The 142,652-nt window shown below is 41.5% G+C and overlaps 4 protein-coding genes and 1 long non-coding RNA gene across 10 annotated transcripts; 4 read left to right on the plus strand and 1 right to left on the minus strand.

Moving 5' to 3' along the window:
* The first annotated feature begins 6,323 nt into the window (after positions 1 to 6,323).
* On the plus strand, positions 6,324 to 21,927 carry PDIA6 (protein disulfide isomerase family A member 6). The gene is made up of 13 exons (XM_032104272.1): positions 6,324 to 6,413; positions 9,373 to 9,514; positions 10,343 to 10,400; positions 11,061 to 11,187; positions 11,673 to 11,779; positions 13,162 to 13,295; positions 13,706 to 13,820; positions 14,734 to 14,874; positions 16,071 to 16,155; positions 16,249 to 16,321; positions 17,347 to 17,505; positions 19,492 to 19,588; positions 20,335 to 21,927. Exons 1-13 carry the CDS (start codon positions 6,380 to 6,382, stop codon positions 20,401 to 20,403), a joined length of 1,341 nt encoding a protein of 446 aa, XP_031960163.1. The 5' UTR covers positions 6,324 to 6,379; the 3' UTR covers positions 20,404 to 21,927.
* Positions 14,678 to 41,474, minus strand: ATP6V1C2 (ATPase H+ transporting V1 subunit C2). Of its 4 annotated transcripts, XM_032104274.1 has the most exons (12): positions 41,180 to 41,332; positions 39,976 to 40,043; positions 33,315 to 33,400; positions 29,123 to 29,217; positions 28,332 to 28,423; positions 26,595 to 26,693; positions 25,482 to 25,550; positions 24,471 to 24,563; positions 23,963 to 24,056; positions 23,554 to 23,651; positions 23,019 to 23,148; positions 21,728 to 22,224 (listed from the first exon to the last, which is right to left on the minus strand). In XM_032104274.1, exons 1-12 carry the CDS (start codon positions 41,306 to 41,308, stop codon positions 22,129 to 22,131), a joined length of 1,149 nt encoding a protein of 382 aa, XP_031960165.1. In that variant the 5' UTR covers positions 41,309 to 41,332; the 3' UTR covers positions 21,728 to 22,128. The 4 variants fall into 4 exon arrangements, with proteins under 4 accessions (XP_031960168.1, XP_031960165.1, XP_031960166.1 ...); XM_032104277.1 differs by lacking the exons at positions 21,728 to 22,224; positions 23,019 to 23,148 and adding an exon at positions 14,678 to 15,334 and having other exon boundaries at positions 41,180 to 41,474; XM_032104275.1 differs by lacking the exon at positions 26,595 to 26,693 and having other exon boundaries at positions 41,180 to 41,473.
* An 11-nt stretch (positions 41,475 to 41,485) lies between these two features.
* Positions 41,486 to 46,108, plus strand: LOC116441880. Of its 2 annotated transcripts, XM_032104279.1 has the most exons (4): positions 41,486 to 41,681; positions 41,836 to 42,058; positions 44,368 to 44,440; positions 45,695 to 46,108. In XM_032104279.1, the coding sequence occupies exons 1-4, from the start codon at positions 41,486 to 41,488 to the stop codon at positions 45,884 to 45,886; spliced, it is 684 nt and encodes a 227-aa protein (XP_031960170.1). In that variant the 3' UTR covers positions 45,887 to 46,108. The 2 variants fall into 2 exon arrangements, with proteins under 2 accessions (XP_031960170.1, XP_031960169.1); XM_032104278.1 differs by lacking the exons at positions 44,368 to 44,440; positions 45,695 to 46,108 and having other exon boundaries at positions 41,836 to 43,049.
* Positions 46,109 to 46,208: 100 nt separating this feature from the next.
* Positions 46,209 to 97,060, plus strand: NOL10 (nucleolar protein 10). 2 transcript variants are annotated; one of them, XM_032104270.1, is made up of 21 exons: positions 46,209 to 46,347; positions 46,793 to 46,838; positions 47,590 to 47,688; positions 48,489 to 48,566; positions 50,360 to 50,397; positions 53,762 to 53,898; positions 54,623 to 54,688; positions 56,839 to 56,899; positions 57,405 to 57,490; positions 57,851 to 57,929; positions 59,138 to 59,287; positions 61,596 to 61,662; positions 65,670 to 65,722; positions 82,307 to 82,433; positions 83,412 to 83,491; positions 83,708 to 83,806; positions 84,402 to 84,491; positions 86,234 to 86,407; positions 86,797 to 87,044; positions 92,230 to 92,332; positions 95,819 to 97,060. In XM_032104270.1, the coding sequence occupies exons 1-21, from the start codon at positions 46,282 to 46,284 to the stop codon at positions 95,936 to 95,938; spliced, it is 2,067 nt and encodes a 688-aa protein (XP_031960161.1). In that variant the 5' UTR covers positions 46,209 to 46,281; the 3' UTR covers positions 95,939 to 97,060. The 2 variants fall into 2 exon arrangements, with proteins under 2 accessions (XP_031960161.1, XP_031960162.1); XM_032104271.1 differs by having other exon boundaries at positions 46,266 to 46,347; positions 46,732 to 46,838.
* A 1,280-nt stretch (positions 97,061 to 98,340) lies between these two features.
* On the plus strand, positions 98,341 to 100,085 carry LOC116441881. Its single transcript, XR_004239263.1, has 2 exons — positions 98,341 to 98,963; positions 99,599 to 100,085. It is a non-coding gene; the product is annotated as an uncharacterized LOC116441881 (long non-coding RNA).
* The last annotated feature ends 42,567 nt before the right edge of the window (positions 100,086 to 142,652 follow it).

A 142,652-nucleotide genomic window follows, 5' to 3' on the forward strand; every position in this document is an offset into this window, starting at 1 on the left:
TCTGGCCGGACCCAGGGGTTTGTGAAGCTCCTTTGTCCCATCCCTTTCCCAGATCCCAATGCACCAGAGCCGCGTGCTCCCCGAGCTCGCTCCGGAGCGCCCCCTGCAGCCGCGGGGGAACCATCGCACCTGCCCTGCTCACCGGGAGCCGCCAGCGCCCCTGCCGGCTGCGAGCGGAACTGCACCCGAGGGGAAAGGGCCTGACAGCCGAGAGGGCTGGGACTGGGTTTGTGATTGTTTGCTGTTATTGCCATAGTTATTGCTGTTTGTTTGACTGGTTATATATATAATAGTAAAGAACTGTTATTCCTATTTTCCCACATCTTTGCCTAAAAGCCCCTTGATTTCAAAATTATAATAACTCGGAGGGAAGGGGGGGTTGCATCTGCCATTCCAAGGGAGGCTCCTGCCTTCCTTAGCAGACACCTGTCTTTCAAACCAAGACAGCAACTCAGGCTAAGAAACTACAGAAAAGCAAACAAGGCTGGTGGTAACTGCCTAACTGCCCTACACAAGCTTTTTTCCAACCTCATCCCCAAAATAATCAATTCCTTAATGAAAGCTAAATAAGCATTTGAAGAAATAAAACAGCAATATGAAATCAGGCCAAAGAATCACCTATAGTGTACCTTGGAAGAAAAATCTGCTTGCCATTGTGTGCAAATACTCCAGTGCAGCGCACTGCCATCCTAGATTGACCAAGGTGAAAGGAGAGGAGCAGGACAGAGCAGAACCCTGTCCCACCAGCCAGCATCCCCCGGGATGCAGGTACCACTAGAGCTGACTGGATGTGCAGGCTCCTCGTTCCAACCAGACTTGCTTCCACCAACCTGACACAAACAAACTAGCAGAGATGTACATCTATAACACCTAATAAATATACCCCTTCACTGCCACTCTTGGTATTTTTCCCATCTTTTTCCAGTTTCCTTTGGTGTACACACACTGCTGTATTTTTCAACTCCCTCAATATCTGCTCTCTTAGTCTTGTTCCACCACTTCTCAAATATCCTTTAAAATCAACACTTCTGAAAGCTTCACTAAAACACAGGAAAACCCAGGCTGGCCTTATAAGATGTGCTAATCAGAGCTGAAGGCAAACTCTCCTGCTCAGGAGTAGAAGAGAACCAGTACAGTCCAGAACAGCTAAAGGAGGAAGGTTTCTATATTCAATGACTTAGTAAAGCAAGACACCAAGAGGGGAAGCTGAGCTGGACTCATGAGATGTCTGAAAACACTGATTTTTGCAGAAATACATATTTGTAACAAGATCATACAGCTTCAGCCTTTCAGGAACAACTAGAAATCATTTGACTGGTTTTAAACTTATTTACAGTCCCTCTAATGCAATCTGACAGGAATATTAGGTCTGTGGTGCTGGCTCTTAGATTTTCAAGGGGCTGATGCTTTGACTTTCTCGAGCAGAGATGTTAAGTGGCCATACAGATGCTGCAAATACATGCAGGGCTTGTCTAGCAGAGTTACAGTGATTTGATGTGTAGCACTACACAGAGCTATCAAGCTTGTGCAGTAAAAGCTGACCTCAGCACAAGGCCTTGCACAGAAATAGTTTGTCATGAAAAAAAAAGCATTGACTATGCTAGCAATGCTGTGTTCACTGTACAGGGCAGATGGCAGAGAAGGGCCTTCAGAGAGTTAGTAAGGACCACTGAAGGTGATCTTAGAGCCAAAGCTAAGTCTGGGTGCTCAGGGTTTTAATATCTCTAGGGATGAAGATTCCAAAATCTTTGTGCGCCAATGCTCAGTCACTCTCAAAATGAAAAATGTTTTTCGCATCATGTAACCAGAATTCTCCTGGCTGGAATTTTCCTTGGTTGGAACATTTCCCCTGATCCTTTCTCAAGACATAGTGGGAACTTAAGCTGAGGAGGCTCTGAGGAGGCTCTCCTCACCAAGGAGAACAATCTGTGCTCACGGGCATTCATTCAAGCCATGACTTCCAAGGATTTCTATACAACAGGTCAGCCTATATGTCATACATTCAAGTCAAACCTATTTTTCTTAATGAAAGACAGCTATGCATACTTTATTACAACAGATTTTTCTCCTGGGCACAATACACAATACAACAAGGCAGCCATTAAACTGAAAAATGTCAAGACACTTACTGGACTTCCATAACATTAGGTATCCACTATACTTGTATTTTCTTGACAACCCCAAGGTGACTTCCAAAGTGACAGACAGTGTGGCCTGCCATACAACTACACATGACCTAGTCAGCCCTGAGACTCATGAAGAGACTGTACTTCTGTTTAGCACAGAAGTGAGGCTCAACTAGAGATACTCCTAAAGGATCCTCTGGACTGCAAAACAGTCCTCTGCACCAAGCATGATGTTACTTCCTGAAAATCCTATTGGTTTAGTTGAAATGGTTTTGTGTAATTTTTTCTTTTAATGCAGAATATTCTGGTAGATCTGTCAGAAGAAGCTAAGGATTTTATTTAGCTGCTGAAAATGCTGTTTCTGCGTTGCCAAGCCTTGTTAGATACTTCAAGCTAGAAGGTTTGAGACTTGCTGTCCTTGCAAATTGCTTGATCAAGTTGAAGAAAAGGGGGAAATGGACCCAGAAGCAACTCTTTTTTTCAGCAAAACAAGAATCTCTTTTTCCATTCTGTTCCTATTCCCTCTTTGGAACTGCAAGCACAGGAAGCACTGTCATTATGTACTCTTTGGGACAAATTTTGGGAACTCTCTCTCTCGCGTAATTAACTGAATTTGAAAGGTTTTCATGCTTCTAAACTGGATGCTCATGCTTGCAACCCTCTCTGATATACTGCTATCTGAGACATCTCCTCCTGCATCATCCATTCCCTTGCTGCTCACAGGTTCCAATCAGCACAGAGGCATCCTCAATAAACCAGATCCTTATTGACTGTTTTCCTTTTGCCACTGAAATCTCAGGGTTCAGTCTATGGTAACTTAAGTTACTAGAAGTCAGAACTATTGGGGTCCTGCCAGACTCTTGCCTCTGAACCTGCCCCTTCCCTTGTGCAGATGTTTCAGGGAATTGAGATAGATGAAAATTAACTGCTGAATACAAAGCCATGAGCTGTCAGCTGGGTGTCCCAACATTCCTGCTGTCACTGCTTCCAGCAGCACCAGAATGAAATGGGGTCAGACTAGTAACACCTCCATCAGCAATGACCACTCCTCCCAAACTTCTTCATGGGCAACAGTAAAACTGGTTTGGCAGCTATTAACATTAGAAGTACTAAAAAAGCTAGTACCTGCTGCTATTTTGAAGGAGTGGGTGCATCCTCAGATCCCAGGACAACAGAGGCTTCACAGATCAAGGGAGGGACCTCTAACAGGTATCCTGCATCAAACAATATTCTAGAAAATGCCACTAGAAATCCTTCTGATGCATCTTGCAATCTTGCTGTCTCACGTGGCCCAGATGAATGGCAGGTGACTTTCTGCATCAGGGTGTGTCATTGTTACCCATCTTGTTTGCTATCAGGATATAACCTAACAAAGCAGGCATCTGGAAAATGTGATACCTTCTGTTGTCATGCATAAAGAATAAACCTCATACTGCTACAATCCGAACTGTGACTGCGTGATCAGGTCAGACTGGGTGCCTCTAAAACTACTGGGTTTTCAATACCATTTTGAGAGTCCAGAAGTGATGAAAAAATGGCTGTGAAAGAGGCTAATCCCAAATAAATTATGATACAAAGAAGTCGAATGATAGGTCCCCCTGGGAACTTGAATGACCATGATAATAAAGAATTGGGAGAGAAAGGCCTGGATTTGAATAGTTGATTGCTCCATTTAAACAACAGAAGAGGACAGATAGCTGATTCCAGCCTTTTGGTAACTACTAGTGACTAAAATTAAATGCATGTTAATAACACAAATGAAAAATGTTCCTTCAGGCAAAGCTTGTTTTACTGTGAACTGCACTACAGAAACACTCAGCCCCATCTCAGTTTGGAAGTCAGAAAGCAACCAGAACTTGCCAAGTCAGAATGCCTCTGTGTTACACTTCTTATACCCATCTGCAAAAGCAGGAACCAGGCAAGATCCCTGGAATACAAGATTATTTCTCACATTTATAACATTGTTTATCTCAGTGTCCTGTGCAAGTGTTCTTTAAACTCAGCATTTCCTTTCTCGGGTAATCGATTCCAGGTTTGGTGTCAGCTGGCTCCCCTGCACAGGGGGTGCATGAGGTGGCACAGGCTCATACATGGAATGATGTCTGCTCATCAGCCTGCTGACCTTGGAAATCTGCAAAGTCCCTTTTAATCCTGTCCCTGCAAATATCTATGGGTCTTTAAATGTAGACTCAATAACTTGTCTCATTAATGTTTGCAGACAAAATATCTTTCTGCTATTCCCCTTTGTATGTAGCCATGAGTCACATGAGACTTTTTGCCACTAATACATCAAAGTAGATGTGGCAATGGAGAAACAGCATCTAAATCTCTTGCGTGACTGTCTTCACTGAGATAGTAAAGCCCCATGCGAGCTCATTACCACCCTTAATGCATTCTGTCGGAAGGCAGCTCATTTATCACATAACCTGTATTGTTTCCCTGTTTTCATCGTTATTTATCACTCGACTAATATTTGTCATGGTGCAGGTTTTATCGGCACTATCTTATGTGTATTTCCAGAACACACATAAAAATGTTGAACTGTTCCTGTAGAACCGTTTCCTGCAGAAACTCACAAGGAATCTGACGAGTCCGTAAAACTCTTGTCTTAAAAGGCTCTTATTGGGCAGTAAGTACTTTAACACATGTTTCTCGGTGCTATAGAAATGTTAAACACAACCATTCAACTTACTGCAGCAGACAACCGTGAAAAAGAAATCACACTTATCCCTACGCAGATCCTTCTATTAGCCATTCTCTCCCCTCGCCCCCAATTCTCAATTTTCTCTGCTAATATACACGCCATTAAATGATTCTTTAATGATTTCTGGGTTTGAGAATTTTACCTGGAGCTAACGTCATGCTAAGTGCTCAATAGTGCCCCTGACATCTCATGTTCAGTTTTTTCGCCATACCAGTGGAATGTAAGAGACACTTTGGAGAAATACTCACTGGTCTGCAAAGCAGCTCCTGTTTGCTTTAGGAATCAGTAAAATAATAGACATGTTTTATCTTAAGATCTAGGAAGTGCCACAGACCTGAACCTGTCTGCTCAGCAGCCTGCCCTTTTATGGATGGAAATGCCAAGACATCAGTATTTTGTAGCCATTATGATTAAAATGTTTATTCCGTGCATCTCTGTGTCCTCATTTCTGAAACAACTTGAGGGTGAAAACGGCTGTCTTTTCTTACTGTGCCAACAATTTCATTCTCTCGAAAAGCAGGACTGAACCGTTCTGAAAAGTGCTCTTTTGTGAGCATGGAGCAGTGGGGCTGTGGATGGGGGTAAAATTTAGCCAACTTCAGATACGTCAAGTTCAGCTACAATTACTACACTACAAAATTGACAGCTTACTTAATAGAGTAATAATAGCTCTGCAAAAGCCTTTGTCTGGATCTGTGCCCTACATATAGCCCCAAGCCCTAGGGCCCACCTGCAATGTGCAATCTTTGGGGGAGGGGGGCGGAATACCAGCTTTTCAAATCAGTTGTTTCCAGTATTTTTGAACTGGGATGCTGAATTTTCGCATAAAAGAGCCACCTACGCGCTGTGCTGCTGGACCTAAACTTTCTAAGCGTCTGTCGAATGCAAGCAGGTTATTCGAGGTTTAACAGCCCTTTTATCAGCATGCACCAGTCCCCTCCCCCTGCCTGTTATTTGCCCGGACTGCAGCAGACTCAGCCAGCCTAATTTCTACGGGAAAGCTTGCGACTAGAAAATATATTTTTTTTTCAAATCTAGATGCCTGCCTTGGTTGTCATAGAGGCAGTAGCAAAGCAGCTCGGCCACCAAACAGGATAAATCCCTGGCCTGCCTTCCTTCCCCCTGAAGGCCTGCGCGGGTTCTGGCTCAGGCCCGGGCACCCGCCAGCGCTGAGGCAGGAGCGGCTGGGGGCGCTCTGGACAGGGCAGGATCCTCGGAAACTGCTAGAAGCAGACTGAGGGTGCGTTCCCCGGGGCACCAGCGCTCGCCAGGGCCACCTACACCACGCTCCTGGCCCCGACAGCTCCGAGACTGCAGCCCCTCCCATCCGTCACCGCCTCCCGCCTCCGCCCCTCAGCGCCTCCCCAGCCCCCCGCGCGCCGCAGCGGCTGGCGCGGCCGCGCTCCATTGGCTGCAGCCCAGCCCAGGCGCCGGCGCGGCCAATGGGAGGCGGCCACGGCGGGGCGCGTGGCGCGGGCGGGGCGGGGCGGGGCGGGGCGCGGCGCGCAGGCCGTGGCGGCAGCGGCAGCGGCCGAGGGAGCGGGGAGCCATGGGGGTGTGCGGCGCGGGCCGGCTGTGGTGGGGTAGGAGCCGTGAGGGCCCGGGGGAAGGTCTGAGGAGGCGGTGGGACACGGCGGGACGCGGCTTCGCTTTCCCCGGTTTTGCGGGCCCCGTCGTGGCGGGAGGGATCGGGGCCCGGGGCCGTGCGGCCGCTCTGCTGGGCGGCGGGCGGAGCGGAGAGCCTTCTGAAAGGTGGGAATCGCCCTCTTCTCCCAGGCAGCTTGTCTGGACTAGAGGATATAGACTTAAGCTGCAGCAGGGGAGGTTTAGATTGGACATTAGGAGGAATTTCTTCACAAAAAGGGTGATCAGATATTACAACAGGCTGCCCGGGGCGGTGGTGGAGTCACCGTCCCTGAAAGTGTTTAAGGGAGGACTGGAGGTAGCACTCAGTGCCGTGGTCTGGTTGACAAGGGGGCGATCGGTCATGGGCTGGACTTGATCTCAGAGGTCTTTCCCAACCCCATGGATTCTGTGGGGGCAGTGCTCGGAGTCGCGGCTCGGCTGTGGCCGGTCTGTGCCGCGGGGGCGGGCATTGCTCGGTGGGTTAGCGAAGCACAAGTAGAGAGATTCTAAAGTCCTAAAGATTCCAGCAGCAAAAAAAAGAAAAGAAAAGAAAGCCGTGGTTATCTCTCACCCTACTAAAAGACCCTCTTTGATTTGAGTAAGCGGCGGTGTTGTGCGTGCCTGGCTGCCCTGCCTTGCGATCTGGTGCTTTGAGGGCAGCAAGAGAGCAGTGACCGAGGTCAAACGGAGGAGTCCGAGGGGAGCTGGTGTTCCTCTGCCCCTGCTGCTGCCTCTTGTGTGCCGGAGGAATTGGTAAACGATTCCCACTCGGGCCCCTCGATGGAAACGCCGAAGATGTCGGGAGTTCTGCCCCAGGCCGTGGCTCGCCGAGCGCACGTGTGCAGGGATGCGTGAGCTCCGGCACATCGAGCACTGCTGCAGGACGGGGTATTTGTAGGAGGAAGTTCGCAGAATCATTATCATCATCCCGTGACAAAAGCTTTTTTAAATAGATCTCCAGACTTGCAACTTTACGGTTCAATTAGGACTAGTAATACCAGCGTGGAGCTGCCTTAGCTGGTTTATCCATGCTTCTGTCTATGTGATTTGCTTACATTAGAAAACAGCTTTTGAAATCAGATTATCTATTTGTTTTTTCCTTAATAATAAGGTCAGATTTGCATTTATCTGTCGTAGATGCTTGCAGGAAAATGATCTTTTCCTTTGCTGAAGTTGAATTAAACCTTGAATGTTTCACTGTAGAAAGTTATGCCACCAGTTCATGACTCATAGTTTTAAAAAAATGCAGTGATAGGTGACTAGGTGAATTTCACCATGTACTTTCTTTTGTGAGTTCTCTTTAGCAGGTGTATTTGTATAAGCTAGAACTTCTCTCTTTGAAGGGACAGAAATGGCTGAGTGAATTTCATCTTCTGAATGTATTCTGCCAGAGATCGCCTAAAAGGTGAAGCCAGAATATGCTGATTTCAATTTAATGGTCTTATTCTGTCTAGAGGAGATTTTTTCTCTTGAGAGTGACTGTAACATTCAAGGAACTTTTTCCATCCTTACTTTCTTACTCTACCCCAGCAGCAGCTGCTTCTGTAGGTCACCGTAACATGCTGTGACAGCCATGGATCTCCTCGAAGTCAGTTGATCAATGCTGATGAAGTGCAGCTTGTGTATGGGCGTCCTGAAGAGACAGAGCCAATCTAACTCGTACATCTGATGGTGGAAACCGATTTTGATCACCCCAGAAGAAAAGGGTTGAGTCCTCGTTCTAGCAGAAACCATTAGGATGGGGTAGTGGTGCAGTGGATAGGGCACTGGGTTGTAGTGTGGCATTTCAGTCCTGATCTCTGCTTGAGTAATGTGGAAGATTTTACTTCTGTCATCTTCACTCACCTACAGAATAGGGGTAATGAAACCAGCTTTAATTGTGTGGGACTGATAAAGTGTAGGTGATGCTGTGCAATCTGTATACCATGTGCTGTAGCATTTCTGCATCGTTGACCTGTTTTTCTCTCGTGTTGAGTCTTGAGAGAGACTGTGCAGCTTCCCATTCAAGTTAACCACTTGCAGTAAAGCTATTTTTTGTCTGGTTCTAACCTGGGTGTCTGAGCTCTTGCTCCCTCCAGTCTTTAGTGGATTAAGAAAAGTCTCATGTTGGGTGGTTTTTGTTACACAGATGCTTGTCATCTCTCATCAAGTCATCTCTCAATCTCCCTGACTAGGTAGAAGGAAGGATTATGAGATTTTATGTACAAAGTCTGAAGCAATAATAACTTCCAGAAATTATCAGAAGTACAAAACTATAAGAGAAAGCAATTCCCTTCTATCTTTTAATGTTATTTTTTTAGCATTCTCAGAGTGCTTGAGTTATTAACCAGAGAGATTTAGCTGTTATTCTCCATTGATTTATCTCTTTATGCTAAAGAGAGCATAAAGAGATAAAGGAGCAAGAACGATGCACTACCAATGCATCAAGTGCTTGTCCTAAAATCAGTGTAACTGTGCCAAACCTAGTTGGGACAGTCCTGCATGATGTGATCCTATAAAAGATGTGTTTGAGTGCCTGCTGTGCAAGAGGTTTGAACAATTGGCTTAGGAGTTTCTATGAGAACTGGAAGAAAACATAGCTGATTGTGGGGATCCCTGGAGAAGTTCTGGTGGTCTGGTACCAGCAAAAGTTAGGGTAGGAGCTTTGACACAAGTCTCTCTATAGAGCCGTAACAGGAGTGGCATAACTCAAGCTAGCTTTAGGCACAGACCCTATTTTATGTGATCCTATGGAATCATGTTTTAAGTGAGGAGGGAGAGCATCTATCTTGCCTTAACTTCCTTTTTTATCTGGTCTAACTGGAATCCCTTCCCACCACTGCTGATTTGCAAAGAGTGGGGAGATGATTTAGCCGTGGTAACAGGAGAGGCATGGATGTTCAACAGGAGTGCTGATGTCTTTGCTTTTCATTGTAGGCACAGTGAGCTGCACTTTGTTCCTGGCAGTTAATGGTTTATATTCAGCCAGTGATGATGTGATAGAGCTCACACCAACTAATTTCAACAAGGAGGTCATCCAAAGCGAGAGCCTGTGGCTCGTGGAGTTCTATGCCCCATGGTAAGAACTGCAGCTGTGTACTTGCTTGCTCTAATCACAGAGGAGCAGCACAGGAATCTGCTGCTGATCAGCTCAAGGTTTCATTCAGCTGTTGACAGCACAGTTGTCATTTTGATGGTCACATGACTGGCAAAATAGCTGTACCTGTGATTCCTGCTTTAAATATTTTCATGGGGGAAAAAGGCAGGAATTGGCATTTCAATTTGGCAAATAGGGTCTGCTAGCAAAATCTTATATGCCATTTTTCTACTTCAATTTTTCTGGTTAAATTAGTATTAAAATGACTGATTAAAGTGCAGTAGGTAAATGAGAAGGTCTCTCACTTCTGTGTTTCTGAGCGTAATTCTGATGTGAGAGCACAGATCTGATATCACACTTAAAATTTCCAATTTCCATTGAAAAATACTGGCTTTGTGCATCTTAATTTAGCATCTCTCTTTGTCTCCTGTTCTGCTCAGGTCCAGAGTACGGAGTCTATTCCATTTAAATTCTGGTGATATATATATATTCCGTCATTGTACAAATCCTCTGTGATACTGCCATCCAAAGCTCCACATTCTGAAGAAAGTGGCCTTTTGTTGCAACAGCTGGACTGTGTCTGGGCTGAGGGGTTTAGGGGAAGCCTTGCTGTGCCTCTTCTAGTGTTGCTGCGGTCTATATAATGTGGAGGTTTTTCTTCAGAAGCCTGAGCGATGATGTGATCTTGTGGTGTAGTCTCTTCTCTTCATGAGTAAATCCTCAGTCTCCTACAGTTTGCTGTGAATGACTGTGAAATAGTTGTCAGATCTGAATGACATTTACCATTTTTTGGTTTTTTTTTTCTAAAAGGTGTGGTCATTGTCAAAGGCTAACCCCTGAGTGGAAGAAAGCAGCAACAGCTTTAAAAGTAAGTTTAGGCTTTCAAATGTGCTTGTGGAAGTGGATTGAAGAGAGTTTGGCTGTTTGACATCTGGATTGGGAACATGGAGGGGTTTGGTCCTTAAAACCATTATCACTTTAATCATACTTGTCTAGCCAGAGAAGTGTTATTCAGGCACTTGAAAACTTGAAATCCAGGATTTTTGTTTGGTTTGGTTTGTTGTATTCTTTTTAAAAGAAGCCATTGAATTGTAGAGGAAGAAAGTCAGTTCTGTCCCTGTGAATTCCCATTTACTGTTCTCTAGGACTGAAAACAGCTTTGTAAACCATTGGTGTTGACTGTTTTTTTAATTATAGAAAAATTAGTCATGTCATGATTAGCTGAACTCTTGCCTATGTAAAATATATATATATATTCTCCTTCTAAGAAAACCAAACAAAAAAACCCAACTAAATAATGGCCCAAACAATTTAAAATTTATTTTGTCACACTGAATGAAGAAGTGGACATTTATAGTGTTCTGTATGCTCGTGGGGGGAAATACCTCTCTTCTGTTGACTATTCTGTTGCTGTCCTAGTAACTGTCGCTCTCTCTTCCCTGTTTCCCTTGTGCCCCCAGCAGAGAGTATAAAAGGTATTAAATCACTGTAGAAGTCTTAGGTGTCACTTTTTGTTTTGTTTCTGCAGGGTGTAGTGAAAGTGGGTGCAGTAGATGCAGATAAACATCAGTCCTTGGGTGGACAGTATGGAGTCAGAGGGTTTCCTACTATCAAGATATTTGGAGCCAACAAAAACAAAGCAGAGGATTATCAGGGTAAATGTGACGATCTTTTAAATGTTGCATGCCTAAAAACTTCCCTGAATGCAGTAATTATGGTAGCTGTGTTGTGTGGTGTTTCCTTCCTGTCTAGTTCTTATAGTAACTGAGAGACAGATGTGTGGGAGTGGTTTGACCAAATTGTGTATGTCTTAGCATTGTCTAACAGTCCCACCTGCAGTTCATAGTTGGTGCTTGATAGGCAATTTGAAGGAATTATTCCTTTCTTCCTGTTTATTTGGAGCTTGCTGTAGAGTCACCCCTCCTCAGAAAAGCCAGGTAATGAAAAGGTGTAGTGAAGTCAGTCCTGCTGCTTGTGTTTAAGTCAGATGTCCCACCACTAGTATTGTATCGCTCATAGCCCAGTCCTGCTTTTCCTGATAGGTCATTAGGGTGAGGGAGGATTAAGTTTGTAATTAAGTTCGGAGCACACCTTAAACTGGCCTTTTGATGGTTCGATCACCTATTTTTCTGCACTGCAGGTGGCAGGACAAGTGATGCTATTGTCGATGCTGCTCTGAATGCTCTTCGGTCCCTGGTGAAAGAACGTCTTAGTGGCAGAAGTGGAGGATACAGTTCTGGAAAACAGGTATTTGAGGGAAAATGTGTTTGTTTTTCAACTGGAGACTGTCTTGTACAGGAGATCAAAGCTTCCAACTCAGTCACAGAATTGGAAGGGATGTCTGGAGTTTTATCTAGTCCAGGCACCCTGCCCAGTGCAGGGCCAGCTGGAGCAGATTGCTCAGGCCTGTGTTCCTTAAAGTTGTGTGTCTCCAAGAACTGAGACTCCAAATGGACTGCATTTTCCAGGGAAATTGTTCCAATGTTTGACCATGCTCACAGTAGAAATCCTTTCTCTTATGTTTTAGGTTATGGAATCATAGAATGGTATTTCTTTAATTTCAACTTCATCCCTTTTGTCTCTTGTTGCAGAGAAGAGCCTGCCTTTGTTTTCTTTGCTCTCCTTCACCCTCTCGTCAGATGTCAGATGCTTAAAGCCCTTAATCAGCTCTGGCTGGACTTCCTCCAGTGTGTCCATGCCTGTTCTGTGGCGGAGCCCAGAAGTAGACCCAGCACTCCAGGTGTTCCACATTGTGCTGAGCAGAGGAAAAGATTCCCTCCTCAGACCTGCTGGCAACTCTGCCTAGTGCAGCTCGGGAGGCTGTTGGACACCTTTGCCACAGGGTTACAGTGCTGGCTCATGTTCAGCTTGTCCACCAGGACACTCATGTTCCTCTTTGAAAAGTTGCTTTCCAGTTAATCAGTTCTGAGTGTGTGCTGGTGTATGGGGCTGTTACTCCCCAGGTGCATCTCCTTTTGAACTTTGGGGTTCCTGTTAGCGCTATTCTCCAGGTGGTTGAGGTACCATTTGCCTAGTCCTAGTCTAAGTTAGACTGATTAAGGTTTTTTAATTTGGTAGTGTTTTTCTGAAGTTGGCTTGCTGGATTTCTCCCTGAAGGTAAATTGAAAAGCTTCTGGGTCCTACTACTCTTTCTAAATCATGGTGCAGGGTACAGTCTGACATCCTCAGGGTGGCCAGATAGAAGACCTGGGTGGACTTTACCCTGTAGTGTGTATCATGCTCCCCCATGTTTGTTTTGCCTGGAAACCAGAACTTGGTTAGAACCAAGTCTATCTAGAGATAGAGGTAGGGGTTGGAGAGCACTTTGTTCATGGACAGATCAGAGCATGAAGAACTGAGAAAGTGTTCCCACATCTTCTTGGTGGTCATTTTGACCTGATTTCTCCTTTTTCAAGAGAAGGTTCATTTGCTGTGTTTTGAAAGTGCTGTGGGGAGTAGGCTGTGTGTACTGTCAGTTTTAAAAAGGGAAAGTTGTATGACCTAACACTGCCTGTTTTGTATCTTGCTCAAATAAAGATAATTTGGTGCAATGTGACACACAGGAGTTGGCCTGTGTGGGAGACCAGTTTTGGTTACTTCTTACACGAAGGTCTGTTTGTTTCTTACAGAGCCGGCAGAGCGGAGGTGGAGATAAGAAGGATGTGATTGAGCTGACTGATGACAGCTTTGATAAGAATGTCATAAATAGTGATGATGTGTGGATGGTGGAGTTTTATGCCCCATGGTGTGGGCACTGCAAAAAGTAAATGAGGTTTTTCTTCAACAATTCAGTTCCTGTTAGTGCCTGTTTTGTGTAATACCCTTAATCCCCTAAAAGAGACCTTGCATCTCTGGTATACCAGAAATGAGGTTTTTTGTGAGGTGATCTAACAAAAATGTGTGGGCTTCTGCTCAGGGCCCCTTGGTGCTGCTCTGGCTGCAATCTTTAGCAGTAAAATTCCCAGTTATCAGTAGAAATAAGATCCAGAAGCTATATTAAACTTTTCATTCCTTCAGATGCAGGACATCAGTCTTGTTTGGATAACCCTCTTAGCTGTCATTCTCAGCAAGAGAATTTTTTTCTTGAGTAAAACATGCTACATAATGTTGAAGTGTGGTGTACTTTTGCTAGCTCTGAGAGAGCTTAGGACACTTGTACTCTCTGTTTTTCAGCCTGGAGCCAGAATGGGCAGCTGCTGCCACTGAGGTGAAGGATCAAACAAAAGGAAAAGTAAAGCTGGCTGCAGTAGATGCAACAGTCAATCAGATGCTGGCAAGCCGATATGGGGTGAGTGTGCTTTGCAGTGGTTACAATTGCCTTTCCATCTCTACCAAGTCAGATTTCTCTTCAATCCTTACTGAACTGTTCCTTAATCTGGTACTACTTAAATGTTTTGTGCTAAAAATAAGTGACACATTCAGTTTTTTTCCCACAAATAATTCATGAATGTCAGTAACAATATAAATCAATGAAGAGAGAGGAAAAGAATTAACTTGGATATTGCTGAGGAGAAAGGCTGTTTATTTCCATAAGACCTTGTGTACCTGTATCATCTGGAGTAAGAGGTCTCTCTCTTCAGACTGTAGGCTGGTTGGGCATCTCTGGAACCCTTGCAGCCAGTTATCAGGGATCACTCAGACAATATCAGCTGGCCAGATGAGGTGTGTTGCTTGCCAAAAGACAGCAGACACTCGGATTTGTAGTACAGTCCACGGAGCTTACAGTGTGTTGTGTAGTTTCCCTCTAAGTGCACATGACTGACAGTGAAGGGAAACATTGAGCAAGATTTACTGGAAGTGTAGCAGAAGGAGCATACAGTCCACTTGTTGCCATATAGGCACAGTATTGTTCCCCCACAGACAAATCAGGAAATTAATGTCTAATAGATATGAAGTGTAAAGATAGTCCTCATGGTACTTACACCTGCATTGCTTGGTGCATCTAAATTGAGATGAAACCTTTGCTGGTTCATCAGGCCAAAACCCCAAAGCAGGGTTATAGCGTACATTACCCTTGTTTTGAATGGTTGCAAAGGTAGGAAGCTACAAAATTCAAGTTCAGTCAGAACATATGAGACTTGATACACAAAGGTGTTGAATCTCTTCCCTTGCTCTTAATCTAGAACACATCAGACAAGCAGATAATTTCCACCATAAATATTCAGGTTTATTTGAGCTGATGGGTTAAACTTGTCTTGCAGATTCGTGGATTTCCCACCATTAAAATCTTCCAGAAAGGAGAAGACCCTGTTGATTATGATGGTGGGAGAACTAGATCTGACATCATTGCTCGTGCTCTGGATCTGTTTTCTGATAATGCACCACCACCTGAGCTCCTGGAGGTACCTCTACATCATTTTCTCAAACTGCTTTTCTATCATACTCTTGGCAGCAGTTTTTACAGGTCTATATGAACTCTAAATAAAACTGCCTAAGTGTGGTGTTTGTGCACCGTTTTGCCCCAGAAAGTGAAGGATGACAAGTCTTAAATAACAAAAAGCTGAATGTTCATTTCTACTGTAAATTTGTTGTTGTCTGGAGGGCTATCAGAATTGATACTGTGAAGGCATTGACAGGATGGTGCCAGGGGGTCTGAATCTGCTCTTGAGGAGTGAAAAAGTTGGGTTCTGTGCCGCACCTCTTTTCTTCCAATAAGAGGGCATGGCCTTGTAATTTGTAAAGTGTTTGTTAGGAGACGCATGATGAGTAGTTTTGCTTGTTGTTCAAAAAACTCCACCCTCTGTAAGGCGACTTCTTTTTTCAGCTTGCTGTTGGTAGATTTGAAATGGTGATCACTTGTCTCTAAAGTGAGGTGCACACAAGACAGTCCATTGGGATGTAGGAAGGAAAAAAACAAAAAGCATTTGCACTATTAATAAACCTAAAGATATTTTTAAATGGTGCTTATTTCATCTTCTTACCCTTCTAAATTTTTTATTTTGTATGCTTTCTAATATTAATACAGCAATGCATGTTGATGTATGTGCATATGCATATAGTTGATTTATATATATCAGGGGCTCCATGCTTAGAAATTTATTTACCGGTGGGATGCACAATCAAAGGTTGGAGACCACTGGTGTAGGTCACTCGATCAATTCCCTTTTGAGACAGATCCCACAAAACCAGTGTTGCTGTTACTGTTGCTTGAACATTCTTATCCACAGCAAAGGCTGCCTCTGCTGGCTCTCCTTGTGCTCACAGGCATTTACATAGGCCTGCGGTTGCTCTTTCTAGCCCCGGGCAAGGATAGTGATTTTGAGCAAGAAGTGACATCTGACTGTGCTTTCTGTAAGCCTTATTTGGTACTGCTTAGTTTCCTGTTGCTTCAAAGCTCAACAGAAGACTTTGTGAACTCTTTGTAAATTACTCTTGTGCTGGGGACCACTGAAGTAGGAGAGACTTGTAAGCTCTTGTGTCAAGTTGTTTCAGTACTTACTACCTTGTAGGATAGAGTTATTAGGCTGTTGGAGGGAAGTGCAGTCACAACCGAAGGACCAAGTCTTACTGTAATTGACTTTCTAATGCTTTTGTCTAGATAATTAGTGAGGATGTTCTGAAGAGTACCTGTGATGCTCATCAGCTCTGCATCATTTCTGTCCTGCCTCATATTCTTGACACAGGTACACATACAAGCAAGCAGACTTTTGTATGAATTTGTCACCTAAAGCGTGTAGTTGTGTTTTTTAACTTGTCCAATTCTGTCTAACAAACAGGAGCTTCAGGGAGAAATTCTTACCTGGATGTCATGTTAAAAATGGCTGAAAAATACAAAAAGAAAATGTGGGGGTAAGTGTCATTGTTCACTGGTTGTCTTGGAAAAGAAGTGAGCATTTCTGGGGGTAACGGGATAAAATTTGTATGATACCCGATTAGCTACAGAAAGGAGTTGTTCCTTGTTCAGGGTAGCATATCTTGATATTTCACTAATTACTGGAGAAGGGGATGTTGTGACCTTAACCAATTTTTTTAAATTTTCATCCACCTCTCAAATTCTGCATTTACAAGTGATATCTAAGCATTAATGAGATTAAGCATCTTTTACTCTTGTCCTGAATACTAAAGTATTTTAGGGAGGTTTCTTTTACTGTCCGCTGCTGGTCAGTTAGTCTGCCAGTGTGACTGTTGAATTCTCAAAAAAACAAGTAAATTGCAGTTTATTAACCAGTTTCATGCTGTCAAAGAAACAGGCCAGCAGGCTATGCCTTTCCTCCTTCTCTCAGGTGCAGGTTAGGATCTCCAGGACTTACCAGGAAAGTGGGAGCTGTTCTGTCACACTGAATGCTGTGAAAGGGAGAAAAATGGGATGAAAGCCTGGGGGAAAATGCTGAGATTGGCTCATTTCAGAGGTTCCTTAGAGGACTTGCTAAGCATTAGAGGAACTGAGACCTGAGTGAGGAACAAATACTGAGTGTCCTTAGCTAGAAATCCTCTATAGTGATATTTGGGCAGGACTTTGTAATCTTTCCATCTGTGACTTGAGTACTTAAAAACCTTCCTTAGGACCAGCTAAAGTGTAGCAGTTTGTGCAGGATGGTAACACAGTTCTTCCCCTGCACTGTGTTTGGTGGCTGTTCTTACTCAACTTACAGTGGCTGTGTGGGTGGGACTGGCCTAGAGGTGCTTCTGAGAGGGGGCTTTCTTCTGTTGCAAGGTTCACGATCAGGACCCTCCTTTTCCCTGCTGACTTTGAAAGTGTCAAGGGCAATACAGAGCCCTGCTTGAACTCTGCAGGATTGCAGGATATGTGTGATTTGAAAATAATTGTAGTGCCTATCCTGATTATTAATTTTCTATTTCATCTTTTCCTCAAGGTGGCTGTGGACAGAAGCAGGTGCTCAGTCAGATCTTGAGAGCTCTCTGGGGATTGGAGGCTTTGGGTATCCAGCAATGGCAGCTGTTAATGCTCGGAAGATGAAATTTGCCCTTCTGAAAGGATCATTCAGTGAGCAAGGGATTAATGAGTTTCTCAGGTATGAAATCTTCAAGTGACTTAAATCTGCCTGTAACTGGGGCTATGACTCTTTAAACCACAAGCAGACTCTCCTGGATCAGACAAGACTTGCACAGTTAAGAGAACTAAGATAATGAGAATTCAGTGGAGGAAAGGGATGGCTTCAGTGGGGATTGCAATAAAGCAGTCATTACCTTTTTGTGGTGTGCAGAATTAAGTTGGCCATTTAGACTTAAGATAGGTAGTTTTAGTAAAACTGTTGAAAATAGAAGTGGGCTTTGATGTTGAAAAATTCTGTTTCTCTGGTAACTTAAGAAATAACTTAGTAATGAATTTCGTTTAATTCAAGTGGTGCATTCTGACTAGTCCTTAGTAATGGGAATGTTCCCATTGTGGGAATCTAAATGGGTGCTGTTGAAGTTCCTGAGCTTCTGTATATTGCTGTTCATCTTTCTAATTCAGTCTAGTCCTGTCTTCCCCCTGCCACCTTTCCATTCTCCTAGCACTTGATAAATTGATTGGGGGAGCTGAAACAATCCATCCAAAAAGTCAGTAGCTCACTGCTCAGCACAAGTTCCCTGAAACTGCCTCTTGTGTAGCTGGGCAAGAGCCAGTGCGGGGGAAGAATGGAATAGGGAGAGGAAGTGGAGAGGATGACAGAAGGTCAGCACTGAAACAGAGCAGCTAAACTTAAACTGTTACTTTAGTGCGGTCAAAGTGAATTGGGAACTCTGCTTCCAGGTAAAGCACCAGCTGCCATAAGTTATGCAAGAGCCCTTGAGACCTTACATTTAGCAGTGTTACTTCCATGTCTGTCCTTGGAGAATGGCAGAGAACAGCCAGAACTGCAAAAGCAACTGCAACAGCCTCTCCCCACCTTGCCATAAGAAGCACATTAATTGAATGCAGTTCCTGCTGGATTAATAGAATCAGTGCTAATACTCTTACTTGTGAAAGTGATCAGACTTTCTTCTAAATGCTGAAAAAAGAAACGTTCTTAGAGCATCAAGTAAAATTCAGGATTCAGATGGAAGAAGAGAAATACCAGACAGTTTGTACTAATGCACACGAGAGAAGTGTCTGCTTTTGTCAGACATGACAAATTTTCTTAGTCTGTAAAATCCACCTTAGTGAAGCCTCTCCTGGGTGAGGTTGGATGGTGCTTCCAGGACACAACAGCCAGTTTAACAGCATATATTGCATTAGGTAATTGGTTTGGTATTGTCTTATCACGCAGCCTACTTGCTAGAATAATCTCTTACTTGACACTTCAGCTCAGCTGTGCTGCCTAGAGAAAGCAGTATAATCACAGCTGGTGTGGCTGGCCATTCCATTCTCTCAGCTGCTGTAGGCAGCTTGTGCAGCCTAATAGGCTGTCTCAGCAGTGTAAACCACAAGTAAGGAAACTGGCACTTTGAAGAGCATAAAAATTGTGAACTCCACTTAGGGAGGAATGCTAATACAGTCTTATTTGCTTCTGAAAGATGCAAAGGGAGTAGCTCCTCAGGATTTTAATGCTGGGCTTTTTGAGCAAGCCTAACTAGCAAGCGCAGGATGGAGTGTCTCAAACAGAAGCTGGTTACCTCACACCCTTTGTGTTGCAGGAACTTTGGAACCCATGGAGGCTAATTCTCCACTAATGGAGATCACTGGTGATTCCCACTAACATTTGCAGGTGACTTCCAGAACTAGAATTACAGGCTCCCATTGGAGATACCTTAAGTGATAAACTGTTAAAGAGGCTGCACTTATCTGTGATTTTTACACTGCTGAAATATGAAATAGTGTAAATCACAGATGTCTTTGCATCCAATTGTAAATTTTCAATGCTGCTTTAAGGGCTCTGTCATTTTCTGCTTCTTGAAGTTTTTGCATTCAGACAGTTTAGATTTACTTAGAGATGAAATCTTAAAGTTGTCTTCCTTTTATCTGAAGCAGGTTTTGTTCCAGGTGGATAGAGGTTGGAGGAATTTCTTCAATTTAACTTTTACTTGTTTTGTCTCAGGGAACTCTCCGTTGGTCGTGGCTCTACAGCACCAGTGGGTGGTGGAGCTTTCCCCAAAATTCATTCAGTTGAACCTTGGGATGGCAAAGATGGTGAGGTAAGAGGTGCTCCATTTCTGAAAGTGCTGAGGCATTGCTGGGTGCAGAAGTGACAAGATAGAGTAACTAACACCTGTTAGTGTGAAAGTTCTTGTTTGTACAAGATTGTGGCAAGTTGTGTTGATGGTTTCCCATTATCTAAATCCTGCCAGCAGACCAAATGGCACATTGACCATCTGACATTGTGGATCAGATGTTCCTGCCTGACTGTTAGGATGTGATCTGAAAGCTGGATCCCTTGAGGCAGAAATGTATTACCAGTGCTGACTAAGGGTGGTAGTAGTGCATGTATTCAAGACCCCAGTGTTGTGGAGACTTGGGTTCTGCAATGTGCTGACCTTGCCATCAAGGTCTTAATGCCGGAAAGCTTGTCAGGTAAAGCCTGTGTAATAAATAACATGGTGACTTAAGTCTACCTTCTTAAGGTTCAACATTGCTGTAAAAACCAAAGTTACTGCAGTCCTTTGATCTACTTCAGATTGATAAAAACATGCAACATGGTAGTAATTTGGTACATAGTTTATTTGTATAGCCTTCACCTGGAGTATTTTGATGAGTAAAAAACAATCTCCTAGTCTAAACTCTGATCACTTGTCCTGTGCTTAGTGCACTTGGAGCTTTATGAATGAAAGAGACAACAGGAGAGAGCTTTACTCTCAGGATGAAGTAAGAATCTTTCCAATTCAGGGATCTCCTGGCACTAAGCGCTTCTAAACATGTACTCAAAACCTTCTCTTTTTCACAGCTTCCAGTTGAAGATGACATTGATCTCAGTGATGTGGATCTGGATGACTGGGATAAAGATGAGCTGTGAGATCTTCAGGAAACTTCTTTTCTTGGGAAAGTCTGCGCAGCAGTTTGCAGCCTGGATCACAATCAGACAGATTTTTCAGTGGCCTTTTCATGGAGAAGTAGCACATGACACACTGTGCTATTGGATGCACTGCAGCAGTGGACTGTACGCATCTCAAGAAAACATTGCAGAAATTCTATGAATTGTCATAACCAGTAAACTTGATTGTATTCTGTATAACAAATATTTTGGGGACAACATGGATATTTCTTCGGAACATCTTGGTTTTTATTTTGTTGATAATGTGCTGTTTGAGTGTTACTGGAGGCTGTTAGTGTAACCAATTTTAACTGTAATTTTTTTCATGGAGGTGGAACCTGCTCAGCTTCTGTTTCAATTAAAGAATAAAATATTTTTTGACACACAGTGTTAGTCTTGTATAGAGTAAGAAAGGTACACATAATACAAGCAGTCCCATTTTGGATGGCTCTTGAAAGTGAACTGTAGAATAGAGAGGCTTGTGCAGAGGGGAGTCCTAAACCACCTCCTTGGCCTAAAGCCTGGTAAGATGGACAATCTTAGTTTAAATGCTCTTCAGTCTTCCTTTTCCTATTCCTTCTCAGGGGCTTTCTCTTTCTTTGTGCCAGACTTCATAACATCATTTATACATTGGAAGTGGGGTTGCTGCTGCAATGAGAGATGCTGGGAGCTGTTGGTCTTTCCCCTGGATTAGTGATGAAGCTAATCCATGTTTTAGGGCGTAAGGATTTCCAGGTGCTAACAGAAAACCACCCTGGTGCTGTCTCCAGCAAATTGTGTAATATTTCTTCACTTCCCATCTGGCATTGTTTTGATCTGAATCGCTATTTCCTTGGAAGGGGAATCAGGACTGGGAATAGGGATGTTTACTGCTGCTTTTTTAATAAAAGTACAATTATTTTATTGCTCTCCATGTCTTGTATATTGGTGTCTAGTGAAGTGACCCTGATGTGATCAGCTTGTTTACAAATAAGGAATGAAAGAGCTGAAAGATTCCCCTTCTTTCAAGGAAATAACATAATGAGGGTATTTGTCATCTTGTGTCTGTAAGAGATTGCCCATAGCTCACCCCCATGAAAGGCAGTGTCGAAACCACAGGCAGCCAGCAGTAACTGCTGATTCCATGCAGGAGATGTGCTCCAGCTCTTAAGTCATCCCAGCAGATGAGCTCTAGTGGAACTGTTCTAACTGAAATACCTTTGCAAAAACTAAACTCATGAGTACTTGGGACTGTAAGTCATATTATGATAAGTTCCACAGCACTTTTGAGGATCTTTCCTCTTAAGCTTTTGGTTTTTTTGTTAAATTAAAGGAACTTTGGGCTTTGCTCTGATGCTTTCTACTTTTTCTGTTTGGATTTTTTTAAGTTTGCTTTGTTAGAAAAAGAGGACTGTATACACCTAGTAGATCCATTAGCCACCACACTTTAAATTGTTTTATTTCAAGTCCAATAGATATTCCATCTTTGTACTTTACAAAAAAAAAAAAATAAATACTACCATAGTACTTCTGCCTCTGAAATATATTTTTGTAAAGCTATGAATAAGAGATGCTTATATTGTAGTCACTGTAAAAATTACTAGAAGTGGTAGGAAGATTATCCTGCTACAGCATCTGCATTATAATTTGACTTTCAGCAGCTAAAGATTGTTTTACAGTAACATGAGAGGCTTGAAAAGTAATAGATGAAGCTTGAGCAATTCTTCTTTAACTGCAGTCAAGAAGACTGAGGTCAATCTTGAAATAGACGTAAGGATAGTATTCTTGATTACTCAGTTGTAGCCCAGGGATGTCCATGCCAGGCTGCAAAAGGAAGTAATGGCTTTAGTACCAGTAACCCAAGCTGCAGGGGATTGCTTTTGTGCTCCTCTCCCACAGGTGCAATGGAACTTTGTATTTGCCATGCTTAAGGTGGGGAATTCACCACTGAGAATCTGCTCTGCTTCTTGTTTCAGGTTGCCTAATGTAGTTAGCATTGAGAATGCATGCTTGTGCTATGTCATGAACTTGTAGCATTTTTGTGTGCTTCAGCTTTAGAGCAGCTCATCTCTGTCCCCCCTTCATGCAGTGGGACTCGTGCTTGCCGGTTTTAGGCTGTTTTGAAGGCCTGCTAGCTCATTGCTTTAGCCTAAATTGTTTTGAATTGTAATTCAAGATATGGGGAGGAGAACGCAAGTACTGCTGCTTGCTGAAGGCCATTATTTATGAATGACAGCCTTTTACAGGGGACAGAGGTGTCACAGTCCTAGGATTTAGTTCCAAATTAATTTTTCTTGCTTGTGTTGATCTGAATGTTTATAGTAGATTTTAAGCTTTTTATGTAGAGGAACAGCCATAATTGAGCTGACCTGTTTTGTTCTGGTAGCTGTAAACGTCAGATGCTTCAACAGAAAATGTAAGCAATCTCTATGCATCTGCCTCATAATCTGAGCCTACTCTAATCCAGTTTGTAACGAGGTGGGATTAGAGCTGCATCCAGGGCTCTTAGCATTGCAAGATGTGAGGAGATGCATGCTCTAACCCCAGGACAGGGGAAGTGTTCATTTAGCTAAGCTGAGAGAAGCTACAGCCTGTGTACTTGCAGTCCAAATACATACATCCATTATACTTGCTGCTGCAACTTCATCCAGGTGTTTGAAGACCACGTTCAGGACGTCTCTCAGGCGCTTTACAGACTTCCTATTTGGCTGCAGCAGCATTGCTTGGAAATTTACAGGGAGGCCATACCTCGGAATACAACATATACGATCATCTGCTGGGAAGGGGCACAGCTGTCTGCTCCTGCCCTTCTCCCTCCTCAGCCTCCAGGCATGCCAGCTGGTGGTCTGTTGCAGAAACAATGCTGCCTCCTTATTGGAAAGCATTTTCTTTTTGAAGCCAAAAGTCAACTCAACAGTCTCTTTCTGTTTTCCCCTTCCCTGTATGTGCCCCCAAAGAATAGTTTTTCATCAGATTCATATGTCACCTTTTTGGTGGACATCTGTATTGTCTCCTGTGAGCTCCTGGAGTGAAGTGTGTAAGACAAAACAAGGTGTGTAAGGGTTCCTCCCACAAAGGAACTGGACCAGGAAGAGAGCTGTACGTCTGACTTCCCCAGGAATCTCTGCCTGCACTCTGTGTTTACCCACTTACCTCAGGACAGATTCAACAAAAACTCTCAAGGCTTTCACGTGAATCCAAGCCACAAATGCTTCACTGAAGTTCACCTTCAGCCAGCGCAGTAAGGGGCCCTGTGAGAGCAGAACAGTGCTGTGATCCCCTCACTGAGTGAAGCAGCTCCACAGCCAACGCTGCCACTGAGGCCCTTGTGGGCTGCTGGGATAGTTCCCAGGCAGCCTGATAGTGGCTCCCAGTCTATCAGAAACTCAAGTAACCTTGGGCAAAACATGTTATTTATCCCGTGCCTCAGTTTTATGGGCTAAATGGAGCTCGCTGGAGATTGTTGGAACCACAAAGCTTTTTCTGAGTGAGATGCTTAGGCAAATGCTGGTAGCAAAGGCCACCACTATGCGGGCCATCAGCTCATGAGGTGCTCACTTACGTATTGTTGTTTTTTGTCAGAAGCTAATTTCATCAGCTCTTCCTTTTCACATTTCAGTTCCTTCTCATCATAATAAAATTCTCGAACCATGAACCTGCAATGGAATGGCATTTGGTCTCACAAGCTGTAGTCCAGGCAATATGCACATTCATTTCTTTTTCTCCTGGAGAAGCAAGTGTGGGAAGCTGCTATCCATTTAACAAGTTAAAAGCATGTGGAGGGTGGGAGTTGAAGTCACCCTCAGAAAGCCAGCTTCCTGCTGTCAGCAGTATGAGAGCAGAAAGTACAATTCCAGGATCTGTAACTTGGAGCTTATAGAACAGGACTACTGATTCTGCTACCAAAGCTCCTTCCCACCCTGCCTTCTCAGTGGCTTTAGGACCAACAGCAGCCCAAGCAGTCAAGAAGTCCTAAAAGCAGTGATGGATTCAGCATGCTGCACACACAGCAAGCCACACCTTACCCTCATCTCGCTAGCCTGCCATGCCCAGCAGTCAGTGCTTCTTACCTGTTCTCCCTGGCTTTAGCCTTGAAGTCATCCATCACTTTTCTAAATAGGGTCACAGTGAAGAGTCCTCCCTCTGCATCCTCAGCAATCATTCTGTGGGAGGGAAATCCACTGCTATGATTTGACATGGCAAATCCCTCATGCCTTTTTTACCTACCTCACCTTCCCCTTCTGCAATTCTTTTTATTTTCATTTATGATACTGAACAATACCCTGCTTTTTGGAAACTGCTGTGACTGAAACAGGGAACAATGACTTTACTTGCACTGCCTACTCTATCTCCAATGCAAAACTCAATTAGTTTAGTTCCTGAACCCACTGTAGTATACACACATTCTGCCTGCCTGATTTTTCTGTGTTTCCTGGTAATATTCCCCCACCTTTACATGCACTTGTGGTTTTGAGACAGGCAGTAGCAAATAGTTTGTTTCTTTCTCTGTGCTTTCCACTTTCTCCATTTCAGGTAATACTCAGTTCTTGTGCCCCGGACCCAATCTCATGGTCTGTGTGAGCTGAGCAGTGGAATACTTAAGTCCTAGGAAAGATTTTTCACCGCAGGTGAAAGGAGGAGTTAATATGGCATTTACTAGTGCAAATGACAGTATGCTGAATTATTCTATCCTACAACAGGAAGCAATTAATGCAAATTTAGTGGTTGATCTTTTTATAAAATACTTTCCACAAAACTCTATGTGATTGCACGTGTCTGAACTATACCTCAATTAATGTAATACATTGCCTGTTTTACACAAAATGAAGCAACGGCCTGGTTGAAAGCAGAAAGAAACAGATTACTGGAAAAGGGAACAAGCTAATTGTAAAGAAACTGACTTTTGTTCTTTCATCCCTACTTCCCTTCAACAAACTAATTTCTATTTGAATTGCAAATATGTTAATGCAGAGCCTATGCATTAGACTAGGGATTTCCTCCAGGATCCACCAATTTAAGGGGCTGAAACATGACAGGAATCTCTGAAACAAACAGGGAGCTGAATTTTGAATTTCACTTACTTGGTGGAGCGAGGCACTACCATATCCGAGAGTGATTCATAGGTCTTCTGCCACTGTATGTAGCTTGACCTTTGAGCAACACAAAACAAAGCACAGTAAATAAATACTATATATTGGACAGCAAATGTTGACATATGTAGCTAATTAAGCTAATAACTTAGGGTAGAAGGGTTGAGCTCTTTGTGCTGGGTTATGTCATTAAGATACATTAAGCCTCTCCTATCCTTTCCTCTCCTAGTCACCAGCTGAGATGTTTCCCTCAGTGCTACACTCTCAGTCTTCAGTTTGGATCTTGGCTTGAGGAAGGGTCAACATCAGGAAGCTGATGGGGGGAAGAACGTGGCACACACTTCCAGCCTGCCACACAGTGTCCCATGCTCCAGGACTCCTGCACAAGCTGCCCTGATCCACAGGTAAGTGTGCTACATCTGCTGCGTGCAATCCCAGAGCTGATCTGGTGCTAGACTGCACTCATGGCAAGTGCCAGCACTGAGAGAAAGGGAACAGGGGGATGGTCAGAGTTTGCAAAGAGAGACGTCTGTTTTTAGGGTGAATAAACTCAGACAATAAACTCAACAAACTTACCTCAGATAGCTTTTTGCAACCTGGTTTTCACAGACAGAAGAGTGATGGTGCTGTATGTGTATATTGGGACAGGGCTATATGGAGAGGAAAAGTTTTGCGTAGGGCTCTGAGGAGAACATAGTGTAACTTCATCATTGGTGGCAGGCATCCTATGTGCAGGCACTTACAAGGGCACAGCCAGCAGAGATCGTGAGTGGGACAGCTCTAGTTCCTTCTAGAAACTGGCTATGCTGCAGTAAGAATCTGTTTTTCTTTTAGCTCATACTATTCCTATCAGGAGACTGATCGAGAACCCACTTGTAACAATGAAAAACCTACATCCCAATTGTCCTGCTCCAGTTTTGGCACAGTCTCTTGTCTCCTTCTTTTGTGCCAGCACCACTCTTGGCAGAAATTGTTCTTTCTTCTTTGCTAAGGGTTTCACCTGTGTCCCAGTAAGGGCACTCATGAGCTGCCCCAACCTGACCTGCTATTGCCCAGTTCCGTGCTTAGGCCTGGGACTCAATGCCACATGGGGTGTTGCCTTACTTTGGCACCACAACGAGCAGCGTGATAAGATACTCGGAATTCAGAACAAAGTCTTCTTTGTGCACTATGTCTGCCAGGGTCCGGGTCAGCAGATTTCCCCTACGGTGAAGAAGACAAAGTAAAAATAACAGCAGCAGGAACTCAGCAGCAGAACCTTGGAGGCAATGTGCTGTGGGTGGAGGTACTAACACTAAGTATATACTGGGGTAGAAGAAGGCCCAGAAGGAGGTGGCTAAAGGACACAGCTACACTTCTGAAATGGCTGTTTTGTTATTTTTACTGCAACTAAAAGAATCAAAAAGTAATTAACACTAAGGAAATTATATTGGTGACTAGCACATGGCTAGTTTATGCCCTTCATGTGAAATTACACCATTCTGCTGTTATTGTTTTTACAGTAAGGGTGTAAATGCTTGGGATGTACACATCTGCTCCCAGTCATTGCCACATCTTGTGGGAAGCACCTGCTCTCTCAGGAAGCCTGTTGAGCTGCTTGTGTGACCATGCTGCAGGCAGTGACCCATGTCAGTAGGGACCTAAGCCACCACAGGAACCCTGGCATTCCTGGACTGCCGTGGACAAGCACACTGACTGAGACACCTCCTGCTGAATGGCAGCGAGAGCAGCAGTCTCGTGCACAGGTGGAACCTGCAGGAGGTCTCCACAGACTAAGCCCATCTGATCACATTAATTCCTAGGACATCTAGATGTCCAGAACTGGCTGTGTATGGCTGGAAGGCACTAGGTGGGTAAGAGAAGAGCAGCTGCCCTCCCTGTCACTGGGTAGGAGTGAAGAAGGACCTAAACTAGTAGTTTTTGGTTTGAGGTTCACTGGGCCAGTCTAAATATTAATTAACTGGCTGGTAACTTTTTAGATCTTTTTTCAACCCTGGCAGCTATCTGGCACTGGTGGACACCAGAGTTGTCAGCATTTAAAGGTGGATGGAATGGTGAGAGGAAGATTGTCCCCTGGCCATGAGGTCGTCATTCTTCTCCCTCCTCACATTGCTGGAGCCCTGGCCAGCAGGCTGCCTCTGCCCTGTACCCTGTGGCCAATCCTGAGTAGGAAACATATGAGCATGTGTTGGGTGAGGGCTTGCACAGCACCATCTAAGTTGCTTTAAATTTACTACTTACTGGATTTTACCATTCTCCCCAGTGATATCCTAGAAAAAAACCCAGGTATCAGCACTGACATAGGCAAAGACCATAAGCAGATGAAGACAGGAGAGAGAACATTTGAGAAGCCCGAACAGTGTATTACCTGAACCAACAGAAGGAAAGAAAGAAAACAAAAATATAAGTGGGATGCTGGTGAGGTACAGGATCAAGCAAGACAGAGCTGTTTCCTTCCTGGGGAGCTCTGCAAATGCCACTCAGAACATAAGTCACAGCTCCATGTGGCAAAGGAATCCACCAGTTGACACAGCTCATCTAATTTCTGACTCCCTGAAATCCCATCGGAGCAAAACTGGGCATTCGGTTTTGACTTTTTCCAAGACTGCCTGCTCACACTGTCAACAAAATCCTATTAGGAATTTCACTCTCCCTGAGCCAGTTTTGAGACATGCTGATGACACCAGCTACCCCACCACCTGTTTTCACTGGGTCTCTACATGCTCAGCATGTCCCAAAGATGGAAAACTTGTTCCCACCAGAACACATGTGGTCCACTGCACAGCAATGGGTGTGAGCACACCCTGCCATGCAGCAGCATCCCCAGTGCAAAATACTTACATGGTTTTCTTCTCCAGGCTTTGCAAATTTCCTTTAATGTTGTTGTATGCAGCTGATCGGGCCTTTAGGTCTGTTTCTATTTGAGTCACTTGCTAAACCAAAGTGAAAAAACAGAGTCAGTGCAGTATTCGAGGCCTTGTTCTCACCTGTCCCACTACTGCTGCACCTTAACACAGAGACACAGCTGCCAGTCCCCCTAAAACCACCAGCCTGGGGCCAAGAGGGAGCTGGTGTCAGAGCTCTCCTGGGGCAAAGGCCTCTGCAGAAAGTTGGGTTCAGTCAGCTGTTGCTGTTGGTGTGCTAGAGCTCTACCTAAGGGGCAAGTTCATGGTTTCATTTGTTACCTACATTGAACAACAACACATCATGCCTTTCTGAATGAACTGACAGGGTAAATAATTCATCCAGCCTGCAGGCATTTGATTTAATGTCAGACCAACAATTTCACAAAAAACACCTCCGAAGTGGAGAATAATATGGCATTATATGAAAAAAAAAAAAGAAAATTACAATGAAGGGGATTACAGTGCAGAAAACTATCAGTGTACTCTAGTGAATCTGATAAAGTGCTATATACTTACAGACTGGATAGGTTTCAATATATGCATCATTATTATTGCAGTAGAAATTAAAATAATATCAACTGCTTCAGTAAAAGTATGTGCTTCTGAGCTTGCTCCTGCCCAAACCAAAGGCAAAGCTCTCACTGACTGGCATGAGAGGAGGGATCACAGCCAGCCAAAAGACATGCTACCTCATGATGACATGTTAAAATCTGGAGTACAATTTACCTTTGCTAATGCTTCTGATATATTCTTCAGCGGCTGCTTTATGGGATATTTGGCCATGTCCCACTCAAACCGTGTCAAGTAGCTAATTAGGTCAACTGAAAATGCAAAGAGATGCATGAAAGCAGATAGTGTACCAGATGGTAGGTCAAGGTTTGGGGAGTAGTCCCCAGCTATAGCTTAGGCATAGTTTTGAATAACTTTAGAAAGTTAACCAGAAGCCCAACTCTGAATTCTTACAGAGATTTGATCTAGATCAAATCTGCACAGATCCTATGCCCAATCTAATCAACTTTCTAAACATCCCCAAACTTAAAAGTTAAACCAGAAATCTTTTCTGCATTACACCTATGAGTACAGAAAATGTGTAAAACTATCTGTATCAGCAGGACACAGCAGTATACAGCTATTCTTCTTCAAAGCAGAAACAGTTTTGTGTAATCTCAATCTTCATTTCTGCAATATGACTGAATTTAATACCAGCAACAGCTATCAGGAAAATACTTTTTGCTCAGGATCAGCAGTAATACTCAGGGTTGTTGAGAGCTTGAGCAAAGGTATTAAGAGCATAGCAGATGTCACTTCTCCGTGATTCAGTCAAGTGCTCACTAGAAATCAAACAAATTCAGGTGCGATGAGGAATTCCTCATTGACCTTGCACACAGAGGTTCCTGTTTCACACAAAGCTAGAGACTATTTATATAAATGGATACATCCAGTCACAGCATCCAAGAACAGAAATTCACAGCAAGGACCTGTGCATGCAACCCCCAAAACAAGGCACACTCGGACCATGGGGAGCCATGGCTTCTTTTCAGAATCAAGGGGAAATTAACACATACAACACCCAGCTCCTAGAACAAGATTTTCCTGTTCCACTGTTTGAAGATCAAAGGTTCTTGATGTTAGAAAACATTAAGGCTTAGTACATTATGGTACCAAATAAGGAATACTCCTCCAGTAGCTCATGGAATCAAACAGCTCTTTGTCTGAGTCCTGAGAGCCTTTGGATGCTGAACACACCACCACACAGTGTTCTTGCAGATGTTTATAGGATGGGACAAAGTCATGCATCCTGCCACAACAAGGAGAGGGGCTGGGACCGCCCCCTGGAAGGTTAGGGAGACAAGGGGAAGGCAGCAGACAGGGTCTCAAGGTCTAGAAAAAGAGGCCAGAGGCACTGTCACCTAAAGGGTGGGCTTCCTTCCAGACCAGGAGGGTAAACATGGAGAATATCTAGGAAGTTGCTCTGAGGTGATGGGGAGCAAAACAAGCTCAAGGTGCCAAGTAAAAGGACATGCATGCTGGGGCCCTACAGTGCTCTTTGCTGCCTTGTCCAGGGAGTGAATTCAGTCCCACAGCAAAGCTTGAGCACAATTTCTTGTGGGCTGGACTTTGAGGATTAGGGGAAACTTTTTGAACCAAGATGCAGGAGAAGGAATGTGAAAAACTGTGTAATTGCCACACTACCAGGCTGAGGGTACTCTGCGGTCTCATGTGATACTGAATACCCTTGGCAGGAGAGCACTATCCTTTCCATGGGCTTCTCTCACCCCACAACAGAGTCAGTTTACCCTATTAGATTTCCAAAGCATGGAAAGTCTTATGTTAGGAGAAATAGGCTTCTTAGCAAGAGATAAACTGCCTGGAAGGCAGAGAGCACTTGCCATGGCAGTATTCTCCCCCTCTTTCAAAACCACAGCTGTGTCAACATCCCCCACATCCAATGAACAGGAGTCACGAAGCAAAGATCCAACCCTTCCTGCTAATATCTGATCAGGAATGAGCAATTTCTCCTGCACAGGGAGGGCGTAGAAAAGGGGGGAAACTGCAGAAGGCTGGGAGAGCTATGACACAGCTGCTGCATGCACAGTTCTCCATTGGTGCTCACTTGTGATCTCTGTGGGGAAGGCAGGGAGGTCAAAAATACTTCAGCAACAAAGTTCACACAGCGTTTTCAGCACAGGGTACACAACACAAGGATTTCACCCTGCTGCCTCTCTTCTAAGCTCATGTGCTTAGGCTTTGCAGACACAGGCTCTTTAAAGACAGGCACTGACCTATTTATAGCTGATAAGATATAAAAGCTCCCTGAAGAACTTCACATGCTCTTTCTATCCTCACATTCCTAGAATCTCAGCAGCATCCAAATGTTGGGCAGTTGAGCACAGCATGAGTTCTCAGCCCAGTTTTTCAAGCTCACTCTGGAGTGAGCTTGCCAGTGCTGGCTGGCACTGGTGCCGGTTAGCTAAGCAGCCTGATCTTGGGGATGGCACAAACTACTATGAATACACTATCAGAGCTGTGTTTAAAATGCCAAGCAGTCCCAGCACCCTGATGCTCCTGGAATGGCATCCCTCATTTATGCAACCTGTCAAGTCACTTCCAGAAGGCTTCACACAGCTGCCCACTTGGGAGAGGTGATTCCTACCAGCTCACAGCTGCCCAGGGAACCCACAGCCTGAATGTCTCATAATCTAACTTACACACCCAGCTCTAAAAGGCAATGTTAAACACTTCCCCTCCAAAACATTTAATTCTTCAAAATTGTTATGCTTCCCATTTTGCTTTGTTTTGGGATCACTATAAAGAATGGAGTTATTTCACCACTTACCAAATTTTTAAATTCATTTGGGCTTAACATTTTCATAAATGGAAGAGAATTTGGTATGATTCTATGAAGAAAAGCTTTACTTACATTTCAAGAAAGCTTGTTTATGCTGTTACGATATATTAAAAGTTTCTATATTACACAAGCACACATTTCCCTCTATGAGAGAGAAATTTCCATGTGGCTGCTTTCAACTGTTGTCCACTGGAAAGCTCTATGTGTGTGTGTGTGGACGCATTCATGTAACTGAAAGTGCTGTATTTTTTACTACTTTGCATTTTTCTTCATAAAAATCTAGCAGAAAAACTTTTTAGACACCCAGCCACCACCAAGCTGCTATTAGAATTATATACAAGTGAGCTAATGTCAGTGTTACTTAAAACTGAGTTTGTCTTGGGATGGTCCAGTAGTATGAAACAGGACCACACAGCAAGAAATCGTATCTTATAATTTTGTTTCTGATTTCTCGAGGAAGACTTCAACTTTAGAGTCCTTTTGCTAATCAGAAAGGGAAGGAGGAAGAATTGGTACAGTAAAGTTGCTGATGCTTATGAAGACTGACACTGGAATGTATTAGGGGAATCCTCATATACGAAAGCTGACTTCATTTTTTAAGATGATGTCAATAATCTTAGAAAGGTTAATGTCCTAATTCAATACAATTTGTTTGGATGACCAAACCCAGACAGAGGAAATTCATAACACATGCAAATAATTTCCACATCCTTCTAATACGACACATGCAGAGCTGATAGGAAAAAAAATTATGTAAAAAGGGGAAACAAAGGAAATTAATGAAACCTGTTGTTCCTCAAGTCATAGGGATATCGTGATCAAGCTACGAGGTTGTTACTTGAGAAATCCATCGTAACCTGATCACTGTATCTCTACAACGAGACCAAGACTTGTGTCTAGCACTAATATGCACAAATGCATGCATGTAACAACACCACAACCATCAGTCCTCAACATACTTTTGAGACATTTCATTTTATCCTTTAGCCCTGAAACACAGTAAGTGTGATTATTGTATTTCTCGAACAGTTGCACCCATCAAACATCAGTCTTATATCATTCAAGGACATTTCTAAAAGAACTTCCTCCCCATTCTTTACGAATACAGGTCTGAAATACAACATTGCAGACAAAGGGAGATGGAGTGTGCACTCCTAGTTTATTCAAAAGCATCATTCTGCAAGTCTGTAATCAGCATGCATAACACATCAATTTTGTTGTATTTTTCCAGAACAGCTGGAAAATGCAAATCACTAACAGATCACTGACAGATGTCACACAGCCATATAGAATGAGATTTAGGTGCCCATAAGAAATCAAGCCCGGACAGGGCACAGAAGTGTGCTAGGTCATGTTAGGAGTGAAGAAGGATGTCTCCTACTTTCATCTTCACTCCGAAATTAACTTCTGCTAACTGAGAAAAATGGGAGCAGGCTAGATATGTTCTTATAAAATGTTGCTGATGGTTGTCCTTTCTAAAGCATGAGGGTTTTAATTACACATATTCATATTCTGAAGCAAGCAAAAGCAGCATCAATGTATTTAAGCCCCCACACTCATAGCACCTACCTCCATTGGCCAGAAGATTTTCCTGGACTTTATCTTTTGAGTCCTCCATAACTTCTCCTATGTACTGGGCGATTTTCTTTATTACACTTAAGTGTAACAAGAGAAACTTTATTAGTGAAGAAACAAAATTATTATAAAGCAGTTTTCACAATGATCTGATAAACACAGAAATGCCCAAACAAAACACTTCTGAAGCAAGGCAGGTTAATTTGCAATTCAAATGATGATAAACAATCTATGATACAATGCAGAATTAAGTGTCTTACCTCTAAATACACTGATCTCTTCAAAAACATCGGCAATGTCATTTTGCCAGTGCTCTGGACTTACAGAAGATCAAGATTCAGTCTTCTGTACACTCATTATACACACAGCAGAAACCAGAAGGCAAGAAAGGCAAGAAACTAGTTTAAAACCCCCAAGGTGACAAAAGAACAGGAGGCTACATACAGACATTGACTGCAAATCTCTTCCACAGGATGCTAAAGAAACCCCTAGGGATTGCTGAGAAAAGGTTCTCAGAAAATACTCGGGAAAATAGCAGTTTTGTCTTGCTTGATGGGGAATTTCTTTCTTACTCCTTTTCTTTGGGGGACTCTTTCTCTCTTCTCTTTTAGCATGGTGGACAAGACACTCCTTTAAGGTGTAGGAGAACTAGATTCAAACCCTTCTGCCCAATTCAGACTAGTGATTTGTACAGAGACCCTCCTGGAGAACACTGTCTCCACAGAGTCACTTTTCTTTGCTCATTTTAAGAAATGGATTCATCAAGTCCCTCTAGCAGTAGATCCCTCTGTCTCTAGTCAAAGTACCTGTCTCATACAGGCTGAGAGACTTTCTGGTTGTTCAAGTGTCCTTCTGCACTCAAAAATATTCACAGAATTTGGCCTGCAGTTCCCTCACTGTCCTAGGTTGACTACACCTTGGAAAAAACCCAGCAGCTACAAGGTTACTGACTGATTATTAAATTGGCAGAGACATGAAGTGGACATAATCCTTGGCATTGTGAAAGGGAGTATAATGGCAGGCTTCTTATCTCTTTCCTTACTGAGGGGAGACTACTACAGCTGCAGATGAGCTGGAGACTGAAAGGGCATCTACAGTGTTTGGACAATGTGTTGTGTGACATCCTAGGGTTTTCAAGAGCAGGAAAGGGACTTTGGGCCAGGATACCAGGAAAGCATCAGAGAAGAGGATTTTCTTTCATGCGCTGCAAAGCATCTATCTCTGTTCCTGTGAAGAAACAGTCTTAGGAAAGGTTTTCCAGTTCTATGACAGGCAGGAAAAATCTGAGATTGCTGATGCTGCCAAGAATGCAGTAGTTAAAATTTAAGCTGTTTAGGGTCAATTTAGTCTGAAGAACAGAAGGTATTACTGAGACCTTTCAGTATATAAAGGGTACTTATAAGAAAGTGGAGAGAGGCTTTTTACCAGTGCCTATAGTGACAGGACAAGAGGCAACAGTTTAAAACTAAGAGTAGATTTAGATAGGACATAAAGAAAGAAATTCTTTACTGTGAGTGTGATGAGGCACTGGCACAGGTTGTCCAGGGAAGTTGAGGATGCCCAATCTCTGGAAGCATTCAAGGCCAGGTTGGATGAAGTTTGGATAGGGCTTTGAGGAACCTGGTCTAGTGAAAGGCGTCCTGTCCATGGCAGGGGGTTGGAACTAGGGGATCTTTAAAGTACCCTTTCAACCCAAATCATTCTTCTCATGACCCTGGACAGGTGCAGTTCGGAGTGCCTGTAGGAGGCATCTATACCCCTATGCTCCAGTTCACATCACCTTCTCAGAGCTGCTGCAGTTTTTCACCACCTGGCTGCAGCCCCATAGGGAGCTGGCACCAGCTGAGGGTTGCTAAAGTACAGCACGTTGCCCACACTCAGGCTGTGGGGGGGTTGAGGGATCCAGACAGAGGTTCCCTTGTGGGGTACAATGCTTCTCTCACGGATCTGGAGGCCGAGGTAAGTCCATGGGCTGGAGTGCTGCACTTTGTCCTCACAGATCTCAAACCCTGCTTCTTCTATGGCTTCAGTTGTCTTTTTAAGAGTTCTGTCCAAGTAAGTTTTTTCTGATGCACAGATTAGTATGTCATCCATATAGTGGTAAATGATTGCTTCCGGGAACAGGGGACAGAATGTGGGCGACGTACCACTGGCAGATGGTCAGGCTGTTCTTCATGCCTTGTGGGAGGACGAGCCAATGGTATCTTCTGAGTGGGGCTTCATCGTTAAGAGAGGGGATGGAGAAGGCGAACCATGGTGCGTCCTGGGGATGGAGCAGGATGTTAAAGAAACAGTCTTTAATGTCTATGATGGCCAGCAGCCAGTCTCGGGGCAGCATCGATGGTGATGGCAGGCCGGGTTGGAGGGGGCCCATGTCTTCAATGACTTCATTGATCTTTCGTGGGTCCTGGAGTAGTCTCCATTTGTCCTTGCCGGGCTTTTTCAGTACAAAGACAGGGGAATTCCAAGGGCTTGTGGTTTCAGTGGTATGACCTTTGTCAAGTTGCTCTTCCACCAGGGCTTCCAGCACACTGAGTTTTTCTTCTTCAAGGGGCCACTGCCTCACCCATTTTCGATTGTCAGTCTTCCAGGTGAGCAGGGGAGTAGATGGCAGCGCGCGTTTCTCAGTGGCCCCAGTCAGAAATCCTGGCTGGGAACGGTAAGGGTGGCACCCCACTCGGGCGCCAGTTATTACAGCTGGTGTGGAGTCAGTGGCTCTGACCCAGGAAGAGGTGACCGGCCCAGGGAGATGGTCCCAAAAGGAATCACCTTCCCGAGGCCCGGTGTCTTCCCTCAGCTGCTGGCAGAGGAGCCCTTGCAGAGGCTGTCAGCTCTTTAGAGATATCAGCTCGTGGTTTCAGCTCAGCTCTGCAGGGCAGCCTCCAGGCCAAGCCAGACCAGAGAGAGACGAGAGGCTCGTGTGGCTGGTTCCACACGAAGGCAGCTTTATTGTTGGTTCCCTCCGGCAAAGGGGAAAGCCAGGGATGAGAGCTCTCTCTCACAGGGGCAGAGGCCTTTGCTTTTATAGGGATACAGGGGATGGGTGAAGGCCAATGGGTTACAAAGGACCTGCATAGGGTCTCCTAAAGGATTGTGGGTCTGTCTTTTCTCGCTGTGACCAAAGAAGTGGTTGCCTTTCCAGGGAGTCCTGTTGGGCGATTGCAAAATCTCTTATCTCAGCAGAGATCCCTCCAGGGCAGGGGCTGGGCATACCCCACATTCCCTGACCTCTGCAACCTTGCCAAGCACTTCTGCGTATTTCAGCTTGTAGATAGAGCTGTTTTTTGTCTCCTTCATGATGCTCAGAGAACCCAAAGGATCTTGGAACAAGACAGCAGCTGGTAAAACCAGCATAGGATGAGGCTAAAGACATTAGGGAGAAAGCAGTTTACAGGGATGTTTTTAAACCAGGAGCTTCTCCAAGGGGCCTGAGCTGCTTTCATTACTCTTGAGTGCAGCTGGTGGCTGACCTGACAGGTGGGAGACAGCTCTGGCCTCTCTCCATAGATACAGAGGGTGGGACAGTTGTGAGCTCTCATGCACCTGACAGTCCTACCTGCCCAGGCAAGGCTTGGCTCCTTTCCAGCCCACACATCCTGTGGTCCCTGCAGCAGGATAAAGCCACAATGTGTGTACACTGTGCCAGAGAAATGTTCTCCAGTCCTGCCTTAGCCTCTGTGCCTTGCATCACATTCTGTGAAATGCAAGTGGGATTCACTCACCCAATACATTTCCCATGCAAAGACAGAACACATCCCCTGCACACCATGATGCCTGGGGCAAATGACAGGAATCAGACCCCTGGAGGAGCCCCACTGACTACACTGACATCCAACAATGGGCAGTTTTCACAGCCAACCATCAGATCTCTGCCTTTAGATGAGATTAATCTCATCTTGAGCAAATACCATGTTAACATGATGCATTATAAAAGGAGTTTCAGCAAAACTGCTTCAAGAAGTAGTAATAAAAATCTGTAAAGAGAGTAACTCCATTTAACCTACTATTATGTCTTGAGACTCTCATGTTTTGCTTCTGCAACTGCTGCAATGTCATTACCTTCAAAAAAAAAAAGAAAAAAAGTCTAACACTCTTTAAGTGATACTGAGAATGAAAGGGTGCTACCTGCCAGACCTCCAAAACACTGCAGGGAGCAGAAGTCCTGCAATCTGAGGCCACTCCCAAGTATGCCACTGACCAAGGACCAGAGAGAACCCCCGGGTAAGAGTGATCCAGGAGACTGTCAGCTTTTAAGAGAGCTTCATGCTACCACAGGATGACATGGAAAAACACTCCTCCCCCCTGTGTAAATAAATAATAAAAGTATGTGGAAACAATAGCTCCTGCAAACTCTTGCCCCTTCTCTGCTGTCCTGGCAGGTGGCAGCGCTGACAGGTTTGCACTGCCTGGCTTTACTGGCAGCTGTGTTTATCCAGCAACAGTTCAGCAGGCAGCTCTTTCAGAGGACCAGGAACATAAATGCTCAGGTCATCTGAACAGGCTTGTAACCCTCTGGATGCCATTTACTTCAACCAAGTGTGAGTGCTTGGCATTTTAACTCTTGAATTACAATTTAGACATAAAACCTGAGGCATTTATTTAATGCAAAATGCTTTTGTATGTCCTTGTGGGACTCACTCTGCTAATACATTTGATTATTCTGTTGTTTTGATTAATCCTTGCTGATTATTCTCTGTTACTACTCTAATGTTACTACTCTAATGCATTTTTCTTATTTTTCAAAACATCTTTCTTATTTTTAAATCTTGTTGATCCTTCCTGGTTACCTATCTTTACAGGCAAATGAGACAAACAGGAGGAGTCCTTGCCTCAGCCGATTACAGTGGAAGGGCCTCACTGACCCCTTTGCTCAGTGCCTAGAGTCATTACTGGCATTAAAGGGACAATTAGTGGAGTAAAGTGGTGTTCAGCTTGAACAAGAAGCTGTACCATGCTGGCAAGTAAAGACAAAGATAAGAGAAGGAGTCGGTAAGCCTAAGGAGCTCCTACTGACATTTCACATATAACTGCCCTCCATGATCTTACACGGATTCTGCAGTCAGCTTTTCAGAAGTCCTAATTCTTCACAAAGCTGAGAATTAGTTATGCCTTTCTGAAAAACCACTTCTGATGATTCCTGGCAGCCCTCAAACCCAGACCACACAGTTGCTTCCTATCTGCTACCCTGACTAGAGACACAGAATCACAGAATATTCTGAGCTGGAAGGGACCCACAAGGATCATTGAACTCTTTCTATTAGAACAGATAGCAGGTATTGGCACCGTCTCTCCCCAAATTTGCCCCCATTCCCACTTCCTCAAGAATCTCTGCAACTGAACAAGAAGCTGGAATGTGTTACAAAGAATATGGGGCAGTATTTTTGGCAGTCACGGTGGAGATGGTTTTGTCGATAAATTAAGTTGCTCTGTCTTGCTTAAAGTCCTGAAAAAGCAGTATGGTTCAGTTTTAGGTAGTCCTGTGAGGAGCAGGGTGTTGGACTCGTTGATCGTTATGGGTCCATTTCAACTCAAGATATGAATCATATTCTATGATTCTAAAAGATCAATCTTGTGTGCCACCCAGAGTTACCAGATGCAATCATCCTAACACAGCCCTTAGGTAGCACCAGTAAAACTAGAAAAAAAAAAATCCTATGCAGAAATGTATTCTACCAGACCAACTTTTACTTAAACTGCCTAGCACAGATTCAAACAGTTTATATCAGGGTTTCTGTACGTCTTTGCAACTGCCACACCAAGATCTATGAAAGGATTGAGCATACTTAGACAAGAAAAAGCTTATCAGTCCAGACTGGAAGAAAAAAAGCAAAAAGACCCAGAGCTAACACCTGCCTCTGTGACCAAAACTACATGTGAGGTACACTGCCAAAGCAAAAAACAGGACAAAGCAGAAAAACCCAGCAGCTTATACTTTCATTGCCTCAAAGTCTACCTTGTGCCATGAAGTATCTTAAAACCTGGCATTTTCTCAGCTTGCTGTACTACATTATTCTTTTGTACACCCAGGTCAGTTTGTCCCAAAAGGCAAACTTGGCAATTGTCAGCAAAGAGATCATGTGAGTCTTTCCTTAAGTAGTTTTGATGCAATGTGAGTAAATATTCTGGTTTTTAAGGAGTTTAAAAGCCTGAGAGGGAGGGGCTGGACTTCATTCAAAAGAATATAATCGTTAAAACTCCTCTATCTGGTTGAAAAGGCATAGAAGGCTCAATAGAAATATTCTGTCAGAACAAGATCAGGGAGGGCTTCATATTCTCTAAACGTTTTATCAAGTTTCTGGATGGGGTGGGAGGATGTTCTTTAAAACAAAAACAAAAGCACAAAATAAAACAAAATAGCACCACAACCCACCATTTTAAGCAGTTTCCTTATGAGAAACAGCTTCCCTAGCACTGCCACTCAAATGGATTGCTGTGCTGACAAAACTACCGTGGACATAATTCAGCTAAAGTTTAAGGAGTGATCCTTTCTTGTGGTAACTCCATGGCAATCAACACAAGGGTTAAACGAAGTCTATCCACTTTAGTCCAGTTGTAGTCCAGGTTGAACTAAGTCAGACCAAGGTGAACACAAGGACATACCATCCCATAAAAACAATGTCTCTCATTTGTAGGTGGTAAATAAGATCTATTTTACCTTTCAGCAAAGCTATCAAGTTTTCCCAACTCATCTGACAGACCAACAAGAGCATCCAGTGTCCCCACCTGTGCAAAAGATGAGAATTAGGTGAAAGATGCACAACTCTGTCTAAGGCTTCTGTTGGCAGAGCCTTAAGGAGACTGACTTTTCCTTAGCACATGTGAATTTAACAGTTTGGCAGAATTTTATTTACTTGGTGGAAAACAGTAGCAATTCCTTTACCCAAGAACTAGGGCATAAAAAGCCTTTTCTAATAAAGGAAAAAAGTATGTGTAGTCTCAAGATTACACGTCAGTGCCTTTCTTCCTGTTTTCACTTCATCCTCTATCATCCAGCTGCATAGAATAGTCTTTAACCTGACAAAATAGTGATAAGAAATGCACACAAATAATGCACTCATACAAGCAAGTCAGATGTACTGAGAGAACCAAGGGAAGCAGAACTTATTCAAAAGGGGGTGTCTGTCTGAGCTCTTTGCTATTACCAAAGCAAGCCTCTCGCAAAGCAATTTCTGACCAACATCTGCTCTTTGAATGACTGTCACAGTCATAACCCCATATTTATGGTATTGCAGCATATTGCCAAACCTTTTCTTGTAATGTTGCCAGCTCAACATTATGAAGGGTCAATCTAAGGGAGAAGAAACAAATTTTATGTAGAACAAATAGAATGTGAATGGGCATCTACAGATAACCCAAATGCTTTACTTTAACATAAGCAGATTTACACCAGCAGTGGGTTAAGGTCCACAGATGGTAAAAATAAGGTCCATGGATGGTGAAAATCATATCAATCTCAGGTGTGCATACAAAAAAGCAACACTCTTTTCTCTGTCAGTAGTCTTGCTGCCATGGCTGTGGAGAGTCAGCTACTCCCTTTGCATTAGTAATCCATTATGTACCATACTGTATGACTCTCATGATTAGGAGCAAGTTGTACATGGAATGCAATAGATCAGTTATTTAACATCTCACTCATGTTCACTCCTTACACATGTACTCTTCCAATGTGAAGCTCAGCTTCAAGCACAATGACTTACTTCTCTGTGTGCAGTTGACTGAACAAAATTCAGCCCCCAAACACAATCTCCTTCTAGTCTCTACATATTACCCCAAAAGATAAATCCGGTATTTATCCCAAAAGTCCTTAGCCCTGGCTAGTGCTGCTGTATTGCCCATATACAAACCCCTTCCTCACTTACCTTTAAGTCTGGAATATGGAATTTGCTGTTGCTGGACAAGTTGGATTTAGATGTCACAGTGTTCATTCTCTCCCATGCCTGCAGATTTGTTTTGTCTCCTGGGGCAGAAATCAGCCAGAACTCTGACATGATCTAATATTTTCCCTTCACTCCTGGTCACTGTAGAAACTCAAAGCAGGTAAGCGGATAAAAGAGCACCACACAAAATGTGTTCTTCCCTAAGAACAGAAAGAGTTAGAACAGATCAGAGATTTTTCTTCTTCAGAAACACCAGGAGAGTGAGTCAGTCCTGTGTCTCAGGCTGAAATGGAACATGACCTTCTCCAGAATGTCATGGAAAGAGTGTGGTTGCTCCTTCCTTCTCAGGGTTGTTCCACCCAGTTTCTGCATGAAGGAATGAAGCTTCCTCCTCCCCTTTTCCCTCCCAGCCTGTTCCATTTGCCTTGCGCTGGAAGTTCAGTGCCTGTTGGGGAGCTTGGGGGCTTTACCAAACCAGCCAAATGTAATAAAGCATTTCTGCTTGATAAATATTCTCTCTCGAATTGTTGGACATTTGCAAGGAAAAGTGAAAGCAAGACCTCTGCTGAACATAAAGTCTGCAAAAGATGCCACTGGCAAGCCAGAGTATTGCTCTCCCCTGTGTTTTTTCTTCCCAGGCTCGAGAAGAAGGAGCTGGAGGAAGGCGAGTCCTGGCGTACGGAGACGGTATCAGCAGAACCACGCAGATGGAACAGTGGCGAGAATAGAGGGGGGACAACTACCGTGGTGTGAAGCAAAGAGGGGAGGGCAGGAGAGCGAGCAGCTGGCACCACACCGCAATCCCCCGTCCCTTCCCGAGGACTCCCGCGGTGCATCCCCGCCACACGCCCTCGCTCTCAGGTGCGCGGGACAGGGCAGGTGCGGCACTCGCCCTCGGCACCCGCGCCGGGCCCCGCCGTGCCCGAGCGCTGCCAGCACGGCTGTGGGGGCTGCCGGGGCCCCGCGGGGCACTGCCCGCTGCTTGACCTGCCCGCTGCTTGACCTGCCCGCTGCCTCACCCCCCTGCCGTACCTGCGGGCGCCGCTCCCCGTGCCCGCGCCGCTCCCAGCCCGGTGGCTCCCGGCGGCTCCCGGCGCGGACGTGCCCGGAGCGGCGGCCGGGCAGGGTCGGGGCGGAGCAGAGCGCAGCGGGGCGCGGGGCGGCCGCCGCATCCACGGGCGGGGGCGAGGGCGCCAGGGCTCCCTCCCGGAGCACGGGGGGCTGCTGCGCCTGGTGCCGTAAAAGCTCTGTCACAGCTCTGACTACGGCAGCTTTGCATCTTTTTGCTGTCTTTTAAACTAGCGCAAATAATGCAGAGGCCATTTGTTTTTATTAAACGCTGACTACCTTTAGCAAGTCTGAAGGTTTTGGAATAATTCAAGAAACTTCTAGGAAACTCTTGTTTCTGGAACTTCTTTGGGTGCTTTATTTAACAAATACGCGGTGCAGGAATCTGCAAGACAGTGATGCTTACATTCCTGGAGATGCTTCTTCCTTCGTGTGTAGCTGTGGCTTTTAGTCCTTAAGTAAATCTTGAGCTTGTCCTACATTCCGTTAAGCTTGGTTAAGACATTGGGAGTATTTCATGGGTTGTGTGGAATTATGTTCTCCAGGCGTTTCTAATCCAGGCATGTTCTGAAGGAAGCAAGTCTAAAAACTCCGTACCTCCCTTTGAGAGGCATCTGGGCAAGAGGGAGTCGAGCGCCTCACTGGGGGTTATCCAGTTCTCATCTTCCAGTTGAGTGGTCTAATTCCTGTGTTGTCATACAGCACTTAGGCAATCTCTGCTATTACTGGGGCTTATTTTTGTCAAAAGATGGTGTATTTTTAACTCATGTTTCTCTGTAACAAAGATAAATTCAGCCCCCACAAGAAATTAAGCAGAAGGATGCTCTTGGTTTTCCACACGACCTGTTGTAAATCAAGAGGGTTTGAGATGCTGGGGCCAGGCAGGTGCAGTCACGCACAGAAGCAGAGCTCTTGACACTTCCAAGAACCTTAAATGAAGGCTCCTAAAAGATTTAAGTATCTTCAGCACTAGGAAGAAGCAGCTGATGCAAGGCACCCTGAATGATGCCATGTAAAACATGCTTTAGATAGCTAACGTGTAGGTCAAGGTCTTAGGCTCTAAATTTATAGATTCTTTAGATTAGCCAAGGATTCATCTTCCTTTGCTTCTCTTTAACATTTTTAGTGATATATAAAAAAGCAATACATGTGTGGAGGAGGAGAGTCTTTACTGAAAGCACACCAGAAAAAGACACAGAAAAGATCTGTAGCTGAAATAACCATTTTGAGGGGGCTTTTTCCTTGCTTTTTTGGGTTTTTTTTCCCTTTCTGGGCTAATTAGACATTCAGTTCCCATAAATGCTATGATTCTAATTCTTTTCAATCATAGTGTCCCCTAGGGCACAATAAAGGGTTTTCTGGAAGTTATAGAAAAAAATGAACATATTGATGTGTGAGATGGCATTCACAGTGGAAGTGATTATTGTCTACTCCTTCTTTTTTGTTTGTTTCTTTAGACTATACACTTTAATAATGAAAACATACTTAACTGAAGTTCAAGTATCTACATCATGTATATTTACCCACAGCTTACAGGTCTGAAAGGCACAGTAGACCTGATCGCCTAGGTAAGGCAGTTCCTTCCCATATCAAACCAAGTACAGTTTTCACTGGATCCCTGCTGCAGTCTCAAGCTGTGGAAATGCTTTACATGATTAATTTTAGAAATGTTACATTCTCATAATCTCTTTAAATTTAGAATTGTGTAAGTTGAAACTAGTGTTAACAGATGAGAAAAGTTCCTTGCTGCAGTGGTGCTAGATTTCAGGGATTTTTTTTCTCCACAGATGGATGTTATAACAAATAAGGTAAAATTCAAGTTGTAGGGTTGTTGGATTTCTGGATTCTACAATATACACTACTTCATTCCTGAACATTTTTATAGCAGGAATACCATTTTTATTTTTTTCATGTGGCTTTTTTACTGTTATTGATGTGAAAAATATCATGCTACTTAATTTATTGTTTTAAAAGAAAATTACCAAGAAAACCTCATGTTAGTGTCTAAGCAATGTCCTGTTTAATGTTTTCCATTATCATATTTTGTGGGTTTACTGCGACTTTTTAATCTTTTTTCTTTTTATGCCATTACGTATTTTTAGGCTGGATGAGGCAGTGGTGAAGGTGGAGGGGAAGGAGCAGGCAGCTGTGGGACAAGGAGCGTGCTGCAGTCTGGTTGGTAACACAGTTCTGCCAGCTCATTTCCCTGGCTGGCCCTGCATGTGGTGCCATGTGATCTCAGAGCTGTCTAATTCCCTCATGATCACCACGTGTCTTTATGCTCCCTTTGATCCATCAGAGCAATGAACTTTTCTGTGGCTTTGCCTCTCTCTGTATTTATGAGTACTTCTTCAGATGCCACACTGAGGGAGCAAAATGCTGCCTCCAAACAATCACTAAGAGTACTGAAATATCCTACTTGAAGTATCTCCCAAGACATCTTTCTCAAACAGATAACCAAAATCAATTACCTAGATAATTACAACATTGACACTAGCAGCAAAGCAGCTCTCGCCAGTGTTTTACACCTCTAGGAATTCTTTGTAGGTTCAGACCTCTGATGCTGCTGAATGCCTTTTGAGGTGCCCTGGAATATCCTGTTGGGCCTTCAAGCTGCTGTTCTAGGATAACACAGGCCTTCTGCACACCCCAAGTAACATCAACAACCCCCTGTGAATGTTTGGGATTCCTTATGATATCCTGAATAGAGGACAGGTGAACTCAGAAATTTAGCTGTAAATATCTATGAACAGCTCATGGTGCTCTAATTATACTGTGGAACCTGATGAAACTCACTCCACGGAACACACCCAGTGGCTGCTGCACCACACTCCTCATGCTCCATTAACTGCATTTACCAGGGATGAGATTGAGCTGCCTGAGCTTCTAGCGCCACCAGAGATGTCCCTGCACATCCTGCCTGGCCTCTAGATTACACTGCAAAAGGGTATGGATTTTCCACAGGTCTTGTGTCAGCCCCATCTAGGTGCCCTGGATACCATATAGCATCTCAAATGCCACTAGACAACCTACATTTAAGCAAGTAAAGCTTTAACTCTCTGAAATGGGAGCTTAAACACCTAGCTTAAACCTACAGGTACCTATATTTAGGTGTGCTCATCTCCCAGGAATCTCATTTCTAATGCCCTCTAACACAACCTAGAACAGAGCTCTTTCTAGTCATGTTGGTATCATCATTGTTGCGATACATCATCCAGGGAACACCATGCATAACTTATTTGAAACAGCTTCAGATTGCATTTTGTGCCAGTTACACATTGTTAAAAATTTAGTTGCTGTTTTCATTGTTTCTTCAAGATGCATATAGACTGGATACACATTATTTCAGTCCTTGTTTTTTGTCCTGTAAATTGGAAAAGGAATGGTTGGAATTTTGGATGTTGGTTTGTTTTCTTCTTTTTTCAACAGCAATGCTACAAAGCAATAGAAACGTGTCTTTTTATGGCAGCTGGCAAGGTTCTCATCAGCAAACCCTGGACTTGCTGTTTTCCATGGCTAATGGACACGGTTTGCCACAGGGTGAGAAAATTAACCTCCTCCACCAAGGCTGCCAGAACAACTCCTGCCTTCCTGCGTTCACACGAAGACCATCCAGAATGACACCACAGTTTGCCTGACGGACACTCCTGACGGACAGACAGCGCTCTTTGTGTGCGGACACAGGACGGGCCCGGTGGAGAGGAGCACAGCTGCCCCGGCTCCTGCCCTCTCCCCACATCCCCTCTCCTGCAGCGCCGCGCTCCGGGGCTCGGGGACCGTGGGCAGCGCACACGGAGGAGGCAGCAGCGGAGCTGCTTCGCTGTGAGCTGCAGACCTTGCTGTCCCTGGTTTGCTGCGCTTCCCCCGTTCTCCCCCGTGTGAGGCAGGAGCAGAGCCGCGGCCCCGGGCCGCCCGCCCCCCCGGGCCACGGACGCCGCCGGGCGCGGCCGAGCTGACGGAAGCGCCTCGCCTTCCGCTTCCCCTCTGCCCGGGAAGAGGCGGGCGCAGCCGCGGCCATGCAGGTCTCCAGCCTCAACGAGGTGAAGATCTACAGCCTGAGCGCCGGCAGGAGCCTCCCGGAGGTGAGGGCGGCGCGGGGAATGTGCCCGGCCCGGCTCGGCCCGGCCCGGGTCCCGCGGCGGAGCTGGACCCGCGCGGTGCCGACGCTGGAGCCGAGCCCCGGCCCGGCCCGGCCTGGCTGAGCTGCCCCGGTCCATGTGCGCTTGTGTTGGGTACCGCGAAACAGCTCTAAGTGTTCCTTAAACTAGATATGCAGTTTGAATGCGTGAACCTCTGACTGTAGGCGTGCTAGTCCACGAACCCGTAAGCAACACGGTCTTGTAAGTTTTCTTGGTGTGGAATGGTTAAACTTATCAATGGAATGGAAATTGTAACATAATCAAGGAAAAAAAAAAAGAGTTAGCGGCCTAAATGTCTTATACTTGAAATGCTTGGATAAACTTTAGGTGATTCTCGGGTTCCTGTACGAATAATGAGCTCAAGACTGATGTATACCTTTGCTTGCAGTGGCTCTCTGACAGGAAGAAAAGAGCTTTACAGAAGAAAGATGTGGGTGAGTTTTCCCCTCACAGGGTGCTCAGCAATACTCAGCTGCTCCACATACACAGCATGCAGGTCCAGAGGAGACTCCTCACTGACTGATACTAGTTATCCCTAGGTCATACTTTTAAAACTACAGAATTAAACTACAGATAGTTATTTCAACTTCCTGTATAGCTTCACGTGAACAGAATATTACCAGTGGTGTTTTAAATTTCAGACGTTAAATATTTGGGTTGTGTATTGTAGCAGAAACATGATGAATGAATTCCATGTTGTCCCTTACGTTAGTCAGACTATAAACTACTCTGTGATGCTGTGCTAATCTTGGAGAGCAGGACCACATCATTTCAGCCTAAACTTGTTGCACAGAGTAAAAATGGCTATTTGGAAACATAGGAAGTGTTATACAAGAAACTTAACCAAGAGAAAATGCATAGAGGTAATGGAGGATGGAATACCTTATACGAGGTATTGTATATTACCTTAATTGTATAAGTGTGCCATGAGTATTTCCTACTACATTATATAATAGTTTGTTACATAGTTACCTTGGACTACTAATTTATCTTGCACAGAGGTAGCCTGCTTCTCAGGGTTAGCAGGCTGTGTTAATTTGCTTATAATGTGTTAGTTATACTTAAAATATCTTTAAAAAATATTGCCTATACCAAATTAACTCAATATGCTTCCTTAGGAAACCATTACAGCTTTTTGGACTGATAGAATTGTGCTAACTCTACAATTTTTTTTTTTCTTTACAGATATCCGTAGAAGAATTGAACTTATTCAAGACTTTGAAATGCCCACAGTTAGCACAAAGATTAAGGTATCAAGAGATGGACAGTATATTATGGCAGTTGGTGAGTTAACAAAGTCTCTCTAACAGAGGCCAAAAGTCCTAGAAAATCTTGAGTGCAGAGTGACCTAGTATTCAGGTAGAATTGGTAAGAGTTCATTTTTAACCATAGCACTGAACATAATCCTCAAAGCTTACTCTTAAGATGTGATGGAATGGCTTTCTTGGTAGTGGTGCTGTGGAACACTTCTGTTTAGAATACAGACATTCTTAGAATCATAGAATGCTTTGGGTCGTAAGGCACCTTTGAAGATCATCTAGTCCAATGCCCCTGCCATCAGGGTTTATAATACAAATAAAAAACTAATAAAACAAATCCATCTATAATACAGTTAATTACTAAGTTCTGAATTACTTTTATTGCATGTATGTAAATTTACTTTAAAGAACTTCTGAACATCATTGTTTTGAGTATTGTTTTATAGGATGGAGGCTAATGCTGCATTTTGTAACTGTCAAAATGGGATCCAAACGTGAATACTTTAGTAGGTGTTAGTAGCATGAGCAGCCTTGGTCTTTCAGATTTACTGGCTAAAATTTTACTGGTTTACTGGAAGGTGTTATTAAATTCTGTATGATGTATGTGGTAATTAGGAGAACCTGTGTACAAGTAGGGTGCTTACAGAAACCAGGCTGTAAGGTTGTCTTACTAAGAGGCGTGTTTTTCCAGTCATGGGTCAGAAGACTTATAGTAGAAACATAGTAAAGCCTGTATATGTTAAACATTATACTTTAAAAAAATGCTTTTGTGTTATCTTTTTGTTTAACTTTTTTATGTAAGTAAACATCGAATTATTCTTTCAGGAACCTACAAGCCCAGGGTCCGCTGTTTTGATACCTATCAGTTATCCCAGAAATTTGAAAGATGCTTAGATTCCGAAGGTTAGTATAAGCTATGCCTGTTCGTACAAGATGTCTTTCATATATAGTTCAGATTGGACTCAAGCAAAAATTCTGCTGCCTGTGCTGAGGGGACAAAATGTGTTTCAGGGGAACACAAGAATCTGGAGTAAAACCATCTAGTCTTCATCTCTGTATTTTCCCCTTTTATTCCACTTTTAAAGTTCTTTTCTTGCTTGGAATGGTGTGAGGGATTTAACATTTACGTTGAGTCAGAAAGGGTGGTGGTCAGAGGATGAATGTGGCTGAAATCTGTGTTCTGTTTGGTGAATGTGACGAAGGTACAATGGCTGGGTGGTGGCAAGATCTCCCTTCTTACCTGTTCTGTGAAACAGTAAAGTAGGAGAATGCACTGTGGTTGCTCTGTTTTCTCTCTGGAGCCCAAGCCCAGTAGTTGAGTTAGAGGGTAAAGAGAATTTCCTGAGGGGGTGTTGGTTTGTTTGTTTGCTGGTTTGGTTTTCTGTTTGTTTTCTGGGAACAAGGTACTTAGGGGTAGATGGTAGCACGGCCCAGGCCCTAATTACACCTTGTTAGCTACTGATTTGGTGGGAAAACAACTGTGGTGAGAACAAGGAACCATCTAGGCAATGGGAAAGGGAGAATTGGCTGGCAGTGCAGGGGAGGAGCTGCCACAGCTCTGAGCTTTTAGGGTGCTTAAATTTGAGGAATTATGGAGTTATTTTGTTTGTTTAGGGTTTTTTTGAGGTAGGTGGGAGGGTTGTTATTTTGGTTTTTTTTTATTTGAAGACTGGGATATTAGAAGACTGATGACTGAAAGGTGGGCTACAGGGGTGACCAAAGCAATGAGAAGATGAGCACATTCATTACAGAAGAATTGAAATGGTCTAACTGTGATGTATGTGAAAGTGATGTGAAAAATAAAAACTGTAATAAGAGCATGGGGGTGTTTCTTTGCTCTCTGCCTCAGGACAGCAAGGAGTCATGTAGGGTGAAGGAGCACTGTTAGGCAGGGTTTCAGAGAGGCTGGGGAGAGGAAGGTATGGCAAGACAGAAACCCTTTTTGAAAGAGTAGAAGTCATTGTAATCATAAATGCTTGCTGGTAATTAGAGCTTAAAGTAAATTTTTTTGAACTGGCATCTTAGTACACTGCAGAAGTATGTTTAATTTGAAGTATAGCATAGAGTCACTTCAGGTAACTTTAAATGAGTTATCTCATTTAAATAGAGCCAATGTAGCTGAAGCAGCTACTCCCTAATGTTCCCAACTCACCTCATTTAAAACTAGGCAAAGTTCAATATGTTAGTGTTGAGTGTGAGTAGTAGCTTTCACATTTTTGATTTTTTTGAGCCTTAGAACTTCTTTTGTGGAAGTGCTGACCCCTTGGAAGGACTGCATGTGCAAGTTTATGCATATATGCCCAAACTCATGTAATTTTTTATCATCTTTGATGGATTAGCAAAGCTCTATGGACCACACACACACTGAAAACCATTTGATTAGACCTTCCCAAACCAATAAAATACATGGCTGAGTGTTGTGTTGAGGAACGTGTCAAGTATACAAGAACAATAAAAAGATTACAGGATGCTTCTTATGTTTCTAAAGCTTTAGAATACTTAACTATTTTGCAAATGAAGTTATATAATTAGAGATCCTGCTAAAGATTAATGCCTGCATTATGCATTGGCACCTGTGGGGAGCACTTACATGACTAAAGATTAGCATGAGTGTAAATGTTTTCAGGATTATGCCAATGTTTGCAAATAAGTTTGCTTGCGTAGTTGACTCAAAATTCTCTTGCTCTCTCCTCTAGTGGTTACGTTTGAGATTTTATCAGATGATTACTCAAAGGTATGTTTAATGTTTTCAGTGTATAAATGAAGAAATTGTTCAGTATGTATATTAAAATGCATTTTCATATATAGTAAGGGCAGTCAATCAACACAAGTTTTGGAACAAAAATGTTTTTTTAAAATCAGTAAACAGGATAAACATTTTTTGTACCTTTTGTTTGTTTTCTTTGTGTCTTTGTATTATAATTTGCTTTACCACTTTTAAAGTCTTTTGTCTGTTGGAGAGAAAAACTTCAAATAGTGATCTATCTGCCAAGCAAAATAATGTGAAAAATGGAATTAACTATTCTTTCTGGGCTAACATTTAGTCACAATCCCTTGTGACAAGTGATGCACACACAGACTGTTTTTGGAAGGTGGGATGTTTTTGGAAGGTGGGATAACTATGGGTTAAGTTAACAACCTGATTTGTCTGTGTTGTTGTAGACATGATGATTATAAGCATATGAGTGAGGCAAAAATTGTGGAGAGAAGTAACGTCTTTTTTTTTAGTCTTATTTTTAATTTTATTTATTTTTAAATTAAGTGCTGTACCTGAAGGAATCACCTTCAGAGTGTTTATTTTACACTTTCTTTTCTGTGAAGAGACCTTACCATTTCAGGTAAAGGTTTGTTTTAATAAATACTGCTATTTGATCAGAGATGTGATCATCTAGCCTTGTAGCTTTTTTCCATTTTTCCTGTGAGATTTCCAAGGAAGTGCATGAATTCAAGTAACAGAAGATAATGACCAATACTTTATAGTAGCTTCCCACTTGTCTGTCTGTGGGAAAATGTTTCTGGCTGTATATACCAAATAGTTATTTGGGAGTCTGAGGAACATGCTGTGTCCTAGGTATGTTTCTGACTGATTATGAACAGAAAGGCATGTGTGTTTTCAGCTGAAATGGGTACTGTATTTCAGACTGAAGCCCTACTTTTTCAGCTTCATACAATCTTTATGTTTTCAGTTTTATTTTACTAAAACTTAATAAATCATTAGGAAACTAAACTTCAGTGTTGTTAGAAAGACATGTTAGAAAGAGGGAATGACACTTGAGAAATTACACTTGAAATTCTTAGAATCGTAGAAGTATTGATTGGAATGGGACCTTAAGATATCATTTTAATGCTTTAATGGTTCTGTCAAAATCTGCAGTGTGGTGGTTCCACAAATGTACTGAATAAATTACTGCAGTGCTGTGCTACCTTGTCATAAAGAATTTTTCGTTCCTGTCAGACCTGCCCAGGAAAATCTTAAATTTTTACTGTTGCTACTGCAAAGAGGGATTTTTTTGTACTCCCCGTATTCTGTTCCTTGTCAGTCTTGGTAGCCCTCTTGATGCTCTCAGCATCCTTTCATTGCCAGGGAAAATAGTGTGTCTCCAGGTCTGTTCCTGCCGTCCCTGTAAGGTTGCTTTGAGGCTTACCTGCATTTTCACAGTGAGAGCACCTGTCTTCTTTCATACAGTTTGGTACCAATAAGGCCAGTTACATTTCTGTGCTTTTCTAAGTGTTGGACTTAAAAGTCTTAGCCTTGGACTAAGTTTTACACTTGGGAGAGAGTGATCTCTTTTTTCCCCAAAGCCTTTTGCCAGAAGACCTATATTTCCACATAGTATTTTTGCCACACACTGGTGCCAATGCTTTTGCTACCCTCAGGTTGTAGTTTTCTGCTGGTGACCAAAATTTATTTAGTAAGAAAAAAGACAAACACAATTTACAGTGAGCTATATCCACTATTAATGAAAGAGAACAAGAATATATATTCAAGTCCAATATTGTAGAAATTTGTATTTAAATAGAAAATTATTAGTGGTAGGACAATTATTAGGAGAATATTTGGATGCTTTTGGCAGCTGTAAAAAACTTCCTAAAGTCTTTTTGGAGGCAGAGTGAGTGAGAAGAAAATTCACTTTTCTAATTGAAAGTAAACTGCATCTTCTGTCTTCCTTGTAACAAGTTTTGATGACTTACTGGTAGTGAACTAAGAATATGTGATACTGATATGTTTAAATTAAATATGGTTTAATTTTGTGTTCTTATAGTTTATGTGTCTTCTGTACTGCATGAAAATGCAGACATTTCTTCTTCTGTAATGACAATAGAGAAAAGATTTTGTTTGGGCATTGTTTCAAACAGATAACTAAAGAACTTTGCTTGTTTAAAGCCTCCAGGTAAAAGCAAAAAGGCATTAGGCACACAAAGAATAAAGTGGGATGTATATGAACAACATCACTGTGTAACATTAGCTGTGCAACTGTATCTGTAACATTGTATGAAGTTGTAGTTAGAATTCTGAGATGATACTCTGCTTAGTCTTGGACCAAGAGCAGTAAGTCCATGATTAAAAGTTGGAACACTGGGTTTTCTGATACCAGAAAAAGCACACAAGGACTTAAGGATAAATGAGCATGAAGTGCCAGCCCAGGTCAGTATTTTCTCCATGTCTCTTAAGGGAAGAATATACAGATTTATAAATAAAGGTGACAGATTTAAAGTAACTTTTGTACCTCACCTTCCCTGAGTTTCTCATCCTTATTTGCATTGCTAGAAGTGTAATTCAGCAGTAGAAAATTGTAGACCTTCATTTTTAGAAAATGCATATACTACACAGGCTAAACTAAACTAACACTTTTCTAATCTAAGCTAAATAGGGATGAGGCTCAGAGTTTGGCTGTGATTATCATTCATGGCACGAGTTTGGGCCAGGCCAGCTCTTCCTCCATTGCACAGTTCCTGGCCATGGTTTGAGGCACAGCATGAGTGCAACAGGTGATATGGGTGAAAATGTGTCTGGAGCAGGAAGAATCCCTTCCTGTGGGTGTGTGCCATGTTAATCTGCCATCAGAAGTGTAACAGCAGGTCCTGGCCTATTTTATTTACTGAGATAGATTGAGTTCTCTAGTAATGCCTCCGTGTATGTTTTTCCAGGACTGAGATGTTTGTCTAAGTTTCAGAAAGAAACAATGTTCTTATTTAGTTGGCAAAGAACAAAAATGCAGAAAGATCATTGGTGTCATTTATTGGAACACTGCTGTGCATCAGGATGTGTAGTTCATGTGCTTAGTACATATGGACATACTGGTGTCTGCATGGCTTTGTACTTTTGTACCTGTAGTGTCTTGAAGTAAGTAGAGATGTTAGTTTTAGTGCAGCAGAACACAAGATAACTGTGCTGCTTCTGATTGCAGACTCTTCGCTGTGGCTAGTGAGAATGATGAAGCAATAGTTGATCCTGTCATTTTAGTAGAAATTGTTTGAATAAGTTGTGATAAGCCTCTGTGAGTCTGAAAAAAAATAATTAAGTTTGCATTGTAAGACAAGTTGGGGAGATCCTTGTCTGTTTCTGTATGTTTCAGTGCTTTCTATTTTATTTTCAGATTGTCTTCTTGCAGTGTGGCAGATTTGTGGAGTTTCATTCACAACATGGCCATTACTACAGGACAAGAATACCAAAATTTGGTAGAGATTTCTCTTACCACTATCCATCATGTGACCTGTATTTCGTAGGAGCAAGGTATTTTTGTTTCATTTTTGTTAACCATGTTTTCCAAGAATAAAATAAACATTCAAATACTAGAAAAGTTAAAAAGTGGAAGAAGTGGCAATTTCTTCCAAATTAATAATGGAGACTGGGAAGAGTGGAAAATATGGGAAGATTAAAATTAATTCAGTTTCCCATGCTGTTTTTAAACCTTTTTTTTTTTTCTATTCTTAAACCATGTACATCATGTATTTGCAAATGTGTATTAAAAACTGCAGGTCAGTGTACTGCTTTAAAAAGTGTTTAGCATTTAAGTAAGGAAAATTAAATAACTTTTCCTGTCTTGCTTGGTGTTTCATTGCTGTAAAGTGTATGTTAAATCACATAATTGGGTCTCTGAAAAGACACAGTAAAAATAAAATTAGATGCTAGGGTTTCAAGCAAAATAAGTAGAAATTCAAGATGTAACTTAAATCACAGGAAATTAAAAGATCTTGAGAAAAGAGTTACTGTATCTTTTCCCTGTAAAAATAGTAATTGGCAGGATATTGAAGTATAATAAATAAGTGGTGAACATGCACATTTTTCTCTGTATTTTGAACACTGAAGTATAGGTTTGTCTTGTAGATTATGAATTCTGAAAATTGTATATTTGGCAAAATTAGGCTGTGAATAAGAATCTTTACAATGCCTCTGAACTTACAGCAGTGTTTTTCAGTATTTGTAAGACAAGTAATTTTGGGTTTTTCTTTTGTAGTTCTGAAGTGTACAGGCTAAATCTGGAACAAGGAAGATTTCTGAACTCCCTGCAAACTGAAGCTTCGTAAGTTATGTGTGATGCATGACCTCTGTCTTCCTTCCACCAGGTGGAAGCAGACTCCAAGCATGCTCAGCACCAGTACTGTCTCTGAATGCTGCCCAAATGCTTTGCAGAGTTGAAAAGGAACATATGCTAAGTCTGAGTCTCATTTCATTTTATGTTCTGTAAATTTTTTTTGTTCTAGTTTTTATGTTTAATTGAATTTTCTTTTGTGGATGTTTTAAAATTGCTTAATGTGGACTAAATAGGTATTATATAACTTGATAATAAGAGCATTTCATTAAAACTTTGCCATTATTACTCAATTTAGCCATCATATAGAGATCTACCCACAGGGTATGTACTTTCCCAGACATGTCTTTGTCCTTCTGCTCTTGAAGTAGCCCAAAGAGAATTCTTATATCTCCAGCATGTGTCTGATTCTTTTGAAAAGCCTACCAAAGTAGGAACTGAGCTTTTTTCATGTGGGGAGAGGCAGATTAGAAGAACAGACTTCACTAAATAGAGTGGCTTGTTGGTGGGCAACAGCTGGTGTGCACTGGGCAGGATAGCTTAATGGATGAAGGAGTATTTGGGAAGGCAAAATAAAAAAACAAGCAAAAGGAGGAAAAAAAGGGGAAATCCTAGAATGGGAGAGGTAAGGGTGTAGTGTAGAATGTGGATTAGAGAGATGAGACTTAAGTTCTGAGAAGGTTTTGACACAAGGGAGTTGGATGAGTTACAGAATTAGAGGTAGAGGCCTTTGAATGGAAGTAGTTGGAAAGTGCTGGGATAAGTGGTGTAGATAGAAATATTTGTACTTTGGAAGAATTGTTGTTGAAATACAGGGCTCTTGGGTGCCCTGTTGAGAAACAGGATACTTGGGTGGGAGAAGGGAGACCATTGGTCACACAAGAACATGTTGGAGATGTAAGCTTTAGGACATAAGTCATCAGAAAGATCTTTTGACATAATTAGAATCAGAAAATCATTTAGGTTGGAAAAGACCTCTAAGATCATCAAGCCCAACTATTAACCCAGGACTGCCAAGTCCACCACTAGACCATGTCCCCAAATGCCACATCTACATGTCTTTTAAATACCTCCAGGGATGGTGATTGAACTACTTCCCTGAGCAGCCTATTCCAATCCTTGGCAACCCCTCCAGTGAAGAAATTTTTCCTGGTATCCAATCTGAACCTCCCCTAGCACACCTTGAGGCCATTTCTTCATGTCCTGTTGAGTTGTTTAAGAATACAGTGGAGCAGAGTGATATGGCAGGGCTTGGTGGTAGGTGGTGGATATAGGCAGAAGAACACAGGATTGTTCAGGCTGGAGAGAACCTCAGAGCCCAGGCTCCTGCTCAGAGCATGGTCATATGAATTCAGATGAATTTTCTCAGGGGGGTCTTGAAAACTCCAAAGATGGAAATTTCCCTGCCTCTATCACTAACACATTCCAGTGCTTAATTATCCTTATAGCATAAAAATATTATCCTTACATAACACTGTCCCTGCTCGGCTCTGTGGGGTGCCACGTGCACCCTCAGAAGCACGGGTGGGTTCAGTGTTACAGTCGGTAGCAAAGAGTCGAGAAGGGCATTTGTGTGCGTTCCAGCAGGAGCATTTATTGCTGCTACACTGTCGAAGGTTGCAGAGGCAAATGTGAACATGATCCTGAAACTCACTGTTTTCTCTGGGAGTGGGGGGAAAAGGCGGGACTAGGGAACAGGGACCAATGGGGAACTCTGGGGGAGTGATGAGGGGTAGAGGCTGACAGCCAACCAGGGAATTCAAACTGGGATAGATTAACATAACAGAACAAGCATCCTGGGAGAAGTCTTTTTGGTCACCTTAGCATAAAGTGGTTCTTGTGGTTCTAGGAACGTGTCTTACTGAAGACTCTCTGTCCCTTGTAGTTTATGTGCACCGGTGACCACACTTACATCCAGTTGGAACCTTACCTGTTTCAAGTAATCAACACTGTCTCTGGCTCCAAACTGTTAGTAAGCTCCCTTAAGTATGGGAAGCTGTTGTTATATGGCCACCTGTCCCTCCCACCAACTTTTGCTTTTCCAGGCTGAGCAATAGTGTACATGATTACAGAAATCTTATTAGTTGTTCATGTGTTAAATTGTTCTGAGGTCACTAAACTTGCTCCTTTTTCTGTTGTAGAGAGAGTAATGTCTGTGACATAAATCCTGTACACTTCTTGTTTGCTATGGGAACGGCTGAGGTAAATGTTTTCCTTCCTTTTATAAAAGTGGCAGTAGTGTTTGCTTCATTTTTATATTAATTTGCAGGAGGATAAGAAGAAATCATGAACATAATTAATTTAATTGGTCTCATTTGTTATGTTAGATATAGATACGTTACAGATGACTTTTTAGAGCGTAGTGCAGATAAAATACCTGAATTACTTGGTTGCTGAGTACTTGAGATTTTGCAGATGGGAGCGAAAATAATGTTCTCTTGTTCTGCAGTGTAGCCATCTGTAGAAATTACCTGGCATGTGTACCCTATTAATCTTAAGAAAATTAGTGGTTTTGATTCAGATTCCATGAAAGAAACTAGAAATGAAATGTGTGCAGCCTGTATGTCATTATTAAAACAACTCATGTCAACCTAGGAAATTTTGGTAATTATTAATTAGATTAGATAATTCATAATTTTATTTAAACATTTTCAGAATACCAGGCATCTGCTACATAAGCTTGAACCATATTTTCTAAATTGTTTAGGGTAAAGTGGAATGCTGGGACCCTAGAACTAGAAATCGAGTTGGGCTGTTGGACTGTGCACTAAGCAGTGTGACAGCAGACACAGAGTGAGTAAAGGCTGTGAGTAAAGTGTGTCGTTCTGAATTTTTCAGAAGTTTTGCTTTTAGAAATAAATCCCATTTTGCTTTAAAATGACCTGCCTGTTCTCTTCTCTTGTCATTGCTAGTGTGAATAAAGGATTTTCTTAATCATAAAGGAGTTCTCTTAGACATTGATCTGAATAGCAGTGGCTATTTTTCTATACAAATAAAAGTTCTGAATGTAAACAGCACAGCTTTTTGAAGTAGTATTTCTGAGTGATGCCTGTAAATTATTTTACAATAATAATGTAGCTATTTTTAACATTAAAAAAATTATTTGCAGACTTTATTGAAAGAATGCCTAACTATAAGCATTGTGCTTGGCAGGATAGAAGGTTTACCATCCATTTCAGCACTGAAATTTGATGGAGCTTTGAATATGGCTGTTGGAACATCTACTGGGCAGGTATATTTGACTTCATCTATCATAGTTCTTAGGAGATCCTGCTCTTGCAATTCCCAATCCCAGCCTATCATACATTGAGTGCACTATATCTCTATTACTGCAAGTAGTTATAAGACCATAAACTAAATGTATAGAGTAGTAATAGTCAAACTGCAATTTAATTTTGTCAAATGCTTGTGCTCTTCAGAATTCTGTAGGTACCACTTAAAATCATCATGACTTCATAACTATATAACTTCAGATTTGCAGTTTTCTTAAGACTTGAGTCAAGTGTGTGGGGGAAGTTGCTAATTTTTGGGACTATCAGTACCATTTCAATGCAACATATGTGCTCTCCCTTATCTTGGTGGTTAAAAAACCCAGAAATTATTGTCTTTTAACTGTTATTTTTACTGTCTTACCGTAATATGGAAAATCATTTTAATTCATTTATTGTTGCCATCATATTTGTAAAGGGAAGTGTGGGGACTGTTTCCTGCCTTCATCAGTATTTTCATGGGTTTAGAAAACTGTAGCTTCTTCAATAGCAGATATGTGTGTGAGAATTGTACTTGCTGTGCTAGTGTACAAGTCAGACAAATTTTATTGTAGACTGTGTTTCTGATTAAATAAACCGAGAATATTATTTTTCCCAAAAATTCTGGGTATTTGCACTTTACATATGAAAGATTTAAGGTCTTTCTCAAGTTCCATAGGAAATTTTGGAGATAAAAATACAGGTTTCTGGAAGATAGGGCCTGTACGCTCTACTTTCCTTAACACAAAACTTACACTCTGGGGTGTTTCATTGAGGGAATGTTGCATTCACTGAATCTGGAAGGGAGTCTGAAAATTTAAATTGTGTAAGAACAACACAAGAATCTGAAAATGAAATGTTATTAATTATGAAATACTAAGAGTATTGAAATAAAAAAAAAAAGGTTCTTTTTTTCAATAGTAATTTAAAAGTCTTTAGAAAGATGGTTAGATCTTAAATTTTTTAATTTTTCTAGATGGAAGCATGCTGATGTTAAAATACATGGCTAGAATAAACTGGGCTCACCTAATAGGTTGTTTTCAGAATTTAAAATTATTTATTTTATGTAAATCCTACCTATGTATTTAAGTAAAATCTCAAGTTTAGCTAAATATTTAGTGAAGATCTGATGGGCATGACTTCTTCATGATCTTACAATGTTATAAATTGAATCTGCCTCTTATTCTTCAAGGTTCTATTATATGATCTCCGGTCTAGTAATCCATTAATAGTCAAAGATCACCACTATGGCCTGCCTATTAAATCAATTCAGTTTCAGCATCAGTTGGATTTAATTATCTCTGCGGATTCTCGAATAATAAAAATGTGGAACAAAGATACAGTAAGTAGTTTTATGTTGCTGCATTTGGATTTTTAAATTTTTACTTTATTTGGGTTGGGGGTTTTTCTAGGTTTTTTTTTTGTTTGTTTTGTTGTTTTGGGTATTTTTTTGTGCAGCTTGATTGATTAAGCTGAAATTCAGTGTAGGAAGCTGAGGTTTTAATGTCTCTTAATTTACATAGCATTTTGTCCTGTCTGACTAAATCAGAATCTGGGAAGTTATTCAGTAGGCTGTTAGGTATAAAGATACAGTCTTAGGGGTTTTCTAGCTGTTTGAACATGTCTGGCCAAGAGGCTTCTTTCAGGAGGAGGATTTAAACATAAAAAGTAGTATCTTAGCCATTGCCTTGGTTTGTGCATTTCTCACAGTGTTCTTGAATACATCCAGTTACCTTTTTCACCAGAGAAAACATGTTCATTCCTATTCCCTGCTCAAAGTAGGGTTAATTTCAAAGGTAGATCAGTTAGTTAAGGACCTACTAAAATCAGGTGCTGCTTATTTTCGCAGGAACGTATTTGGATACTGAAGCAGATACTGTGCGTAGAGGCAGTAACAATGTGTCTTACACTATATTAGTGGATTATGTTGCAATGGCCAATGTCTTTATGCATACCTTTTGCACTTCTAAGTGAAATTGAAATCTCTAATTTTCATAGGACTTCTTTCTTATCTTTCTGTCAGTGAAGCTTGCTATGAATCTACGGGGTAACAAAATATGTTACCCCGTAGATTCATAGTAATACTATTGTAACTTGTTTTGGTTTGAGGGACTGTCTAGTCAATTGTGTTCCTTCTAAAAAACATGCTCCATCTATGCTTTTCTAACTTTATAGTGAAACATAAAGAGGTTGTAGCAGAGGCTTTTTTTCTAGTTATTTCAGGCAGTCAGTTCAGTATTGTCGTGCTGCTTCATGAGCTTTCAACAGCCTTTTATTTTTACTGTGATCACAAGTAGTTTTTTTGTATGCTCCTCTGCAGTTAATTTTTATTGTTTGAAAGAGCAAATAAATTATTGGTTATTATTTAAAACATCTGCAGTGGCCTCTCGCCATTTTTCCTAGGTGTGTATATTTCCCTCCTTGAGAATGAAGCACTGTAAGGTTTGTCAGGTGGCCTCTGGTGGGAAAAGGGAGGGTTTCTCACTGCTGGAAGGCAAAGATAGCTTTGGACTCTTTCCTAGAGTATGTTCCAGCTGGCTCCTCCTCTCCCAGATGCTGGTTCCTGACTATCTCTGGCTGGGAACCAAGTGCAGAGGCAGACTGCGGGTGGAGAGCATATGGCTTTGATACCAGAATAGCCCCATGCTGAGACGTGCCTTGGGGTGGGGAGCACCGGGCTTTTGTCTGCTGAGGCCGGGGTGGAGGAGGCCTCCTCTTAATCATCAGGGAGAGACCAGAGGTGGGTGGGGTAACTGGGAGGGAAAGGAAGGGCCCAGAAAGGTAGGTGGGATTGCTGCAGGGAAAGAAAAAAAGGGGAACAGGATCAAAATTTTCCTTGTTCCTGTCCCTCATTTAGAACTGTGTAGGCATGTAGTCTCATGCTTCAGATTATGCGGTCCAGTTGTTAGAGACTCTACTGGCTGTCTTGTGTGTTGGCTCATAAGAGCACCTGTATTTTGTCTGGGTTTTTCAGACTCTGTTCCAGTTCTTATTATTTTGAGAATGTTGTTTCCTGCTTTTACCTCTTTCTTAAGTAACCTTTATAACTTCAGTTCTGATCTAAGCTAGATACCACTGCATTCTCTTACTACTTTTATTCTATATCAAGACCTAAATAAAATGCTGAGCTATATTTAATTTCATTTCGACATTAGCAGGGTGGAAGAACCAAGATCCAGATTCAAATTTCATTCCTAATCCATTTTTTTCAGCTAATCATACTTTGCAAAGTAAAAATGATTTAAAACTACCACATTCAGAGTTGAATAAAGTGAGGGTTACGCTGGCGATGTGCCAGGAACTTACAGACCTCAGGCCCCCTTTTGCATAAAATAAAGTAAATTTGACATATATTTTCAACATAGAAGTGTAAACTGAAAAATTAGAGGTGCCACTGTACATTGCTGTGTCTTCAATAGCCAGTAGGCTTCACTTCCTTGTAAGAGATTGAATCAGAGATAAAATACAATATGGAGTTCCTTGTGTTATGTTCAGAGATTTGATATTTTATTGTTCTGCAAAAGCTATTCCATCTTTATGCCATCATGTTTCTTAGCTTCTATAGTAGCTATTTATTAATGTTTAGATTTACTGAATTTAATTATATTTTTTGGAGTTCTATATGATTTATTTTCTTCCTACAATTTCAGGGAAAGATATTTACTTCAATGGAGCCAGAACATGATATAAATGATGTCTGCCTGTATCCAAATTCAGGTATGTTAAATATAGTAATATCTTGCTAAATTCAAAAGGAAAAGCTTGCTAACGCAAGCTGTGGTCTTTTTTTCTGGTTAGGTGATACAATTTAGGTCTACTTTCCTCCTTATGGCAGAGCTTGGAATAAAGGGTTATTTGTCAGTTAGTGTCCTTGTTTCCTCTGCACCTGTATTACATTGGAGCCTCTTTGCAGTTAGAAGCTGCTGTGCTGTTAATTGAGTGATTGATCTCTTTTACTCTTTCAAATATCTGAAGTGACTCATTTCATAAGAATAGGAATTTTGACCTATTGTCTTGACTAAGTCCAAGATGAGTTAGAGCTTGCTTTCTAGAGGTAGGAAAAATCTCTTTACAGCAGGTTTATAGATTTTTTTTTTCAAGTATTTACAAAGATTTGATCTTTCCTGGACTTAAATACAGCACTTAAATTGTGCTGGTCCTTAGATTTAATACTTTGGTTTTAAGTGTAGATTCCTATGTGCACAAATTTGCATGTTTTTTGTGACTGTTTTCAGATTTGTTGCATCTCATAATATTATGTTTAGAGATCAAAACTGAGGGTCACTTCTAACCAGGACTTAATTTATGAGTAAAAATATTTTGCAAAGTGATGGTTGTATGTGCATATGTGCTTTGGTTGTATTTCAGAGTGCAACTGGACTTAATTTTCTTGCTTAATGTGAGTTGCTGTAGTTCTTCAGTACAGTGTGACACCTACTTCCTTTTTAGAAAGCAGTACTGAAAAAGATGAAGTAAGTTAGGGCCACTAGGATGGCACAGAGCAAAAGTCTTGAAGCAGACAATGCCTGTGTTGCAAACTCTGCTATTATCCTAATTTTAGAGCAAGGTAGCAGTAAAGACAGAGCAGCTTGGATTTTGATTCACACTAGCAGCTCAAATTTAAGATTGTAGATAAGTGAGTTTGAGATTTCTAGCAAGTTAAAACTTATCTTTGTCTTTTCTGCCAACTTCAGTTAAGAATGTGTTGGAGGTTTTTTTGTTGGGTTTTTTTTGGTTTTTTTTTTGGTAAGATGAGCAATTAAATACTCTTCCCTGATAAGATGGTGGGCATTTTTGACCTTATGGAGCAGGGTACATGCCATGTGCTCTGGTTGTATGTAGGAGTTCATATGGGTGTATATGAGAATTACTGCATGGTGACAGGGTGAACTGTGCACCATGGAGGTGGATAAGCCCTCGTCCATGGTGGCTACAGAGAGAGGTTCTTGGAGTGAATCATCTTTAGCATTTCACCTGCGTTTCACCTGTGAGCTTGTTGGTTTCATCTAAAAGAGAACCCTGCAGCAAATTAACGTCCACACAGCACCAATGAAGAGCTCACCACAGGGAGTGGAACAGAAAAAAGTTCTTTGACAATGTAGAATCGTAGTGTAATTTAGGTTGGAAGGTACCTCTGGGAGTTGTGTATTTCCTGCTCAAAGCAGGGGCAACTTGAAGTTAGATCCATCTTTGAAGTCGGATCACGTTGCTCAGGTCAAGTCAAGTTTGAATATGTCAAGGGTGGGCATTACTCAACTGTGGACACTCTGTAGCCTTTGTGGTATGTGGACATGCCTCATGTGCTTTTGCAGAAATGATTTTCATGAGACTCTGCAGGATGAATGTAGCACAAAGAACTGAATGCACACATCTCTCTAATCTTGCTATTGACACAGCTTTTCATGTGTCTGATTGAGATCTAGATTATGCAGTCCAGTTCTGTGTCCCACATCTCCTGCTTAAGTCAGTTCTGCTTTTCTTATTGTCTGTAGGGGGACAGCTTGATGGTTTTGGTAAGAACTGTTGTGGGAAGAAAACTGGTTGTATTTTATGGTCACATGGAAACAGTGGGGCAAAAGCTAGAACATGTTGCAGTGGAAATTGAGAGATTTAAGGTAAGAGGTGGTGCATCACAGATTTGTCACAAATATTGTTGAACCAGAATTTAAGATGCCTAGAACCACCTCATGCTCATTCAGAATTTAAAGAATAATCGTGACTGAAGATCTAAAAATAAGTAAATATTTTCAGTAAGATGGCCTTGCAGTGGAAAGTTGGAAATACAGTATCAGTATGGGTTTGGCTCAGTGCTCTTACTGGTGCCCCAGCATTCTCAGAGCACCACTAGATGCCTGGCACAGGAAACACAGGAGATTTAGTTGTATTATATAAATGAAACTTGACGGCATCTTCAGTGTATAGAAATTTGTGTCTCGTTTGTTTCAATTATTGTAAAAAAAATTAAAAGTTAAAAATTTGCATTTTCTAAAACTGCTTCTCCCACATACTATCACTTCATGTTCCCATCTTCATTCTTTTACATTTATGATACTGTATTGCAGAGCATTTTCCAAAGAGGGCCTTATTAAAACTTCTGAAAAAAGGCTCTCATTTATTTCCCTTCTACAGTAATCAAACTAGGCTGTTATGTAGTTTGTTAGGGTGTGGTCTCTCTTCCCATAAAAATTGGTTGAAACTAACAAGCTGAAGCAATAAAATGCATGGAATAGACTTCTCCTTTCAGAGTTAACTTTCATTCTTCTAGTTCCCTTGTAGTATACACCCATGTACTGTTCTGAAGTCCGTTTTTGTCCTCCTTTAATTATTGGTGGAAGACTCTCAAAGAGGAGGTTTTCCTTTACTGTCATCTTCGAAGCACCTGCAGAATTAATTTCTGTCTTTATTTCCAGTGATTCATATTCAGCCAATGGAAAAATGCTTTGTCTCTGGAGCGTGCTGCTAGGCGAGCATGTAACCTATATACTATGCTGGAGTACTCTGTGTGTGTCTGTGTGTGTGTTCATGTATATACTGTAAATCCTTGCTTTTTCCTTAAATTGCCTGTAAACCTTTCCAGGCACAGTTTTTAGCCAGTTTGCTGACTAAGCTTTCACAAATACCTTGCTTTGCTGGGAAAGCAAGCCCCCTTTTTTCTGACATTTTAAGTCCAGCTGCATTATGTATTTATAATAAAAGGATTAGGTAGGAAGGATTACTCCACCCATTTTAATTGCATTCCTCTAGTTGGGTGTAAATTATATTTCTGCCCTCTGGGTGTGTAGTAATTGACCCAATTATTCATAGTCTCAGTGGCATATGTTACAGTTCTTTCAGATCAGAATGTTATCTAATTTGATGGCACTTTTCTTCTTCATAATCAGTCTCTTGTATTACATGTTGATCAGCTACATTGGAAAGACAAAATTGAGGTAAACATAAAAGTATATAGCAAATGTTCTTATTACTCTTTTATGTAGAAGGAAATTGAAAGTGTTCTTCATTTTGAACTTGTATGAAATCTTGTGGCAGTAGGAGATTTTCCACAGATTTTAGTATTGCTACAGTATTTTTTTCATATTCAGAGTACTTAAACCCCAAGACATTGGTTTTGTGGTGTTTCTTCAGTATATTAATAGATATTTCAAATTTTACATTTTCCCTGGTTGGCTAATAGCACTAGTATTACTCCTTTTGAAGCCACACTATCCTATATCTCATTTTGGGTTGAGTAGCTGCTGTTGTGTTGATTTCCCAAGATGAAATATGAATGAAGGTGTAAACCATGTTGTGATTAATGGCTTTGTTTAGGTGTGTGTTTAAAAATAAAACAAAAAACCATAAATATTAATACCAATGTATTAATAATGCTATTTTATATCCAAGGTAAGTTTTAACTGCAGTACTAACTGGATTTGTTCTAAACAGTATTAAGGGATGAACTTTTTACATTTGTTATGAAAATTGGCAGCCCGCACTTATCAGGGCTTGATGTTGCTTAAAGTGGTGCTGAGCCATTAAGATAGAGGACAAAACGGAATAAATACGTAGGAAATTAGGCTTTGTTAATTATGCTGGTATCAGACCTTTCTTTCCATGGTATTTGATGCAACAATTTATTACAGGTCTTGGTTAGTGTATATATGTACTTTATGAGGTTTTTTTTTTAAAAAAATAGTATTACCCTCTTGTGATCAATATTTTTAAATGTGGAAATCTCTTTTTAGGAATGCTAATGACTGCCAATGAAGCCCCTAAAATGAATATCTATTATATACCAGTAAGTAATACCAGTTGTTGCTGATATTGCTCTTTAAAGACACAATTGTTTGGTGCCATTCAGGTATTTCAGTTGAAATTCATGTCTACATTGTCTGAGTTGTCACAGTAAAGTAAATTTAGGTTAACTATAATTTATTAATGTAACATGTTAAATTACTTTAAAAACAGCCTTTTTTAAAATTTGCCTTTTGCTGCCAGTTTAAAAACTGATTAGTGGCGGTAGAAAATTCAGGTGGAGCTTTACTGGAAAAAGTAGGTTTTTTCATAGCTGATCAAAAAGTATTCCTAAATAGGGACTATAAGTTTCAAGATAATAACTTTGCTTTGTTGTGAAATATTTCATTCGTGTCTTTAATATGTGGTATACAGTGACATAGTCATAGCAGTAAATACTCTTCTCTGTTCTGACAAAGAAATGATATTGTGTGGCTTCAAATATGGCTCTTGACTGTAGCTTATGCTCAATGCCCTTCTGCAATTGCAGCTTTTCACTGGGTAAGCTTTCCAGTTGAAAGGCTCAACTGTAGGTTTAACTGTATGTTTTATCTCTTCAGATTTGTTTTAGGGAGACTTAGCAGCAAGCCTTCTGGTGTCAGGGAGTGGTACAGAAAATTACACCTGCATTTCACTCTTGGTTTAGTTTCTACAGTGCGTTCTCTAGAGGTTTTTTTGTCCTGATAGAAGATAAATAGTAGGGATACCTATGTAAATGTTGCATGCAGAATAGCTGACCAGACTCTAAAAATTTGTGCACTTCTTAATTAATTTTATTCACATCTTGGACAAACTATAATATATATTTAACTATTTTTTAAATCAGCCAAAAAGTCTTCATGTAGCTAATTGATTTTAAAGTAACTTAAATTTAATTTTTTTCAGTTCATTTCTGGTCATCCCCTGCTGCCATGTCCACTCTGTATGATCTTGATTTCAGGATGGAGATTTATAAGTTTATTTCTCTTTGTGGATTAGACAATACATACATGTTGTATTTGTGTGTCTAAACACAACAGTATACCCCTCTAAACAATTCTGTAGTCTGATGTATTTACTTGCATTATTAGATTTTTGCATTTAAAGAGATGTGGAATTTTATACATGAATTGTATAAAAACTTTATACATTTGTATAAAGGATGTTCTTCGGATGTGAATTGCCTATTTCCGTAACTCAGCTCTAACCAACTCGCATTTTATTAATGGGTGCTTTCCATGCTTTGGGTAACAAGGGGGACGACAAATACTTTTCTATTTATGGCGAAATACTAGCTGTAGTTAGAAGGTGAACACTTTCTTTCCATTTACCTTGTCCCTTATAAGGTTGAGAGAGTAGCTCTCCAAGCACTTCTTTTTATCTATTGCCTTTTTTAATTAATGGATTAGGGAAGACAAACTCACATATTTTCAAAATCTGATGATTTTTTAAAACTGGAGTGTACTAGTTAGTTAATTTAAGTTATCCAGATGGAAAAAGCATTCCTTCTGTCACTAAAGGTAAGGTTCAGCTTCTGTCTGAAAATTGTGCACTGAGATTATTTTTTGTGCAGGTGTGCATGATACATGAACTTGACAGCTGTAGTACATTAGAGGTGCACATTCAACTTAGCCAAAAAGTTATTTCATTGTCTTGATTGTCACCAGAGATGGTTTGTTAGAACTTGTTCAAGCTAGTATTACTTTGAGTATTCTTGCACATATTGTAAATCAAAATGAAAAATACTTTTTGCTCTCTCAAAAATCTCACTCTCATTGAATGCCCTGTGAGTACTGAATTCGTGTTTCTGAAGTCAGACAAGTAATTTTTAGTTAGGAAATACAAGCACTCTGTATTAGATCTCAGATCATACCTAGAGAGAATATTGCAAACTTAAGTTCTGACTAATACTATCTAGAATTTTTGCAGCAGTCAGGCTATTCCAATGAAGATTAACATAAATCTTGCCCTAAACCATCTTCCTTTGTCACTATCCCCTGATTTGTGGTACCTGAATCTGCCTAAACTTGTTTGGATGATACCTTTTTATGGGTTTTACATTCATGGTGACATGAGTATACAAATGGACCCAAATGATGAATGTTAAAGCATAAATCCAAATATCAGTTCTATTTTTGAAATATTGTTGTACACAAGAAAATTTAAAATTTATTTCAAAGGCTACTGCCCAGATTAAATTTGCTTTTCAAATAAGCTAAACTTCTCCAGTTTGTGTCAATGGCTTTGAGTTTGAAGGCTGTTTAACATACCTTAAATACTGTCAGTACTTTTTTAGTTGACAATCTGTAGTTCATTTCAAAACATGTAATACTTTAGACAGTAGGAAATTTAAATGTAGCAAGAAGAAGTTACTTTGAAATAGAGACAGAATTCTCCCACTCTGGTCTGACTTTTTTACCCTGTCTGCCTTTTTACAAGACTGAAGGGGCTGGCACAGACAGTGTTGTATAATTGAAGGGTGTTTTACTGCATTTCCTAAAAATCAAGTATGTAGCTCACTAAATCTGTTTTTGTTGGCTGTTTTGTTTATTTTTTAATCTGCCTTTTAAATGAAGAAAATATAAAATGGAGGACTTGTGTCAGCCTTAAAGTGCTCCAGGGCATTTTTTATTAAGAAAACTGTAATGTTATTAACACATTCATGTTACAGTTTTATTCCTTGATCTTCCAGGCTAGTTATTTGAGCTCAGAGTTGCACACCTGTCCTTTGGTTTCTCTGTCAGTACATGATTAATACATGGGTTTTTTTCATCCTTGGAAGACTTACTAATTTCCTCGCACAGGCAAAGAAGTTTAGTTACATGGGCCTTTGGAGCGAAACTTTGAAGAACTGTATTACCTGATCTCTTTTCATGGTTTCATTTTCTGTCTTTTTCTGAGAACTAGGATTCACAGTTTTTATAATGAATAACATAATTTTCTCTTTGTTTGTTTACTTTAAGGTAGACTTGAATACTACTAGAAATGTGTCCTTTGAGATGTTGACAGGAACTGAGTTACAAGTCTTGCTGAATTCTGTAACAGAATAAATGCCTGGGGGAAATGCTACTAACTGTAAAAGGACAGTTATGTAAATAAAATCCATTCAATTGCCCATGCCCCTCATTGGCCCATAGTGCTAGTAATTATTCTCTTGTTTCAAATGCTCATTGGAACAGCTATATGAAATTGCCATGGCTATGATCAAGGAGGATACTTAAAATCCCAAATATATGGTGCTGTGTTCTTTGTAAGGAAAAAAAAATTCACAGCAGTGAGAGTCTCGCAGAGCAGGAGCGTGTATGTTCATGGATGGGTGCAGACAGACCCAGCATCCTCTGTCCATGATTGGAGTTGGCCAGACAGTGCAGGACTGTGCCCAGCCCAGCATACCCAGCATCTCAGCAGGTTTTATTAGTGTGGGCACAGTGCTGTGCTAACACAGCTACATGACTGCTGAACTGGAGCTGGCTTGTGTCCGGCCAGCTTGGAATGTGCTCCAACTGAGCTCATGTCTGACTGAATTATCTGTGTATGTGTGCCCGTTCTCTCCATTGTTAATGCCAAAGCTAAATTTCCATTTCAAACCCAAAAAATTACTGTCTCTTGAACTTCAGGATTATAAAAGATTTGACAGTGTGTATCATAATATTGCCTGTAAATGAAATGGCACGCATCAGCTTTTCCTGCAGAAGTTTCATCAGGATAGGGATGACAGTTGAGACTAGGAATGTCTGAGAACACTGCATTTCTTATAAAAAAGTAAAAAATCACTGCAGTTTTTTCTTTTGTGTGCAAAGCTGTAAGTAGAGGAAATACAAGGTGATTTTTTGCTTTTCTAGAAAGGACAGACAGGTTTGCTTTTAAATGGCAGGGTACCTCATATAAGTACACAGTGCAGAGTGAGCAAAAACCAAATTGACCGTTGAAATGAAATGTTTGTGTTACATAGGTAACATCTTGAGTGGCTTAGCTTGGAGACTTTGTTTTTGTTTTATTTTGTTGGGCTTTAATGAGGGCAAGTGCCTCTGACTGGAAGTGGGCTGTTTGCCACTCGTTTAATAGCTAACTTGCAGTTTATGCAAACTTTTGGAACCTGCTTCTTGCCAGCTGGCTTCCTGGTACATCACTTTGATGTGTGCCTCGGGAAGGTTGAAATGAAAGTTGTGTGTGCCTTGGGATAGTTTTTAGACTACTGACTCAGAAACGTAAGTTGAGTCGATAGTGCAACCAGGTCCTGGCCAAAGAAGTGAAGAGAGGCACAAGTTCCACTGACACATGGTGGTCCACTGGCCTGGGATCTAAGATGAGTCAGATTCTCTTTAATTGAGGCCGTCATGTTCCCTGACATACAACGTTGTCTTTGCAGGTTGTACAGAAAACCTCCTACATGTCAGCTCCTGTGTGTTCTGGGCGGAGAACAAGGGGCATAGATGTTACTCTCTGTGTTTACTTCTGGTTACACGAACCCGTCTGATCTTAGCACAGATGTTGCAAATCAGTCCTGTCTCATTTATTGGACTTGAAACTTTGGGCTACACATACATACTGAAACTGAAACTTGGTCTATTCATTAGACTGTTAAAAGAAGAGAGCAATTAAGACTGTAATTAATTGAGTGTAATATTCGGTGTTCTGGATTTTTTTTTTATTTTCCTGCAGTCTTGGCAGAACACTCCCTGTTGAGGCTAGAAGCAAAGTACTTTTGGTGTAGTGAAGATATTAAGCTCTTTGAGAAAATATAAATCCTGGAGCACCTCTGGCTTCTTTTCAGGTAGTTTTGGAAAATAATTTGATATCCTAGCACTCTCCTAGTTCAGGGCTGTTGGAGTTATAAACTGGAAGTATTTCAAGAGCAAGTATTTCTTGCCTACTCAATGATTCCGTTTCTCCAGGAGTATAAGGGTTCTGGTTTCTAATACAGTACCTACTTTGGACATGTGGCTCTCCTTATTGCTAGAAATATTGTGAATTTTGTCCTCTTAAAATTGGGTGGCTTTTCAGCTAAACCAACCATTGCTGATACTTCTTGCCTTTCACACATTCTTTAACTAATTTTGTTTTCAATTTTTTTTAGTCACTCCTCTAGCCTGGTTTAATTACTGTTTATCAGCATCTTTTTGTTTTGAATATTCCTCAAAAATGCTTCTCCTTAAAAAAAAGTTCTTTGGATTTAGATAAAAAAAGTTTTAGAAAACCTTAGAAAAACTTCCCTTAGTCATTAACCCTGAAATAACATAATCACTGATCAATGCAACAAATCCTATTAGCTTACATGTTTTCATTTAATGCTCTGGGTATTTGGTGAAACATCTGTAGAGGGACCTTGTACTGAAGGAAAAACAAGTGAAAGCAGTTTTTTAATACCTTAGTTCATCCCCTTTATTTCTTTCTGGGTATTTGTTTGGAGTAGTTCTAGAATGTAAATTAGGGATGAACATGCTTTGGTCTTACGCATCCAGATGAGCTGTTTCTAAATGGCTGAATTGACCAGAGTTGTGTTCAGTTCACTCACTGACAGAAAAAGCATTTATCTGAAATAGGTAGGTATTTTCTGTCAGTCTGGTGACAGAGTGCTCTCAGCAGTTCTATGCAAGATGTTATGACCATCAGATACCTGTCTTTATAGTCTGTGATTTTTCACTTTAAAAGGTGTGGGAGGTTTCTGCTGTATTATACTCTCCACACTTACCTCTATGGTTATAGTTATATGGTTATTTACCTATATGGTTATATATATGGTTTATAGTTTTATGGCTCTAAGACTTACATTCTCATCCATTTGGGATCTACTGATTGGTTTTTTTCTCTCTTGGGTCTTTATATGGTGGGAACACAAACCTACCTGTCCACACCTTGTACTTCATGCCTTTAGGGACAGTGTTTTGTATAGTCAGCTGTCATTCAAATAGTTTGTGGGTGCTGTTAGAGTTACAGTGAGATCTTATGTACAGATTTTTGGCTTCTTTGTGGTAAAAGCTATGAATCAAATGATGCAATTCTTTTTATATTTGTGTCTGGCATTTTGACACTAAGAGAACAGATTAGCAGTAGAGAGTAAGATTTTGATTTCTTTTAGAATGTTTTCATGCCTTCTGATTAGCAGTATTAGGTCATTCTGCATAGTGCTGCCTGAAATGTTGTCTTAAAGATCATATGATGAGGCTGTGGGTTTTAGAAGACAGTTATTCATCTTGTTTAATATAGCCCTTCTCTAACATGTTTTTTGTGAAGTGGAAAGCAACCATGAAACTGGCTTGTGCTAAGAGATTTTTTCTATCCTGAAACAGTATATAATGTAGAAAAAAATTTCATAGTCTGAGAAAAAAAAAATTGTAAAATAAAATGGTTGTTATAGAATGGAAAATGTTGGTCTTAATCTTAGTTTGTTCATTTTGAGAACTGTGAAATGACTGGAAAGAAGGGTTGTTATGAAGTAGTGTATTACAGTTGAGCTTTGAGGCTGCCAAGTGTCAAAAGAAGAAACTTTCCATTAATAAAAAGATACTGGAGTGCATCTTTGGCCTTTAAACTGAGTTTTGATATATCAATCTTGTAAAATTGTATTTTCTATCCATAACAGTCTAATCCTTTACACAAAAAAAAGTGCCTGGTGAATGATGCATTACCTATCTCACAGTATTTATAAGCATAGGAAAAAAGTTGTTTATCTTAACAAGCAGAAATGTGAGCTTCCTACTTTTAACCTAAACACTTTCAAAGTGAAAAATAACACACTGGGCTTATTCCCAACAAAGGATATCCTCCATTTCCCATGTGCTGGCTGAGAGACACGCTACCAGTTGTCACACGTATGTAGAAGGAAAACACCAATGTGTGATAATCAGGAAAAAATTTCGGATATTCCTGTAAAACTTGTTTTAGATGTTTTTTGGTGCTGATGATGTAGTAGTTTGACATGTGTAGATTATGAAGGTGTGTGAACCCTGCTTAGAGCTGTTGTGGCTGTTGGTGTACGAGGCAGCACTTCTTCAGTATTTTTGAGCAGACAGCAGCATGCTGACTGTAAAGTTATACTTCCTTATAGTTTACATCAAACCCTTCATAGAGCACAGGAGAAAATTCTTAAAAGCAAAAGTTGTATGCAATTATACCAGGTGATTGCTCTGACCATTGATACAAGAATCACATATTTTTAGTGTTGTGACTGTTTCTCAAGCGGTTGGTAGCAATGGACCTTCTGTTCTTGAGTTCTTGTTTTAAGAAACAGGTTTTGAGGAGGGGGTGTGCTCCCCTTTTTTAAGTCCTGAGTATCTGAAAGATATTTTTTATTTCTTAACTTGCACTTGTTCTTTCCTTTGGGCCATCGATTCTTCACTTGATTTCTGAAAATTTAGAGATGCAGTTGCCTAGCTTCAGTCAGTGAAGAGAGAAGCAGTCACAGATACTGAAAATATGTAATTGCTGAAAGGAAGTTTTGTACTGTGCTACGTGTCTATCAGCATGTAAAAAGAATTAGAGTGTTTTAGGTTTTGGATCAGAAAACAAAGCATGTGAGATTTTTGTCCATGTAGTAATTTCAACTAAGTCTTTATTTCATTGCACTTGAAAGTACAGGGTAATTGTATTGTCATCTTCTGCGCTGTACTCAGTATTGAACCATGTGTTGTGAGTTATGACTATTTTATGCAGAAATAGTAAAAGTTATGAAGACCTAGGATTTCTATTACAGAAAACCTTAGAAGTAAATAAAACTATCACATATGTGGAAGCTTTTGAATATTTATTTGAAAGGTACTTTCTACTTAAGATTATTTCCTGAGTTATACAAAATTTCTTTAGCATTATCCTCTGCAAAGAAGTTGGTTTATTCTGAGCTTATCTTCAGTATCTCTCTGGAGGAGCTGCACATTCCCAACAGGTAGTTGCTTTTCCTTCCCTTTGTGTTGTCTGGCAATACTTGAATAAACTCACGGAGAAGTCTTCCTCCCAGTTTTGCAAAAAGCAATTAAGCTGCAGTGGTAGGGAGTTATTAGAAACTCACACATTCCTAGATTTCCAGTAGTTTGTCAGTCATGTAAGGTAGACAAAGAGCTGGATTTGCCAGTACCTTTACATCTCTAGCATTCCTTGAATTTCCCTAAAATACAGATGATCCTCCAGTATGTTTTGTTTTAATGACTGTAAAGATACTTATGCTGTAACATTCCTTGGCATCTGGTGTGTACTGTAAGAACTCTGTTGTTCCCAGCCACTTAAAAGCACGAGAGGCAAGATCCTGCACAGTGTGACAGTTGAGGAATTTTCCTGTCCCGTCAAGAGAAACTGAGAAGGGGACTGCTGGGGCTTTGCGTTTCTATTTCATTCATTGGGTGTTTCTTGTTAATTTAGATTGCCATCAGAGGCTATTGCATACATACTAAAATCAATGCATGTGTTACTGTCATCTGTGTTAGTAGTGGGAGTTTTGACCATTGACAACCTATGCCCTTAGTATTGCAAGAAGTATCATTATGTGTTTAGAAACAGATTTCTGAACATGTTGGAACAGGTAAAAGCTGTGTAGAAGTTCTTTCCTTGTTTAAAATGAAGGCCAAGACAGTTACGAAGTTTCCCACCTACCATTCCCTTGTCTGCCTCTCCTGCAGTCACAATTGTAAATGCAAGGGAAGAACTTCGCGAGTAATTTATTCTTTCTAATGTATCCTGATAGGGTGGAGTTTTTGTTAGACCATGTAAACTATGAAGATGGTGTCATTTGTGAGGGAGATTGTGCTGGTTCAGTGACTCTTAGTCACTGAATAGTAAGTTGACTTCATGAAGGTTCTAAGGAGTACCAGAAGCTATGAAAAGGAATTGCTAAGAGCACTTAGTCAGATGTGATGGGGAATGGAAGGTGTGGATGGCCAAAGTATAATGTGGTTCCTGACTTACTGTCAGCAAGGCATTAGCTCAGCTGGGCATACCTGATCTGCGTCTTTTTTTTTTTTTTCATGGATAAAGAAAGACCATCCGCAGATGGCCATAGGTAAATAAAACCTGTGAAGTGAGTCCCTGCTGAACTTACTGCACAGTATTAAGGCAATTTACCTACTTGCCTCTGTTTTTACAGCAGATATGCTATAGATGCTGCTGTATTAGAATAAGGACAGACTTTTGGTAACTTTTGGTTTATTTTCAGCTAATAGTTTTGGGAAGGTGCTTGAAGCAGGTCATGGTTGTAACACACTCTTTGAGAAGCCGCTCTCCTTTTTCCTTTTGAGCTTCATTTGATTAGTTGACTTCATGTGAAAGTAATATGTTCTTGTACTTCAAGTTTCAGTGTATCTTTCTGACTTCAACATTGTCTCAACATTTAAAAAATGTAGGGAGTCTGATCAATAAAAGATCCATAGCAGTACTGATGAAGTGTTTGTTTTATGTGTGTCAGAACATGATAGGGATGTTGGTGCAAACATCAGACTCTACTCTTAATGCCGTGGCTGGTAAGTCACAGATGACTTGAGAAGTGTCCCGTTCTTGTTCTGTTGTGTGAAGAAAAGAGCTATTCTGGGAATTTCATTTACAATTTTAAGGAGTAACTTTATTTGCTTGAGGGCGTCTTTTCCCAACATTGTGAGCAACTGGACCATTGTCTCCTTCAAAAGATGGAGGCTTCACTAAGGACACTCACAAGTGAGAGCACACCCATGACTGGTTAACTGACTGTAATACTTGTCAGACCAGAGAATATGAGATTTAAAAAAAAAACCAAACCATCATTACATAGCCGAACTGCTTAGAATTATAAAAATAAGTACTCACTATCTGATAACTACCAGGGCGGAAAGATTTAGTTTCTCATTCCTAGAAGATGTGTGCAAGTTCCTGCAGCAGTTTTTGTTTAACACTGGGAAGATCTTGAAAGCAATTTTCCTTTAACATGTTCTCTAAGGAGTAAAACCTCCAAATAGTTGATTTGGCAGCTTCCATAGCATAGTGAAAGGTAGGAAAACCAACTATTCAACCTCTCTGATTAATGAATCTGCCAAAAATGTCTGGATGTGCTGGAGTTAGGATGAGAGAAAGAGCCAATTCATTGTTTAATTCAGTGAAATTTATGAGTGTGTGGGCTTAAAACCAACTGCAGTGCTGTTGTCAGTAGTATGCCAGAAAGGTGCTATTCAGTCTCTCATCGTCATGTCTGTAGTCCACTGAGCTACTTGATATCTTTAAAAGCACCAAATCTACACCATATGATGTAGAGTGAATGAGAGCATGAAATTTTGAAGACTATATGGGAGATTTGTTTGGAGTTTATTCCCCAAACCAATTTAATTTAGAGAATCAAAGAATTGTATTCAGTCCAATCAATAGAATTGCTCAAGAGATTAACAGGGCATATTTGGAGTTGATCAGAGAGCATTCATAGGAAGAAAGAAGATTACAGAAGAATGGCAGAATTCAAAATGACAAATTGTTTGGAGCACATTGGTTGCTACGGGAAACGCTGTGTATGGAAACGCAGTTGATAGAAACATAACAAGATCACGTGATCCCAAGGCTCCTTCCTAACACGAGCTGATCTCTTGGGCTGGCTATGACTGAAGGCCAAAAGCATAGTAAAAGAACAGAGAGCTGCAGATTTTCATATCTACAAGCTAGAAATAATCCATCTGGGTGTTTAGAGTTAGCAATTACAATTGATTTAATGTTAAGTGTTAACAAGGTGCAGCAAGGTGTTCTTCTCTTGACTTTTCAGTGCATCTAGATGGAAACTTTTCAAAGTTATTCCATACTGAGATCTGTCTAATTCTTAAAATTAGAGAACAAAACATTGAAAACAATACACTTAAAATGAATAGTAATTAATATTTCATGTAATTGCATTAATTAAACTTGGCTATACAATTAGGGAGCTAATTATGTTTAAAATGCAATTGCACATTTCAATCACTGCCCACACCCTGGGGATCACCATTTTTTTTACCACCCTCATTAGACCTTCTGTAATCTCTTCCTCCTGTTAAATGGTGTGATAGAAGCTGAGAATATGCATGCATAGATGTGCATCTGCTTTCTCCAGCAAATACATCCTGTTAAAGGTTTAAGGTGCTTTATCTTGTGCCGTTTCATTAAAAACAAACAAAATTAAGATTTTATTGTTATTATTTGTCTTCTCCAAAGAATTATTTTTGTCTCCTATAGGTAAATATGTATGTGAAGTCATCAAATCAGATACATAACATATATTTCATTTCAAGAAATAATAGTCTAGAAAATAATGTCTGTTGAAGTGCTTTAAGTTTCTTTTTTGGTTTTGTTTTTTAATGGGAATGGTGGAATGGAGGAGCCTTCTTGGATTGTGAAGTCAAGTCCCATCTTATCACAAACAATCAGATTGTATAATCTTTTCCTTAAATATTTCAGATTTCATCTGAAAATTAGTTGTTAGTTGTTCCCCACTATCTCCACTTAAAAGGCTGTTAAGAGTCACACTCCTCTGGTGCTTAGGTCAGCTCTAGTTTACAGTGTCTCTGTGATGTATTTATTCTTGTGCAAGCATTACTGTTTCAGAAATCCTCCTTGCTGCCTTTCACAGTCCTTGCTACAGTTCACATTCACATATACTGGAGTTGTACAAAATGTCTCCCCAACTCATTAATAATTTTACACAATGCACTGTACATAGAGGTCTGATGAAGATCTGAAAAATATGCTATTTTCGTTGTAATCACCATTATTCAAATAATATGGCAGTGAATGATTAAGTTAGTAGAGTTTTGCTACTTAGTAATGGTCTTAGTCAAAATGCATAGAAGGTACCACAACACACAACTGGAAGATTTTTGACAGAAGGTTTTACTTTGAAAATACAAAAGAACTGTGATAGGATATATTTTCTTGCTCTTTTGTTACTAACTGTATCACTATGGTGTGGCATGATATGGCCTTACACAGTTAATTTTTGTGAAACTGAAGTTTCTATGAATCTGTGTATTGCTGTCTCGTGCAGTCACAGCAGATAACACCTCTGCTTTCCAAAGCCTCTGGAACTGTGTGCTTGAATGATGTCCACATACATTAAGTTAGTCTTCTAGAGGGAATTCAGACAGTCTAAACTTTCCAAACTCTAGTGAATGATTTTCAAACCAGATTAATGCCGTCTGTGAACATTTTGCATATTTTTGATTGCAAAATACATCAGTGAAGATTGAGGGGTTTTTTGCTGGTTGATTCTTACTACATTTTGAGATCTTGTTTACTGCTAAAAGAATTTATCACTGCTTTGTATGACATCTTCCAGGAAGTTATTGTTTAACATACAGAAAAACAGATTTTGGAACCTGTTTTTACTCCCTGAGAAGAAAGGAGCAACTGTTCAGTCACTTCTGTAGAATTGGTCTCAGAAACCTTCTAACAGATACTTAACAATACTTGTCTGGATGTGCATTCAAAGTAGTTTAATTTAAATCTCTTGACATCTGACTGTGGAAGCTTCTGTACATCCTGGGCTTCTTTTAAGTTGTTGAGCATGTTTAATACTAGTTAGGATTCGGGCAGTTTTTCTGTGGCTTTAAGGGCTCTGCAGAGCTGGCTGTCAAACTGTTGAGTGGCGTTTAAAAGTGTACAAGTGCTGTCCGGTGTTCCAAATTGAAGATAAGGAACATCTGTTGTGGGCTGGGAATAATAACTATGCTGTCCTAGGGTTTATTAATTTTAGGAGAATTACAGACCAATGACAGGATGATATTTTCTACAGAAATGCTCAGGAATTAGGCATGGCCATAAGAACATTGCTGTACCGTGTAAGACTTCTGATGCTACAAGACTATGAAGTCAAACATCTTGTAGGATAGAATACAAAGAACTGTGATGTTTGAAGTTATTTTAAAATAATATTTAAAAAACATTTTTCTGTGAACATTTTTCTCTTCTGTTTCTAGAACAGTTTGATCTTAGACTTGTTTCTCTGCTCAGTTGCATGCTAGACCATTCATCATACATTGTGTTTTCTGTGTGTAAAGTTAAGAAATATTCTAATGTGTATAAGAAAAATTTGATATTAGGTGGCACAGTACTAATAATTATTAAGTCCACATTTTTTACCTCCTGTGGCTCAGAACAAGGTAAAAGGCAATGGTGAGGTGTCTGCATTACTGGTGTATCGTAGTGGTAAGTTTTGCTGTGGGGAGGAGGGGACTGGTGTGACCCATCTGTCACTCTGCCTTGCAGTGTGGTGGTGGGACACTGTGGGACATCTGTGCTTTGGTCACCTCATGGGTGCTGTTTCCAGTTGGTGAAGGAGGAAGGCACTGGGAGGGGAGCAGAGCACAGAGCACCCCCCACTTGCTGCTGGCTGGGCCCTGCTGGTGGGTGAGGCTCCTCTGTTCGTGGGCAAAAACATTTTCAAAGCAATCTTACTAACTTCAGCAGAAATTGGCAGAAATTGTCTCAAGAAGTGGTTATCCTACAGAAAGCAGAATAATAATGAAAAAAGCAAAAGATACTTATTTGATCACTGTTGGTGCTCATGTCTAGTTTTCCTGTCCTAAAAAGAATTTGGATAAAAGCTGAGCCTAGATGTGCACTCATTTAATAATGATTTTTCCATTGGCTGAGTGCAACTTTTCTAAAACTTGCGGAGAAATCTATTTGGTATGTCATAAATATTGTAAAAATTGTATCTGTCACTTAAGTTACATGCAGTTACCTACCTCATAACATTTTCTTATTCTTGCTGTGAATTTCAGTGCATTTTTCTCCGTTAGGTGTGGTAGATTTGTACCTTTCCAATCCAAATTGGCAAGTATATTGATTGACCTACACAAACTCCAGTGCTTTGTTTTGTTATGGTGGCTTTAACAGGGACTGCAGGCCAGGCTGAGGTGGTGCCAATGCTGGATGACAGCAGCTCCAAGGGGTCCCACTTGTGTTGGAATGTGGCCACTGTATGGAAACACATGAGCTGGGGGAAGACAGGCCAGTTTCACTTCTCCCACCTTGTCCCTGGAGGCCCAGTGCAGACCAACCCTCTCAATTGTTGCTTTTGTACCTGGGCACAGGAATGGTGGAACCTTGGAGCCTGCCATTCTGAAGTGCTTTCAGCATCATCCTGGGATGGCTGTTGCTTGACCGTGGAGCATTAAATTCTGCAGTTAAAATGCAATAGCAGTTAAATTCTGTGAAGGATTTCTATTGCGAAAGAAGGGCATTTCTTGTTTATGTTTTTATCATTGTGGCTGATATTGTTTGCCTTTTCTATTTTTAAATTTCTTCCTAAGCTTTAAAAAATGTTTCATATTAATGCACAAAGCAGAGCTCCTAAGATGCCCTAGAATAGGTGGGCAAGTGGTTTTAGTGGGGTGGAAGAGGGGGAAATAAGGTAATAAAATGTACACAGACATTTCTGTAGGGTTTTCCTTTCTGTCAGTTTACATGTGAAATTTGAATAATGGCTGGACTTTCTATTTTTTCCTGGTATTCTGCCACTGCTTTTTTCCATCAGTTATCTCATTTCCCCCACTTCGTTTTCTGTGATCTGATCATCCAACTCACTCCAGAGATTATAATGAATAATCATGTTATGTGTTTCATGGCACAGATTACACCCATGAAAGGTTTTACTCTCAGTATCAGATTTTGAATATAGGAATACTTGGAACTGTGAGTGGCGCTACAGCTGAAGAGTAGATAAACAGTTTTCCCTTATTTGTGAGACTTTTGCTTTAGTTACTCATTCAAAGGTTTATCCCAATCAAGATCCCATTGGGGGGTTGCCCTAAGTGGTTGTAGGGGCTTGGTTTCTTTGTGTTTTGTAGGGTTTGAGCAGATGAAAAACTTTATTGAAGTGATAGAGGTCTTCACTGATGTGCAGCAAGATAAAATGAAGGGGAACTTTTTATTTAATGGGAATGGATGTGAGTCAAGGATTCTCTAATTTCTAATAATCTTAGGAGAGAACGTTGTCCTTAAATTTTATTACAAGAGAAGTTTTGTTTAGTTAGTAAGTAGCTTGCTGGTTTTTTTAATAAGAAGGACAAACTGCTTCATCTGAAACAAAATTATAGTAAACTTAAGGTTCTTCCACACCAGTCATGCTTTGATCGTCTGGTAATGAGGCACAGATAACTGATTCCTCAAGTGGCATGCAGACATTCAATAGATCTAGCCTGCTTCCTTTTTAATATAAAAGCTTGGCATTTTAATAAGCGGGTTTGGGGGAAGTAAATTAAAAAATTAAAATCTGGATGGAGACAAAAGCTTCTGGAATGTTGGCAAGAAATCAATCTGAATGTTATATATATCATTTATTCCTGGAGCAGACATGGGGAAAACATAGGTAAAGTGTTTCTTGTTAGTGACATCTTGGGTATTTCCTTGGAAGCTTTTGGTAATTGGAATGAAATATACAGCATGGTAAAAAAAGTGCACTTTTTCCTTTGGCATGGAATGGTTCTCAGCTAGGGCTGAAATCTTAGGAAGATAATTCATGTTTAATACAGAGAGAATAGTGGGCTAGAATAAAATATTCTCTGGAGTGTTACAGGCAAAAATATGTTAGATAGAATATTATGGTCTAGAACACAATTTTACAGTTTTTTTGTGTGTAGTTGTCTTCAAAAGAAGACTTTTGAATTAGAAGAAACACTTAAATGAATGACATCTCATACTGTTATCATACGGTCATGTTAAAACAAACTATGTATATTTTAAATAAATAAATCACTTGTAGTTGTTTCCATAATTGAATAGGATCTTAAAATGTTGTTGTATCACAAGCATTCTTATGGTTGACTGCAGTGTTGTTAACATGAATTTTTAGCAAACAAATCAGAAACCTCGTTAAAAGTCCCACTGTAGGATTTAACTGGTCACTTAGCATTCTAAAATGTTGGCTGATTTGCTCTAGAGAGAGAAATGTAGTGTTAGATTTTTCCATGCAGCTAACTCACCTACTAAAATAAGACTGCTGGAACAGCTGAGTGTGACTGCATGAGTCAAGATGGAGAGGAATTTCAATCAGAACAGCAGGAGGGAAAAGTGAAGGGAGCTGATTTTTAACTTGGGAAGTTGGAGGAAGCTTATATGGAAAAATACATCGATAGTGTTACCTAATATTGTGCAAATAAATCCTTTGCCTCTTCATGGAAATATGCAAGTATTGTTAATATTTCCCATTATCTGCTCATACAGTTTGGGTTTATCCTTGAATAAAATACGTGAAATATATCCGTGGTGTTTTCATTAAAATAAATAGGGCAGAGTAGGATTTAACATGATTGCGTAGTGAACCTAATGAGTCCAAGATCCAACAGCACTTTACAAATTAGTTGCTATCTAGTGCCATTAGTTTGTAATTTCTTCTATAATGTTTGGCTCTAAGCTTTTAATAAATTAATCAGACAGGGACCACTTGAAACAGTTAAACTTGAAACCTCCAGACTGGCTGGTCTCAAATGACCTAAATTAAAACAACACTTACATAATCTACAGTACTCTTTATTGATAATGCAAGGAATAGGTTTAATTCTGTTCTCTAAGTGCTGCTCTTGAGGTCTGCAGTGGGATTAATTTGTTGTTCCATTACAGCACAGTAGCCAAGAGCCTAACTGTAGACTTTTTCTGTAAGAAAATGCAATGTTATAACTTTCCATAATATCCACAGGTTTTAGGACCTGCCCCAAAATGGTGTTCCTTCTTGGACAACTTGACTGAAGAACTGGAAGAGAATCCAGAGAGCACAGTTTATGACGATTACAAATTCGTTACCAGAAAAGACCTTGAAAATTTAGGTAAAACAGTTGTATATGCTCTTTGGCTGACTTCTTTGTTCAGTTTTTGAACATTTACACATCTGATTTTTCTAATTTCAGTGTGATGTATGAGGACTGTTATGAAATTCACTGACAGTAGTTTCCTCTTGTCTTCTTGGTTATTAATATTCCAGACTGATGGCTCTTAAGTTCTTTGGTTCCCTACCAGTTCAACACTAGACACTTGTGTTTCTCAGATTTTTATCACAAGAAGGGGATTGATATTTGCTGATATAATGTGTCTGAGAATCTGTTGTGTGTGCTTTCATATGCTACATGGAAGGCAGAGGAAGAGAAATTGGTTTAGTTTTCAAAATATTTTTGAGGTGCTCTAATAGAATTTGGAACTCGCAGCCAAAGGCTACCCTACTTGAATGTAATAATTTTCAGAAAATACAAATAATTCTAGGGCTAATAGTTTCAAGGAATTGGAACACTGAAAATTATATAGCAGAGAAGGCAAGCAAGCTACTTCTGAGACTTGCTAGTCCTTTTTCTGTCCATTACATGGTTTGATTGCGATGTTTTGCTCCAGTTTACTTAATTTACTTCTGACTGTTTAGAGTTGGGTTTGACCCAAACTCTTTAGCTAAAAACGTCTCTATATCACACTAAAAAGGGGATTATCACACACCTATGGACTTTGAAAAAATCCTCTGGAATTTTTTGTGAACTTCTATAGAGTATAGTGCATGCAGGCATTTTTTAGAAGTGCTCAGTAGCATGCATTATTATAAGAAAAGTGGATTTGGTTGCTCTGAAGAAGCTTAAAATTTTTTGCTGGCCAGAATGATTTTTTATTCCCAGTTTTACTTAGTCTTGATGTCATGATTGTGACTGTTAGATTGATGTTTTGCATTGGCAGTGCGTGTTTGTCTTAGGGAAGTGAACTGGCTAGCTTGGAATAGAAGTTCTTTATATATGAAAGCTCTTTGAAATTTGGAACTTTTTTCCCAGGCCTTGCTCATCTCATTGGATCATCATTGCTCAGAGCATATATGCATGGCTTCTTCATGGACATAAGACTTTATCATAAGGTAAATAAGGCTGCATCTTGTCAATTTTTATTCTTAGCAATAAAATATATGTGTTGGGGTTTTCTTTCTCTTTTTGTGGTGTTTTTTGGTTTTTTTGGTTTTTTTTTTTTTTTTTTTTTTTTTTTATTTTGTTCTGGGTTTTTTTTTCCATCCAGATAATGAACTGTGTCCTGTATTAATGGTATTTTCTTTTTACTCCCTCCTGCTTGTTAAAAGGCAAAAATGATGGCCAACCCCTTTGCTTATGAGGAATATAGAAGAGAGAAAATAAGACAGAAGATAGAAGAAACACGTGCACAGAGAGTTCAACTGAAGGTAAATCCTATAAACAAATAATATACTTTGGGGAAAACTATTCATAAAGAGTAATATATTCCTAAGTGTATCTTAGAGATGTAGCGACTTAGGATTTGATTCTGTTTATCATTGGACACACAAAGTAATTTATAGAACTTCTTGAATGGAAACATAAGATTCCCTTGCATGTGATTTTGAAAGGCTGATACCAAACTAAAAGAGAGCTCTCATCTCATTTGCCACTTGAGCAGATAATCCACTGGTAAAACTTTACAATTTCTACTTCTGACATTAAATTACTTAAGCCATTGAAACATGATACTCTGGAAAGAGATACATGAAAATTTTATTGTGTTTATAACTAGTAGCTTTCTAGATTGGATTTGTTCAACATAAAAGGAGAAAGAGTTGCTTTTAAAGTTCTAAAGCTGATGCATTAGAAGTTAAAAATAATACACAAGTTCTTAAATCTTCTCTAAGTGCAGTTGCTTTCCTAGTACCTAGAGATATTTGGAACCAGTCAAGGAGCTTTTCTGCAATAGTAAGAATGTAAAGCATGTAGATTGCATGTCTAAAAGTCTAATTTATTGATTAATTGCTTTCCTCTTTTTAGAAACTTCCAAAAGTTAATAAAGAACTTGCACTCAAACTGATTGAAGAAGAGGGGGAAGAGCAACAGATTAGCAAAAAACGGAAACAAAAGGTGAGCTCTTGCTTTGGTGACTTCTCTAACTGGGAGCACAGAACTAGCAATGCTTACAGGATTCATTTTTTTTGTTGTTGCCATTTAGCCAAACAGATTCAAAAAAACCATTGCTTCTGTTTCTTATAAATAACTTATTCTGGTAGGTGGCTTTAAAATGCATTTGACTATAGCTGCAGCACAAAAAAGACCATATAGTAACTTGAAGCTAAAAATGATGAAATACTGTGAAGGTGATATGGGTTTTATAGGACTCTAAAAGCTGGTTAATGCAGCCTCAATACCACAGCTGTTCGAACAAGACCTGTTGTTTGCATTTGTTTTTGGTTATCTTAGTGGTGACCATGAAAGAATAGAAGTTATCTGTAAAATTTAAGTTACAATTGCCTTTCTTTGTATGTACAGTTAAATATATTTTATAGAATAGTGAAAATGGTTTGCTTTTACACAACAGAAGTTCTTCTGGATGTTAAAAATAATCCATTTCTCTCCTAAGAGAAGTTTTAATTGAAGAAATGGGTAAATGTTTAATATCTAATAGGAGGGGAGGCTTTTTATAGGTAGCACTTCATAGGTGCTCATTCTCACAGGAGTATAGCATTCATGAAAAGCAGACATTAGCTGCATGTGTCAATATATGTCAATAATGAGATCTTGTGTGTTAAGGTTAGTAGGAAGGATGAACTACTAAAAAGATAGGTGGTGGGGGTGAAACTTAAATGCAGACTGAAGCAAATGGTACAATGAAAATGAGAGTTCAGTAGATGGGGACTGATTTGTCTTGGAGCCCATAGAGACTGTGTAATTAAGTAGACTAAACAGAGTATATATAAAAATGTATGTTCAGGTTATTTTTCTGAAACAGTATTACAGTCCTATGACAAGCAATTTATTTTAGGCTTTAGGATTTAATTTTTGGCTGTGATTGAAAGTTCATTTGCAGCATTTTTGTGTTTGAAATTTACTCTTGTTTTCTGTATCATTAGTTCCACCCTCCTTTTCTTAAGTAACAATGAAAACCTAATGCTGTGGTGGGATTGATACGCTGGTATAAATTGAGCAATGTTAAAAAATTAGCACTTTATAATAAAAAGCTATGTATGTAATGATTTTAAAATTACAATAACTGGTCTTCTCTTAAGCTGAATTAGTAGGTTGAACTGTTCTGAATTCACCAGTAGCATAATTTACACTGAGTTCATTTTACTTTGACATGAATAAAACTGCCTTTTCCATTCTGTATGTGAAAGTAGTGAAAAAAAAAAGTGTTATAATATGTATAAAAACACTTCCTCTTAAGTATTTACAGTAAAATAATAGTAGCATTGCATAAAGGCATGTACCCTTATAATTTGTTTTACATGTTGTAGAATCATCCCCATCAGGCAGTATATTTGCCTTGGAGGTACTGCTGATTAGTCAGTAGATACCAACATGTCTCCAGACTAGCTGGCTGAATGCATGAGAAACATTTATTTGAAAATATTAGTAATTGTGTATTTAAAGTGTCTATACTGTGCATTTAAAAAAAAAAACAAACTCTTGCTTACAGGTGGCTTTGAACAATCTTTGTAAAAATACAGTAAACATAAATCTTGATTTTTATTTGACCTGGAAGGATAAAGCAACTGGCATTTCATATGCTGGTTATTAATTTTGTTTAATTAAAAAAAAGTGTTACTTATTTTGTTAATGTCTGTTTCAGAATTGCCTAACTTGCTCATGCTTTACTTCTGTTCCAGAATCTGCCAAGTCTTCTCAAAGATGATCGTTTTAAGGTCATGTTTGAGAATCCAGATTTCCAGGTAGATGAGCAGAGTGAAGAATTTAGGTTACTTAACCCACTTGTTTCTAAAATAAGTGAGAAAAGAAAGAGGAAGCTAAAGATCTTAGAAGAACTGGAAGCACAAGGACAGGTAAAATATTTTCCATTCAGAAGACTCCATAGGCTTTTTTTTCCCCTCTGTTTCAAGCATTCAGACTTTTCATCCCAGAGAGATGGAGGCAATGCAAGAATGTCTTACCAGCTACAATAATTAAGTGTAATTTATAATTTTAATCTAGTTTTTAGATGTGAATTATATTGTTTCTGCACAAATATAGATTTGAAAAACATAAAGGTAACAACTTTGAAATACATTTTCAGCTTCATTTGCTGTTACTGCTTTTGTTTAAAGATTGTAGTTCTCTTCAGCTGTATCTAAAACAGCTGTGTGTAAAAGCTGTCCCGTACTCTTAATTGCAGGAAGGGTTTGAAAAGAAAATTAGTTGATGATTTCTTACTTTATACTATTTTTGTCTGCAGGAAGAGGAGGAAGAACCAGAAGGAAAAGCAAGTGATGCCGAAAGTTCTGAGAGTTCAGATGATGAAAAAGGCTGGGTTGAAGAGGTCAGGAAACAGCGCAAGCTTTTACGCCAAGAGGAAAAACTAAAGCGGCAGGAAAGGCTCAAGGAAGATCAGCAAACATTACTGAAACCTCAGTTTTTCGAGATTAAAGAAGGAGAGGAATTCAGAAGCTTCAAAGACTCTGCCAAAAAACAAAAATTAATGAAGTAAGACTAATGTTCCTATTTTAATAGCTGGGGGTGGATGATTCTCAAGTGTTTCCCTACAGTGCAGTCCAGTGATGTTTTGGCTCGGAAGCTCTTGCTAGTAAAGCCACATCTGGTGATCCAAGGATATAACTTAAAGTGACATAGTCATTGAAAGCTTTGTTTACAGATAAACAAATGCACTACAGCAAATGAGATTAGTAAGATATGGGGGATCCATTACTCAGTGTTGGCAAAGTGCTGTTGTCACAGATAGTCATGTCTTGTGAGACTGGTTATATTTCTCCACCAGTGTCAGTATGAGGTTAACAGACTGGAGGTTTTTCATCTGACCACCTAAAAGGATGTAGAATGCTACATGAATAGTTTTGGGAGTAGGATCAAGGTGGGTCAAGACAGTAAAAGAAAAATTGTTTTGTCTGGGTATTTTTATGACATCTAAAGATTTTCAAAACCTACACTGTCCTTGTAATGTCAGAACTTACTATTTCTGCTTTTTTTTTTTTTTTGTGCAATACAGAGTACCACACTGGGAGGGTGTTTGTTAAGTGTAGTTGGTTTGGTTTGGTTTTTTCATTTCCTTAAACTGATGATCATCTGAAATAACAGGTACATGGATAAGCATGTCAAACTAAAGAAAGAGCACATTAAAGTAAAAGACTTGGCTTTGAGGTGCTCAGTGCCTGCAAATCTCATTGATTTAGTTTTTTTCAGAGGCGAGTTGAGCCCTTCAGAAGATGAGATTTAATAGCCTTTTATTGTTTGGAGCACAAACATTTATTAAACCTTTCAAGACAGTAGCTTCAAAGTTCTTGCAGCACAGTTGGTGCAGAGCAGAATTTTGACTAATGTTGGAAACTGCTTGTTGGGCTAGATGGATCTCATAATAAACATTTTGGTTTTACTTAGAATGAAATTATACAGTCAAAGAAAAGAAAGTGAATAATGTAATGGAGCTGTTTCTTTATGTCACTAATGACTACAGTCTAGTTGTTTTATAATTGAAATTTTCTGAAGGCACAAACATTTGATAAAAATTCAGCCTTTTAACTAGAATGATCATGTAAAAGGGATTTTTAAGTATTAGCAAGATAGTGTTCCTATGGTAGTCAGATAGTCTATGATTTCCATGTTGTACTTGTAAGACTTCTCTTAAGTAGAAATAGTGGTATTTTATAAATTGGGGTTTATAGCAGTTCTGCAGAACTGATTCCCATGTTTTCCTTAGCTGTTTTTTATCAGCAGGTAATTTCACACCGGGATTTCTCTTTTTTTTTTTTTTAATTGAATATACCCACTTATTCTGGACTGTTAACTTCCTTAGATATTTCCATTAACTTTCTTCTAATTGTTTTTCTTTTTTTCTTTGTTCCGGAAGATGAAGCAACTTTTTAATTTTGTCAATTTTTCTTCTTTGTCAGGAGAAAATCCACTCTGGACACTCTGACAAAGTATTGTAGATTAAAAATACTTTTTTTTACATTGTAATTTGGTTTATGGTCATATTAGCTGTAACTTGGAAGGAGCCTGACAGACTGATCAAATGACACTGTATTCTCAGTGCGAGTGAAATACGTCATTAAAAGGCTCTATGACTGCAGCCTACTCACATACTGCTCCTTTGCACAAATTCAGCTGCTAAAGCTCTAAAGCAAATTCTCAAGGACACTCAGTTTGAAGTGTAAAGATTTCATTTTATTCAAAACATTGAAGGCTTAAATGTGAACAAGAGTGTGGAAATTCAAGTAAATAAGCCAAGACAGGTGTAAGGAAGAGAAGAAACATTTAGAAAAAAATAATGCAGGGTAACACAGGATAAAGTCAATTTTTTCTTTTGGTTTTAAGGGAGCAAAATAATTTCTTCAGCCCAGGAAAAACAAAAGCAAATATCACAGATGTGTCCAGTAGATGAAGGAATGTCTGTGATGACATAAGCTGTGAAAAGACTTTTAAAAGACTGCTTTTAAAGAAAGGAGAGTCTGCTTTAAGATTCGCTGCTAATGGATACCCTCTGTGGTAGGTGCACAGATAGGATATAGTGTAACATGTAAAAAAAAAAGGAGAAGAAATGTAAAAAAAAAAAGGAGGACAGAATAGAATGACCAAAAATATTAATGTGGTAGCATCACTTCCTTTGTTTTCTGAGTTGCTGTTATTGAATTTACTTACATGGGGGTTTTTTTATCTTCGTCTAAGCAATTAGCTCTATACTCACTGATCCCCTGTGTGCTCATCCAAGCATTGTTCTCAGTGTGGAGTTTGGTGTTCCTCAAATTCTTAGAAGAAATTTGAAAATCAACAGCTGATGTCTGTTTCATGTAATGCATATCTGATATGATTTTGTAATCATAATTGTTGTGAGCTAAATTGTTGGGTTCATAAGCATTTTTACATATTAGAATTTTATGAAGAAAAACATGTTTTGTGCTGGCCTTATTCAGTGATAAGTAGTCAGCATAAAAGTAATTAAATCAAGTAGCATACTGAAAACTGGAAAGACTGTAGTGGCATGTACAATCTGGTGAGGCTGGCATGTTTGTCTTTGATTTGATATATCCAAGTTATGGAATGATGGTCTGTGACCAATATAATTAAGTACCTTAATACCTTCACTACGCATTTAATGGCTAGATGTTCTTTTTTTCTCTAATCATATAATGTTCTACCTGAGGAAACAGTTTATGACTTATATAAAACTGGGTGTTTCTTTTGACATGTTCCTGACTCAGCACGGCTCCAAGCCCAACTTCTAAAGCAGTGGTGCGTACTATAAATTCCTTCCTAGACCCACAGTCTACTCATTTCTCTGTGCAGGAAAGCTTCAAGATTTACTCATGGTTCTATAAAACACCTTGTCTCAAACCCATCTACATTTAATTTTCCCCTTTTGTACTCTTACACTTTCACAAAAAACCTCCAAATCCTTGCTTTGTTTCCCTACAACATAGGTTTCCTACCTAGTAACTTGAAAGAGAACCATAAAAGGAAAGGATTTTTATCTGTGTGCTAAGAGTTCTTTTTATTTACTTGATGTCCCTTTAAAGAGTATGTTACTGAAGTTAAAGCATGTCAGAATTAAAAACTATAGCAGTCATATTTTATGAAAAGTATGACAGTCAATGTATGTGTCTCCAGAGGTGGCCAAGAAAGCCAACAAAACATAGTTGATAGTCCTAGGTGTTGTTAAAGAGGTATTCTTGTTTCACAGCAGGAAAAGTCCTGAAAAACTGTTCTCCTTATAATGAGGGGAAAAAAAGGGTAATTTTTGTTTGATTTTTACATTAGAACAGGGGAATTTGCTTCTCATAACGCTGTAAATTTATCCCTTGAATTAATTTGTTGAGGAAGACATGAAAAAAACCCAGCCAAAACAAAAAACCCAGCTGTTGTTTGTGTATCAGTATGTACAATTCACTATCACTTGAGGTCTGCATGTTTTCAGATAAATAGAACCATACCTACATTTTTTCAGTAAGATTACAACCCCACAGCATGTTGCTAGTATCTAGTCATTTTAATTTTTCTCCTGACTGAAGCAGTGTCTAGGCAGTCATGCTAAATAATTGCTGGGTAGTAGCCATATTTCTCCAGTTCACTTTCAAAGGGGAGAAAAATGAGACTTCACTTGAATGTAGAAATCCCACCACAACGGTGGTGACTGATCTCCTGCCACAGTTAGCTCTAAGGCTTAGCTTGTCTTTCCGATTCGCACAGATGGAACAAGTTTTCACATGTACTCAGTAAAAATACACTACAGAAAAAAATACAATCAAAGTACCTAGTCATGAGAAATAAAGTAGTTCTTGACAGTAATTTTTCATTGTTAATCTGAAAAGTCTTTGTTACATAAAATGGCTCATTAACCAAAATTCAGTGGACTTCAGAGACTTCATGCATAGGCCACCACAGCCATGAGTTCTTCATACACAGTAAATGCCATTGACTCTGGTGGCTGCCAATCATCTCTATTTTTATGATGATTTATTTCCACTTCAGAAGTAGTACAAAAAACATCTCTTGGCCCTCTTCAGAGAGAGCTAATGAGGCACTAATAGCATCTCAATTTGCAGAAACTAATTTTGTTTACAGTTAGGAGAATGTTTTCTAAGCACATGCAGAGTGAGTTTGATTGTACAAGCCATGTCATATCCTCAGAGGGTGCTACTTACTCGTAGGACCTACATTATAGGAGAAGGATGAGCCGTGTTTGGACTCACAGGTGCCTTTAGGGAGGCTGGCTGGAGCCAGCACTGTCCCTGCCTGCCTGCCTTCCCCCTGAGCTGGAGGCTTATGTGGGAAAAGGCATTTTTCCACTCCTCAGCTGTTCTGGTTTACAGCCCAACTTAACTGAAGTCAGCAACCATGATATTAAATACCAGCTCACAACCTGGAGCAGCTGGGGCGTGTCCTTATGTCTTGCTTTTGCAGGGCATTAACTTCCGGTGGAGGAGAGCTGAAAACAGTATGAGTTTTGGCCACACCACCTACCTCCTTCTCCACAGAAAAGCTGGAGTCTGGAGCCTGAGGGAGAGGCTCTACACCAGTTTGCTTACAGAAACTCAGTGATAAGCACTGTGCTTGAAGGCATATGCTTCTGTGGAGCTCCTCTCTGGGCCCAGGGTCTGTCTTTATCACATTCACTTCTTTATATTGTTCTTTTATTCAGAAAACTACTTAGACTGTTGCAGGCACAGTGTCCGAACAGGCATTTGTGTTTGGATTAAGTAGTGAAATGATTAATTTGGTGATTAATTCATTCTGGTGTATAGTCAAGCTTACTTCCTTCCTTCAAAAGTGTTTCCAATTCAGAAATTATAAGATTTCAAAAAAACTGAATATCTAGCCTTACTTTTTTTATTTGTGCAGTTTAATATCCCCAACTTCATTGGACATTTCATAGAAAACTATAGCAATAGAAGGGTGTGGTTTCTTTCTCAACTAGAGTCATGTTACTTTTTAGCAGCAAAAACAATGAACTTTACATAAATTTTAAAAGTGTTTCTACTAAAAGCAATATCTGGAGGGAATTATTTGAATTTGTCTTTCTGTTTCCTGAATGTTTATTTTTTTAGTTATGACATTTCAGGGTTTCAGAGAAATTGAGGTTTGTTTTGACTGCATTATCAACTTTTATTACAGTAAAAAGATGGCAAAAATAGGGGCTAATGTTAGTTTTTCTCTGCAGGAAAACTCTTGAAGATCGTTTAAAGCTTGAAGAAAAGCTTGGCACACTCAATGTGTCTGATACCACAGTAGGCAGCAAACAGGCGACATTCAAATTAAAGAAGGTGAGCTATATATACATATATATAATTTTTAAGATAATGCACAGGTAACTTTAGTTTTTGCATGAAAGAACAGGAACTTTAAAACCATCAAGCAAATGTCTCTCTTCATTTCTTTATAAGCTGCCAACTCTTCAGGTTCTTGCCAAGAGAATGAAAGTCTCCAGTAGTGCTCTGTGTGTTTATCCCATATAACTCAGGCAGCACTCATAAAATCTTACATTCTGGTGGAAAATAATGGCTTGCATCTTCTAATAGTTTATTTGCAGAGGTACCACCAGAAGCTTGTGACCTTCCCTGACTTCAGTGCCAGCACTGATCAGATCTCAGTCTGCAGGTCCAAACACAAGTGAGAGTGCTGCAGGGGACAGGCTTTCTCTTGGTTTGGCATGGTGAGAGGTCTCAGCAGGATAGAAACAGAGCTCCAAACCACCTTTGTTGTTGACCTTATATAACACAGGTCACAGGAATGAGCTGGTCCTATACAACCTATATATGGTTGTCATATTCCATATGGAGTTAACTGCTGTCTATTTACCCTTTCCAAGGGTTTTGATTTTCCATTCTAAAGAATTTTGTAGATTGCATACAGGTGATTGCTTTATAACGTGGGGACAGCTAAATAAATGCTTCTGTGCATCTGCTACTGCTGCAGAACATTTAGGGATTTTTTTAACCAGAAAATTGCTTTAGAACTGAGGAGAGGATTCAGTTTAAAAGCTGAAGACCCATATGAATTAATACTTGACCTGACAAAATTTACTTTGGTTAAAATTTGTTTTCCTCAGGTAAGCATCTTTGCTGTAACACATTTCTCCTTACCACTGGTCAAATACTGTTCTCACTGGTAAAACACTGTCACAAAAATGGCGAAGTAGTTACTTGATTGTCACATTGGATATGCCTGAAGGAAAAAAAAAAAAGTCAGATTTATTGACTGTTTCTACCTTACTTTACTGATTATTATCTGTTTGCAGATGTCCTTTTTCATCTGGTTTTCATTCCTATATTGCTGGAATTTAATATGTGACTGTGGAATAAGTCACAAATTCCTCTGCAGTGCCCTGTAGGGTAACCTTTCTGGTGATTTTATCAACTCTGTAACTGATACGTTGGTGTCTTACAGCTTAATAAATGGGCTTTGTAGGGCTTCAAAGCACAGATTTTTTTACAGTAGCTTTAACTGAAGAAGTGTAAAGCCACAAGGTTTTGTGCAGTTGGTGCACACTGAACTGTCACTTTTTACTGACGGTTTTGTAAAGACTTGGGAGCAAGGTAGACAGATCCTGCAGGAAGAAGACAGACACAGCAGTGGTTCAGAATGCCAATTTTACTTGATTGCATCAGATAAGATACACCTTTGAGGGGTTTTTAAAATTATGGTGCTTCTAACATATATGGATTTTCTTTTCCTGACTATTTACTGATAATTGCTTTATTAAAATATGTACACTGTAGTCATCTGAATTAAAAAGGTTTTTTAAAATCTAATTTAAAGAAAAATAATGCATCTACAGTGGAGATATTTTCTCCTATCAGCAGAACAACAAAGTAAGACTTACAAGTCTTCTCTCAAATAAGCAGACTCTTGTTTATATCTTCTGAAGTCCCAAGGAATGGAGAAGGGAGAGCTATGCGGTCATGGCACTCCTTTTCAGAGGATGAAGAGCTGGAGCTGACGAGCCAAAAAAGGGGTTTTAGTGTTACTTGAAACATCAACTTAGGCTTTGTGATGCCCTTTCCTCAAAGGGCAGGTGTATTTAGGAGTAGGTGGAAAGATTTAGCAGGGGAGAGAATTGTCCTTCCTTAGGGTTGGTATCACTTCAACTCCTAAGTTAGAGGAATCGAGGCTGAACTTGGCTCCTGCAGGTGTGGTATGTTGGCAGCCTCCTGATGCCCAGCTACCACTGACAGATCCAGTGATGAAACTGTTTATCGTTGATATTTCACAGTTTAGTTTTCGGGGGATTTGCATATGGTTCCTACAGTGTGGCAACTTATTTTTCAATTTCAATATGCTTTATCATAGCAAGTAGATCTAACAAAATAGCAGGATTTCTAAAATGTCAAAGTACTTATACTTTTAGGACAGTATGGAAGACATTTAAAAAACCCAAACCATAAAATTTTTAATGCAGATCAAGGTCATTCAGTTTCAGTACACTATGAGTAGCTGTCAACATGAACTTAAGTAGATTCATCAAGATTGTTTCAGAAGAGGTCTGGAAACAGAGAGAAACTACTTGTATTTTCAAATAGTGGGTTTCTTGTTGCTCTACTTGCAATGAAAACAGGAATTAATAAATTCCATCCAAGTCGGAAAACCAGTAGTTTTTTCAGCCTTGATACCAGTATGGGCTGATTGCTGCATTTGGTAAACTGGTTTGTATCTCACCTCAGCCAAAATGCTGTCCATGAAAGCAGATCTCTAGTTCAGCTTAAATGGTAGGTGAATGGGAGACTGGGGAAGAGATGAGCTGACACGAATTCTGTTGGTTACAGAATGAGATGCAGTGGGGATGCAGCTGCATCTACAGCGGTAATTCTGTCACACTGTCAGTGCAGTTATCCTGGGCTGCTTGAGATTGCTCGAATTGCTGGAGTACTTTTAGCATAGACAGTTGCCTGAGCTTGGCTAGTTCAAGTCTGCTAGTTCCAGTTTCTGCCTAGGTGAAAGAAAAACTTTAGTCTTCCAAAGAAAATAGTAGTTTATGGCTGTAAGAACCATTTCATCTACATGGTACATAAATTAAACCCTTCCAGCATGTTTTTGATTAAGAGAAGAAACATTAATAGAGCATGTGCCACAGGAGCAGAGATTTAGAATTACTTTCATGTAGAAAGTCTTTCTATAACTGCATACAGCACATCAAACACTTCCAAGAACTCCTAAGAACACATTTTAGGAAATGTGTATGCTTCAGCAAATTTAACTAATTGTTCTGTCTTTTTAAAATTAAATTGTGCAATATTAAGCCTGACAGATTTCAAGAAGCATTTGGACAGTAGTCTTGAGCACATAGTGTGATTCTGTCCAGGGAGACTCCTGTAGGGCCAGGGTTTAGACTCGATACTTGTGGGTCCCTTCCAACTCAGCTTATTCTATTCTGTGATTCTGTTGTTAAACTTGAAAACACTAGTTAACCAAAGTAGATACTAAGTAGCCACAAATTAGGATCTAAATTCTTAAGGGTATTTAAACATAAATTCTGGAGTGTATTCTTAAGCTTTGTTTTTTATCTGAAATACATTGTTCACTGTTTTTTGATATCTTTATGTTAAACATTTGCTCTGAAAAACTTGGAATGATAATGCCTAAGGATGTCCAGAATTAACAGGTAGAGTCTGACACAAGATAGCATGGGGCAACTAATGGTAACACTTCCAGATTTGCTTAATGGAATTCTGACTTGATATATTGATATTGGAGCAATGAGATGATGTGTAAATTTACAAGAACCTGAGTCTATTTTTGTTTTAATATTCCAGTCAGAGCAGCAAAGGAAACAGCAGGAAGCTGAGAAACTGCATCGTCAAGAGAGGAAAAGTCTTCGGCGCTCTGCCAGTCAACTTAAGAGCAGACGTGGAAGAGGACGACTATTTCATTGATTTATGGTTTTTTGGTTTTTTTAAGAAACTTTTTACCTCATTTTTCATTTGAAAAAGGGGCTTTTTCAAATTGGGACACAGTACCAATGGATTTGTATTTTGATTCATTGGTGAACAAAAAACCAGAACTTCCTAAACGCTGTGTTAATTATTGAGAAGTTTATGAAAGTTAAAGTACTGACCAAAGGACACTATGGATATTGTCCAGTGTGAACTGTATTTGTTCATAAATCACCAGCAATCAGTTATTGTGTTACCCTGGATGTTTTCTATATAAGAATTTATGTATACAACGAGGCTCCTTGTCTTTTGTTTAACTGAAGAGCTGTGAGTTTTTGTTTCTAAACTCTTTGTGACTGCTTAGGTAGAAGATCAAGGGTAAGTTATTTTGTCTAAAAGCTTATCTTTACAAGGACACAACAAATTTTTCATCTTGAAAGATGACACACAATTGTATTTTTCAAAAACTGACTTTGGCTTTATATTCTTGGGTTGCCTTTAGTAGCAAATGGTACAAATGGTTGTCAGAAGGGCAACTGAGAATGCCTGATTTGGGTTCCTTTGAGTCATTGTATAAGGAAACCTCTCTTGCCACACCAGGTACAAAGAGGAAGCTCAGAAGCATCCCCTATTAATAAGTCCTATTAACTTAGATTTTGTAAATACTACCTTAACTCATGTAAAACCTGCTCCTGATGTTTCTGTTTTGGAAAGCCAGCCATGGTTCAGCATAGATCAAGTGGTATATGTTCACATAACAAGCATTTTAAGGCCATGCCAGTAGTCTCCTATGCTTCAGAAAAAGAGTTTTAAAAACCTAGAACCTAAATAGGTCAGTACTTCAGCAAATAAATTAACTTTTATCTTTGATCCTAAAAGAACCTTTTTATTGCTTTTTAAAAGCTTTTATAGCCTGCCTTTTTGCTAGATCAAAAAAACCTCTGAACTTTGGATCCAACAAGAATCAGTGAATCCTTCTGTCACTGTAAATCTTTTTAAGAGACTCATAGGTTCTTAAGTGTTTTGCTTTATAAACCAGAGGGGTATTAATCTGGTCAAGTCTCTTGGACAGTATTTATAGAATCTTTGCAGTTACTTCAGTAAAAGCCTTCATTCCTCATAGCCTGTTATTTTTTTTTTGTTGTTGTTAAATAATAATTTAACATAGTTAAATTTTTTTTCTCCCTGACATAATTTTACCTGCTTTAATTCTTGTTTTAATTATATTGCCGCCTTCAGTTTAAAAAGGCATTTTTACCTGATATTTTTATCTTTAAAAACTTACACTGCAGTTATCACCTCTGCCCTTGCATTCAACTAAAGGATGAGTCTCTCAATACGTAGTTTTTTACCTCTAACTGTCAAATTACTGCATTGTCCATAAGGTTCTCATGCTTTTTATTTAGCGCAGAACTATTCAGTATTCCAATGTCAGTCTCACCCATGCTGTAAGTACCATTATTACTTCTCCTTAGGCACTGAGAAATGTGAATGCAGTTGTGGTTGCTTCAGGGTATGTCCCTCTTTTTGGAGTCTTGTCTTCTGACATGCAAGCCTCTGAAATCCAAATGCAGTGACAAGTTAAAATTTGTACTAGTGCAACATCTTCCCTCTGGAGCATTATGTTATCTCTTAGAAACTATCTCTGTGCAATTCTGGTGTGCTCAAGTCGTACACAGGGCTGTATGAAATTGGAAAGATTAACAGGGGAAACTGGCCTCCATTGTGGTTGAAACAGGGCACTGAGTGGACAGAAGTGGCGCTGTAAGAGCAGGAATTTGGCAGAGTTTGTTCCTTCTCATGGTGGGCCTAAATCCCCATTATGTTTGCTCTAGAGCTGCATTTACGGTATAAGGCATCTGTACTTCAGCATTGATTTTGTGGGCTGTCAAGAGCAGTAAAAAACTAAATATGGTTGATTTGCAGGGTGGTAATGAATTGAGTATGAAATGGTTAACCTTCAGCTTAAAATGAGAGTATTTCTTCTGGTTTTGAGGTTCTTCTGACTGACTGGTTTAAGTCATTGTTTTGCTTTTCTTTCACTTACATTCATAATGTAAGTATTGTGATAGTATTGATCACATGTTTAGGTTGAAGCCTCTATGATAAAATGAATATGGTTTGTACTGTTAGATAGAAGGCACATGCATGCTGCCCTTAGCATGCCATTTATTTCACCTCAAAGATAGTTGGGGTACATTTTAAACACCTCCTTCAACCTGCTGGCAATGCTCTTCCTAATGCCCCTCAGGACACCATTGGCCACAAGGACACGTCATGGACAGCTTGTTTTTCACCAGCACTTCCAGGTCCTTCTCCACAGAGCTGCTTCCCAGCAGGTCACCCCAGCCTGTACCAGTGCCTGGGGTTATTCCTCCCCAGCTGCAGGACCCTGCATTTGCCTTTGTTAATTTCAAACTGTTCCTCTCTGCCCATCTCTCCAACCTGTTGAGGTCCCTCTGAAGGGCTGCAGAGCCCTCTGGGGTATCGGCCACTCCTCCCAGCCTTGTGTCATCAGGGAACTTGCTGAGGAGACCTCTGCCCCTTCATCCAGGTCATTGATGAGTGAGTTAAACAATACTGAACCTTGGGGGACACCACTAGTGACAAGCCTCCAACTAGACCCTGTGACACTGGTTATGACCCTCTGGGATCTGCCATTCAGCCAGTTCTCAATCCACATCACTGTCCACATAGGGACCTGGCATGAAGCATGTTTAGATAGTTGAGATTGATTAAGTAGATTAACAGCAGGTTGAAGTTGTTCTTGAGCAGCTATCTGGGGAAGATTGAAAGTTTCAGTAGAAGCTGGAGTATCAATGCAACATCGTTGCAAATGAATTAGCTTCATCATGCAACCAAAGCAGGCGTTTCTTAAGTGTCAGCCTGGTTCCATTAATGTTTTTCAGTCAGCAGCCACTTCATTTTCCATGCTGCAGGAATCAGTATTCGTCCAGAATTGCAATTCCTAGAAGCTGAGCTGCTGCTGGGATCCTTTGTGACATTTAAGGTTCATCCTCTTAAGGTAAGTGTGATCAGCTGCTGTAGCCTCATGGAAACCATGATTGTTTCATACATTTGAGAACTTAGGGTGAGCATCAGTTTAAAAACCCACTATAAATAAATGTACAGGTGGTGGTTAAATGTGAGTGAAATGCTGGTGAGATAAAGGAGTGGCCTGGGTCTGATGTGTCACCTGTACTTCAGTATTTTTTACTCCACAAGTAATATGATTTATATTGGTTAGACTGTTAATCATTCAACTAGCATTGAACCAAAACTAATTGTCTCATGTTCTTTCCAAAATTCTGTTACCAGGCCAAGAATGATTCTGTGTTCCTGTGGCTGGTATAATTGTCTGAAATTAGGAGCACCTACCAGTTTAAACAAAACAGTGAAAAAATTTACTGTACCCCACGCTGCTGGTTTTTAATATCTGAACAAAAGAAATGTGATTTCAAAATATTACCCTGCATATGTAGCAAGTGTGTGTAAAATGTATATGCACATTTTTATACTCATGGGGTTTATGTATGGAGCTTAACACAGGTTTGAGATGTCAAGCTTCAGGAAGAGTTGTGAGAGGGAATGGAACAGTTTTCAGATTACTCCATCTTGCTTTGCAGCAGCCTTTTATATTTGTGTTCTTCATGTTTCCAGATGTGGAAATGGGGAATATAATTTAATTCCAGGAAGACAGGACCATGTTTCAGATGCAGGAGTACAGTGAAGCAGTACAGCTCCCTGCCTGGGGAGGTTGTGCAATGTCCATGAAAAGACTTGTTGGATTAAACATCTGCAGGTATAGATATCTATGTATCTTCAGGTGTAGTGGAGCCTTCCCTGAGGAAGAAGAATGGTTTAATGAACTTTAGAGGACCTCTCCAGCCTGATTACTCTATGGATGTTGTAGGGCATAAGGAGGAAGCATGTATCATTAATTGACTGGAGTAATTTTCCCCCTTTGTCTCATCCTTCCACTGAATCACTCACTAGTTTTATCTTTTTATCTCTTTCTTAAAGATAATATACTTCTTTTGGCATGTTTCCATAGCTAATATATTTTGTCTGATCTTGAGAAGTATGGGGATTTTAAACTGAATGAAAGCACATAAATCTATTAATAAATTTTACCTCTTGATCATTATCTCTATATTTCAAAGCCCATTTTACTCAACAGCTGACTCTTTGTGTTGAACATGAAATAGTCCTGTCACCAAAATGAACAATTTATAGTAAAGCCTACAGAAAATAATCATATTTAGCACCACTTGTAGTTTACATAACTGGAAGAAAAGGAATTCCTGCATTTTAAAGGCTCTCTAGGTCATAGAATCATAGTTTCGTTTGGGGTGGAAGGGACCTTAAAGATCATCTAGTTCCAAGCCCCTGCCATGGGCAGGGAACTTTCCACTAGACCACGTTGCTCAGAGCCCCATCCAACCTGGCCTTGAGCACTGCCAGGGATGGGGAGTCCACATATGCTCTGGGCAACTTGTGCCAGTGCCTCACCACCCTTACAGCAAAGAATTTCTTCCTAATATCTGACCTAAACCCACCCCCTTTCAGCTTAAGGCCATTCTCCCTTGTGCTATCTCTACACTCACTATGTGCCCACATGGAAAGTCCCTCTGCAGCTCTCTTGAAGGCCCCCTTTAGCTACTGGGAGGTGCTTTAAAGTCACCCCAAACCTTTCTCTTCTCCAGGCTGAACAACCGCAATTCTCAGCTTACCTTCCTGAGAGATGTTCCAGCCCTGTGATCAAATTAGTGTCTCTCCTTTGTTTTTTAATTTTACCCAGATCTTAATCCACATGGGGCCTAGTGGCAAATGTCTGTTGATAAAGTGACATGTTACTGTGTGTTTGTCCTGTAAGTGGTATTTCCATAGGAAATACTTGGGAGTATCCCGTGGTACAGACTGATTTGCACTCATGAGCAGAGGTAAAGTAAGTGAGTTTCTGTATAAGTGAATGAAAACTACAATGACCAAACCATCCATACTAGTGCAAATTCAGAAATGTGTCTGTCTGTTGCTGACTGTTCTTCAGGATCTCCATCTTCTGTTCTTTGCTTAGTGTTTTAGACTATGGAGCATATCCAAGAAATGAAGATCTACCCTGAGCATGTTCAGAAAGGAGTAATTTTTATCTTACTCATGAAAAGGATTGAGTGCTGCATTTCCTTTGATAGCTGTAGTTAATTAGTTTAAGTACAATACTTTTGCAGCAAGATCAGGTAGGAGTTGAAAATGCTGTCATTCCCGGTGGGGTTATGCTGAGATTTGGGTCAGCTTACCTATGAAGGCAAGTCCTTGTTCCCATTTAATTCTTCATTGAGTGGGGGCAAAAGTAAAAATTCCATTTCCTCATTAAAGAGAAAACTAGGCAGTTGAAGTGGGAAATACCAGCCCAGCCCTAATCAGAATTTATACTCCCAATTCCTGGAACCACCCTTCCCTTCCCTTCCCTTCCCTACAGCAGTTTCTGCCAAAGCTGCTCTGTCTCCCCTACTTATCTCATTTGAACATCTGGCTCTTTCTTCTGGGGTGCCTCTCTCTACACTCCACTTTCTTCTGTTAATATCAGGATCTCTAGTACAAATTTGTACAGATACAGCACAGATTTGAGAATGAGCACTGAAACGGTAATAGTAGACTGGTTGTGTATGGGCACATCTTGAGCAGAAAGGATTTATATGAGCCTGGAGATACAGAAAGCTGTGGCGCCAGAGAGGATTCAGAGAGCTGGTTCACACTCCTGTGCATGTTGGTGGCAATAGGCAGGGAAACGTTGCTTTAAAGCCCCTAAAATCCACTTCTGCTCTGTGTGTATCTGTACTGCTGTGCTAGCTCTCCTTCAGTAAGGTCTGGGTGTTTTGGCTGGGATTGGTGTGTTTTATAATTTTTTCAAGAATTTTACCTACTACATTAGTATAATTGCAATGTACAGTTATATACATGCTCAGTTACATTATGTACACTTACACAAAAAGTTTAGCATTCAAAAGCATTAAAATTATACATTATCTCATTTCAATCATGAATATTATGTCCTTTTCATTTACCAGCATTTCTTCTGTAAATGCATTTTCTTCTGGTTTTTAACCTTTATAATACTGCCACAAGTGGAGTGCATACAGCAGGGGTCATAAAAGACCACGTGCTTACCTGTGAGGATTTAATCATCTTATGCAAATGACAGTGTTGTGAAAAGTAATTATGTTGTCTGTTGGGGTTCTGGTGATATTCCTGTAAACTGAATCAAAAGGGAAGTTTCATCATAGCTACTGTGTGTTTCTCCTTTCCCGGAGGTAAATTGTACGTTGCCGAATGGGACTATGACATTGTTGCACTGAAAATGAGGCAATATTTTAAACAGATCTCCACAGCAAATAAATATCCTCTATCAAAGATATTTTAGACAGGTTTCAACAAATCACTTTTGCACAATGTCATGGTAACTGCATTGCTGCAATTTAAGTATCACTAGAAGAGTGTGGATGATCATTCTCCAGTTCTTAGGAGAGGGCCTGACGCCATTCAGTTTACAAGTACAGACACAACCAGGAGCATTGTGTGTAACATCTCACATGAGCCTGTAGCTGTGGGCTGGTGTCACTAATCTGCAACGTAGCCAGTAAGGGAAGACATTAGAATAATTGGTAACTTTAGAGTTATTCCAGTTATTCCAGGAGAATTCAAAAGTGACAATCCTTTATTTCCGTAATCAGTCTCCCAAACCATGAAATGTTCCAGGTAAAAACTGGAAGAAGATGGACATTTCTCCAGAGCAGAGGGAAGGCACAAGGCTATGTCAGGTATTCCAGAAATGCTTGTCATCCCTGGAGTGGTGGGAACAAAAGCTTGCTTCAGTGATGGCATTTGGGATAGATGTGAGGGCAGAGCTGCTGTATATGTGTGCTGGTTTACCAAAACTTGGTTTCTGGGGGCAGGAGAACTCGAGTGTGACCAAAGCAAAGAGGATTTACTCCCAAGTGGAGAGAACACTGTGCCTCAGGGTGCTGCAGGGTGAAATGACCAAGGTCAAGGCAGGTGGCTCCTTCCCTCCAAAAGTTTTCTCTTTCCCTTCTTAAGTGATGCGTACACGATGTCTACTGCAACAATTTCTAGAAAGTAATGCCCAACAATGGACGGCTGCTTTGGCTTCTAGTGATGCCTTAATGCTTCCTCTTAATCACGGAAAAGTAATTAACCTGTAGTGTCAGTTAAGACATACTGTTTTCCCTTGCCTCTGAAGATCTGGGGAATCAGAGCTCTTTCCTTCAAAGAGGCCACCACTTCCTGTGAAATTGAAGGAATTCTCATAGAAGGAAATAACTTGGAAAAAGTCACTGTTTAATAAGGCAGTCAGTAAAGCAGCTGGAAAGAAAGGGAGAGAGGAGGTGTGGGAAATCATTTCAGATCTGGTAAAATGTTTCTCTTAAAATTTTTGCAATTAAAAAGCTTATCAATGTAAATGTCATATTTTCAAGAGCTGAAATTAATCTGTTCTCGTTTGGGGTTTTCTGTGAAAACTTCCGGTGTTTAATTTTACTGCCATTTTCTCCTAGAAGGTCCAATGCTGTCCTGACCTGCTGTGGTTTCTGGCACTTCAGGATCTTTTAAAAACTGGATTCCTCCAGCCAGCATGACAAGGCTGGTACAGCTGGTCAGGTAGAAACAGTAATATAAACTTTCAAACATTTTTCTGATTCTGCTGCTCCCCCTCAACATCTGGAATTACTGGGAGTTAGATATTTGGGCACTGTCTAATCACAAGGGCTGAAGTGCTGGGCTGTCTGAACCAGTTTTGTCTTCCTTCTGCCTGGATAGACATGTTTTTGACACCTTGTTAAATTTTCTCCCTCCTGTCCAGCTGAAGAGGGCAGTGATAGAAGAGTCTTGGGGGCACCTGGTGTCCAGCCAGGGTCAACCTGCCACAGACAGACAACTTCTTCGTTTTTTCAGTCTGTCTTTAGCTGGTAAGTTAGCAAAACAATTTCTGCACTAAGTAGGAATAGTAGTAATGAAAATTATTAGCAATGCTGGGTTTTTTTTCTCTAGTGTCATTGGAATTTGGTGACAACTAACTGATAGGAGCTAAGTGCAAATAATTTCTTGATCACAGGAAGCCTTGGAGCTTCTGACTTTGGGACACCCCTACTTCTTCATGTATCACTTCATCTAGCTCACCATACTGAGTAATGCATTTTAGGGCATCTATATGACTAACTTCAAGATACAAACCAGGCTGAAGAACTAGATGGGCTAAGGATCTGTTATTGTGTAAGGTACTTGTACAGCCAACCAACTTCTACTGTATGAGCTTGTGTTATTCCCACTGGTCAAATTTTCTGCTCCTTGGCTAAGGCAAGAATTGGGACCAGCCTCCAGGCTTGCTCAGAGTTCAAGTGTGCTTGAATCTCTGAACACAGCTCAGAAATCCCCAGGACACGGCTATCCTAAGAGTTTGGCAGCAGCCATGTCTCCAGCCTTCCCTCTGAACAATCTTCCTGGTCTTTTCTGAAAGCCTTCTGTATGTCAGGGCATTTTAAAGCTGCTGTATCTAGAAATATCCTCCATATTTCAGCAAGGTACCACAGTCTCCCAGTGGAGCCTAGGCAGTGTTCCCTCACCACCAAGCTGAAAAGCAATAGAACCAAAAAACTTTCCATAGGAGATTTTACTTTTTTCCATAAATATGAAGGGTCTATGAAAGTAAAGTTGGCCACTGGATTCAGAGAAAGGAATATTAAGCCCTAAGGCAGAAGGACATAAATACACAAGGTACAGTAACTATCCTGAGGCACTTCAGTCAGATTCTAAATCAGATGATGTAAATGCCTCAAAGCAAGAAATTTGAAAGCTATTCAGACAGTTTTCTTTTAACACTCTTTTGCATGTGGATTTGAAGCATTGAAAGAGGGAAATTCTGTTATGTCAATGGGATCTCATGTGTTTTAACTGGAGAAGCAATGGTAATGTGAGTGAGCTGTGGTGCCATGCTCCAAATCCCTCGACAACAGACCTGTAGCTCAGGTGAACTAAACTAGCATGTGATCATTGAGAGAGACTTTTCTTTCAATTGAAAGTTCTTACTTGGGTGCATAACTACCCAGAGGCAGAGGAAGCTAATCAGAATGTCTGGTACGTAATTTGTATTGGTTCTCATGGATGCTGCTTGCATTAATTACAGAGAACCCATTGCACAGGATAAACTATTACTGAATAATTTCTTGGAATTTTCAAGCATAAGACAGCTTTCATTCCACATGCAGGCTTTGAACTGTTACTGAATAATTTTCTCAATTCATTTTCTTTGGGCTTTTGTTCCAGCTGCAGATCTTTTCCATCTACACAGCTTCCAAAACAACAGGGTCAACCATGCTGCTTTGGTGCAAGACACACTCTTGCTGGCATTGGAGGAGTTTTACCTGTGTTGAGATGATGTTGGCTGTGTATTTACTGTGGCAATGACAAGGTACTGCCTGGCTTACTGTTTGCCTGTCATTTTGGGCGCCATTGAGGGAAAGGAGTCTGCCATGCTGGGGTAAGGGGACGTGGCTGTGTAGGTGTTAGAACTCCCTGGCTCTCAGAGCTGCTGCCCTGGCCCCTAGTGGTGGCTGGGCAGAGCAGACCAACCATAGTTTCTGTTCTGACTCAGAGGCCAAAGTCTAGCAGGGTGCTCCACTTCGGAAATCAGATCTGCTGTATGCTTTTCACAAACCCAGTTCCTGATTGCCAGATATTTCCCAAAGTGGAGTGAGGATGCAGGAAAACACTGAAAGCTGTGTAAGATTTCTGCTGTTCCATCATTTCACACACGTTTACAGTGTGTGTGCTGTGGTGGGTCCCAAAATCCGAAGAGATGAGAGGAGGGCAATGTCTCAGAAGAAGAAGGTGGGACAGAGGCGGAAAGATGGGGACAAGCATTTTAGCGGGGCCTGTGGAAATAGGGGTGATGGTTTTAAACAGAAAGAGGGTTGATTTAGATTATATATAAGGAAGTTATTTACAATGAGTGTGATAAAACGCTGGCACAGGTTGCCCAGAGAGGTGGTGGATGCCCCATCCCTGGAAACATTCAAGGTCAGTTTGGATGGGGCTCTGAACAATCTCATCTAGTTGAAGATGTCCCAGGCTTGTGGCAGGGGATTGGAGTAGGTGACCTTTAAAGGACCCTTTCAACCCAATCTATTCCATGATTCAGTGATTCTAGAATGTGAAAGTTTCCAAATCCACTGAGTGTTTCTGTCAGAGCACTGTCTTAAGTGCTGTGGGAAGGAGCTGGAATTTTGGTCTGCTCTGATGGACAAGACTGTTTACATCTTTGATTTCCTGACAGTATGGCACACCATACAACAGGAAGGTGACTAAATGCAAATAAATTCTGCCTTAAACAGAAGGTAGGGGAAAAAAGGTGCATTCCCTGCTCTGAAATTGGAGATGTAATTAGAGACCGTATTTGTCAAAACATCCCTGTCCCCATTTTTTGTTGCTAATGATTTAAACCAAAGACATCCTTTTCTGTGGAAGATACAATTAGTGAGGAATAAAAGAGGATCTTTAAAAAATATTTATAGAGAATCAGAACAATACAGGGTTTTTTTTCTTCTATTTTACTTCCGAGCTAAAACCAGCAGAGTCTACTTTTGTGTGGTTTGTGCCCTTGAAACTCTATGGATCCTGCTCACAAAGATGACTGGAGCCACAGTCAGGAACAATTGAGGTCTTAAATGCCATTTTTAGTTGGGCTTTATATGTAGAAGGCTTTATAGCTTCCCCCAGAGAACAGCTTCAGCATCTGTAGGTGACTGTATAGGTTTCTTCCATGGCTGTAGGATTAGTTGAGGGCAATGAGATTGCAAACTGACAGAGGTCCTGGGGAGAGGCAAAAATGCTGTGAACATTTGCAACCTCAGAAAAGTTGATTTTTCATTCATGTGACTTTTCTTTGAGCAGTGCATAGTTTTGGTGTAGCCCATGGTGACTTGGAGATGTGATTTGTTCCTACAGCAGCAGCTTCTACCTATTACTCATCCAGCTCCCAGCACCATTTAGCTTGGGAGCAGCCTTAGCTGGAAATGGCTTCTGTGTACTCTTCCAGCTTCCCCTTGAAGCCTGCAGATTTTTGCTTCCACAACATCTACTGCTACTGCATGGTGTGACACTTCCTACTGTTAATGCTGTGCCTGGTTCTGTGGCTTCACCTGAGCTTCATTCCAGCTGTTGGCTTTGAGGAAACAGTGAGGCAGCTGTTCCCTTCTCATCCCCTTTGTGACAATACTCTTGATTTTGCAGACTTCTTTCATGACCCTTTTCAGTTGTCTCTTTTTCAGACTAAGTCCTGAACTATTCAGTAACTCCTTGTACAGAAGGTGTCCCATGGTTGTGATATCTGTAAATACGCCAACAATTCAAAGCACTTGGCTTTCTAAAAAGCTCCTAATAATATATCTTGCCTTTTGCTTGGAAAATAGGCTTGCTTTCTGTCAGTTCTCAGGGGGTAAGAGGAGAGGTCCTCCTGTAGGTTCATAAATTGTTATAGACAGGAAAGAAATGGTGGCAGTCAGTAGGCAGTTTCTCTGACAGGAAAAGGAGAGTGTGGGTGTTCCCAGGGACCCTGTGCAGTTCCATGTATTTGTAACTGATTTGAAAAGATAGTTCATCACCCAGGAAAGTAAGAAATAAAGAAGGCTGCACAGAGCTGTAGGAAAATTCAGTAAACCTGAGTAGAAAACAAAGTGGCATCTGTCAGCATGACATGATGTGACACAGCTGTAGCACATCAGCTGTGCAAAGTGATAGGGACAGGCAGGAAAATCCAGTCAGCTGCAGGGTCACAAGAGTGCACTCTCAGCTCATTACTGGTATTCAGAAAAGATATTGGAAAAAGTTGTCTGAAACCATTGATTCAGTGTTCAGCAATAGTCCAAAGTTATTGGCAATGAGAGGAGAAGAATACAAAAAAAAGTAATTAGTATCTGCACTATACATAAGGCTCAAGAGCTCCTGTACTGTGGATGTTAGGTTGAGTTCTGGTCAGCTCACTGTGAGAAAGGTTGTGGTATAACTATGCACTGAAGAGAAACAGCCTTTTATATAAGAGACATGGGGAGCTTCCTTGCAAATAAAGATCTAATAGTGGGGAACACTTCAGCTTGGAAATAGAGACAACTGAGCAGTTATATCATAGAAGCCTATAAAATAGTTGGAATGGTGTGTAAAGGAAGTTTGAAAAACTATTAAGTATTCTTCATGATGTAAGACCCACATACTATCAAATAAAATTATCAGGTAGCAGGTTTAAGGCAAACATGTAGAGTTAGGTGTATGATAAACATGTACATTGTGAGACCAGTTATCTTAGGCTATTATGGAGGCCGAACGTAGGTATTAGTCCTAGAAGGGGTGAGATATCTACTGAGCTTTACTGTGCCTCAGAACCTGGATGCCATCTCCAGCTCAAGAAACATTCAGTGATTGCCTGAAGCTGGAAGCATTTGTTGAGAAGCTTGCTCTGTACTTGACCAGTTCCTTATGCCTTTCCTTACATATCTGCAGGGAGCAGGGAACTTTGCTCTGCCTATAGTTGTCTGTGAGTGGGCTGAAGGCTGTGAGATTTCCATCACAGGAGCTTAAGAGCAGATTAGCTAAACACCTCACTGATGCAGGGTAGGTAGAGCTTATCCCCCTCCAGAAGTGAAGCTATGAACAGGGTCCCACAAATGTCACTTTGTCCCATTTCCTGCAATTCTACAGAAACAGTGAGTGAAAGTGTCCACCTCTCCACTTCCCACCTCTGGGTTGTCATCAGGACATGGCAGAGAGGGGTCCTGGGTGCTAAAGGGCAAGAAAGGCTGAAACCAGGACAGAGTCAACAGCAGGTGTGCAGTCCCCTCACCACTGGAATCACAGTGGAGGTGGAGGGTAAGTCACAGCTCTGAAGTGCACCGGCACAGACACACCAGGATGTGCCTCCAAGGTCAGGCTCAGCCAGAAGAGGGGTCTGTGGGTGCTGGAGCCAACATTGTGTCACTCTGGTGTGTTACTGGCCTGCCCACGACAGAGTGCAAGGGGCAGAACGAGGTTGTTCCAAGCTCCAGGGGAAAGGAATTGCAACCACTGAGCCTGTAGGAATGAGCTGCTGTTGTAACATCACAGCAGAAGTGATGACAATCCAGATGAAACACCTAAGGAGCAGTTTCACAACACATTTGGCCCATGAGCTTTCCATGAGAAAAAGGGCAGAACACAAATGGGCTTACAGGACAGATACCAGTCTCATCCCTGCTCCTTTTGGTTAGATTGTGGTTCTGAACTGTAAGCCAACCTGCAGGGCCCTGTTGCGAGATGCAGGGTGCAGATGCTGATTCTTGTGCATTTCAAAATGCACATTCTTCAAGACAGTGCATTGGGGAAGTTACCACTGGCTTGAGGCTTCTTCTGCTCTCACTGCCCCAACAATACCAATCCTTGTAGATACCACTGAAAATGGACAGTGAAGGACTTGAAGAGCTGGGAACAAAACATGAAGAAAAAAAATCAATTATATAATTGCAGTTACAGATCTCACAAGGAATTAGAGCATAGCAAAAACTAGCATTTGCAAATCACAGCATTCAAAGAAAGGTATAAGCAAGCAGTGCATTAGTGCATTATGCCCTCTTTAAAAGTACCTGAAGATTTATGTGAACTATAAGCTTTTTTTTCTCCCAGGGTCTTACTTTGAGGTCTTCTGTTATTAACAGACAAGTACTATTGCCGGGAAGGTAGATAAACCTCTAACTTTCAACCCCAGTCTTTGGCCTTCTGTCCAAGAGACTGGAGCTGCATCTAACTGCAAATACCCAAGCCTGGAAATCCCTCCTCAGAGGCAAAACAGCTTCCAGCCTCCAACTAAGTATTATGAAGAAACCTGAAGATGCTTTCCATGGCCATATCATGCATGTTACAAGGCTGAGCAGTCTGAAGTGTTTGATGGCTCCTGCCCAAGTCAACCTCATGTTGTCTACCACATATGAGTAACAGTTTGTGAACCACAAGTAAAGCCACTTCAGTGTAGTTCCATTAAGGTATGTTATACAAATAAAAATTGTGAACAGCTCCCTGCAGTCCACAAATGCCTTCTGCTGCCACAAATCCTCTCCTCTTCCTAGGCAAGATCTTTCCCAGATCAACTAATGAAACCAGAGCAACTAATGAAAATATTTCCAGCTTCTTTTAAACTGTTGCTGATAACATCTGAAGTGATTAGAGAGTATGTTTCTTTCATTTGTCCGTTCATTTGTTCATTTGTTTTGTTTAATTTGTTATTTTTGTTATTTTTCATTCCTTAAATGGATGGGGCTTAAGCAACCTGGTCTAATGGAAGATGTCCATTGGAACTAGATGACCCAGAGGTTCCTTCCAACCCAAACTATTCTATAATTCTATGAAATTCAGGGATAGAGCAATAAATTAGACCATAAGGATTGTGTCTGTGGAATAAAATTTGGTTGGAAGAATGCCAGTCTTACTGCTAGTAGTCTTGAAGTTGGTATTTCTATCATCCTGCTGGAAAATAGAGCCTGACAGGACATAATCCCTGTTGTTCCCAAAGTATTTCTGATTTTTTCTGTTTAAAAGTGTAGTTTTGACCTGTTTAAATTCTGACCTGAATTTTAAACTCTGACCTGATTTTTTAGGCAGGACTCTTGAAGGATTCAGGCACCACTCACAACAGGGGCAAGAAAACTTTTGTCTCTTGCACAAGCTGGCTAGAGAAGTCTTCACATCTGCACCTCTGAACAACAAGACATTTTGGGGATAGGGCTCACCTTGCTCAACAAGCAGGACAGGTGTCCTTTACACAAAATTTCAGCTTGGACTGCAGAAGAAAATATGGTTAAAACATCCTATGGTTAAAACATCCCACTATGAAACATTACTCGTTTGTACCCATACATACAGCAGAGGAGACTTCCACAATCAATTCTCTGTCATGTCTCTTCTTTCTCTCTGCCCTAGCTATGACAAACCTTTTGGATAGGTTTGTCAGCTGCACCTGTGAACCAGCCTTTGGCTTTTGCTGCAGACAGAACAGGGAAAAACTGAATTTTCCATTTTCTTGAAATCAATTAAAATCAAGCATTTTCAGTTCCCAGCCCACCTACAATAATTTTTTATTCATTTTTCTGTTCAGCACTACAAGTTACTTCTCTCTTCCCTCCCCCAGTAAAATTTGCATGTTCCTAATCCTAGGATTTACTTAAGCAACTACAGAGGATCCTGAAATGGCTTCTTCTCCAACTGCTTTGTCTCCAGCTGGAGACAATTACTGATTTGTCCAATTCTCACCACATACATTATTAAGATCAAAGGCAGACCTCAAAACATTAGTAACTAATTTCAGTGTTATAGTTCTAATAAAATAAAAGCGGGCCGCTATTAGGCAACGTCTTTTGTATGTGGTAACTTCTTCATTGAATTCTGAGGTTTTCTTCCTTCTCAGATAGAATTAATCATAATTGCAAGGATCTATGGATTACTGCTGCTTTTAAATTCGAAGCAGGGTGGCAGATGGGAGTAATTTGGGCATGTCCCCAGCAGGAGCATGGAGAGAAGCAGAATAGTGTCAATAATTTGTTTTTTCTTATTCTAATAAAACTCTGCATCCAGTGACAGAAACTCTTATTGCAAGGGTCTCCTTTTATCACAAAGCTTGCTAGCAGATGTTGATCTATTCTATACCAGTGCAAGCAGGAAGAAAAGAAAGAGCCACAGTTCAGTCTTCTGGAGAGCAGATTTGGGCAAGTGTGGAAGGAGGTAGAAGCTGGATTTACTGTGATGCTCTGCTGTGGGGATGCAGAAGTCCAAAGCAGAGGCTGCTGAAAGGGTCTGGAGAGGAAAAGGTGAGCACTGATTGCCCCTGTGGTGCAGGTCATCTAAGCTTGAGACTTGCCACCAGTGAGCGCAAGCAGACAGGCAAATCAGTGATGATGACAGGATTATGTCTGAAACCACCTTACCTGACTTGTGTCCCAGTGCTCAGATCAAGGCTGGAGTAGCACCACTCTTGCCAGCAAGATTCACAGCCTAAGAGGAGCTTGTTCTTGGGGCAGTTGGATAGGGCTACCCAGAAAAGAGGCATTGAAGATAAAAGACACGGGCATTGGAGCAAGGTCTAGAAAAACTGTGAGAGCCTAAGATCTACTTTTCCATCTTTCCTAAGGTGTGAACTAGCCTCTGGATGCTGCGCTGGAGATGCTCACTGACATTTCCTGTGGCTGCTTCTCCTCGTTCACAGTGAATGTGGCTGCTGCTTCTTGGGCTGTCAGTGACCTCTGTTGTGGGTAACCCCTTCCCCGTGTGCCCCTCCAGGAGCTGGGGGCACTACCAACACCATGTGGCCGTACCTCCATCAGCAAGCGGTGTGCACTGCAGCTCTTGGCGTGGCCAGGGTGATTTTTGTCACTGAATCATTTTGCAGCACCATTCTCCCCATTGTCACCCCCCAGACTGTCAGGCAATGGATGAGGTGACACAATGGCAGAGTGTGTGGGTGCCTTTAGCTGGCTTCAGTGCCTGTGTGTGACAGGCTAATCCCCTGTGCATGGGCTGGGTAGCTGGGGTGCTCTTGTGAGCCCCATCTGTCGGGATGTGCTACAAGATAAAGGGGATGTCTTAAACCACTGTGGCAAAATTTGTTAGAGCTGTTCTGCCAGAGCCTGGAGTTAAAAGAGACCTTTTCCCATGTAGCAATGCCAGAAGAGATGATCACAGACAACTGGCTGTCACGGGTCTGCTCTGAAGTCCCAGTTTTTGCAACACCCCTATTTAAGCATTTCCATCCCCCAGCAACTCCAAGAATACCAATCAACTGGGAAAGTGTCCTGCTCACAGGGAAAGCTTTGCAGGAGGAATTTATGTCTTGGACCTGCAGCTGCTCTGTCAGGGCAGCATGGAACAGGGCAGCCACTGCCAGAATCTCTGCCCTGGCTGTCTGCATCACCTGGGGTGGCCCTTCTGCCCCTTCAGGGTCGGCCGTGGAGCAAATTGTTCTCTTGAGATTTTTACTTGGAGGTTTGACATCACCTCTGTTTGACCTTTAATCTTCAAACAAGCTTTTTTTTTTTTTAAGATTAGATAATATGGGCTAATAATTCTGCAAAAATGGTGGGTCTGGATTTCCTCTCTTTTTCACATGTGCAGCATTACAGATTGGCTATGACCTACCACAGCCGTGTTGTGTGTGTGGCATCTTGCGTCATTACCGCCCCAGAGGGCTTCTCAAAGGCTAATCTGAATGGCAGTCCACCTCGACCCACATGAGCCATTAGCTCACTTCTGACCCTTCGCTAGGCTCCCTGACTTTCTGCCTGGTGTATTTCAGAAGCAGAAGGGAAAGATGGGATTTCTGCTGAATATAGGCCAGCTCTTCAGCCAGTTGCTGGAGCTTTGCCAGTTCTTGTCAGATGGAGATTGGGCACTGGCTTTGTCAGATGAAATGTTACCCAGACAAGATTCAGTGGCATCTGGCTAGATATTCTTTGCTTTCTAAGAGATTTTCTGTTACTTATCCCAAATACTTTGGTTGTGGATCTGGTACTATCTGACTATAGCTTTTCCTCTAGCTACTTGCAGTGAGGCATTTATGTACACACAATCACAGCAAATAAATCTCTTAGAAAGAGATAATCTCTTTAATCAGCACATTGTAGTAATCCCTCATAAACAGACTGGCTTCAGCAAACCTTTTACTAGGTCAGTGTCCTCACTGATCTTTTCCCTCTTTGGTTTTGTTCTGTGTCAGCCATGTAGCAGAAGGTGTTTCAGAGAGATCAGGAAATTAAATGATTGTATGTTCAATCAGGAGCTGATGATATGCTGGTGATATGATGAAAATATTGTATGCATAAGCTATTTGGTGATAACAAATCTAAGAATAGCAATCAAAGATATGTAGGAAGAATGCAAACACATATTCACTGTGGTTTAATACATGGCAAATTCCAGTGGCTCCTGTCTTGGGGCATTCCCTGCTTAACCAGCATTTACAACATGCTTTTGTTTGTTCCTCATTCACGGTTGGTGCTGCTGACGCTGCAGAAGTTACAGTTGTGTTTCTGTCCACACACAATGCTCATATGTTACTGTAAGTGTACCTGTGGGAATGAATTATTGAAAGAGCAGGGAAGGTGAATTACACACCTGCCTCTCCTTCTCTGCATTTATTCAGTTGCTGTAGAATCAGTGAAAACATTTCTAAAGGAAAAGTGATTCATCCAAGGAGCTCTGACAAGAGGTCAGCTCTCACTCCAGAAATGGAGAGGAATATCTGAACAGAGAGAGGAAAGCCAGTGGTGGTGCCTGCGGGCAGCCCCTGCTCTGGCCCTTCTCACCATGCTGGCATTAACACTTTTGCATGCATTTTTTGAAGGAGAGTGTTTCTAAGTACATGCTAGGGCTTTAGCATGCTGAGTACTGCACTGGAGGGACTCCAGGCAGAGCCAGGAGAGAAAGCGGTGTTTGTGAAATTGGTGGGGCTCTTCTAAATTGTCAAATTATATTCTCATTTCAGTCAAGGGACACAAACCCCAAATTTATGGCTGCCTGGAGAAACCAAGGAAGTTTGATGGAAAAGAGGAGTGCCTCAGGCATCCCGGGATTTGCCTCAGAAGAGAGGACAGCGTACCCATTAATGATTGCGTTCTTTCCCAATTTATAGGTCAGCTTTATCAGGCCTGCATGCACTTGAAAAATGAATGACAAGCTGCGTCCAGTCCCATGGGTCTTACTCATGGGACTAGTCTTACTCATCGGATCGGCCCCCGCAAGGCCGATGAGACTGCTCCTATGATTGAGCCTTTTGGCAGAAAGGCCTCTTCATTCCAATGGGGATCTGCTTGTTTTGCATGCTGTAAAAATTCAGACACCACTGGAAGGCAGCAGGAATTTTACCTGTGTGAGCTCAAATGTGCAAAGGGTCACAAGCACACCTGGGAGAGTCCTGGAGGCCAGGGCAGTCCTGGCACCCCAGTGAAGGTCTTCAAAAAAACGCTCTGAATGTGCATCCAGGCACAGAATTTTTTAGTGTTTTTGCTTCTCATCCTGGAGTCTTCAGAGCATTCCTCTTCCTAGGGCTATGGCAGCAGATAGGGCCCTCATGTATTTTTAGTTGCTGTAGAATGTATGTCATTTAAGTCAATTGAGGAAGGTGGGAATGGAGGCAGAGAGTGCCCATTCATGTGATGTGCTGCAAAGGACATTTCTCTGTGTCTCTGTTTTACCCCCCACAAGCAAAAATTTTGCCACACTCAACTACAGAGCAGCTGGGATCCAGGAATGGGAGTAAGCCCCAGTGTGGGCAGCTGAAGACTGTAAAGTCTGCATTAGACTGGTTCCAGGTGTAGACATCCACAACCCTGCAGATCACAAACATCCCAGGCATCTGTTTCAATGTGGCATCTCATCAGCAGTGTCCTTGGCTGCAGGTGCTGATGCTCACTGTGTTTTCACTGCAGAGATGGATGCATGGGCACTGCCCAGTGCACAGTAACAGTGGTGCTTCCTGCCTTGCGGAGCAGACAGCAGTGGGACACAGCAGCACTGGAAACCTCTTCATTATCCCAGCTTCCCATTAAAGCAGAGTGTCTGGAAGGAAGGAAGGTCTTACACTTAGACCACTGGACTAGTAGGACTGAACCACAGTTGTAGCTTCTACCTGCACTTTCTTGTGTGATTTTGAAAGTCACTTAAAATCTGCTTCATTTTGTTTGATGTTAGGAACAGGAGCAATTCCCTATTTCAGAAGAGAAAATGTCTTTTATTGTGGCTTAGTTGTGAAGAAAATGTTTGTGAGAATTTAACAAGTAACAAATGTGAGAAGCTGATAGGCTGTGGCACTTGCGGATCCTGTTTGATGGTGGTAAAGGTGTCACAGCAGCAGAAGTCCTCCAAGTTTGATGTGGGTTCTTGTTTTTCTTGAGGTGTCTCTTACAGACACACAAAGTTCAGCTTTTTGTAGTTATTTTTGAAGTATTCAGCCTAAAAACAAGGAGAGACTTCACCCTAACTTTCAGTGATCTACATGTAGGCAAATTTGGCCATGAAGAAAAGTCCTTTCTCGTGGTGATCACAAGGCTGCCGTGGCAGTACGGTCCTGCAACACAGCCATCACCGACAGACAGGCACAGCACTTGGTAATCTGTTAAAAACCACCTATTTGTGGTCAGATTGCTCCCAGGAACAGACATCCAGAAGCGCCGAGCCATCAACCTGGAGAGCAGTTGGCTGGTTTGTCTCCACTGTCTTTGCTCCACCACCAAGGACATGGAGAGAAGGTGAGGACACCTCAGAGAATTACCTGGTAGCCTCAGATGGCATTGGAATTTCACAGTTAGTGGTTTTGATTGGGATTTTCTCATCCATGTTTTTCACTCAGTGGAAGGTGTTTTTAAGCAAGGATCTCTGTCCCATTCAGTAAAAGAGTGCTGACCAAATTGGGGTGGGGAAAGAGACATGGCTGGATCTTGGAACAAAAAGCCAGAAGGGAAGGTGCATAAGCAACTTTGGCTGAGTGATCACAGGATCCTTGAGACCAGCACTGGACTTCTACAAAGGCCATATTCTCAGCCAGTCAAAGCTGTTGGTGCTCTTTTCAAGACAGCTGTTCTGCAGAGTGTAAGCCATCAGCTTATAAACTTGAGTTTCTTCTGAAACTTCCTAGGAACTGATTAAATAAGCTAAGAGGGCTCCATAAATGTGAGCGTCTTAACGGAGGAGCTGGACTTGGCCTGCCCATTTGAATGAAGTGGTGGGTGTATTTCACTGACTCTTGACTGAGATTTTCAGGGTGCTTTAGCTGCCCAGTCATCAGCCCCATCCAGCATTACGGGTTAGCTGCTCCAGCAGGCAGTTTAATGTCCCAGCTAGCCAGCCCATGTGCAGCAGGCTCTGCTACTCTTTGAGGAACACAAGTGGGACAAATGTGCCAACACAGCTACTCTCTAGGAGAGAGACAGCCAGCTGGGAAAGGCCATCTCTTCTGAAAATGCTCCTCCTCTTTCTAAAGGGAACTGGTTTTGCAGTTAGTAGTTAAAATTAGGGAGTGACTCTAAACTTGGCTGGTGACAGTTCTGCTTTGGCTTGCTTAAACCCACATTTTCAAGGGCTCTTCTATGTGCACATCAGAAGTTTGCTGATGAACCAGAGATGTTTTTTATAGGAGCTCTGAAGCATCTTCCACAGGCAGCTTCACGCTGATTTAACTACCACAGTTAAGCTTGAAAATATTGTCAAATTGATTGGGTTGTTGAAATCAATTTGAACATGGTTTTGCTTAAGTCATTTTCTAAACCAGTCTTCAAAGCATGGCACTACATTGGTGAAGAAATTTGAGAATTGACATGGTTTTTCTCCTTTCTTTGCACTGTGTTTGACCAACTTTTACTTGTACAATGGTTGTGGTTCATATCAGAGGATAAAATACTTACTGGACACTTTGAAAGAGAATTTGGTAAAATCTCAGATCTTGTCCTTTCTATTTAAGAATGTGCCAAATAAAACTGGGGAATATGAGCTTTAAGAAAGACAGGAAGCCAAACCAAAAAAGTATACACCTTGGTTCGTATGCTATAAAGCAGCAGAAAGACGTCAGAAATTAAAGATACTTTCACAACATCATTAAATCTATTTATCTTTTCAAGGTCAAGTATTTCCTTTTTGTTACTGCACTTTGATTATGCTCTTTTACGATCTCTTTTCCACTGCCAGTCCACAAGACTAAACATGCTTTATATTTTTCACAGTACATTTCCTTACTTCCTGTTCTTGCCTCCTCACGCTCACCCCCAGAGATGGTCTGAAGGCAAGACAGAGCTCCTGCTATATTTAAAGATAGCTTCTGGTCTGGATGGGTAGTTTACTGTCTGGGTTGCTAATTTGGCTATGAATTGGATTCACAGGCCTCTAGGAAATAGAAATAGGCTGCTCTTCAGTAGCTTCCTAGTTGGTTTGATATTATTTATTCATGTTCATATCAATCCAATCCCATTTGCCACCCAACTGAGTTTAACCTGCTCTCAACCTGATCTCTACCAAGATGCTCCGAGCCTTTGGATATATCTGCCCTGCCTGGTTTTCTCCTTGTAATGTTGTTTCCTGTGTTGTTGTTGCTGCAACAGTTCTTTTTACAAAAAGTTTACTCAGTGCTTTTAATTAACCAGGAAAGACAAATCAGTGCCCCAGCACTGAGGGCACAAGCAAACCCTCCCTTTGCTGTCAGCTACGCTATTTGAACATGTCACTGACTCCTCAGGGTGCAGGTGACTGGCAGCTTTCTGGAGCTGACCATTTCCAAAGCTCTGATGCCGGACAAGACCATACAAAAAACCTCTGATCATCTTCAGTGAGCCATAAGGATTTGAAGAGTCAGCACTGCTATGTTATAATCTGGGTGACTTTGGGAATAGCAGGCTGGGGAGCCCTGGTGTAGAGGGTCCCTTCTGCTGGGGGATCACAGGTGTGGCCACTGTAAGAGGGTGCTGTTGTGCGACACCGTGGCAATGAAAATGCCTTTTGCAGGCAGAGACAACCCTAAAAGTCTGATCTCAGCCTGTGTGCACTCAGAGGTGGAGTAGACACCCTCTCCACTGATGAAGAAGGTTTGCTGCTGCAGCTCGTGTGGTGTCTGTGGAGTCTTCTTGACCTGCTGCTGTGCCTAGCATGGTTTGGACCTAAGACAGCTTGGACTTTCAGGCAGTGTTCATCCCACAGCTGGGGAATCAGCTTGGACTCAGTCTCACTAAGTGGTTTGGGTGTTGCCACCCTGCTGCAAAAAGCTAAACTACACAGATCTGTTCTGGCAGGTCATTGTCTTCAGGATCAGAGAATGGGTCTGGGCCCCTTTTATTTTCTGGTATTACTGTCCCCTTTGTGCCTCACTCTATGTCCAGACACTGCATCCAGTTTTCTAAATCCTAAAGATGGCACTGTAATACAAAGGCATAACCTGAGATAGGACTGATCATTCAATACCCAGGGAGACAACTCCTAGGATTTTCTGCACCCCCAAGGTCACCCTGTGCATTCCAGTGCTCTCAAGGGACACAGGAGATGGACTTGATTAGACAGGCAGGACTGGAGCAATGTGGTGTCCAAGTCATATTTCCTAGTAGCTTCACAGGAGTCCTTGCTCTCAGTGCACCAAGAAGTGGTAAGACCAAAGGAGGAAAACATGGAAAACAACGAATAGGAGCTGAAAGTTCGAAGTTCTTTTCTGGCATGGCAGATTTGCTCTGTGGCTTTCACCAAGTTTCTGTAAGCTTTAGTGTCTTGACATTAAAATGGAGAAAATATGTTACTCCCGTGGTGTAGAGCCAAACAAGAAAACTCATTGAGGATCCATCAGCAGAGTTCATTGGATCATGAGATGGGAGCATTTGTGTGGCATTCGTTACTTGCATCACAGACCTCCCATTTTTATCCGATCAGGAGGTTTTCTTGCCAGGGTGTCTTGTTGGAACTGCCACTGGCATCTTAGTTCTGGGCATGGACTGTGCATTTTACCTGCTCTCTGAACATTGATCAAAGCCTCTGGGAGGAGAAGTCGGCAACATACTAAATACATGTCAGCTCAGCTGTTTTCACATGCAGAGCTTTGCTTAGCCTGCAAAAGCTCCTTGTCTCCAAGCCAAGTAACTTAAGGAGTCAAGGCCCTGTTTAACCTTTCAGGAAGAGCTGATGCTTTGACATCCACAAAGAGCTGCTTTGTTTGGGGAGCTAAAGGTTCTTTGTGAGATTAGGCTCAGGTATTACAGCCCAGCACATGGCTGCTGGCTGTAATGAGTAGGTAGGTGGTTGGGGCTGGGGTGTGGGAGTCCTGGGGCTTGACTGGCTCCTTTGCCTGAGGGAAACTGCACATCTCCCCAAGGACATTGCCCACCAGGAATGAAGTAGAATACTCTTGAGGGAGCTGAAGAAAGATGTTGCAAGCACTCTGTCCCTCATGTTGGATACTTTGCTTTTTATAAAGTAATGATTAATGCACAGGATAAAAATCTATCTTCTAGCCCTTGAACTGGTTCCTGTTTCTGTAAATAGGAGAGAACTGTGGGTTACCCACACCAGGGTACCTTAGTATTCATTTTATGATGGCAGATCCTCACCTTAAAGTCTTGTGCTGAGACAGCAAATTTGAACCAGGAATGTTCTGAACTCTGGGTTAAAAAGACAGCAGTTGTTTTCCTCAGTGTTTGAGCCTGGGCTGTCTGGTGAATGGGGTGAAAAATTCAGGGCAGAGCAACCCAAGTTTTTCCAGGAAATGTTCTACCTGAGATCCCAGTCCCCATCTCCCAGTCAGTCTACCTGTGTAAGGCAGTCAGGGGACAAGGCAATATGAATTTTACCCTACAACTGTCCAGCATTCAGTACAGCTGCTGCTTTATATGTCATGTTCCATTCTGTTGCAAAAATGTCTGTAACGAGCAAACCTGTAATGCTTTTCTTTATTATGTAAGCTACACACATACAGCAGTTCTTTTGGCTCTTTTTTTTTTTCTCTTAGTTGTCACCAGTGCTGTTTTCAATGCTTCTGCCTGTATTAGAAGTGAATCTGGACCAACAGACTAAAGAATTGTCATTCCTTATCTAGTAGCAATCATATCCAGCAATTCTGTGTTAAAGTAATATAGTTAGCAAGAGGAAAAATTATTTTCACCATCTTTGTTTAACTTTATTTCCTTTGTCCCCTTTGGGATTGTTACCCTGGCAACTCAAGTCACCCTCTAATTGATCTCCATCATTCCACAAACTGGAAAACAGGTTTCTGTTTCTGGTTGCTGAAACAGGCAACACGTGAGGTGTTTCTCCAGTGTCGTGCCTGGTATTAGCAAGGTACTCCACAAGCTACTTTGGCATCTTCACCTCTATTAATCTGTCCAGTCTAATGAGGATCATGGGTTATTTTCGGTGGTGGGCTGTTAGCTACATTGTTAAAGACCAGTCTTTCATCTACATCCTTGTGTAAGCAATTCCTCATGTTTGCTGTCCATATGGATATTTCAAGAACAGAGGAATCTTGTAAGAGCATTTAATGTACATCAGAAACCCATTTGACTTGCTAAATTCTGCAATAATCACATTTTTTATTTAATTGAAAATGAACAACAGAATCATCCAGGTCCCATGTAGTGTAATGAATACATAGATTGTAGGTAATTAATAACACTCCTTTTTATTCCAGAGCATGGTCAGAAAGCCAAGTATATCATTAGCACCTACTGAGGGAGTAAGCTTCAGCTGGGTTCTGTCCAAAGAAAGACAGTAATTTTTTGGTGTGTTTGAGCTGTGGACAGGGACTAATATATATCCTCACACTCTTATAAAACACTATTTTTTGCTGCACATGGAGGGGTGATTCTTGCTGTCCAAGCCCTGGCATAAGCCATAGAAATCTACAAATTGCTGGGCCAGCGCTTTGCAATTACACTTAACTCATCCCCTGTTGATGCCTTGGCAGTGAGCCTGGTGTAATATGAGGCACTGTCTCATGACCCTGAACCCAGACACTGAGAATACTTAAAGGGCTCTGGACCAGAGCTGTTTTTCAAGAACAGTCTTCCTTGAACATCAATTACCAGAAGATAAATGATTTGATAAGCTGAGATGATTGCAGGATGGATGCTGCTGCATTCCTGCATTTCTTGAGGAAGCTCCCTGCTTCCTTCTGCCTCCTGTTCTGTCTGTGGCTGGTGCAATGTTACCAGCATGCAGGAAGCTCAGGACACACTGTGATGGAAAAGGTAGGCAGTCTCCAAGTCACCTGTACCTTGCTCATATGTTTTCCATCAGGTTTTTGAAGCTGGGCATGGAGCTGTTTGCAATTCTTTTTACTGGCTTTATAACGCAGTTCTTGTGCTCGAGGCACGAGCTCTGGCGAGCCGCTGGTCAGAGCGAGTCCAGCTGCGTTACTCCTGTGCGTCGCTGGAGCGACTTCGGCATCAGGAAGGGAGCTGCTGGCTGGGCTCGCTGGCTCCTCGGCAGAGGGAACACGGCAGGAGCCGATGGTACCGGCTCACGTGAGCTCGGACACAAAGGAAGAGAGAGGCTGTTCTGGTCTGGCTCCTAACAGGCTTATTGTGAGAAGTTTCGCAACCCGAACAAGCTCAGAAGGGATGGAATGTGATGGGATCCTTCCCCGAGGCTTGTCCTCAGTTTTATAGGGAATTTGAAAACCGCGGTGAAAGGGGAAAACAACCAATGAGGTACAAGCCAGGGGGAGGATACAATTTAACAAGAACCACTGGGGGAAACCGAGAGGCGGGAGCTGTAACAGAGAACCAGTGAACAACCGAGTAACCGGGAATTTTCCAGAACCGGGGGAGGCGGCTTGGACCCGGGCACTGCCCAGGGGGTGCGGCTTAGGCTTCTGAGCCGCCCCTGGACCCACCCTCTGAGTCTGCCTCTGCGGGAAACTCCATCCAGGGGCGGGGCTGGGATTGACTGGCATCTCGCTGCCCCAGCCCCGCAGTGGGCTGGGTCACCCCAACAGCTTTAAGTCTGCTTCCTGTCTGCTCTGTTCTGAAAGGTCTTACGTGCTTACAGTAAGGTTAAAAAAATCCAGGTGCTTCTGCCCAGTGAGTGGTACACAGCCAGCCTGGAGTGTATTTATGCACTGAGCCACAGGACAGAGGTTCTGGTGTCCCATTCTGGAAGTGGACACACAAACGTTGCTTCTTGGTGAACTCCTGTATTTTCACCACATGGTGGATCTGCACCCAACTGTATGAAGAGGACAGAGCTAGATACCTGTCTTTTTTTTTTTTTTTGTCTCTGTAAGCAGTTACAGAAACCTTCTAAGGAGAAAAAAAAAAAAAGATACTATGAGAAAAAGAAAACAAAAACAAAGAAAAAATGTCCTATCTCCTCCAAAAAGGTACTGGAATGTGAGGCAAAAGCATAATTTGACTTTTAGGTGCTAGGCAGGGCTTTGTGGTTGACCACTGCCATTGATGGTGCACAAAGCCAGGACTTTTGAGGCTTGAAAGCAGTGTGGTGCTGGGAAATCTCTGCCCCACCAACCACGTACTGTTTGGCCTTGGGGTAGTCATGTCATCTGTCTCTGCATCTCTGCTTCCTTCTTAGAATATGCCTTGTCTGTGTACATTGGGTTCTCTGGGGTAAGGACCAGCCCATGACATTCATTAATATAGTGCTTGGCATGCTGGAGCATGACTCCACTGAGGTTTCCAGTTGCTACTGAACTGCAAAATAATTAAAAGAGTATGTTGAGGCTTCTTTTATGTAATGCTGTCATCTAGACAGTTGATGCTTATAGGCTTCTGGGTTGAATTTGATTTAGACCTCAAAATTATGTGTCTTGCTTATAAGATTATTTGCTTACTGTGTGCTGTACTGTCATGGTTACAACCACTGGAGAACCCTGCTGCATGTGGAAGTGTAGCTGAGCATTTTTCCTGCAGGGCCCTTAGACTGGGACTTGTCCCTGCTTACCCCAAAAGAGCACTCAGCAGAAAATACCCTTGCAAGCATTTTAGAAAGCGGTCTCTGAATTTGCAAACTCATAAAGAGATGCCTTTGTCTCAGAGGTCTGAACAGCCACAAACCAAAGTGCTTGGCAGATCAGAAAACCCTCCACTAGGCACATGATCCTGGCTCTCTGAGGATCTGAGTCCAAGGGAATATCAGTTTTTTGCAGATTGATGTGACATGGAAAAGCTCTCCTGCCACCAGCCAAACCAATGCCTAACGAGAAGCCAAGTCACTGCAGTCGCAGTGTTCCTGAGCTTTCTGCCGCTGCATAGCCCCTGGCTGCACCTGGTTTGCTTTGGCTCCACTGAAAGCAGGCACAGAAGTCACATATGTCTGGTGTGAAAGGCTGCAAAGGAATACTCCCCATATATTCTCATATAACACCAAGTCAGCAGCACCCATAACAGGAGAGCCCAGAAATACTGGGCCAGACTATGTAACCTTTGCCAAATGGGAGCAATGAGACCATTGACAAGAGCTGGGACACTTACTAAGAGCAGGCTTTTAGCTCTTGTGCCACATTATTCCCAGACCTTTCACCTCTTCAGCAGGCTGCAGTCTTTTACATGGTGCTGTTAGCTGTGGAGGCCCTGGTGTGACCCAGAAGGGGGAATGCAGGGCTGCTGTGGCTCCAGGCAGGACTAAACATGTAAACTATCAGTAAGCTTGACTCTGAACTTCCAAGTTGCCTCTTTGGTGCAGACGGTGTAGCCCTGAAAGGTGTGCTCTGCCACATCACATATGCAGGCAGGCAGTGCAAAGTGCGGCAATGAGATGATAATCCCCTGAGAAGGAGCACAAATTAGAGAGTAAATACTCATTTTCAGTAAATGGCTTTCAAATAAAACAACTGTGATGGGACAGCTTTAAAAAGACTTTTAATTAGTCCGTTTTACTTCTGCTGCATAGTGCCTTATGACTACTAAGCTTTTTACTGCTTTATATTTCTTTGCCAGCTTGTATGGTAACCCAGTATCCTACATCAGGCTCCAGTAGCAGCGAGATCTGTTGTAGCAGAAGCAGATGGCAGCTCCTTAAAAGCCACCTTAGGTTTTGCAAAACAAAAGTGCAGTAACTTCTGACAAAGGATTGGTCAGTACAGTGTTATTTCTTTCCCTGTACTCCAGTTTTACCTGACACAGCACGAGGTAATCTTAATTTGAGGAGGGTAACATTGGAAGAATACTACTAGCAAAGCCCAGTCCCACACTGCTGCTGGCATTACCTCAGGCACCTGTCAGAAACACAATGAATTAGAACAATCCGTGCCTTAGGTTCAGTGTTGGGATAACAGGCAAGGCACATGACTTTAGGGTGGGAAGTGGTGCCGTGACCACATATCCATCTGGAAACAATGGAGCTCCCTGAGACCAGGTAAATCAATGAAGAACAAGTGGATGGTAAACTTACCTGATAAATGATTCCACTGAATTGATCCTGTGCCGCTAATGGGAATGACTAATCTGTTCTGCACTATGCAAGCTCAGGAGAGATCACTTCCTGTGCTGTGCTTTGTGACTCCTAGGGCTGCTGTACAGAGGTTGATGTTGCCGTGGCCAGGAGCCTGTGTTGGCTCTGAACATTTTGCTGAGGTAAACTGCTCACTGATGAGCATTTTTTGGTTGGATTATTTCCTCCTGGCACCAGAAAAACGGAGCAAATCCAAAAGAGGGGTGGGATGGATCAGGCAGGTGTCTGGCTCACATCCCTTTGCTGCTACAATCTCACCACAGCCCGGGAAAGGCAGCTTGGTGCATATATCCAGCCCCATACAGTCCACAGCAGTGGTCAGTACTGCTGGACAGAGATGCAGAAAGCCCCTAGGCTGTGCTGGAGGCTTCCAAAGCCAGCCAAAATGAAATGCTGGACATGGGGCTCTCTGAGTTGCTGCCTCTCCAGAGGATGGGCGCATACCCAGGGTCTGCTGCCTAGGACTGGGTACTAGCACTTCATCTCCCAGTGTTGCTGGGGTAGAGGCCTAGAAAATCTCTTTTAGGTTGATGGGTTTGGGGCCCTTGTATTTGGATTCTCTGTGCTGGACCTTTCTGTTTTCCTTGTTCTAAGGAAGCTGCAAGAAAATCTTTTTCTTCACCCACTTTAGCACTGGGACTAAACATTAGATTTCCTACTCACTACAACTCTTTCCAAGGAAAGGGCCCAGCTGCCTCAGGCTAGTGAAAGATACAGCCCTGGGTTTGGATTTCATATGTTCAGGGATGTGTGAAAGAGACATAACAAGCATTGTAAAGACGGTAGGCAGACATTTAGTGTATACTGAGATATGAAAAAAGCACACAGGACATGGATGCAGACAAGACACAGACACACGCATATATGTGGGTGTATATATATATGTATATATAGTTATATATCTGTATGCCTGTGTGTGGTTCTGTGTTCAGTTTCCCCCTGGGTATTCACTGAGCTAAGGGCAGTGTCCCCTGACTCATGAAATCTTTCATCTTGAAGAGACTGCAGTGATGTGGCTGGACTGCTGCTATTATGTTGTCCCTTCCCCTTTCACCAGGGCTGGTGTCTCCTCAGATCTCCCAGAGCTGCTTGGGAACTACAGTATTGAAGAAGCAGAACTAATTCTGCTGTTTTATTCTTTGTTGGAATTACTGGCCAGTCCTCATCCTTCTGTAGCAACATCAAGAAAATAAAACACTTGATATACTATGTTGGTATGTTTCAGTCCAAAGCTGAAAAGTTGGCTTTAACTTGCAAAGATCATCTTTCGTCTAGGAGATATGGGTGACAGAGCCTTGGCAGTGCCACAGAGGCATGTGACCAGCCTGAGTTCATGAGCTCTGCAAGGAGAAATCCCTGGGGCAATCACAGGGAGTGCACCAGGTGACAACTTGGAATGCTGGATCCATTTACAGGTAACTCTCACAGATATATAAATGCTGCTGCTTTGTCCAAAGCCCATTTTTAGTTCAGTAGCCTCTCATAAAAATGTTGCAGTAGACAAAATATTCTGGACAGAAATCTGCTGAGCAGAAGAAATCCTTAGTTGGAAAGTACCCTTTCTTCAGTCTTACCCAACCCAAAACACTGGCTTACAAGTTTGAAATTGTATCACTGTTAATTAAGTACTGACTGACGTTACCTTTAGAGTCATGGGCTGGAGACACAAGGTGTTAATGATTAAATAGCTTTATCCCTATCCCCCAAATCTAATGTTTTGCCAGTTGGCTATCAAAGTATGTCCGGAGCAGAGCAAGCGCTTGGCAACTTCACAGCCTTCAGTAATTTAAGAAAAACCCTGAATGACTCCCTAGATTATGTTCCTATTTTAATCTATATGCAGTACCTACAGTTGCTGAAAAAAGGGTGTTCAGCATTTCCTAGGTTTCACAAGCTTTGAGGAACAGTCACAGTGAACTCTTTTTCCCAACTGCAAAGGGCTTGGTAATTCAATAGCAGGCTTCGGACAGGAAGATAAAATGTTTCTCCAGGGAGTGACAGCAGGATTCCCTGCAATAAAAAGACCTTAGTCATGTGTGCCGGGCTGAAAAGGCACACTCCTGGCTGCATCCCTCCCTTAGAGTGAGTTTGGCTGGTGAACACAATTGGAATATCCTTTGCCATGGTCCATCCCCCTCAATGATAGGCTTACAGTTTTGTCCTGAACTGTGTGAAGTTTCTTCAGCTTGTTTGGGTGGTTATTTAACCCCTTCAGAATCTATAGAGTATTTGGGTTAAAATCTGGGCTGTGTTTTTCAGACACTTACCCAATACTGCCACATTGCCAGGTCTGGCCAGAGGGCTGTCCAGCAGCCAGCAAATGACTTAAGGAGTAATTCCTCTTCTGACAGGCAAGTTTTAATGGTATCATATTCAGCAAAATGGAACCAGACGGGGTAGGTAGTCCTTCCTAGCAGGAGCTCACCCATCTGTGGCCAGACACACTGGGAGCTGGGGCAAACTGGAGACGGAAATCTGTCTGCAGGAGTGGCTTTGGCTTTTGTGATGAACATTTTTGTAACTTTTCCAGAGATGGATAACCCCTCCATTTGCTTCAGTGGTTGCTGTTCCTACCACTTTCTTTCCTTTGGTTTGATTTAAAGAGGCTTAAAACCAGTGATGCAGCTATTCTCATTATTTGGTTTTGGTTTAGCCAGATTACTTACTCTAACGTTGCTCTTACCGATACAGACCGCTTGATGGGAAAGGCTTTATTTTCCTGAATACCCTACAGTACTCCAGCCAAAGTTTCAAAACAGATTTGTAGTCGCCTGCGTTTAGCTCACTTTTCCAGCAGATGTGAATCCAGTTGTTTCAGAATAAGCAACTGCTCCAACAGCTTGTCTCTGTTAGAGGCTGTGCCCTACTCCCCTGCTACAGGTACAGTATTTGTTTCATTCCTACCCACTTCATGTATTTCCCTGATCCTATTTCTCCAGAAGATTGCTGAATTGAGAGCATTTTCCATTTGGTGACTTTTAAAAGGCAATTTCCTGCAATGATGCCACATCCTCTCCTCTTCCTTGCTCTGGTTTTCAGGGCCCTTTGGGCTCTCCCCACATGTCTTGGGTGGGTGAGTGGGTAAAGTTAAATAACTGTGAGGAGTGTAACTCAGTGATTTTCACCATATTGAAGAATGCAAATTCTTTCATGATGAAAAAAGATGTGAAAAACTGTTTTCTGTGAGATTTCATTGCACTAATTTTCTAAAAAATAAAAAAGGTGTGAAATACGCATTTCATCTTAGAGCTCCATGTGTTTTGTTGCTGTTAGCACACTGAGTCTGGCGCTGGGAATCACACCCCAGCTGTTAATAAGGTATTTAAGGGTACTTAACTTGCATTCATTACTAAACCAACAATTCTGCTGCAGTTGCTCTGGTGTTTCCCAGACACCATTATCTGATCTTCTAATTATCACAATTTTATTCTTGTGTGGGTAATTAACAGGCTGTATTAGGGTTCTCTGTCTGAAATGCTGTGTTCAGTTTTTAACTTCAGAACTTATTTAAGACCACTTCATTGAGGGCCTGTAGCAGTGTAGTAGTGTGGTGGCTGAGAAAGTACAGGCATGATCTGTGGGGTACTCAGCTGGGCACTGGCCAGAGGTCACCATCCAACAGGCACTGATGCTTGTTTAAATTTAGGGTACCTGACTGCAAACTGTCCCCTGAAGAGTCACTGTGATTTGGCTAGGGTAGCAAGGTGACATCTGCTAGGTAATAGTAAATGGCAGAAATTTCTTGTATCAGCCCGTTATGAGTTTATCTACAGGAGCACCTGCCCTGTTTATTCTATGTTTTCCTTAACCCAGCTCAATGTCAGAATCCAATGAGCCAGAATTAGCCCCCTGAGAAAAGGTGATCTTCTCCATTCACCTCAGAGGGGGCAGCATAAAGCAAAGGAGATACCCGTACACTGACCAGGCAGAGGGAAAGGAGGACAGCTGGAATGGAAATCTTGGATTTTTTTTTTCAAATTCAGCAGCCCTTTTGGGTGGATTTTTAGGGTCAAAACTTCAAGGGGTGTGAAGTTGCCACCTCACTGCACAGCTTTGCACTGGGAGAGAGAATGAGTCTGCAGAAGCAGAAAATGCAGCAGAGATGTAATATCAGGGAAGGGGTCAAATGTCTACAGTGTGAGACAGACTTTAAAGAGGACAGCAAACTGCTTTGATAGCATCATGCCAAAGTGAGGCAAGTGCAGGGAGGACCAAATGAGATTATATTAATGGAGAAAGCTGTAAACCTAAGCAAAAAAACGAAGTACCTGCACAACCTGTGCTCTGCCCAATGTATGATATGGATTTTCACTGTGGTACTGGGTACAAAGTGCCCCTTGTACGACAGCTGTGGGGAACATCAAGAGCAAGGATCTTTACTCTTCATCACTATCCTGTGAAGGCAGAAGAGTTTTTCTGCCCTCCTTCATTCACTTGCTGCCACCTTGAAGGAGTAACCAGTGTGGGATGATGAGGGCCTAGGAAACCTGGGGGTTTTTATATGGAAAGCAGGTCCATTGCAGAGGGGAAGGCAGGCTGGGAAGCACAGCAATGCTCTGCTGCCTGGCCCCTCTCTGCCTGCAGTTTTGGAGTCTCACCACTCATGAGTCTCTGCTAACTTTCATCACTGATCCATTTTCCCATCCCTTGTACCTGATTGGCTTTATTGAGATTTATTCACCTTAGGAAGGTGATGACAAAAAAAGTAATCATTCAGGAGAGGTAGGATAGTATCTCCTGCAAGAGGGTGCACATTGAGTTGTCAGCTTCACGGGAAAAGCAGGTAAGACCTTTCTGTTCCTAAAAATCAGCCTCTGAAAACCTTTACTTGATGGTTCTGTCCCCATTGTCTCCATGCTCCACACCATAGATACTGTCCCTGTGCACTTCTTTTAAGTTCCTGCATGCATTCTTTCCACCCTCAGTATATTAATTCCGATGGGAAAAATTACATCCTTGTCCATTGCATCTCTAACCACAATGTTTTCCAGCACCGTGAGTGGTGAGCAGGACATGACACTTATTTTTCCCCCATGCTTTTGACGTGCACTCCCCGTTTCACCATTTGCAAGTCTTGACTGGTCCCAGAGCCACTGCATCCCGAATTCTCCCTTCCAGACCCCCCACACCTCCCCTCTTTTAGCCTTGTGTTTTCCACAGCAGGGAGATGTGAACCCTTTTCCAAACACAGAGCTGGGCCACAGCAATGCCTTGCTTGCAAGAGGAAGCTACCAAACATGACTACATCAGAGGTCATCCAGAGGAGTATTCCAAGCCTCGTTCCCCAACTGCACGGGATGGAAAGTGAGATAAGGAGAGGGAGAGCTTGCCTGCCCTGCTCACACAGCATGAATTCAACATGGAGCTGTGGTCTGTCTGGCTGATGTCGAGCTGCATTACTCCTCCCCTAAGTGCTTCCCCCTGTGGGCTGTGGCCAGTGGTGACATTGGAAAGCAGATGTTTCTCTCCTGAAAAAGCAGTAGCTGAATCCTGGATTGTGTTTACATTCCCAGCAGATATGCAATGTGGAAATGTCTTGAAATAGGAAACAGTGTCCCGGATGAACAAGTAAAAGGCATGAGATGAAAAAAAATCACTATCATCATTTCCTGAGAGACTTGCCAAATTCCTTGTTTCTGTGCTTGATTTGCACATCCTGCAGATGTGTCTGCTCAAGTTTCCCTTCTGGTATTTTCCTCTTACACGGTATGTCAAACACAGATGCACATTCACATGAATGAGGAGCTGGTATCCTTAATGGTAAGTGAAATACCGACTGTCAGGGATGTGACCCAGCGCACACACGCACCCACAGCCAGTGGTGGGTGAGCACTGTCACGTGCTGTCACTTTTCTTGGCAACCCAAGTGGATCAGTGCTGAGGACTGCAGGTGAGAAACATCATCTGCACAGTCCTGAGTGCTGCGATGTGTTCCCCGTGGGATGTTAAGAGACACCTTTATTAACACAGAGATGTACATTTGTGCCTTGTGAGATTTGGGGACCATCTTGCAGAAACTTTGCAAATTGATTTCCAAATCTTAAATGGAAAATATTTCTTCTTGTCTCTCAGAAGATACTGTCTGCACATTTAGTTTTGGGTACTGTTGGGAAATATTGCAAAGGAACTGAGGCAGGAAAAGCAAGGGGTTTGCATAAATACAGACTGATTTAAGATTATGGTTCTGATTATTACTTTCTTGTAATAAGCTGGGTTCAGAAGACCTGGTCATGAGCCTCCATGATAGCAGATTCTATAGAACACAACTGCTACCTCCCACTAGACAAGTCTGACTCCAGCCAGATGCTGACTCCCACTTGCTGTCTCCTATGGTTTATCCATGCTGAGGTCAGAGCAGGGCACAGCTAAGTGGTCACCTGGAATGATACCTCCAACAGGACCCTGACCTCATTTTAATACAGAGTCATCTGCTCAAGCAAATGTGGCCAATCAACAGGCTTGGGAGCATAGGACCTCAATACCAGCTTCTTCTTGCAGCAATTTCCCCCAGTCAAGGGACACCAGAAGGTCAGTGCTCCCAAAACACTGTTTCTGGGCTCCTCTTTCTTGCAGGGTCTATTCGTTTCTCTTTTTTTCTCTGCACTGTGTTCTATTTCAAGGGGCTAGAGTGCTGTGAGGAGCTGCAGAGGTGAAGGTTGGGTTGGAGTGGGAGCTCACTGGTTTGCAGGGGACAGCAAGGGTCTGGCTGGAGTGAGCAATTGTAAGGAAAAAGGGAAAACTAAGCCGGTCCTTGCTTGGCATGGCACAATATTATGTGCACAAGCAGTTGTGGGTTCGTCATGAAGGACAGAGCTGCCCAGTGCAGCAGATCTATGTGGGAGCCATGCAGATGCTCTCAGCAGCAAGCAGGCAGTGCTGGGCAGGCAATACAGCACCAATGACTCTCTAACAGACTGATGATGGGATGGGATTCCCCACATTTCTCTAAAAATGGGATTGCAGGGCCTGTCAAAGGCAGGAGATGCAATCTGACAGACCCACAGTGTGATGTGGTGTACCAAACTTCATCGTGCCTGCTACAGCTGGATAAGGGAGGACTTTGTCAAAAGTGGTTGTCATGACAAAGAAATCACCAAGGAACATGGGGAAGATAGTATCAAGGGAAGGAGATAAATTAAGGAGATGCATTTTGAATGTTTAATGGACTGGAAACGTCGGAACAAATACTGCCTGAGGGAGCTGGAGTGCAAGTCCAACGCCAGCCACAAGTGGAAATGAATTCACAGGGTAGATCCCAGCTCATCCCCAGGAAGCTGAGCACCTCAGTGCTCTGGGCTGTCAAGAGGCCTAGGCCAGGAGGAACAATAGCAGGAACAGATTAAATGGAGAGATTAGGGTCTTGTCTATACAAGAAAAGTTGTATCAGTTTATTTAGGTGGATTTGGAGTGATGTAGTTAAACTGCAGAAAACCCCAAGTGTAGGGGCACTTCAGCTCCAGCTGCAGTGCAGCACAGCCTCAGCACCTTTGAAGATTGGGGACCGACCAGATGCCTATCTGAGTGTCTGAATGCTGCTGGAAATGCCTTCCCCTCAGCCTTGTGAAGTGGGGCTATACCTGCAAAGGTGGGGCGAGGAGAGATTCATGAAAGACTGTGAGACACCAAGGGGCTGTGGCTTCAGGTGCTGGGGGCCAGGGCCCTCGGGATGCTCCAGGACACCTCCCTGTCCTCCTATCCAGGCATGAGGACTATGGGGCAGGTGATGAAACTTGGGATAGACACCTGTGATGGTGTATGGGGAATTTCCATGATGAGTGCTTTTATGCTGTCTAGTCCAGGTGCTAGAGGAAAATGCCGTCAGAGCAGTAGAGGATCAGGACTTTGCTGCGATGCAGTCTGAACTTACATTGCCCTGTTCAGTGAATTTTCCTCACATTTATGCAGGCTTTGTTTCTCATCCTGTGTGCTAATCCACTGAAGGTGATTAGGATTTTATTTTGCTTTTCAGGCTGCCTAATTAATGAGTTATCCTCTCAATGTCTGCCAAAACGGACAGTAATTTTTCCTTTAAAAATCATGCACCAGCCGTTCATTGGCAGCAGCAGAGCCCTGATATGCCATTACAGTTGTGTTACCTGAATGCAGTGTGGAACCTGCAGCAGAAAAATGGGACAGCACAAGTCATTGAGGCCTCACCAACAGCTCTGCATCAATCTGAGAAAACAAATTGCTCTTTTTCTCAGCCTGTAGGAAAAAAAAAGACTATTTTTGATGTGTTGATCCTGTCAGATGCTGCACACACATTTTCACGCATGGTGCACCTCTACTGACAGAAATATGAAACTAATATTGATGAGAACATTGGTTTGTTGGTAAATCACTAGCAGAACCCAGCTCTGTGCTGTGGCCAGCACCCACTCCACTTGCATGCACATACAGAGCTTGCATAACTCCACAGTGAAAGCAAATGCTATTATTAGTTTATAAAGCAAGTTTTGTTGAATTTGGCAGACAATGTACATGTGTAAATTCCCCCAAATTAATTAAAACGTTTAGAGAGATGGTGGAGATAGCAGCACTGCTCATCTAACAGATTTAACAGGTTCACAAATGCTTTTATGTAATTAATTAATGCTTGGCTACCTCAGGTGAAATGATCTGGGCATGCATGCTTCCTTAAATCAGAGCAAAGGTAGAGGGGCAAATTCTTGCTCTGTTTAAGCAGCTTTTCATCAAATTTGGTCTGAAGCCCATTTTGGGCTTTAATTTATCTCTGGAAGACAAAAGTGATCTGAACTGACTGTATGAGCAGAAGATAGAAAATGCATGAAATAATAAATAATGCCATGCTGCTTGCCAGCACTGAGTGCCAGAATTTTCTTCTTGCCTGGTTTAGCTCTTCTTTTGTAGATGCAGAGTGAAACCAGGCTCAGGCCCAGCCAGCTGGTCTGGTGCCAGCCCTGTCACTGGTGTAGTGGCATCGTGGTGACATTGTGAGACTTCAGGTGCTTAGCATTGGTTGCCTCCTGCAAGAGAAAGTATAGGATGTTTTGGTGCATGAGCCACCACCATCTGTTTGGTGAATGAGCTGCACAAATTTAATGGGATAGATCAAAAGTGCTCCTGCCAAACAAGGACAGCTAATGACATTAATGTGAATGTGCTTAGGAACACTGCAAAAAAGAACATGGCTGTGTATAGCTGCTGTGGCTCAAACATAGCTTCTTTGCCACCTAACCATGTTCCAGGGCTTGGGACTTCAGATCTGGACTCAGCCTTCCATGTGTTTTGTGCATGGGGACACAGACACATGCAAAGTGAAATACTGCAAGGAGACAAACAAAGACCTCCTGGAAAAGAAAACTCACAGCTTAATCTGAAGATTTTCTGAAGTTACTGTTTAATTCCAGTGTGCCTGGGAACATGGCTGAGAAAAATAACCTTTTTTTCATCAAATCCCGTGTATGTAGAGAATGCTAACTGCTGATCACTGTACCATATCAGTATATACTTACTCACTTTTTGTTAATGCTCACCCTGGTGTATTGCCCCTGCTCTGTAAGATAGAAAGCTGAATTTTAGTCCTTTACTGCATTATCAGAATAATTCTTTAATAAATGGTTGGTTTTTTTCCCTGGGCAAAATCAGGTGGAATTAATGACTACAAAATAAAACAACCAATCTGACTACAGATGAAGGTAAGTGGAGAACCTTCCCCTCATTTTCCTCTGCAAGAAGGATGTATCTGATCTGTCATCAAGAGAATCAACTTGGAGACCTACCATCCCATTTTCCTCTCCTTGCTTTTCAGAACAGCATCACACTTAAAAAAATCTTACTTACATAAAGCCCATCCATGTGGGCTATGTTCCTTTCAGGGAGGTACTCAGCTGACTCAAATTCACCTCTCTTCTTTCATGGAGACCAGCTGAGCACAGCTCAGAAAGAGATCCAGCTTACTATCTAGTGTTTTCCAGTTCAGTGTAATCAGTCTCTGGGTATAGCCCAGTCTGTTTCAGTCCTCTGATGATGAGGCTGCTTCTCACTCATTCATCTTCTAACCTTATTAGACTTGCAGCCCAGGCTGCATGTGGCCCAGCTTTAATATATAAATATAAATAAATACATATACCTCTTTCCTGCCCCCTGAATGCCAGGGACACAATGTAGCCCCATGGCCAGGATATTCTTCTCTGTGTGCAAGAGAAGAGCTCATACTCACGCAGCCCAGTGATACTGGAAGCCAGGTCTCACTGGAAGCAGGCACTGTTCTAGGCATAGAGATATTTCCCAGAAGTGGATAAAGCAAGCTAAGATGTGCTCTGGACTGATTTTAATGCTCTTGTTATGGGTAGGCTTCCCCTGAGCACACCTGCCAAATCAGACCCATTAAAAGTTTTGGACTTTAGTGCATAAACTTGTCCCTATCCCACACTCTTTGTCCAGATCAGGACTTTTTTGGGAATCATCTTAGGAACTTCAAAGTTCTTAAGGAATGATCCCAGATTAAGTGCTGCTGCAGAGTAACTTCAGGTGGTCTGCATTTTATCTTGAGTAGCTCATTACAAAAGTTAACGGGACCACTGCCAGAAGGCTGATGGCACTTTCCCTGGGTCAAAATATCTGGAACGCATCTCATTGTCATATAGGTAGTCACCTAGGGATATCTTGTCCAACTCTGGTGTTGAATGGATGCTAAATGAGAAAGCCAGCAATGTTGCTTCCTGCATCACATTTGGTGTTTTCTTTTCCATGACTGTGATGCCTAACGGACGAGCTCCCACCCTGGAAAAATGGCTTGTGAACTAGATATCCTGCACAGCTGTATGTGAGAGTACTTCCTATTTATTGTTTTAAGAAAATCTCTGGAGTAAATTGTGGAAGAAAAACATGGGTATAAATGTGGACTAGGTTACTCCCTTGTAAGAGACACAACTCTTCAAAGAGTGTGAAGAAAAATGCTCGCATTCTTCCTTTGTTTTTGCTTTGCTTCCTTTGACCAAATCCTTCTCTAGGATTACTTAAATCCTCAGAAGATTTTATCTCTGTTTGCACTGGTACAGTTCTGAAGTAACTTCACTGGCTCCAGCAAGGCTGTTCCAGATCTAGGGTTGTGCCAAAGAGAGCAGTCCAGTACCCATTCTCAGTCACTGCATTTGAGCATTGCTATACGACCTTGCAGATCTGTATCTGAATCAGGGCCTTGTTGTGCTCAACACTGTTCCCTCTGTTTCCTTCTGTGATGGAAAAGGCATCCTGGCCAAATGGGATGTATGATGTAAGTCACATTTACAACTTCAATTACTCCATGGATTTCTTGCCTGTTTCTTACCATTCTTTGTTTTGCCTCTTTCTTGATTTTCCTCATGTTCTTTTCTATCTTTTATTCTCTCTCTATTTATTTATCCAGGTTACCATATTTGTACATTCATAAGTATGTGCACAGATATAGGTACACTTTTTCTGGCCTCTCATGTCTTACAAGTTTATCACATTCTAGCCCAATATGTATGCATGCATTTGAATATATAATCATGTAAACAAATAAATAAATAAGTACTTTCCTGACATCATTCTTGCAACAGGAACTGGATTTCTGAAATGTTCTGGCCTTGCTTGACTTGCATGTTAAAGCTTCTCTCAAGAAAGAAGCAAACACCATCTCATTGTGAATAAACTGAATCCAGCCTTTTATTTGTCTGAATATGCTTCTGTGTCCATCTGTGCTCACTGTAAAGGGGTGTCATTAGCAGGCACAAACTCTGCTGCTGACCTTCTCTTCTGTGGGGTCTAGCACCCCATTCAGCAGAGTTTGGTTTCCTTCCCAAGGAGAATAGATCTCTATAGCAGAGCTGAGAAGTTCAGCATGGTGGAGCAATTTGGAGGAACAGAGGTCTGACTGTCAGGCTCAGGGATAGCATACAGTCATAATGACCCTCCTACAGCTAAAGAGTAGGATTATTGATTTTTGATGGTTGGGAATCACTTGCACCATAGTTACAGTTTATATGGTAATGGCCAGGCCTGATGTGCCTGCTACTCAAACCCCACCAGTCTGGCTGCATGGGGAGGGATGCAAATCACGTCATCTTTTTAGAGAATCCCATTAGCATTAAGGGCACTTAAAAAAAAAATTCCTCAACCATGGTTTTGATCTTAAAGTTTGACAGTGAAAAAGCCATCCTCAGAACAGCCTATGCTTCCTGAAGGGGTTAAGAGGAGAGTCTGTACTACTTCTGGATTCTCTTCTCTGTGGCATCGATTGAATTTGGCCCAAAATTATGGTAGTCTGCAATTAGTGGAGGAAGCAGATCTTTAGATTTCTTTTTCTAAAGAAATCTATGGGACTGTCATTCAGATAGCAAAATCATCCATGGGCAAGGGGGAGTCTGTACAAAAGGCTGTGTTTTAACCTTATGCAGAAAACCAAGGCTGTCCTGAACATGGGGAGGCAGCCATTTCACTCTCTCCACTGAAATCCTTCCAGGAGAGAGAAAAACTGTGTCCGTGTCCTGGAGGAAGACCTTACTTTTGTTCTTTCTTGTTTTGTTTCTTCATATAAACTTATCCAAGACTGAAGTATTTGGCTGTTCTTCCTGTCTGGAAACATAACGGGAGTCAGGATGATTAGGTAAGTTAGCTGTGGGGTGAAGCATCTCACTGTCTTAACCACCTGGAAATTAGGTGTCTTGGCTCTATGAATTCTTCTGGCTCTATGAGCCAGGAAGGAAAAAAACGCACCATTGCTGGGCAGTTCAGCAACTGCCTTAAGCACCTGTCTTAGGACAGGATGACTTACCCTCTGGAGGTGTTTGCCTCTCTGCCTCACCTACAGAGGGAATGTGTACAACCAGTTCAGACTGAATGCATGATTTTTAGAAGCGTGAAGTTAGCTGTCCTTGTATGTCTAATTTTGTAGTCCGTGCTCCCACAGTCCTGTTGCTGTGAATGCTGCTGCTTCACAACCAAATTCAGCTGCCACTGTCATCATCTCTGTGTCCAGAAGACTGCTGAAATTAAATGTCCCATCTAACAAGGACACACTTTGCAGGCAGATTTTCCATACCTCTTATTTTGCACAGACTAGTATGTCTCTCATTTTTTAACATGAGTACTTTATGTAGAGAAGTCTAGAAACCTCTCAGACAAGGGTAAGGATTCAGTCTGAGTTGTGTCCTAGCAGCTCTGTGTCAAAACACCCCCATATGTAGTTTTATCAGCTGTTTCAGGGCTGTTGGTTTATATCTAACATTGTTATGCTTTGGGACAAAGATACAATGGTGCCTCCTGGGCAAGTATTTTTATGCTATTAAAAACAGAACTCCTTCTTTCCTTCCCTAAAAAACAGCATCAGTGGAAGTCTCTTTAAAAAGTAGATAATTTGCTACTTCTGGTTAATGCTTGATTTACATTGTTGTTACTGGGCCTCGTAAAAAAGGGCTGCTCCTATCACAACATTTCTAGATACAAAAACAGTCAAAACCAGCCGTTTGAAAGTCCTCTGCTCTGTAACCCAATATTATTTAGCTATGACTTTGATCTTGCGCCTGGAAAAAATCTTTTCCTTGAAACACTGAAAGTTTTCACAATTCTAATAATGCATCAAAGCTGATACAGTGTGTAGTTCAGTCCATCTCCAGTGTTAGTCCACTTCATGAACCCAAATAAATATCTTTTTCCCCTTCTTTCAGCTTTAATTTCATGTTTTCTTTGGAGTGGTTCTGGGGAGTAGAGTGTTGCTGATGCTTGGGGAAGCGGGAGGGTGAGAGCACTGAGTAACTCCAGGCACAGCACAGCCAGATGCTTCCTCCCACGGGACTGCCAATGCCCTGAGCACCTCTAGACGTCTCGTGAGCACAGACTGCTGCTCCTGCCAAATTGCATGATGGTTTTGGGGATGGAGGCGAATATCCATTGAGTATTTACTTGATGCTATCAAACTCATTTGTCTCCTAACCAGAGTCCCTAGAGGTGAAATCCAGCGCATCAATCCACTGCTGCATCTTTTGAAAGGAACATCATTAACATGCCTTACACATGAACAAATGTGGCTTTGTTCCATGTTACTTCATTAATGCATTATTTAGGGTGATAGATTTGAAAGCCAGAAGGCACCTTCATGATGACCTAGTCTGATCTCATGAGTACCACAAACTAGTAATCTAGGCAGTAACCTGTGGTTGATCTGTATCATGTATTTTAGAAAAATAGCCAGTTTCCCATGGCAGTTTGGACTGATCTCCCTAGATGTGCTGATTTCCAGCAAGTGATTTGCCAAAGGGAGAGCAGAGAACACAACAGCAGAGCTGATGTTTGTTGTGCAAATCTGGAAGAGGAGTTTCACCCTAGGAAGCCAGACAAGCCCAAATACAAACAAAGATGGAAACAGCACCATTCTGTAGATCTGAATTTAGATCTAACCTTTGGCTGAGGGCCTATTTCCCCTTTTAAACTGAAGTGGAAAGCAGTCTAATTCAGGAAAAGAATTCACTAATTGAATACCACGGGTGAATTCTTAAAAAATACAGCATTTTGGACTCCTGTGGAGACAAAGAGTTGTTATTCTGGAGGAAAATAAATATCCTGAGAAATGTTTGGAATTTTATGTTTTCCTTTTCAGTTGAGAAATCTGTTCTTAGGTTTGAATATACAGTCAAAAAAGGCTGAGCTATGGAAATGCATTTGTTTCTGTGAGCTGAAGTCCATGAACCTGTCTATGCTTTCTTTGGTAGGTTGTTTTGTGAGCTGCTGGACATACAGGATTTTTTGAAGAGGAAGACTGGGGAAGACTGAAGGAGCCAGTGTCCCTCCCTGGAAAGAGCCTCCAGGAGGTGGCTGCTCCTGCAAGGCTCTGCTCTCACCGTGAGATATAACAGAAGATCTGATAACCAGCATGTCACCCTTTGAGCTGGACAGAAGAACACACAGTCCACCTGGTCCCAGACCTGACTTTGCAAGCCTTCCTGGAAGAAGAAAGAGATGAACTGACTGCAACACAAGTGGGTTTTGTCAAGTTAAACGGCTGGGTTAGGGACTGAGCAGAAGCACCCCATGAACTGATGCTCTGTTTAATCCATATTTGAGAGCAATGCAGTAACCATGTATTTCAGCAAAATTCCAGGCAAGCTGTTGCTGAAGTGCTGTGGAAAATAAGTGCTGGAACAATAGGCAGGGGCATTCAGGGGAGGCTGTGATGAAGTTCTGGGACGATTATTGATTTATTGAATGAAGGTCAAAACTACTCAGCAAAAAGGCAGGAAATCTTAGCACAAATAGGCTCAATGTGGAAACAAGGAACTCCAACATTGAGCAGGAAAAAACAGTGCACACAAGTGTAAATGAAGCATTTAGCAAAGCTAAATAAGGAAGGTCAAGGCTTTCCATGACACACATCGGTTGATACAGTGCAGCAATAAGCAAACACACCTCAACAGGCATGACTGGCACCGTTGGCCCTTGCATGATGGAGGAGAGGCAAAAATGGAGTGACGCATGATGAATTAGCTCGAGTGCCAAAGGAGTCCGGAGCTCCTGGGCTAAATCTACTCGAAGAATTTCTTTGGGCAAGGTCTGACCTCTACCCCTGGAGCTGGCTGGCATGACCATACCGAAGCCTCCCTGCTAAGCTCCCTTAGCTTCCAAACCACGATGGCCACATCCTAACTACCTGTGGGGAATGATCTCTCCCCCACGCAAACTCCCAGCCTGTGCCTAAGAAGCTCTTGGGCAAGCGCTAGCTGGCCTGGGTTAAAATCCTGCCAGGGATCATGTTAATGATTCTACCCAGTTATTAGTGTGGGCATAAGGAATAAAGAAATCCAGTATAAGCCCTCTGCCTGCAGCATGCTCATTTGAGGTATCACCAAAGTCGCTTTCCTTCTGTGCAATTCATGGTGTTTCCTCATTGCCCAGTGTGACTGTGTCACTTGCAAACCTAGATGAATCCATATATCCACTCAAAATCCAGCCAGGAGAACACCAGTACATTGCCTCAGTGCTTCAAAATGGCAGAAGTTGCAAGTGCCAAAATCCTCTCACAGTGTCCTTTCTGCCACATGGGGTTTCACAAGGTGTGATTTTCCCAAAGTGAAGGTGTGGGACAAGCTGGCTCAAGAGGGTGGTGTGGAAGGGCAGCACCATCGGGCTGGGGTTATGCTGGAGCAAGCAGACTGTTGCAGTATTCTGGCACATGGCTCCTCGTTCACCTCTTCCCTGTTCTCCAAAAGAGAGACAGACAGTGTTCAAACCTCTGTGGCTGCTCCCCAAAGCAGTTCTTGAGACAGGAGCTCAAGGCTCCTGCTGTCTCCCTGCAGTTTTCAGACTTCTGCTCCACCCTACCCTGCCTTCCTCTCAGCTGTCTGGTTATGAGTGTGGCTTTCCTGGCCACAGACCTGTCTGTGTATATGCAATCATTCATTTGTTTGTGTGCATTCATGAAAAGGCAACACAGAAACCATCACTGGCACATGCAGCTCACGCTGGCTTTGGAGAAAAGCTGTGTGCATTTGTTTGCTTGTGTTTTTCATTATGCAGCCAAAGTTGTACTGGCAAGGCTGAGACGATTGCCTGTGTGGAGTGGTTTGCCTGAAGATCCTTGGTGCAAGACAAGAAGGAGCAAAGCTCTACAGAAAAATGTCTTTGCAGTGCTTTTTACTAGAGTTAGTAAAGGATTTGTTAAAATGCTGCTTTGTTGAACGCAAAGTGACCCATAGGAGTGTAAGAACTACCTTTGGCCATCAAAGCTGAGAGCTGCCTAATCACAAGTGAATGCTGAGGTGAAGAGTTCACATGGACACATACATGGGACATCTCGTTTCTTGGAAAGCACTCAGTGCTTTCCAAGTCTCACTCTTGTGGAGCTTGAGACAATTGATCCATTGGGATGGGTGTATCCGTTCACCACGAACTTGTCTCTCAGTCATTTAGGAACTGCAAATTTTAAAACCCTGCATTGAACCCCACTCTGGGCTCTACAGAAGCCTGTAGTAATGAATTCCACAATGCAATTAGTCAATGGCTAATAACATGCTTTTGTTTGGTCCAAATCTGCTGCACAATGATTTCTCCAGCTGGCCCTTGGTTCTCACCTTATTATAATACTTGCTCAATATTTTCTCTTAATCCATCTCCTTCACAGGATCATTCTTTTAGAAATTTAACTCTGTTTTCCAATATTGTTTACCCTTTCCTCATGGCAAAGCTGTTCCATACTTGTGTTCATGCTTATTATGTTCCTGGAAAAGCTTCATGGACCTGCACAATCTCTTCACTGCTGGTGACAATAACTGCAGGCATATCACACACCAAGGTCACATTTCAGAGAGACATGACTCCAAGTTATGTTTTCTCCATGGTAAAGCCAAGCCTCTTGCTGCTTGTATGTTTTTAGAGCTGACATTCCTATGTGTGCCACTTTCCATGTGTGGACCCTGAATTTTGCTGGCCAGCCCATCATTCAGCCTCCTGACACTGCAGAGTTCTTTGGGTTTTCTTCATCAGGAGCTTTATGTTGACTGACCTCAGTTCTTCCCTCTGAAAATGTTATCACTGCACTGTCCAAAATACTGCATTCAGATTATCATGTGTTCAATGATTTTTCATGAATCTCAGACCAGTGCCTGAGGAGAAACTGCCTGGGACCTGTTGGTGTTGGTCCAGGGCTTGGGCAGGTGGGAGCACCAGGGTTCCTGGTGCCAGTGAGAGCCTGTTCACCAGCCAGAGGTGCTGCAGCATTCCCAGAGAAGTTGTC

Source organism: Corvus moneduloides, chromosome 3, assembly GCF_009650955.1.
Source record: "Corvus moneduloides isolate bCorMon1 chromosome 3, bCorMon1.pri, whole genome shotgun sequence".
NCBI lineage: Eukaryota > Metazoa > Chordata > Aves > Passeriformes > Corvidae > Corvus > Corvus moneduloides.

Bases quoted from the DNA above. Each gene is read 5' to 3' on its own strand.
- PDIA6 (XM_032104272.1), top strand. From the start codon at position 6,380: ATGGGGGTGTGCGGCGCGGGCCGGCTGTGGTGGG. The intron at 9,515-10,342 runs GTAAGAACTGCA...TTTTTCTAAAAG, and splicing joins GTGGAGTTCTATGCCCCATG to GTGTGGTCATTGTCAAAGGC. The intron at 13,821-14,733 runs GTGAGTGTGCTT...CTTGTCTTGCAG, and splicing joins TGCTGGCAAGCCGATATGGG to ATTCGTGGATTTCCCACCAT.
- ATP6V1C2 (XM_032104274.1), bottom strand. From the start codon at position 41,308: ATGTCAGAGTTCTGGCTGATTTCTGCCCCAGGAGACAAAACAAATCTG. The intron at 33,401-39,975 runs GTAAAATAGATC...GTTACACTTAAG, and splicing joins CTTGATAGCTTTGCTGAAAG to TGTAATAAAGAAAATCGCCC. The intron at 22,225-23,018 runs GTATGTATTTGG...TTCCTTTTGCAG, and splicing joins CAGCAGCAAGTATAATGGAT to CCTGGCATGGACATCCCTGG.
- LOC116441880 (XM_032104278.1), top strand. From the start codon at position 41,486: ATGGAACATGACCTTCTCCAGAATGTCATGGAAAGAGTGTGGTTGCTC. The intron at 41,682-41,835 runs GTAATAAAGCAT...TTTTCTTCCCAG, and splicing joins CTTTACCAAACCAGCCAAAT to GCTCGAGAAGAAGGAGCTGG.
- NOL10 (XM_032104270.1), top strand. From the start codon at position 46,282: ATGCAGGTCTCCAGCCTCAACGAGGTGAAGATCTACAGCCTGAGCGCC. The intron at 56,900-57,404 runs GTAAATGTTTTC...TAAATTGTTTAG, and splicing joins TTGCTATGGGAACGGCTGAG to GGTAAAGTGGAATGCTGGGA. The intron at 84,492-86,233 runs GTGAGCTCTTGC...CTTCTGTTCCAG, and splicing joins GCAAAAAACGGAAACAAAAG to AATCTGCCAAGTCTTCTCAA.